This window comes from Numida meleagris, chromosome 1 (genome assembly GCF_002078875.1).
Source record: "Numida meleagris isolate 19003 breed g44 Domestic line chromosome 1, NumMel1.0, whole genome shotgun sequence".
Lineage (NCBI taxonomy): Eukaryota > Metazoa > Chordata > Aves > Galliformes > Numididae > Numida > Numida meleagris.
In genome coordinates this window covers 102,126,073-102,270,251 of record NC_034409.1, presented here as the reverse complement: position 1 = coordinate 102,270,251, position 144,179 = coordinate 102,126,073, and the positions used below count along the sequence as shown (strand labels likewise).

Genomic DNA, 144,179 nt, shown 5'->3' with positions numbered 1-144,179 from the left:
AGGAACATGGAAAAATGAGTAAGCCACAAGACCCATCTCTTCCTTATATTCTTATCACAGACATCTCAATATGGTGCAGTTTTTCTTGCCTTCTGTTTACTGTGAAAAGTGGAAAATTGAAAAGTACAAGTATCAGATCTGTCTGTACTCAAAATTTCTATTGATCAAAAAAATACAAATTAAACTTTAAAAATGCATTGTTTACTGTAGTGTTAGGATAAGGAATATTTCTATGTTAAGAAATTCATGAACTGATGTGATACTTAACAATAAAAAATAAAAACCTGTTTCCAAATTATCAGAATTAATTAAAATGTAATTATGTTTGAACTACCCTGAATTGATGTTCTTGATGATCTGAGCTAATTCTGCTCCACTTTTAGTGTGAATGGAATTGAAATGTAAAAGTCAGAACTCTAGAAAGACGAATACGTGGTGAATTTTGAGTAGATGCAAAGACTGAAATGATTAAGCATTTCGTGAGATGCTATGGGCCTAATCAAAAGGCCACAGAAATCTTTGCACTTTATAACTCCAGTATAATTTTTTAACACTTAAAAATGAAAAACATTCTTGTTCTGAAACTACATTTGGCTTTGCTAGGTGGCAAGTAACTACTACAACATACTTCAGTAAGATTTGGGCGTGAATGTAAGCTCTTGCTGTGAAATCACTGCTGTGTTTTCATTAACAATTCTCCAAGGGACAGGATTCAGTAATCATATTTCTTTGTATCCTTTCCTTGTGACAGTGAAAGCCTCTGTGGACAAGAGCGTATACGGAATATAAATACCTTTTCCAAAATTGGTGGGTTTGTTTGTTTGTTTGTTTTCCTCACAATCTTGGAGCAAAGAGGAGAGATGAAGATCAGAGTCCACAATTATAGACTGATATGCTCATGCAGAGGCTGCTTATTTCTATGTATAAAGTCTCTTTTAAACCTCTGTGTTACTTTATCCTCATTTTCAAACCGGTCCCCTTTTGCGTGGATTGGTAGAGGAAAATCGATCATTAATCCTGGTTTAACATCTCATTCAGGTGTTTGTGCCGGCTCACCTGATACTCTTTTTGGATCCTCTCTTGAGTGTATAGGTGAAGAAATAAAAGATTGGCTGAGAAATGTAACATCCTGAGACAAAAAATGTGCAGATTATTTTTCAGTGTCTATTCTTTTCTGAAAAACAATGCTCCGTGTTGCAGGCACATAATGACACTGCTGATATGCAACATTTCTGTTCTGATTAATTTACTGCATGGATGAGATCATTCTGTACCACAAGATGTCTTAAATGATGGCTCTGAATGGATGGCAGGCCTGTTATAAAACATTGTTCTGGAAAGCAGTATATTCCAAAATTCACAACACGCTTTTTTTCCACTCTTGCTAGACCATATGCAAGTAGACAGTTTGCATCCGGCACCTGGTGCCTACTTCAGAATTATTACCTAAACAGGGAATATTTTGATGAAAGCAAAAAGCTTTCTGATGGCATTTCATGCCCCATTAGAAACCAGAGGACCAACCAATAATAAGGTTATACCAAATGTGTACTTATTCACGTTCTCTTTTCTCACTGTGCAAACGTTTCCAGTCTTCTTTTATTATGAACGTTACAGTGTATGATGTGTGAATCAATCCTATCTGTGCAGACACAGCAGAATGAAAGGTATAATGATGTGGGAGTAAAGTGTCAATGCATAATTCATATCTGACAGCGTGCTCAGTGGAGTGCTATCCAGTAGCCTTCCATGGCAGAGAGGTCCTCACGTGCTTCGGAAATTCATCTGCATCAGCTCATTGTGTTTCTGCTTGGGTGGCAAGCTCATCTTTTAGGATGAGTGAAATGCCATTCAGTGGCACTGCTGTAGTGGAGAATAAGGACAATGTAGCTCTGTGCCAATTGGTTGAGAATTTCCACCACGAGAGTGGTGGAAAATTTCTACTCCAGCTCATGAAAGCCTGTCTCCACCAAAGATCCAAACTCTTCAAAATAGTAATTTAATATTACAAAATTATAAAGTAGTAAACTCTTTAGCAGCTCCATCCTACAAGCACTAGCGATCTTATCTACTGGGGGTTAAAGAGATTACCATGGTGAAGACGTGCAGTTGGCTCTATGAGTAGCTGCTGTCTACAAGCTGCAGGAAAGGGGAAAACTGTTGAACTAAAGTTATTTCCTCAGATCATCTGAGCATGTTTATGTATTATAAGACTTAGGATCATTGGAATGTCAGTGCATTTAAATCACCATCATTCACCAAAAACTAGAAGAGCTGTGCCAACTTACACCTCAGCAGTGACTTCTCAAAGAGTCATTACATATTGATGTGAGATAAGGACCCAGGGCTTGATCTCACAACAGGAGGCAGTGGGAACAGATCTCAGTTTTGACCTAAAAGATTCAGTTTCTGCTGAATGCATTTTCTGAGCCTCCCACTGAATTTGAAATTTCATTTTGTCTCTGCTTTTTAAATCTCACTTTTTTGAATGAATCCTCCTGCCCACCATGCTTAGTGATTCCTTGCTGTTCCTGGATCGTAATAACAAGGTTTATTATGTTCTAAGTGTGCTGTGACAATATTGCAAAATTATTGTTTTGTTTCTCCTAAACTCAAGATTTTTTGGTAACAGTAATAATAATAATAAAAGACATGCAGGCTGATGAATTTTCTATGATAGCAGAGTGAAGCACAAGGGAATCTGAAGTAGCCTGAGAAAGAGAAACTGAAAAATGTCTCGAATGAAACACTAACACACAGTAAACTCTTGCTGAAGTATTCATCATCTGGTTTTTACTTCTGTTTTCACAAGAAGGCAAGAATCACACTGCTCAGGTGATGAATTTTAAACAGACTGTGGAAATGTTCAGTGTAGGCTTTCTCTGGAATGTGTAAATTGCCTTCTTTGTGCAGGCTCAAGCTCAGAGAAAAGCAGTACTTTGCAGTCTGGTAAGAGATGTATTTTGAAACTAATAAATAATAACTACCGGTGCTTAGCTAGATAATTGCTAAATTCTCATATAATACATCAGATAGGATAATTTGAAATGGAATTGCTGCTGCTGACTATAAATAGTCACCTGTTCTCAATATATAATTATTGTGAGTTTTACAACTTTAACCATGGAAGCTGGAGTAGCCGTAATTTGTTTCAGTTTCATAGAAGCCTAGAATAGAATAATAGAATCACAGAGTCACCAATGTTGGAAAAGACCTACAAGATCATCCAGTCCAACCATCCGCCTATCAATCATCTAGATTGGAAAAGATCTTCAGCTTTATTAAGTTCAATCATCAACCTCAGCTAGCCAGTCCCATCTGCAGATGATGTCCCTTAGTGCCACATCTTCACATCTTTTACATACCTCTGGGTATGGAGACTCCACCACTTCCCTGGGCTGCCCATTCTGATGCTTGACCACACTCTCCATGAAGAAATTCTTGCTGATATCCATTCTAAACATTCCCTGACATGACTTGAGATCATTTCCTCACATCCTATCACTTGTCACCTCAACAAAGAGATCAACATCCTCCTCACTGCAACCTCCTTTCAGGTAGAGAGCAATGAGGTCTCCCCTCGGCCTCCCTTTCTCCAGCTGCAGTTCCCTTGGCCACTCCTTATAGGTCTTGTTTTCTAGTCCCTTCACCAGCTTTATTGCTATTCTCTGCACATACTTGAATAATGTAACTCCCTTCTGCTAGTGAGGGGCTCAAAACTGAATGCAATATTCAAGGTGCAATCTCACCAGTGCCATGTACAAGGGATCAATCACTTCTCTTGTCCTGCTGGCCACATTTGTCATGCAGGTCAGAATGCCATTGGCCTTCTTGGCCATGTGTGCACATTGCTGACTCGTGTTCAGTCAGCTGTCAACCAGCAGCCCCAGCTCCTTTTCCACCAGCCTACTTTCCAGCCACTCTTCTCCAAACCTATACTGTTGTATCAGTTGGTGTGACCCAAGTGCAGGACACAGCACTGAGCCTTATTGAATGTCATGCAATTGGACTTGGCCCATCAATCCATCCTATACAGATCTCTTTGCAAAGCCTTCCTATCCTCAAACAGAGGGTAATTACTTAGCTGTCACCCTAATACTTCTTGGGCAGAAGCCCCAGTTTTTCTGGGTTTTTCATAAGTAGAAGCTGCCAGCTGTGTGCAGTTTTGAAAGATGACTAGCCTCAAATCTTTGACATCTTCCCTACTAGTGGGAGGATTTAAATCTGGGTCTCCATCCTAGATGCCACGTTACAGTCCATCATCCATCTTCACCTCTGAACTAAAATTCTCATGAACATGAGGAGCATGGTTGAATAATTCCTGCGTAAAGGCAGTGATATTAACTGTCTTTCACTGTAGCAAGTATTTATGTCTTGCAAAGGTTGTATCTATTTTTGGAGAGAGGACATGCTACTTAACATTGATTAAGTTCACTGAACTCCTTTGTATTAAATTCTACACAACCTTTAAATTTCACCAGTTCTAGGGCATGTTAAAGATAGGATGCTTCATCTGCCCTAGATTTGAAGGCAGTTGGTACAATCTGGCATCCTGCGCTGTTTGAAATAATGTCAGAACAAAACATAAAGCCTCAAAATAGGACCCTTGTGGGATTTCAGATGTGTGTAGGCCCTTCGCTGATCCCCTGTGTGCAGGTGAGCTCCATGCAAAGCCAGGATTAAATTTCTACCTACCTCTCAGTTCTGCACAAGCCAGTGCACTGGCAGTCTGTGCTTTTAATACTAGGCTCTGATTTCCATTTCAGCAAGCAAGTATATATCCCATATAGAGAATGGGATTAAGTGCATTGTAAATTAAAAAGAAATTGAAAGATTGTTTTTTGTTTGTTTGTTTGTTTTTACAGAAAGTGTTGCACTGCTTAAGATTTGAGATGCACTGTAAAGGTTGGTCGTTTTGTTTTGTTATTCACTTTGGTCTTCTTAGGCACAAGCTTTGGGGGCAGAAACCGTTTATCTGTGTGCACTTATGAAGGAAACACTGATTTTTCCTGTACCTCTGACTGACCTTCAGAACTTCTCAAGCCACTTGATTAGTTGAAGTGAAAAAAAGATCTTTTCATGGGAAGCAACAAAAGAAGAGACTGAATGAGGACAGGTGAGCTTCAGAGGCAGACTATGGTACTGGGCTTCTGAGCTAGAGAAGTAGTTGCTGAGGAGGTGATGCCAAATCACAATTAAAGCTTTTTGTAATATCTCAAACTGTGTCCTAAGGAATGATGCAGACCATCACACTGTACTGCTTATGCACACTGGAAAAATTAAAATGGCAAAGGATGAATGGCGCAGTGTTCCTGAAGCTACAGAGAGCAGGTTTGGTGAGCGTCACCTGATAAGAGAAACCTCTAGACAACTCTATGGGAGTCAATGTCTAGATGGCAAATATTACTGATAAGGTGCCCATAAAGTATTTTTTTTCAAGGGAATTAAGATGTATACTGCTGTATATAGCAATCACCTGGTATGTTTTCTGAGAAGTATATATCTGGAAACTGAGAAAATCAGCTCTGCTAGCATTTCTATTACATCCATGTCACTGCCTGGGGAGGTGGCTGCCACTAGTTTACATCAGGAAAAGTAATGCAAGAAAGAGGAACATTAAGTAGGAAAGAAGAATTGGTCAGCAGAAATTTTAAGAACTGCCTCTTCTCTTCCCCCACCCACAGATAAATAACACACATATATATTTGTTTTTTCTCACTCTTCACCTGCCACATGCTCTGTATTCTCATTGTTTTCATATGCAGAGATTTAATATGAATCCTCATTTTGCACTGCAAATTTGTATAGACAATTTTGCTTTAATTAGTTCTAGTTGCAAACAAATGCAAAACATGCATGAGAGGCAGTTACCCTTTAATCTCTGCTAAATCCCAAGCTTGCTGGCGTGAAAATATTAATCACTATTTTCCCAATAGCATATGGTAAGATGCAGCACTCACTGTTACCAGTGAAATCATTTCATCAGTTGCAATTGGGAAAGTAACACTTAATGTTCTCATTCTGCAGATATCTGGAATGCAAAGGTAGTTTTCTGTGCAAAAACCCTTGAGGAGAGTAACAAGAGAAACAAGGACAAGAGAAACAAGTAACAAGAGAGTAACAAGGAAAACCTACAGTATTTTTTCATCCACCCTTTCTTCTTTCCAGCTCATCTGGTCCTACTGGCTGTGAGAGGTGGTATCATTTATTACATTTGCTGATACTCATGAAAAGAGTGGTTGTGCTCTCATTATCCATTCTACATGTTTTCCTAGTGGGAGCACTTCTGCTGTGCCTCCATGCATACCCTTTTTGTTTGAGTGATGTGTTTTTTCTCCTTAGTAAAGATGACTGCAGTTAATTTGATTACGAATTAGAATGTCACTAATTCTCTGATGATGTAAGTAGACTCAGAATGAAGCTTTACCTAAAGAAGATATGAGCAAGAGTCACTGCAGAGATCTGTACTTACTGTTCCCCTTGATTCTGTATCAGAGGTACCCGGAATAAAACTGCACTTTCCTATCCTAACCTCTGGGTTCCCTGTGGATTCTGAGACTTAAGGGCGTTTCTTTCTTCTCACTCATCATGAGTATAAGCAGTCAAATTATGCCCTCAGGTCACTGTGTGCAACCCTATTACCTTCAAAGTGAGCCTAGTGATGTACAGCTTCATTAGATTTGAGGGAGTTTGCATAGGTTTCTCCAAAGGCACAGTCTGAAACTAATGGAGTTACAGAATATTACATTTCCTGCAGAATACCTTTCTGCTGATGCTGGAGAAGAACCCAGATACACTGTCAGAGCCTTGGCTGAGCTTTTGGGTAGAAAAAGCATATTTTGAAGAAAAATACAATATGAAATAAGAGAGACAGAGCAATTACATGGCTTTGCTCCATTTTTATATCCCATTTGAAACAGATTCAAAATGTGAATTACCAACATTTATGTTAAAGTACAGTTTCGGTAAAACAAGTGTTTTAGTTACTAGAGCTTCTGGTGATTTATTCCTGCATGGTGCACTTCTTACATGTCTTTACTAAAGAAGGGATTCTGAAATATCGTATGCCAGATGATTCAGGCATTGGATTAAAGACCTGTTCAGAAGCACTAGGCAAAAGTAAACACTGGAAATCATGTGCCACAGTCAGAGGAAAGTGAAGGATGTATTAAAGGCAACTTACTTTTTAATAACAGTTCTAATTACTTTTTCTAATATTATGTCAACATTACCACAAGAAATCGAATGCTTCGTCACCTTGTGTGTCCTTTTAAAAGGTGCACTTTTTGCTTTCTCTTTTGAAACGATTTCTGGATGATAAACGCTTAGTAAGTTCTTCAAGCTGGCAATGCTGCAGCCATATTCCATCACACAGTTGTGAGGTCGAGGAGCTGCAGTTACAACTCCATGGCCACGAGGTCCAGTGTAACCAGAAACTGGTCATTGTCTCAGCAGAATCAGATCTATGCCAAGCTGAATGAAACACTGTTGGATTTCAGTGATTTCTTTGGTCTTCGGGTTTTCATTCTGTGCCATACCTTCTACTTTTTCCCTGTCTGGATTATAAACTTGTTGGTTACTCTCATACAGTTCATGCACTAAATGGTGTGGGGGAGTCTTGAGGCTCAGCTGGAGCACTAGGGTCACAGTGACCTTCACTTCAGAGTCAAAAGCTGGCAAAGTTTGGGATTCACTATAGTATTGTATATGCGACTTTAAATCTTAGTAGACACTCTTATTCAACTTTGTCTAATGCCTAAGTAGAATTTAAATATACATTTCAATTTATCTATCTTTTAGATACAAAATGAGATAGATAGAAAAGACAGTACTAGCCTGATAGCTTTTTCTTAGATTTAGGCTGTGTGCAATTTAACAAGAGCTACAAAGAATTATTCTTCCTTTTTGGGAGCATGCAGCAAGTGCTGATCAAATTCAGTAAAACTTTTTTCTGTGCAGACTGAAAGAATATTTCCAAAGGGCTCTATAAATTAAAACGTTTGGTCTGTCTTGAGCAGCAGGGGAAGACAGATAGTAGCATATTCACCATGAAAGGTCAGGAGACCCAAAAGGAAATGCAGAAACATCAATTGTTCCCAATCACTAATCATATATAATTGGTCTAGCTCACCTGAACTAGAACACATTTGTTATTATAATGCATAATTAAAGTTCTTTTCATTTTTCTGCTTTCCAGTTGCAATTATCTTTCTTTTAACAAATGTTTGAAAAGGAAACTTCTTGTAAAAATGAAGATACATTTGAAAAATTAATATAATTAAAAAAATGTCCCTGAAGGAGGAAAAATTTTCAAGTACGAACAATTTCAGTTCCACAGTACTTATTGACTATTGTCTGTGATTTCCATGAGACAGAAGATATTCTGATTCGGTCTCCTATGGACGCATTTGATTTTCTGTTTCATTTTAACGTTCAGCCAGGCATGCAGGGGAACTGAAATTCTGAAGTAAATCATTAAAACATACGGCTAATTCTGATTTTGATGGAAAAGTTTAGCATTAAAATGACATGTAAAGTCAGCAATAAGTAGTTGCACAGTATAAACTCATAATTGGCCTTAGTATCTTGGGAAGCTATGATAAATCAACCAAGCAGTAAATGTTTTTGTGTTCCACAACAGTAAGGAGTTCTATTGCATAATGTGCTGTAAATAGGACTTCTTATGTTGTCCAATGCTGAGTGATGGTCTTCTTGATGCTACTCGTCTTCTCTTAACAGGAAGGCTACAGTGCTCCTTTGCTAAACCTTGTCCAGTCTTCTTGTATCTTTATCAGTAGATAATTATGAGAATAAAACCATGGAATTTTCTGTAGTTCTACTTGCACAGCAGAGTGACAAAACTGCAAGTGAGGGATGAAAGTGTACATATCAGAATGGCTGAAACATTCAAAAATTTGTTTTGCTTTTCATGTATAAATCTCCTAATGCTTTGATTTTGCTCTTAGGAAAATAGATTTTGCCCATTCTTCTTTCTGTCCCTCTTATACTAAAATATCATTCAAGCACACACTGTTCTCTGCTTCTCTTGAGTTTTCCCACTCCCGTATCCCCTGCCAGTTCCCTCACTGAGGTGTGTGCAGAGTCAGGAGCTCTCTTCTTACATATAGCACCTAGGCAAAATGAATTTGAGTACAACATAAGGAAATGCACTTGGGAAAAGAGAAAAGTATCCTTACAATTTGAAGCTCTGAAATGAGGTAGTATTTTAAGGCAAAGCTAAAGCTGTTGCTTTCCAGAGGAATGTAGTGCTGATGGGAGATACTGAAATTTAGCTGGGGAGACACAACACTTCAGAGCAGTCCCATCTCACTGTAACAAGGCAAACTCCTCAGCACGCCTCCAGGTTGTCTCAGGCTTTAGGATTAAGAAGATTAGAGCAGTCAGTGTTACAGTTTTGGATCGGCTTTTGAAGCTGTGTGAGGCTGGTCAGCCGTCACCTGCTAGTTGCTTGCTTTAATGTCAGCTGGTGTTTAACTGCTCGATCCAAATCACATAGCCCAGGGTATTCAGTTCCTCTCCAGAAGTAGTATTTTGGAGTCTTACATGTGGGTTAGATACAATAGATGTAATAATCTGTTAAATATGTAAATCTCAGCCCATGGGCTCAGATGAGCAAGAATGAGCAGCTATATCCTGTATCACTGCAGTACTCTGCTTGTGAGGCATGGTGCAAACAGGAATGAAACTATGAAAATAAGATCTTCTTCCCAAAGGCTCTTGTCTATTGAGGGTGAAAGCTTGGATGTATCCTGGTGAAAATGAATGGTTTGGGGGAATGGCTTGGGGGTATGGTGTGCCATGGGAATATGGACAGCTCTATAAGAAACCTTGTGATGAAGTGAAGATCAGAGATGAAGATCTCTGATTTGCTCAGGCCATGCTAGTCTCCATCTGTGAGAAACAACTAATAACTGGTACTCCCCTACTCATCTTTCCATTCTTCTTGTGCACCTTCAGTCCTAGCCTTTCTGGGAATGAATGAAGAAATCCCACTGTAAAAATGATGGCCCACACTCATCGCAAGCTCTGCCCTCACTTGAACATATGTACCTGAATAATTTCACCTGGTTTGTTTTCATATTACCACTACAAACTTCCTTCAAGGCAAAATTTTCTGTGAATTTGGAGTGACGACATGGCACTAACAGATATCTGGCTCTGCCAAGCCCATCTCTGAAGGAGAATAAGCTAAAATTGAACAAAGCAGCCTCTTCTTTTAAGCTCAGTCAAAAAAAGAAATCATTGCAGCTGGTCCTGGTTAATCATTAATGCAAAACAGGCACTTCATTAACTCAAAAGTTTAAAAGAAATCTCACATTCTGAACTATATGTATTTTGTCTTTTTCTGATATACAGCTACTTCCTGTATCATAAAGCTAAATTAAAATCGTAGAAATGATTATGGTTTTAAATAGTAATGAAAGTCACTGATAGATTAGAGAATTATTAGTATCTTGAGGGATCTGAGATTAAAGATTATAATATTAATAAAATGTATGCAATCATTAATGTAATTTTGAAATGTTAAGCTGTCTAATCTAATTTGCAACATTACAGCATGAAATATAATAATTTAGACTAATTAAAGGTCTCTAATCTTTTTGCAAGCTTAAACTTCAACTAACCAATATTTACCTTATAAGAATGAGATTCAGTACCTCAGTTTTCAAGAAAAATCTTTACAAAATCCAGCATCCCAATGTCAGTTGAAGCGATGTACTGCAGAAATACCAAGAACTGTTTTAGAGAATCAAAATGCATTCAAAGACTTAGCACAGCATTTACATAAGGAGGACTATTCATCTGGTAAAGCAAATGTAATAGAATGGAATTACAGGGGTATCATAGGGGCAGTACTTTGGTAGCACTGCTATCCAGAAAAGTAGGATGTAAGAAAAGAAAATGGCTTTATTCTGGCCTGTTTGTGCAGCACACAATGTAAGGCAAGTCTAAGCTCATTAGCGAGGTGCTTGAAGATTCACCTTCCACAAGTTTACACTGCAAAAAGGAATATATAGTAACTATTTCTGTGTGCAAAAGAGAAGTCTCACTCTGCAGAAAGAAAATGCAGCGTGACTGGAGGGCAATTTATTAACATCCACAACACCGCTAACTGCAGAATGAAAGCTGCATTTACGAACCATTGAATGCATCAGGCAAGACGAGATATAATAATGATAAACAAACTAGAGAGCAGAAAACTTCTCAGCAGAAACAAGCAGAGGCACCACAGCAAAGCGCTGTTTAGAATTGTGCCCGTTATCAGATATTTCAGGCAGCACAGCAGCAATTCATATTTAAGTCTTGTCAAATATACCTATTCTCTGTATAATAAAATACCCTCAAACCAACACAAACAGTTTTTAAACAGTCACGGAAAGGAGAGGGAAGCGCCTGGAAATCATTGCCTGTCATTGCCAGCTGAATGATGAGACCATACAAATGCAGCTTCTCTTTCCCTGAAGAGTGGCCAGGAATCCTGAGCAGGCACTTCTTCCTGCTCACTCTCTCTCCTTCACCCCGATCTCAACCAAAATCATTTTCTGGGGGGGAGAGGAGATAAGGGGAAGAGTGAGTTGCTTTTCTTTTCCCCCACACCCCTCTACAAACTTGTCATTTAATCTGTGAGCAAGAGCCAGCCTGTCACGGTGGCAGCCTGCTCCACAATCTCATTTTCATTGCTGTCTTAGATTTATTCATGACTGCTTCATATCCACTTGTCCGTGTGCCAGTTTTGTCCTTCAGCTTTTCCCTCCATGTATTTTACACTCCTCCCTGCCTCCAAAAATTTGTTTTAGAAGGAGAAAACTTATTCCTTTGCTGCCTTTATTTCGGTCTGTGATCCAGCCTTTCTCGTCTATTCTCCACTCAGAAGATGGATTTTCCACCTCCTGGTGAGCCATCTCTGCACATTTTTTCCTGTAATATAGATGACAAGAACTGTGTGCTGTCTTCCTGGTGACTTCTCACCAATACCTCGTGCAAGGGCACCAATATTTTATTCTCTCTAGGGGATGGAACTTAACAGATGATCCTCACAGGTCTCTTCCAACTTGTGATATTCTATGATTCTGTGATTGAGCTGCATCCAAAGATTTCATTTTCACAGAATCATAGAATTACTAAGGTTGGAAAAAAACACTAAGATCATCTAATCCAGCCATCAGTCCATAATTTCCACGCCTATTAACCATGTACCTAAAACCATGTTCCTTGCTTGTGGAGGCACAGTCAAATAATAAATTTCTACAAAAACACCCATCTACAGCCAACTTGCTACTTTATTGTGAGCACCATAAACTGTGCTTCATTCAAAAGGAACACTCCCTCTCTGTAGCAGCTGGGGAAGTTTAGTATCACTCCGAGGTAAATCAGGCTGCTTCTTGTCCAGCCACCATCTGGCTACTGATAGCATAAAATGGAATCAGAAGTTCATTTTGTAAGCACTGCAGACAAAAGACAAGATTTTCAGGAGGAAGGAAGGAGAGGATGAATCACTTATTGGAAAACAAAGCTTCAGAAAAGCTGAAATTGTTAGTGCATTCAGGTCAATGGTTTTGATAGAAAAAGGTTTGAAGAGTGTTCATTTTGGTGTTTTCAAAATTGGGATAAACTCATAAATTATGACATCACTGATGAAAGAGGAAGGCAGGGGCACCAGCATCTCCACAAAGAGCACCTCTCAGTGGTGGTACCCAATGCTTGTACACCTCCTATAAAAAGCAAATAAATAAACACTTCTGGTCTACCAGTCAGATCATAGGTTTCCAAAGATACTTTGCTTTAAATAACTATATTTTTATTCTCTTAAAAATCAGCCCTGATTCATTTTGTTTCAGTGTTGTCTTTGCAGATAGTCCTGTGCTCAAAAGACATATAATGGGAAGCATTTAAATGCAATCTATATGAGTAAAACATTGTTTCAAACCTACTACAGAATAACACTTTATTTGTTTTTAAAGCTCACAACATCCCATGTTCCTTAAAGTTTTAACTTACAAACAAAAGTCAGGCTGTGAGGCACAGAAGAAGCACAAACAAAACCTAAAGAGCTGATTTTTACCTTGAAAATACTGTGATTTAAAAGCTTTTTCATAACACTCAGTGGCATAAAAGGTAAAATTTCACGTGTGTTTACAGTTACTTTCATTTGGAAGCCTGATATAGTAAGATGTAACGAATGCTAACATGAAGTATTAGGCTGCCTGTTTTGCTCACTGCAGTGGAACATAAATGATCAAATTAAATGGATATGATTGCACTTAATATTACTATGACAGAAATAGAAGTTACAGCAATTAGCGTAAAATGAAACAAAACCAGGGAGAGAATAATTTCTTGCACACAATTACAAAAAATATTTCCATAAACTAACCAAGATCTTACAACATGCGTCACTTGCAATAGTTGTACCTTGCTTGAAGAATGCTGTTTTCAATTCGAAACACTTTGTAAGAGAAAATATGTTTGTTTGTTGCTGAATTAAAACAATACCTGCCATAATATACAAGAATTTTAAACTGTTGCTCGATCTAGAGAGAGCAAAAAATGCTCTATCTAACAGTAATGACACAGGAAGATGTGAGTGGAGAGAAAATATCTTCCGTGAATTGTATCTGGCCATGGCTTTGAGAGTTACTGCCCTGAAAAGAAATGACAAGAGGCCTTTATTTTCTCTGAACAGTCAGAAGTACTGTTATTTTCAGTTTTATCCAAGAACTAGCACCACAGAAAATTGATTCAAGGATGAATGAGAACAGCGCTGGATCCTGAGTCACCAGCAGGCACTGGGTTTCTCCTGGAAACCTGCCAGTCAAGAAGCAGCCGGATCTGGCCCTCCTCAACCTGAAGGAAAGTCAGAAAGGCATCGGTCATCTCAGAGAATGTTTGGACATTGCGTAGACCAAAAGTGTCCTCCTGGTAAAAACGTTAGAGGTAACACTTTTGGAGGAGTTATCACTTCCTAGTAATAATGCATGAAGAAATATGTCCATGTATAATAACATTAGGGATATTTATAAATATATTTAAGAAGCAGGAGGGGAAATAGCAGGTGATTTTACTTCCAGAACATAAGTCAAGTATGTCTTATTAAGCCTAAATAGACTGGATTAATCACATGTCATACTGGCACTTCTAATAATGATTTTACATTGCAAATTCCATTACCTAGCTTTACCAGCCAGGAGAAAAGTTACAGAAGATCAATTAAACAAACAGGAAATTACCTTTTCTCTTTGTAGTCCATGACTTCCAGTACTTACAACGGTGCCAAAATCTCTGAAAATTAAACAGGCATTTGCATAAGATTAATAACTCACCTGCTTTCTGCCTAAATCACAGCAGCTTGTTTAGGACCCCAGAGTTATCTAATGCCTGCTAGAGAGGCTGGAGATGATGAGAGCAAATTAAAAATGGCTTAACGTGTCAGAAAGGATCACAGCATTGGAACATGGGGCTCTTGCGTTAATAAATGCACCTGCAGCGTCCTAGAGATTAATGAGCAAGATCTCGGCAGAATTCATTTCAGCAGGAAGCTGCTGGCAGGAGTTTGCCAGTCAACGCATGGGCCTGTGCTTATGAGCTGTGCAGAGGCAGCCACCCGGGCTGCCAGGGAGGAGCCTCACATTTGTCCCCATCTAATTTTAAGAGCAACTCAAGACTTGCTGCACCTAAAAATGCACCCTGCTAACCAAAAATAATCACTATAGGAAAAAAAAAAAAAAAAGAAAAAGAGAAAATATGTTGGTTTGATAGTTGGAGGGATGATATAAGAATTTCCTGTATCTCACTGGAGACTGGTGTCTGCATGGCCATGCCCGGCCCTAGGCTGGCACAGAAGAAGGCATCAATGAGTTGGTTGTTACTACTCGAGCTGCTTAGCAACAGCCTGGGGAAGAGAGAGCTTCCTTCTCCGCACAGCGGCTGCTCCTCACAGGATGTTTAGCCAGATGGTGTACATAAGATTACTGGAAAATGATTTTCAGATAAACCGAGAGCCTGAACAAACTAATGTAGTTCCAGGTGCATTAGCTGGTAATCCTCAGCAGAAGATCGTTTCAAAGGAAAGCGCTACTAAGTCTGCCCCTGAAATAGCTACAAGTTTTTGTGGATCTCTATCCTCAAAGCCTCAGCAGCACCCTTACTTGTTTAAAAAGTGAGTGAGGAGGGGGTGGGTAGAAAGCAAAATTTTCCATTTATGGCAGTTTGTTGGAAAGAGGCATAGAATGAGGGAAGGCAGGCTACATGGGGATGGAGGGAAGAAGGCAGAGATCCTCTTGGTCCAATCTAAATGGGAATTAATTTTCATGTAGGGTGGAGAATTGTGAGTAGCTTCAGCAACAAAGAAAGAAAGAAGGAAAGAAAGGAAGAAAGAAAAGAAGAAAGAAAAGAAGAAAGAAAGAAAAGAAGAAAGAAAGGAAGAAAGATACCCATTTCTTGTTTTTGTACATGAAATGAATATAATTATAATAATAATAAAGCACAATAAAACAAACAAACAAAACAGGATTTGGCAGTTAATTCCATCATGATTAAAGGGTGCAGAAACATATGAGGCGAAAACCAGCTTTTGTGAGTGATTAAATGCTGAAATGAATCCAAAGGTATTTAATAACTGCCGCAGTGATTTATTGAGAAAGTTCCTATTTTTGACAGTATCCATAGTCTTCACTGAAGGGAAGGAGGCTCCAGAAACCACAAATCACAGACTACATATACATACATGCGTGGAGTAAAATCATAGAATCATAGAATCAACAAGATTGGAAAAGACCTACAGGATCATCCAGTCCAACCGTCTGCCTATCACCAGTAGTTCTCACTAAACCATGTCCCTCAACACAGCATCTAAACATTCCTTGAACACCTTCAGGGTTGGTGACTCCACCATCTCCCAGGGCAACGCATTCCAGTACCTGACCACTCATTTCGGAAGAAAGTAGTGAGTAAGTGAGTAGTTATCTCAAATAAGAATGTAAGAGTTTGTATCACTGCTGGGGTTCAGCTTTGGTTTGTTTCCATTCTGTGTGTTTGCCTCACTGAGATCGTACTCAGCCGAATATTTGCTTGACTGGAGCTCACCAAATGGGTAACTCTTGAGTGCAGGATTAACAAGCCAAATAGAGTTTGGAGAGCAGTATTGAAAATATGCAAACAACTGTATTGGCAAGCCGCATTTACAAAGGTCATTTGATCCCAGCATGTGCAAAATGTATGCACATACTAATTGAGAGGCATATCTGAAAGTCTGACAGCCTGTTATTTGTGAGAGCATTGCCTGTATTTGCAGCAATAGGGCAAGTTCAGATGAGGGCAATAAAAATAGCTTGAAGCATGACAAGAAAGTGTACAGAGCCTGAAAAAATGTTCAGGCTGAGGCAGAGGGCTATGAAATCATCAGTGCAGGGGGGAAGGTGAATCGAGAACGAGCATTCGCTGCCTTTCTGAGCATAACGACTAAGGGGCATGAAATGAAACTCGCAAAGGCCAATTTTATAACAGTAACGTAAAGTGATTCTTTGCACAACTTGTACTTAAACTGAAACTCCTTGCTACAGGGCATGGAGGAAGCTATCAGTCTTTCCTAGGTTCAAAAAGGCTTCGGAAAAGTCCAGGTAAAGCCCAGCAAATGCCTAGACATTGCCTCTGGCTCTGGAACTGAAAGAGCCAAAGACACCCAGATACTGACTATTCGAGATCAAAAACTGTTCTGTGCTTCCCTGATACTCATGCTGTTTCCTAAATATCCGCACTTTACCACTGTTGAGATGAGATAGCAGGAAAGCCTGCCCTTTAGCCTGAGCCAGCACAGCTGTCTCTGTGTTTCTCTTCTTTACATTGTTCTCATTATGAGTCTACTAACCACCATGAGATGGAGGTACCAGCATAACTGACTGCAGCCAGAGCAGTTCTTGTGCCTGAGCTGGCTGGATGCCCTTCCTGCACACCAGTCACGTGAGGGGAGATCTGTAGGACCCTCAGCTTGTCTGCCCTTGACCTACATGGAGACATGCAGAGAATCTCAGAATCATCGTAGAATCACAGAGGCTGGATAAAACCACAAAGATCATTTAGTGCAATCATCAGCCCATCACCACCACGACCACTAACTACATCACTCAAAGAGCCCACTCAGAGAAGGAGAGGCAGCCTGTAACAGGGAGATGCCAAATCAGAAGTGCCTCTCCTTGTAGAGAAGCTATGGTGTCAGCACTGGAAATAAAATTGCCTCCCTTTTGCTGAAGCTAGGGATAATTGAGGCGGTGGTAGGGATTCCCATACGCTCAGGTATAGGATGACTACTGGTGAAATACACTGACCAGATCCCAACCCAAAGTCATAACACAGAAATGCTGCAGAATCTGCCAGTCTGGTAGATGATATTGCTCAGTGGGGAGGAGGGTCAGAAACATCCTGTATTTCACCAGGAGCTTTCTTAGGCCTAGGTTTTCTCCTTGCATTTTTCGTTCTATGCTTTCCAGCTATACTGGAGCAGTATAAAGAATGATACATTGTGAAGTGGTACAGAGACCACAGTAATGCTTTTTATAGTCAATTGCGTTTGTAAACTCCCTTGCTTTCCTCTGACCCATTTGAACCATTTGATGTTGGTCATTGTTTGAAAAGGGTTTCAATGCGTGCCAGCTGCTTATCTTTTCTGAAATACATTATTAGCAATGAAATCAGGCCTCCTCTCTCCAAAGCTGTTTATACTTAGTCTATGCATCTGTTCTACACTGCACACTCAAACAGAAATCATGTAAGTTAGCACTGATTCCATAAACAAGAACTTTCCAAAGCCATCTTGTGACCATGTCTTGTGGATGTCACTGTGCGATGGATGACTGCCTCTGCAGTGACAGACCAGTTCAGCTCAGCACTGGTGCAGCTCTCTCTGCTTTTTGCTCATATTGGCAGAAGATGGTGACAGCTGCAGAGAGTAGTACAAAGTGCACATGTGACCCACCTGCACCCTCTGTGTAAACCTTCAAAAACTGATGACAGAGCCTCAGAAAATGTGGCCTGAATTTCAAAAGATTCTTGATCCAAACATGAGTTTACTGCTTCATTTGCTTCTGTAGGTCTGGGTGAATCAGAGGTAATTCACAATATGCATTAGGAATGTGTTTTCATTTTTAAGATTATCTTTTTGTTTGGAAAATTTTAATGCTATTTTTGAGCCATACAAGATTCAACAAGATTGGGACAGTTTGGATCTCTGGGCTGAAGCCAATGGGATGAGATTCAACAAGACCAAGTGCCGGGTCCTGCACTTTGGCCAAAACAACAACAGGCAGTGCTACAGGCTTGGGGAAGAGTGGCTGGAAGACTGTGTAGAGGAAACAGACCTGGGGGTATTGGTCAGTGCTTGGCTGAACATGAGCCAGCAGTGTGCCCAGGTGGCCAAGATGGCCAATGGCATCCTGGCTTGTATCAGAAATAGTGTTGCTGGTAGGAGTGGGGAAGTCATTGTCCCTTTGTACTCAGCCCTGGTGAGGCCGCACCTCGAGTACTGTGTTCAGTTTTGGGCCCCTCACTGCAAGAAAGACATTGAGGCCCTGGAGCGTGTTCAGAGGAGGGCGACGAAGCTGGTGAGGGGTCTGGAGCACAGGCCTTATGAGGAGTGGCTGAGGGAGCTGGGGTTGTTCAGTCTGGAGAAGAAGAGGCTCGGGGGAGACCTTACCACTCTCTTCAACTACTTGAAGGGAGGTTGTAGTGAGCTGGGTGTCAGCCTCTTCTCTCTTGTAACTAGTGACAGGAGAAGTGGGAATGGCCTCAAGTTGCACCAGGGTGGATTTAGGCTGGACACTAGGAAATAATACTTTTCTGAAAGAGTGGTCAGGCATTGGAATGGGCTGCCCAAGGAGGTGGTTGAGTCACCGTCCCTGGAGGTGTTCAAGGAACATTTAGACGTTGTGTTGAGGGACATGGTTTAGTGGGGTTATATTGGTGGTAGGTGGATGGTTGGACTGGATGATCTTGTAGGTCTTTTCCAACCTTGGTGATTCTATGATTCTATGATAACAGACAAGCAAACCTCAAAAGCATTTTTAAGAGCATATATTTGTGTTGTAGACTTTTACCATAAAGCCTTGATGAACTACAGTTATGATGAATAATATCTGCTTGTGAGACACCCCAGTGCAGGTAGGTTAGAAAAAATTCTTCATTTGTTTGCCTTAGGCACAGTGTGCAAATACTTTGTGCACTGTAAAAGTGATCCAGGAGCGTGTCAACTGCTGCATCGGCAAACTGATTAATTAAATAGCAATATAGACACAGGTATTCAAGGACGTAAGTGAACATCTTAGTTGGATTGTTTAGTAGAAGAAAGACTAAAAGTAACAAATCTCTAGAAAATGAGCTAAAAGCATGCTAGGATTTTGTTGAAGGTTAAAGCTGTTTGGACATGAAAGAAACCAGTCTCCAATTACTCACACATACTTCATACTAAATGACTGCAGGTTCTGCAAAGTGGCAGCAGACAGCAACTACAAATTTTCATAATGCCTTGCTTTGAGAGATGGAGAATGGAAAGAATGCAGAACAAACAAACAAAACAACAAAAGCAAAACAAAACAAACAGTGACCAACCCCTTAAACCCACATTCAACAAGCCTTAGATTTTCTTTGAACTATATTTTCATGAGTAACTTAAACACTGGGCTTCCAGATAAACTTGTGTCCTTCAGCTCACTCCGCTTCAGGGAATAGAAGTGAACGGATTACACTGCCCACCCTCAACTGAGGTATGCAGAGCTGAGGCCTCTATCAGTTCTTATGTATCAATATCAGTAACATATAAAAGCACGTGTCACTTAACATACAAGAACAGCTCACATGTGTATGCTTCTAGCATTCATGTTTATCAGTACTGTAAAAGAACAAATTTAAAGGTGAGTAGACCTCTCTTGGTTCTATGCATTTGATATCTACTGCATTCAGAACTGAAAATGCATTCTAAAACTGTCTAAGAATATTCATATTTGGCAATGTTCAAGTAAGACATTCTAATTAAGATCTAGTATGTCTTTAAATTAATATGTATGTACAACTTTTATGTCATCTTAATATACTTTGTCCTAGAATCTCCTTGGTTTTATTAAATTTTTAATAACTTTTTAAGCAAGGGAATTATGTCTGATATTGACTAAATTATGGCTAAATTAGAATCTAGCAGTCTACATCAATAGCAGAAATTATGGCCCCTTGAAACCCAACGGTTCGTCTAATTCAGTATTTGAGAAATGGATTGTCATAGATTTTCTGTGCTCTCCTAAAGGTTATGCATCTATTTTTAAGATGGAAAATCCTAAACTATAGATATCTATAGTTGCTTTTTAAAATAATGCCATCAAATTCCAGTTGAGGTCATGTTTTCATGATCTAACGCAATCCCCCAGAAATAAGATCTAAAACTACCTGCTATCCTCAAGTGTAGTGTGGGAATAGTGGCGTTGCAGTAATTTTAAAGTTATCAGTAAATGTTACTAAAAAAATGCAATGTATTACCAATATCAAAGAAACATGTATTTGTAACTTTAATATCTCTCAGTGCTATCAGTCTTGGCACAGCATTCTTTTTCTTAATCTTTACATCTTTGTGTGGAAGTCTGAGGCAATGAAGCAGGAAAAACAGTGAGTGAGAGCAGCATTGACAGAGATGGACTTGTTTAGCTTCTGATTACCAGCTCACACCAAACTTCGTTAGTGCAGCATCCAAAGGAATAATGTGATGAGAACAGATACTTAACTAAAGCGCTCTCCATGCCGCGTATTCCCAACCCAGAAGCCTTCTAGTTGAACCTCTAGAGAGATGGTTGGTCAATGTCACATCTCCCAACACACTTGTGCATGGACCAAAATGTGCCAATTAAGACTACTGTGTTAGTTTTACTTAACAGGAGTTGTCTCTTCAGCAGTATGTGACAGATCAAGATTTTCTACATCTGTCTGCTTCCAGGCAGTAGATAATCTTGCTGTGTGAGCTTCAAGAAGGTCAGAAGCTGATTTAGCAGTCTTATCTTTCTGGAAAATAAATCTTATTGTCCAAGGGATAATACAGGCTCTCATGTAGACAGAGAGCTACTGAACCTTTCCTGAGGAGCCTTGAGTGTGATACTGTCTAGTTTTGCAATAACTGGTTTTTGCAATGGATTGAAGCACACTCCTCTTTGTTTATCCATTAAATAAACATGCAATAAAGTTTGCCACATGAGTCTGAAACAGATGCATTCATTAAAGTTTTGTGTACAGCTTACAATATTATGAAGAGAAAGAAAGGACCTAAGTTCAGTGCTTGAGTCTTGGAACCTTGGAAGTATGCTTTGATGCATTAAAAGCGCTATCCAGTAAAGGTAGATGGAGCACATTCATTCCAACATTTATCCATACACCACAGGACATCATCTTTTTTACTTTCCATTTAATAAAACAGAACATGGACCAGTAACTGTGGAATACACAGTCAGATATACTAGCACTCACTTAATCCTTCTCTCTGTACCTTTATCACATGCTCAGGGTGAAGGTTTGTTAGTGAGAAAAGAGGTTAGTGACGTTAATCATTTTCATGTGTGGCATTGTCCCTGAAGTGACAGTTTCACTCTGTTCAAATGGCTTACACAAGGTTGCCATTGGCCTTACTTAATTTAAGAGCAGATGAGGCTTTGACTTATATTTCATCTGTCCTCCCAGCTCTGCCTGAAATGATCTTTCCTCAATTTTAGGACATGTACTGTGTTCAGTTTTGGGCACCTCAATACAGAAAGGACATTGAGGTGCTGGAGCACGTCCAAGAAGGGCAGCAAGGCTTGTGAAGGGCTTGGAGAATATGCCCTACGAGGAGAGACTAAAGGAACTGGGCTCTTTAGACTGGGGAAGAGGAGGCTGAGGGGAGACCTCATTGCTCTCTTCAAATACCTGAAAGGTGATTGCAGTAAGAGTGGGGTTGGTCTCTTCTCACTGGTGACAGGTGACAGGACAAGGGGAAATGTCGCAACACGCACGACAAAGTCACCCGCTGTACAAATATGGTTATCGCATAGTGCTTATTTATTGCAATTCAACTACAACATTTATAGAGCATCAGGTAGGCGTTGCGTGCTACAACACTGTTAATTGGACAGTGGATATCATCACATAGGCATTCTTGCAGTTAGATAATGGTTAGCAGTCCCATAGAGCACAACCTGGAGGCATAGATGTTTGACCTTGCAACACAGCAGCTGTTCCTCGTCTCAGGCTGCCAAGGACACTCCAGGGATTACTCGAGCATGTTCTAATAAATATGCCCACTGTCCGTCAAATATTCCACCACAGGGAAATGGCCTCAAGTTGCACCAGGGGAAGTTTAGGTTGGATATCAGGAAAAACTTCTTTACAGAAAGGGTCGTTAAGCACTGGAACAGGCACCCCAGGGAGGTGGTTGAGTCACCATCCCTGAATGTGTTTAAAAACTGTTTGGATGTGGTGCTCAGGGACATGATTTAGCGGTGGGTTGTTGGAGTTAGGATAGTATGATTAGGTTGTGGTTGGACTTGATGATCTCAAAAGTCTTTCCCAACCTGAGCAATTCTGTGATTCTATGATTCAGGTGTAGAGAGAGTCCCCTTGCGAAAAGCCTGCACCTTGTTGCACTTTTCACTTGTTGTTGCTGATGTTCCTATAAATATTAGTGAGGGGTTAAACTGACTTAGGGGAGAGATTTTATTTTATTGCTGCCATTTATGCTTCCAGGTTGTGGATGTCCCCTCCCTGGAAGCGTTCAAGGCCAGGCTGGATGGAGCTTTGAGCAACCTGTTCTAGAAGGAGGTGTCCCTGCCTATAGCAGGGGAAGTGGAACTAGGTGATTTTAAAGGTCCCTTCCAACCCAAACCATTCTATGATTCTATGATTTATACTGGTACTCCACTGTGGTGTAAATGGTACATTCTGGTCACTGCCTCTTCAGGAAAGGGATGTTTCTGTGTGCTCAAAAACCATCTGGGAAATGGCAAGGATATCAGAATAATAAAAACCTAACAGTGATACTGTTTGTTTGCATAGGAAAATCTCTCTGATAAAGAGGGCAAGAAGCAATGTTTATGAGAAAGTAGCCAGCAGAATTAGTTGGCTATTAGTTTCACTGTAATTATATAACACAATCTGCACTATTGCTAGAACAACAACAAAAAACGCTTCCATTTCCTTCACTTTTTGTTACTAGAATTTTACTGTTTGTTAATATTCTGCTGTTCTCTTCATGTGCTTTCGCCATAACCACAACAGCTGCCTTGTCAGGGACTGAAAAGCGGGCAATGATTATGTGACAGCTTTAGGGTATTTACAAAAAATAAAATATTTTATGGGTGATTTTATGACCTTTGCAGGGAAAGGCTGAAGTTACAAGAATAAAACCCACTGTTAAAAGCCTTACCTCTGCCCTACTTCACAGCAGAAAGCTAACACCTACACTTAGCATACTACAGTTATGTAGAAAATAGAGCAGTAACCTTACTGAAGAGAGACATATGCCTGCCACAAGGATATTATCACCACAGACATGATCTGGCAGGGTAAAACGCAGAAGCCTTCACCTAGCAGCCTAAGAATTTCATGCCCCAGCTATTTTGAACCAGCTGTTTTGCCTTGTATGACTCTATCCAAGACAGTACTAGAGAAACAGAGGAAGGAGTTCATTTTTGGCTGTTTCCAGCCACATTCTTGTCCCTCACATGGCTGGAAATGGCTTCCAGAAAGTCTTGCTCCATAACATTCCCATGGACTAAAGTGAGGCTCACCAGCTTGCAGTTGGAGGATTCTCCTTCTTGCCCTTCCTGGAGATGGATGTGACGTTTACCTTCTTCTCACCCACTGGAAACCTTCCCAGCCAACACAACCTTTTGAGGATAACAAAAAAGAGGCCTTGCAACAACATCACATGACAACTGTAGCACCATGAAATGCTGTTCACCTGGGCTCACGTTCTGTTGACCCTAGTGATGTCTACTTCCTTCTATGACGAAGGGAAATGCTACGTTCCCTTACATACTTCTGAGTAGGCTTAGGGAACTGGAAGGTGTGATGTTACCACTGAAAACTAAAGCAAAGGAAAAATCAGACACCCTTGCTTTTTTTTGTCTTTTTTCATGAGGTCCATCCACCAGCATGCCACCAGCAAGGCATCCTTGTGTCCCAGTGTGTCAGAAGAGATAAAATGAATGTCAAGGAAGCAAAAGCTTCTTTACCTCCTTTCCTCTTCCCTATATCCTGAGTCTGGCAATGCCCTTTGCCTGAAGGTCTGGTGCGAGAGGAAAGCTGCCAAGGCCATCCCAATGGGCAATTAGTCTGGAATGAGCTCAAAGGGCATGTCAGAGAGAGCACAAAAGAAAAAGACAGCTACAATTTTTGCAGTACTACTGGCATACTACTGTCTCGGCCTCATCTTGCCTTCTGAAGCTATAATCACACCTGTTTCTGGGGGAAGTAGGGAGCATGTCCTATTCCCTTTTCTCCCACCACCTTCTGAGGAAGACTTATGCAGGCTTACTCTCATCACCATTATAAATAAGAGGGAACATCTGGCCACTACATGGGCCAATGGGGCATGAATAAGTTCATGAGTTGCTTCTGTGAGATTTCTACAGGGTTTTTGCTGAGCTGTTTCATCGTTGCTCATTTTAACTGCATACAGTTTTTGTTGTCAATAACTGTCAGGTTTCACAACATGCTGTTTGTTATGGTGCTTCATCTCACTACAACACCAAGAAGCAGACCCTGCTCTCTCTGGGCACTCAGAATTCATTCTGCCTTTGGGGGGAGGTTTTGGTGAGAGTATAAAATTAGAACCAACATGAATTTATGAAAAATTGCATTTCAAAGCAAAGGTTCACACATGTCTAGCAGAACTCTTTTATTGTTTTCTCATCTTTTGTCCAGTCTAAATTCAGAACAGCTAAAAGAAGAGCATTAATTTCTATTTAACAAGCTGACTTGGGGACACTCTAGGATGCAAGCTGTTTTCCCCCATGACAGAGGCTTGTATGGCCATATCAATTCTGTGGTGTTGTCAGTTTTTACCTTCATCAGCAACAGAGAGACAGAATAGCCATTAAAAAGCCTAAAGACATTGTCTGTCAGTCATCTCCTACTGAAATCAGATTTCCTTCATCTTTTCCAGAGATGGCTACAGTGCCTCTGGACTACAGTGGCACATTATTATCTTGCTCGTAAGAGTAGGCAGCACCACAGTAGGAACAGCAACCTTCACCATATTTGCATATTCTCAAACATGCTTGCCATTTCTGTTCTCTGTCAGTATGAGCTTTCCGAACTGTTACTTTGAAGAAAGTTTAAACTGTGATCTAAAAAGATTTTTCTTTAAGTTTGAATATAATATTAATTCCCTCTCCTTTCTGGATGAAATTTCCACTTCTCTCACATATCTTTAATTGATTTCAGAACAATTTGCCAAAAAATTTCTCCTGTCTGGCATTCTATAGATGTATCAAATGGAAGACATAGTGAAAAATGTCAGCTAAGTCCCACTCAAAATATTTCAAACAGATACTGCAGTTAGAAACCATTCACTAAATCCCACCCTTGATAACTTCTCATATAAAACACTTGATATATTTATAGCATATGCCATTATGCAAACTTGTGTATATGTATATTACCATGTTAGCATGATACTTGCATTAAATTTCATGGTAGCTGCAACCTTCTCTGGAGAGGTAAAAAGTCAAGCAATTTGTAAGAAAAGACAGGAGCCAAATTTCAGAATAGAAATTCTGTAGGAAAAAAGACCATGTTATTTTCATAAGGTAGTTACTCTATAAAGACGGTTCCTGGTCATTACATGAAGTTTGCAGACATCAGTAAGGGGGAGCTGACAGAAAATAGAGGGTGATTTTGACCAGATTTTACAAATCTGATCAAATGCTGCACTAATTAGTGTACAGAATATCTCAGCTCTTCAATGTTTCTTAGGAAGCATCCTCTCACTACCTTTGTAACTCACTGTCTGGATACCTGCTCATCAGAATGATGAAAAATCTTACAATTTACATTTTAAAAAAATCACTTTTCATTTTTCTCTAAGAGAATTAACAGCACTGGCTATTTTACTCTCTATATGGTGGTTCCACAATGCAGGGAAAAAAGCATTAGCTCCATATTTCAGATTCCTGGCTCCTTTGCACATGAAGCATTTCCACTTTGAAGTGGGTGCAGACGATCTCTTCTATGCAGAACGAAGTCATGGGCATTTATGGGTGAGCAACATGGTCACAGATGCAGGCGCTAGACCTGTTTGGCCTGTAAGATTTGGTTGCCCCAGTCACTTACCTGGGACAATCTAAACTAGTAAAAATGGCCAACCATGAAATATTCTTCATCTACTATCAAAGTCAACCAAACACAAAGGACAAACCTATGTGTAGAACTGGGAATAGCTTTGGTCCAGTGAGTCATGACTAAGAAAACTGAATCTTGTCTTTTCTTGAATTGCCAGTTGGTCATACCTTTGGAGACAGTGATGGATTTTTGTTTCATAAGTTCTTGACAAAACCTTTTCTTGTGAAACTTTGTGACAAAGTAGGGTAGGAGCATTTAGTAGAGTTGGAGAGCCCTTCTCCATCTGCCACAGACACTGAAGCCTCACTCTCCTGATGAGTAAGTCTCCAAGCTACCAGACATGCTTTTTTCTAATCCTATCTTTCCTTACCTGCTATCATTCATTAAAATCTCTTGCAAATTGGTGTTTTTTCACTGACACGCAGGAACATTTTACACTGAGATAGGCTTTAGATGGCACTTCAGAGAAATATGCCAGGGCTTTGTACTGCTGAGGTGTGTGCTATGACTGCCAGGGTAGAATGAGTCATTCTTTCAGCAGATATTTAAATCACAGTTCTACATGTGACAGTTTCCTAAACAAAATTGTTAGAAATCTGACCAAACTCACAATTGCAATAATGGGTTTGTGGAGCAAAGATCAAGTAACCACACTTTTAATAACCAGTTGAAGGGAAACGGGTAGTAAACTAAGTTAGTAACAGATAGTAAAAATTAGTTGCATGCTTTTATAGATAATATTCTTAGCTTTATTAATTCAGAAACTCTACCACAACAGCTGCTCACACACATGTGCCTGCTGCTTCCAAAGGGGACACTGTTTTAGACATGGCTCAATGTAAGCTGAAATTTGGAATTAATCTAAATAACCTTTTCACCCTAATACTCCCAGTACTTAGATGTAAACTCTCTCAAGTCCGTGGAGAAGAGTGGAAATTAAGCCTTAAAAAATCCCTGACGCTTTTCCTCCTTTAACAGCATTCCTTTTATTTCTATTTTTTACTTAATATTAGCCCTTTTTACTTTCCTAAGTCTACTACTTTAAAAGAAATGTATAATACATATACGCTATGCCTCATAAATCCAAATGCTGGAACATGAAAATAGTTTTTATAACAACACCGAGGAAGATCTGTCTTTCTTATGTGTACCAAAGGCATCACGCTGACATTTTTAGGTGATGGACCATAAGTTTGCCAGTGCAGCAGACCCCAGGGAAACTATGATTACATCTTTAAAGAAAGATTTTAAAGATTTTTAAAGCTGTCCTCCACAAAGATATATACTAATGATATAATTACTTTTTAATTTTTTTTTTGAGAGGACTTCAACACAGGCTGTAATTTCATGGAAGCAATTTGCCAGAGACAGATTATTCTGAGAAGGTTTTATAGCACATAGATATCATTTTTGTGGGATAATCAGGTAGTCAGGTGTCTACATATCAAAAAATGACCTTGCATCTATTTGCTATAAATTGTACCTGTAATTATTTGCAGTCACAGAATTGGTGGCTAATTCTGAAAACTGGGGCCTTAATATCTTGAATAATTTATAGAAAATGGGCTTGGGTAAATTGGAAGTCATAAAGCATCGTAAAATCTATGGCATTTCCTATATCCATCTGGCGTCTTGGTAAATGTGGGCCAGCTTAGTCAGAGTGTAAAAGCAATTTCAACACTAAAGAGGCAAAGGGACTTTCTCCTGTTTGTATCAAAGCTGCACCAAGTCCCCTAAGCCTGCTTTTCTCTGGCACTGGATAACCATAGCATTTAACTAGATGACTCTAATAATAGATGACTTGCATAAACATTATTGAAGGTTAGTTCCTGCTTTGTGCCTAAAACAATTCCCTTGGGACCACATCAAAGCTTCAGGTTCATCGTTACTCTTGTCAGTCAGTCATGTACGGTAGGATTTCAGATACGATGGCTTATTAATATCAGAGAAAATACCGTCTGTATGCACACAGGACCAGTACAGACAGATACACTGCAATTATAAGGAGTTCAATTATAATGAGTTTCAGTCATTGATGTTTACGTGAAACTGTAGGGCCTTCAGTGGAAAACAAAGTGGAGTCTGTCAGCAGTGTTTTAAAAACATACTGGGGAATAAGCAATGAACAGGCATAAACTTGCTGTGAGCAGCTGTATCCGGGATATGAGGGTAAGACCTTGGAAGGCTTCTCAAATGTGCGTGGTGAGTCCAAGCCTGGGCACTGCGGGGTGCTGGGCTGTACCAGGACTCTTCCAACCTTTGTAGTCAACTAGGAAGGAGTTTGGAAATGCAAAGATTTTATCTTTCTGTCTCCCTGAAGGTGAGTGCTCCCAGCCCATCATGCCTGCACTCTTCGATTGTTACACTTCATAGAGTCCTTTTAAATGCAAAACTTGCAATTTTCTCCAAAAATGCAATGAAAATTACTGGAGTAGGCAAATGCGGAGGTCAGCATTTGAATCTGTAAATGGAAATGAGCTTCTGTATCATGCCCACTGCCCTACATCCTTCCTGATATTGGAAACTGGAATACTAGCCTTCGTGAAAATCAAAAACTAGCCACAGTGCAAAAGAAGGAATAAATAAAAGATGTAAAATACATATTGCTTTTTCATATCTGAACTGTGCGCTAAGAGAGAACCTCAAAGAATACATTTGCAAGTGACTAATCTGCAAAAAGTATTCTGCTCTTTCAGCTTACTCCTTGCTTCCTACCAGTTGCGGGATGGAAGTGATGGATACTGAAGAGGCAGATTCACAGTGCAGATCAGCCAAAACTTTGTATAAATGCTGTCATACTAAGATATCAGTCAAAAACTGCGTAGTACTACCAAAGAGGTGCAGAAGGATGTGCATGCATCCAAAAATGGAAGTAGAGCCTATGTGATAGACCAGAAAGGGACGTCATCTTCATTTTATCAGATAAAGGGCACTTTCCCAAACTCTGTTGACTAGCTTCTTCCCCAGAAAATACTATCCAGCTGTTCATAGGATTATAGAATAATCTGCATTGGAAGAGTCCTCTGGAGGACTCCAGTCCAGCCCTCTGCCCCAGACAGGACCAGCTGTGGGATCAGACCAGGCTGCTCAAGGTTTTGCTCTTTAAGTAGATCCTAAAACTCCTAAGGAAGGAGGCTGGATGCCTCTCTCATAGATGTACAGTACCTGCTCACAGGCAAGCAGTACCTGTGGGCATCTCGTCTGTGGGTGTTCCCCATGGCCACCGCAGGACAGTCTGGAGAAGAGAAGGCTCAGGGGAGAGACCCTATTGCTCTCTACAACCACCTGACAGGAGATTCTGGCGAGGTGGGAGTCGGCCTCTTCTCCCAGGTTACAGAGATAGGATGAGAGGTAATGGCCTCAAGTTGTGCAATGGGAGGTTCAGGTTAGATACTAGGAACATTTTTTTTCTCAGCAAGAGCGGTGAGGCAGTGGCACAGGCTGCTCACGGTGGTGATGGAGTCACCGTCCCTGGAGGTGTTTGAGAGCCGTGTGGATGTGGCACTGAAGGACATGGTCAGTGTTAGTTATTTTAGTTAGTTTTTTTAAAATAAGAAGAAAAATGAAGCATCAAATCCTGTGTACACCTCAGCACAGTCTGCTGAAGATTTGCCAGATTCTTACATGATTAATACAGAGTTGTGCAAGGCCTTTTTCAGCAGCTTTTTAAAAAGTCCTTTTCCCGTCTCTCATCTATAAATTTGTAATGATTTTAGAGCTTTTGTGGAAGAAATACTCTCTCTAGGAGAGTTATTGTAGGGCATCATTGGCCACCAGCCACTACTACTTAATAAATTCTGCTGAAGATGAAAGGCCTCCTGCTGTCCCCTGTCCCCCAGACCCTTGCTGGAAGGAGAAGGAGAACTCGACCTGTGGTGCCCTGTGTTTCTAAGCTATTAACAGCACAATGGAAGTCATAGAACTGTTTGAATTGGAATGGACCCTTAAAGGCCATCTGGTCCAACCCCCCTGCAGTGAGCAGGGACACCTACAGTTCCATCAGGTGCTCACAGCCCCATCCAGCCTGACCTTGAGCATCTCCAGAGATGGGGCATCCATCACCTCTCTGGGCAACCTGTTCCACTCCCTCATCACCCTTATAGTAAAAAAATTCTTCCTTATATTCAGGAAGTATTGCACAAAGTGTGCTATTGTGGTCTCTGAATTTTTTCAATTAATTATCACCAGATCTGAATAATACAAAGGAATTGCTCTAATAGCAAAAATCCCAACATGAAAAAAAAAATGCTTTATTTAAAAAGCAACAACTTTTAATCAAGAAGCCCCAGTTGTTTCTAGCAGATGATCTTGATACAAGAAGCCATCCCCCACACATGCATGATTCAAATATTCTTTTCAAAGAAAGTCTTTTGATGAAATAAGGGAATCAAACACAAAAAACAAAGGCTACCAATTGCAAAAGACAGGTCTCTGCTTGACAGCTGGTCAGCTGAGTACCAAAGAGCTGACAGCTCTATTACTCCATTCATTACCCAAATGTTTCAGAACATGTGCTGCACCTCTGCAAAATGGAGTCAGCCAGACCTATCTGCACCTTCTCTGTGCTTTTTTGTTTTGTTTTGTTTTGTGGTTTGGCTTTTTAGTGCCAATAATATTATTTCATGTGCTGAAGGGATAAAGCAGTTCACTAGCAGGCATCAACGCAAACCCATGCTGTGTTGTAAATACAAAGAGAAGCACTTTCTCCAGGTCATTTTTTGCTGTAAAACTGCATCAGCAATATTAAAAAAGTGGAGACCTGGAAAACTCTTTTTGCAAATAACCATAATGCTGCTATAATGGTAAGTTATGCATATGGAAACGATGACACCCTCAAGGAGATGGAGCCAATGACTGGGTTCCCGGCAGCATTACACCTTGCAGTCACAGCAAGAAGTACAGCAAATCCCTGTAAAGGTGCTATACCACTTAAAAGCCCCATATGGCTCACCTCAGTGTGAACTTTCTTTCTTAGTGTTCTACTTTGTTTTACAAAGGTGACTGTAAATTTCTGTCAAAGCAGCTGTCCTCTTTAAAGAAATGAATTCTTATTTCGCAAAAGGGCCCTTTGATCATTGATGCATTGGGAGAACATATGCAGTGAAAAGAAAAAAAAAAAGCTTTTAATGCTAAAAGCTTTGCCATGATTTAAAAATGAAAAAGAAACAAACAGCCAAGCAAACATCTAGCTTCCCTGCATCTTCTCCTGGACAGTGGTGACTCAAAACTGAGACTCTGGGCAAAGTGCTGTGAATAGATGGAACCTCACACGCATGTGAATCGTAGAATCATAGAATCACAGAATGACTTGGGTTGGAAGGAACTTCAAAGACCATCTTGTTCCAAGCCCCTGCCATGGGCAGGGTTGCCAACTTCTAGATCAAACACTAGATCAGGCTGCCCAGGGGGACAGTCCAGGAGGACAGACTCCACCAAAACATATCATCGTGTTTTCAGATGTATTTGCAACTCTTCTTGCCCAGTTATTGTCTGTATTTGAGAAATCTATAGTACAGTAACTCCAAACTTCTTATGGTCTCTTCCATGTTCTCTTTTCCTATTTGGAATGAGGCAGTTGTTTTCTTTATCCTTTCTAATCTCACGTCTGCAGTCAGTGCTCTGCAAAGTGTCACCTCCTGCAGTGAGGCTGCAGTTAGGTCTTACTTTCAGAATGCTCACTATATAAGGTAGATGATTATTTCCATTGCACTGAGAGCCTCATCTTGTTTCCGTTAATAGCCCCTCATAACAATTTTCTCAAGCACGGACATGAAAAAAGTGAGAAAACGTTTTTTTTTCCCCTCTGTAGAATAAAAGATGCTGATTTTACACACACATATACTTCTGAGGTTTGGAGACCCACGCTGTGCATCCATCTGCATGAAATCTCGTATACCAGCATCTGAATATTTTAGCTCTGCAAGGCCTACCAGGCAAAGAAGAATGCATTGGCTTAGTGTTAACCTCAGTCCTACTGAACTCAGTAGGACCAGTGGTATGCTTAAGCATATACATCTTAGCATAATAAGAGACAAAGAAAACATTCCTTAAGAAAGAAAAGAAACTTTTTACTCGTAAGATGTCAATAACAAATCCTCCATGAGCCAGGTCTTCAACCACCGAGTTTAATTGCTGTGTTCAGGTTTGTTTTGTAAGCCATCCATAATTACATCATCTGTCTTTTCTTACTACAAATTACACCTGATAACATGAAAAGAGCATCCCACAGATTTTCAGATAGTTCTCAGGTCTTTTCATTCTCTGTGGAAAAGAAGAATAGAAAATTCAATTCACTATTGTTGGCACTGCTTTTGTGCAAAAAACATGGGTTTTTTGTTGTTTTCTTCTTGTTGTTTGTTTGTTTTTGTTATTTAAATTTGAATTAAATGAATGCCATAGAGAAAATTAGACAGAATTCATGTCAGCATTTCCTGAACTCCATTGGCTCTGTGTAGAGAACATTGTAACATTCCTCCCAAAACAAAAACAGCATTTAATTGATTTTGACATGTGTTTTGTTTTGTAACACGAGGACAAACTCCACATTAAAAGATTTACAAACATTACATAGGACTTTCAGAGAAAGTTATTTTTTCTTTTTTAACTACAAGAAAATGGCTTAAACAAGGAAGCTGCTAGCTCAGAGAGTACACAGAGTTAGAAGAGTTAAGCAGATCATTGCTGAAATAAAGCACTTGCCACGTTAGGCAAGAAGAAATGGGTTTTCTCACATCCTGATGAGATGGACAAGATGAAAAGAGCAGACTCGGTGCACAGCTCTCAAGAGGAGCTATTTGCGGTACTTACGCACCTACAAGTATGACCCATTCACAAAAAAAAAAAAAAAAAAGGAAAAAAAAGGGGTTGTGTAGCTCTGTCCTCCTCAGAATGAGACTTTTGAGGACTACCTGTGACCTCTAGAGGGAAAAACATCCATGATCCTCCACCAGGCTCTGAGCTAGCGTAGAGCTAATGCACTGAGCTACTTTTTCACTTTCCTTTTGCTTTTTCTCGTTTTTCATTCTTTCTTTCTTTTTTTTCCCTTTTCATTTTCCTTTCTATTCACTTCTTGCATGTCCTTTTCCATTTTTCTGTCTTCATTTTCACTTAGTTTTCACTTCCTTTCTTCTTCTTCCTTCTTCCTCAAAGCCAAGACAGGGCTTGTTGTCACTTCCCAGGTGTGCCCAAGAGGGATTCTGCCTCATAAGGAGGAACTTCCACCATTTTTTGCTGCTCAGCACAGTTAGATATGCATAACTCGAGCTATTTTCATCAGCCATTTTATACATTCCGTATTGCAATTTATAATTTCATTTGGTCTTCCAGGTAGCAAATTTGTCAGCAATTCTCAACGGTAGTCCCAAACACCTTCTTTTAAAAACTGGTACCTCAGCATTTGCCACTCGTGAGTCTTCTGGTGATGATTCTTACACTAATGAGAAACTGTATTTTGTTAGCAGCTCAGCTACTTTTCCATTCTGCTGTTTTATCTCCCCCCAGACTTCTTGAGTACATGCCATCTGGGCTCATTTGGTAGTTAAAAAGTGTCTAGTCACCACAGAAGATTTTAAAGAGACATACACCTCTAAAATGACCCAAACCATGCTCAAATGAACCAAACAGATCACACTTGAAAAAAAAAAAAAAAACAACAACAAAAACCACAACAAAATATTAAGGAAACAGAATTTCTCAGGCATAAAAAAATCAGTGACCTTCTTTATTTCTCTTTCTCTCCTCCCTTCCTCCCTTCCTCCCTTCCTCCCTTCCTCCCTTCCTCCCTTCCTTCCTTCCCTCCTTCCTTCCTTCCTTCCTTCCTTCCTTCCTTCCTTCCNTCCTTCCTTCCTTCCTTCCTTCCTTCCTTCCTTCCTTCCTTCCTTCCTTCCATTTTCTTCAGTTTTTTATTTTTTCAAGTGCTCACACCTTGAATGAAAAGTGGCACGGATGAACAGTAATTTCTTATATTAATAAGCTTATTCAGCCAGCTGCTGAAGCTTTATTGAATAGAAATGAATTCTAAATGGCTAATAATACATTTTTACTGCCTTTTCTAGAATTCAAACCTTTAGTCTATCTCTGCTCACAAAATAATGTATATGACAAAATGTAGCCTCAATAGAGAAAAACCATCTGCTAGAGTTCACGAAGGACAAATTTAAGAAATCATTTCTTGGCATGCTAAAACCACATGTTGAAATCCTGTCAAGCTCAACTGGTATTATTTTTGGCAGGATTAACCATATGAGCACAGAGATTAAAAAAGTAGAATATCCCATGATTATGGGCAATGTATGCACTATCTGAACAAACAAGCAACTGTGTTCCTGACATTGCAATTTCATGTTTGTTGTACATCCCTCATCTTTCAAACAATCTGTAGAGGAGCAATGGTAAAAACAATTACACTTTATAAACAAAGATTTTTATATCTTTATGACTTCTTTTTGGTCTACATCTATGTTAATATCCAAATTTGTATCTGAAATCTGCTTCTAGAAAAATGTCAGAACTTCAATATGAATGAGATTCAGATTTTCGTGTCTGCATCAAAACCCAAACTTCTTGTCTATAGTTAAGGTTTGGTCTGCTTTAGGGTCTGGGATTTTGGATCCAGCACTGCTGATTTGCATGCATTTCTAATAGTCTTCTGAAGGCTAGTCTGATTCTGGTTTATGTATTCAGAAAAATGATAAGAGAAAGGTATCTTTTTATTTTTAATGGAATAATTTATTATGTACTTGCTATTTATATGCAGTTAACTCATCAGTTTTGCCAGCTCACAGTATTATTTCCTGAAACTATTTTTTTTTTAATATGCATTGAAAGTCAGAGGCTGTGCTCCAGTAACTACAGGATACTTTTCCAGGAATGGGGCTGAGCAGAGCATCCTCACCTATGGAGATGCCTCCAGAGTCCCCATTAGGAGGGCTTCTGCAAAATGGCTGTCCATGAGGTAACGCGAATGCAAGCCCACCAAGGCCAGTAGGCTCTTTTCTCCCATCAATGTTTGAATTGCATCATGGTCATGTATCTTCTCATAAATCAACATAATTCAACTATTAAACGCAGTTTAATATTTTAAGGATTGTATTTGCCACTGTAGATATGAAGTGAGAAATGTGATTCAGGAAATACTCCATATTTTGGAAAAGGAAAATGTAATCATCATTGGGAAGCAAAGAAAAATGGAAGTGAAGGTTTACAAAATATCCACACTCTGAAAAGTCTGGAATTTCAGACGTAGTGTGTGCAAATTATTCTAACTTGATTCCATAAATGTGCTTAGTGTTAGCTCTTTTCCTGGAATGATTTAGCTAATTTCTATTTAATACTGTTCTACATCACAGGCTTTCTGTTAGACTTTCACTGAATATCTAACCTATATTTTAAATCTGCCGTATGTACCTGTACTGCCTGTAAGAAATGAAATTTGCCCAGAAGATGTGTAGAACTAGCTTTCAGCCAGGAGGAGGGGACATCCTCGTGCTGTATCTATCAATACTTCGAACCATTTTGGTCTGAACTCAGATTCTAGTGATGGCTCTAGCAATGGGCTAATGCCAGTCCCATGAGATACCTGTAGAAGCTTTACATGATGCACAGGGATCAAGTTAAATCCCCTTTCCTTGTGGAAAAGTGTATTTTCAGAATGTTTCTAGGAAAGGAAGTAATGCAATTATTCTCTTTATGGACTGGGCATTTTAAGAAATAACCTCTTTGGCACACGCAACACATGGTTGCAATGCAAAGCATTAGAAACTTTGTGATCATTATTTGGTGAAGACTACGCAGTGTAGCATGTTGAGTTTTTGTATGGCATTGTCCTCTGTGCCATCACCACACCACAAGACCCAACATGTTCTTTGAATACAAAGAGACATCAGCTGGATTTTCTCCCCTGCATTAAAAGACTTTACACATCTAAATATCCTTTGGACATCTGGAGACCCTGCACAGGATGATCCTGATGGACTAATCCACCCCTTCACAGAGCTCCTAAAATCAGAAAAGAATAGCCAACTATCTGAGAAATCAAAGGAGTAGCATCAGCCATCTAGTTTTCAAGCAATAATGAAATAACCATTGCTTCAGTTGCCCTCAGCCTTTTCTAAGCCAGCTGGCATTGTGCTACAGGGAAATTACACATCCATTTTGATTATTTACTCTCATCTGCACTCTGTATTCCCCACCCTCCCCCTGGATTTAACAATCATTACTGTTAATAAGGGCCAGATCAGTGAGTGCTGAGGGTCCAATTCAAAGGCCAAAACAGTTAATGGGAGGCCATTACATTTTGGATCAAAATCATGCTTTCACACCCAGACAACTTCAGTGAAAGCTATGCACTCAGCTCCCATGTCACTCCAGCAAAAGCTGTGCACATGCATCTGCAAATGTTTTAAGGAGAGCATATAGTTGGAAACCACTGCTTAGTGGAGTTTATCAACATGGAGAGATAATATCACAATGCACAGGAAAGATTAGTGGTACCTGCATACTGTGGATTAAGTTTAAATTTGATGATGACACTTCCAAATCCATAGGTTCCTACAGTCAGCAGTTCATTGATGGTCATTGGTAAAGGTAGATGGGAAATTGGAGAGGTTAAAAGCTTGAGGGGTTGGATGACTAATTCTTTCCAATTTTAATGGAGACTAGACATCAAAGTCTTGCTGTCAAGGGAAGTAGATGGGGAGAGTTTAAAAATTTGTGGCCTGACACTTAAATTAAAAAAAAAAAATCACATACAAGAATTCGGCAATTTTGTTTTTACATCTGATTCTACAACAATGGTTGATAGTGTTGCAAAGTACTTAAACAACATGTATCGAGAGAGAAAATCGTGGCTAAAGCCCACATTTGAGATCCTGCAAGAGATAAATGAAATGTACTCAGTGGATGATCCTTAGCTGAACACAAGCTGTAGGTAAAAGCTGTAGGGTAAAACATAAGCTTCAATCAGCTCCTGCAAATAATTTGAGCCCAATGCCATAAGTGCCTTAAATTAAATCCCTCTCAACAGGAGCCAATCTAAATCATTAAACATATGTCACATAGAGAGCTATTATCACTACAAGTGTTGTCTACATAGCATTTAATTTACATAGAAAATGTATTGCAGTTGTTAATTTGACCATTTTTCAGTGTTCAGTATTTCACAGAAAACATATGTAGTTAGAAGCAACACTTGTTGTGTCAGCAAGCAAAAACTGCATGTGCACATAATTCTGTTACCCAGTTTGTTGTGTCATATAAAACTGAAAGAAAGCTTTCCTGCAACACATGAGCACCCTGCTTCTTCTTTAAGACCTCCACCGTGATTTATTACTCCCTTCAGAATTCCTCAAAGTTTTATGCCAGGCAGGATCATTAGGTAATCTGCACCTATCTTCAACCATAAAAAGGAGCGGAATTTCATCCCCTTTCCTCAAAACAGAGCCCATTAACTTCTGCATGACTGCGGCACGTGTTTTAAAATGGCACTCAGTGTTGATCTGAATAAATTACAACCTGTCAAGGAGTAGTGTTCTGGCTCATAGTCTTTAAAACTGTCTCTGTTTTTCAGAATCATACACTCTGTCAAGTGTCATATCCTTGGAGGAAAAAGTTTTAAAAAAAAGAGAAGAACAAATTTCCCTTTGTCTATGTGATTCATGTTTTATAAAACTTTCCCAAATCTATGGGCATCCACTTCGTTGGTGGCTTGTCCATCCCCAGGTGGGGATGTGAGTAAGTGTTGTTCCAGGTTTGAGTGTTCGGGAAAAGAATAAAAATAAAAAGAGACTTCTCTACCATCGTTATGCTTCCTGCACCAAACTCATCTTTAAATACAATAATCAACAAGCTGTTTTGCTTCTGTTCTTTAGTGAATGCTGGAAGTAAGTCATGTGGAAGAGTAAATAGAAGTAGCTTGAGACACTTCAGAGATACTGAGATCAGAGTCATGCCCAGCAGGCACCAGCGTTTGGTAGGCACAAAATAACTAAGCAAAGGATAAAGGAAAAGAAGGATATCTACACAATAAGCCAAAGCAGCCTTTTTGTCATACAGTCTCCAGCCAGCAAGTGCTTAAATAGCAGGGCTTTGCTGTAATAGCTTACTTCTTGAATTACTGAAACCAATATGATAACAAAAAGGAGTAGGCATATGGTTTAAATACTAATTTTATTGAATGCAGGGGAAAAAGTTCCACTCATGCGAGTGAGACAAGAATCACATACTGTTGAGATGTGTCTGCCTGAATCTGAAGAGTGTATGACAATCTTCAGGACAAGGGTGTCCCATCTCTGAATCACTTTTATTCAGCCTCTGCTTTATACCTGGCTTTCCTTGGGATCTGCCACATTTCCTTCAGAAAGTCTTCGTAAATGAAATTAATTACCTGAAAGTCTTAGTCCAGTATTTCTTTTAGAGTCTCTGTTCATGCTTATCAAGAGCTAGTGGAGTTGCTTGGTCGGGCAGTTCTCTTCCTCCAGTTTATGCAGCCATGAAACGCAACAGCTCCAGCAATTTGAAACAATCGCAGCTCTGTTGTTACGGAAATCCACCCTGGGATTTGCAAATCTGCAGCATGAGAAGAACAGTGTTTCATGTTAAGGCAAAGACTAGCCTTGATGCCGCTTTGAACATACAGACCTAACACATGCCTTCCAATATATGGAAGACCTTTCAGATGTAAAAAATGTAAAGAAAAATCAAAATAACACAGTGTATAGGAAGCTTTATATGCAGAGAGGAAACTTGAGTCACCTAGCAGGGAAATCTAATCTTTCATGAGCTGAAGTTTTAATTTAATTCCAAACTTCAGTTTTCCTCTTCTGATTGATGGTAATACATTGAAATTATGACTATGTAATGGGTTTCAAGCTATACTTTATGCACCGTGCTAACTATAATTAATTACAATTTCCTCTTCATAGCAAGGTTACTTTAGGAACTTTTAGTTGAAATTTCTGACGATGAAACTATGATATAAAAAAAAAACACAAAAAAAATATAAAAGCTATACTTCATGTTTTCTATGTTGGATATTTTAGGAATGATTTAATAATCGCAGTATTCACTTAATGAGACCAGAGAGGTAGTTTCCAGTTTTTCAGTGAATAGTTATTTTCTTTCTTTTTTTTCCCCTAAATCATTAAAAAATATATTGTAGTTTTACTGTGACTAACACGTTTGTAAAATTCTCCACAACCAAATTCCCGCCATTCTGTAAAAGTGTATATCTAACTTTTTTAGTGATAATTGCAACTAAGTGTAATACAACTATGGTTAATACATGTCTTACCTCTAATAACTGACATATCTAAATAACTTGTTAATAATTCCAGATGAAGCTGCTCCCACTTAATCATACTGAGTGTTTAGCCATGAGGAAATAGAGTTTGTAATACCCTACCAGAGCCTAGAAGAGATTTTCTTGCAAACTTCTGGCTTGAGAGAAGTTAATGGAAAGATTTGGGCTTCAGTCACATTGATTACCTACAATAAGCAGGACTAGATCAGGATAAAAATAAAAAGCAGTGAAGGAAAATAGTCCTGCAGAGGCAGAATGTTGGATAGAACAACTAAGGAGATCTAGAATTTAAAAGTGTGTTTTCAGTGCAGAACAATCTCAAACATGCATTGTGTAAGTGCATATAATTGCTAACGTACTCATTGCACATAACAAGCAAACCTGTCCAATAACGAAAAATCTGCATAAAAACTACATCTTTGGACAGAAAACTGATAACAGCCAATGCACGCCTCACATCTTCACGTTATTTCAGCTGAATCACTGTTATACCATCTTTTTAATGGGAAAGAAGTCTACTTCGGCTTTGCAGTAAAAATCCAGAGATCCATGAGTACAGCAGTGCTACAGCAGTTTAATTTGCAACCAAATATAAAGTAAGATACATTCTGAATTTTCATTTAACACTTGCTGATGTGGGAGGATGTGTATTTCAGGGATCTTTTTGTTGTTTGTTTTTAAGAATTTTAGGAGTCTTTTTACAGAAGGCACTGAGACATATCTCATTTGCTGCACATAGCCCTTGAAACACAGAAAATGCTATATGCAAAACACTCCGGATGAGAAACAAAGAATGGAAACAGATTTAGCTGCTACAGTCTTTTCCACTTGGTTTTATACTGAATTCATCCCCAAGAATCAGCTAGTAAGTCTCAGCTAGGATTGCCTTTGTCTGAGAATGTTTGCTGGTGCAGCAGGCATTTCTATGTATGCCCCAGATACAAAGCATTTCATGTTTGGCTTTTATCTAGTCAGAAGATTGCTGGCTCAGGTATCCTGAAATTTGCCAATGCTTCATATATTTGGCTTACCTAAAAGAGACTGCTTTAATAGCTTTTGTGAATAATTTGAGTGGGGGCCTACAAAACCCAGAGACTGATGTATGAATGAAATGAAAAGTTTGGATTTAAAGAACATTTTGGGATATTCAGCATTAAGAAAAGTGGTGCTGCAACAGGAAAACTTGCCTGGTGAAAGGATTTCTGGAGTTAAGGCTCTTATGTCCCCTCTTATACCCCGTTATGCCTAAGAATTTCAAAACTGTGTGTTTCTCCATCAGATGGTTTAACATTGCTGGGAACTCTTGGTTCCCTCTCTGCATCCTAAGTGTTTTCAAATCTGTCTTGTGGGAACAAGAATATATGTTCTTCTTTGGAAAAAAAAAAAACATTAAAAGCATTCCTATAGTTGTTAGTAGGTCCAGTTTGTGTTTGCATTCCAAATCTCCACTAATTTATAGTTTAACATTCCCTGAAGTTGTGACCAGGTGTAGACGCACTCTCTTTGCACTTGTTACTTTAACATTTGCAAATGTAGAAGCAAATAAGATATTTTTCACACTAAAATGGCCCTCAGTATTTTAATAAACAGAAATGTTCCAGATTTATAATTATGAAGGGAGCTTTAATTTGCAGGAACCTCAACTAAATATCTTTTCAAGAGCCAACCATCATTATTATAAAGAAATATGGCAACTCAAAGTGCGGGTACTGATTAAACATTACTTGTAAGGTTGGATCAGTTGCAAAATCTGCCACCCCCATCCTTAAAGACATAGCCCTAGATCAGCCTACTTAGTTGTTGTACTTTACAAGACCGAAAATGTATCTTGACGTTTTTCTTTTAAGCAACTCTTTTACTGATGGTGCAGCATAAATAATGCCTTCTTTAGAAGAATTACAGTTCATTTTCTGTGTTTTCCTTTTTGATATGTGTGTATTTAAGGATGAAACTACATGAATGCTAGCAAGAGAGAGACTGAATAATCCAGAAGGATGGAGGAAAAATATATATCTATGAAGTAGAAGGAATAAGAGAAACTCTGAGAAAATCCCACTGATTTCAACTTGCTGGCATTTCACAATCCATGGGGAACAGTCAGTGAAGTGCCCCACCTCAACGGTTTACTTGGAGTTTCAAGAGGATCAAAATAGCTGATATTGGGAAATCTGCTGACATTTGGTTTTGTATCCTTCCTCTAAACCAACATAAGATTAATGGAGGGAAACAGTTATTTATTTTAATGAAAATCAATTAGATCACTTATGTCTTTTCTCAAGTTTATGGTTTTAATCCTCACTTTTATATATATTTTTAATTAAACACATAATGTGATCAGAGTGGCTTTTTGCAGTCTTACCCATATTTTGTCACTCTTCCTAGAGGTCTGCAAGGCTTCCTGTCCTATTGAAACAGGTTCATTTGTGCAAAAAAGCAGTAAAAGACGCCTGGGAAAACTCTTCCACTAGGCTGGCTGTGGCCTGAACATAGTCCATTAACTGCTTTGGGGGGTGGGGTTCCTTAGATGTTTTTGTCAGAGCTGAAATGCTCTTCCATAGCACAGTGTTTTCCTAATAGATATGTTATATAGTTCCCTTGTAAGCCAAGACCAGATCAGTGAGCAGTGTGTCAAGCTGACTATGCTTTATTAATGTATGTCTGCTGGGTTCTGAGCATCTACTTTTATATAATAGCTATAAAACATAGTTGATGCTCCTCTTTGCCGAGGTGTTACAAGAAATGCCATCATTTCAGCACCATCAGGAGCACACTTGGCTTGATTCTCCATCTCTGGAACAGTTGTATTTAAATGGCTGTTGGCCAAACCCAGTTTGCCTGTAAATTATGCTGAAGCAGACCTTAGGAAAAAAAAAGGCAGCAATCCTGGGCCCACACTTTGTGATGCTGCAAATGAGAGGCTGTGCTGTGGAAGGAGAAGGGGGGAATAGCATATTTCCTGCACTGATCCCCTTTCTCCCTGCTCTGCTGAAGACCTGCATCTCACAGGACCAGAGGTGTAGCCCAAAGAGGAAGGTGCCAAGAAGTTCCCCAGTGCTGCCCCTGGTGTGCTTTTGAAGTTGAGTCAGGAAGACTTCTGATTCAGTTACTAGGTATCCTCTCCATTTCAGCTTATCTCCAGAGTGTGAGAAATACCTTCAGCCTCAGATGAGTCTATCCTCGGCAGTTATTTTTAAGAATACTCAAAAACAGAACATTTATATCATCTCCAAGAGATATCTCTGCTGTAGCTTGTCAGCTGTGGAGTCTTTAGAATACTCACCCAGAGAAACCCATGTCAGCCATTTCTGGATCTATAGCTCTCTGCATTTAGAGGAATTGTAACTGCTGGATTCCAGAAAGAAAAGAGCAATTAACCAAAGTTAGAGTGCAAAACTGTCTCCCTACCAACTCTAACCTCCCTCCACCGCCACCTCCGTTCTGGAAAGGATGTACTTTTGGATCCTCTGTGATCTGAGTTTATCCATGCTTTTTCAGGATAAAGTCCGATTTCTTCAGCTTTAATAAAGACCTTATGTTCCTAAGCATCTTACATATAATAGTGCTTAATGGGCACTCATGAAAAGAAAGAGTACATAATTTTTAAAGATATAACCCTGACGTTTTTGCATAAAAAGGCTGTTTACTGAATAATGCACATTTCAAACAGCAGTCTGGGATTTGAAATCTGGCTTTCTATTTCTGTCTGAGAACTTCAGAAAAATGGCTTGTCCTGAAGTAGTGCTATTACATACTCAAACTCACTGTTGCCTCACAGCAAAGCTATATCCCCCTGACTCAGGAGTGCTCTCCACATAGAGTAACCAGCCTCTCCAGGGCTTCAGCCAAATGAAGCTGTACATCTTTCTATGGGTCATCTGCTGTCAGAGTGCAGAAAAAAAGTGATGTGGCTGCACATAGTGTATTGATCACTGATTTCTGGGAAGTGTAAGATCTTGCAGGAATGGCAAAGAAAGATGGTGAAGTGCTTTTTGCACAGATGTACTTCCTGTTTTAAGCTAGTACCTACATAAAAGCATGTAAGTACAAATTCCAGCAAATTCTGCAGCACAAGGCCATCAGTCATCTAGTCTTCCTTCAGTCTTTCAGCCAGCTTTGTTTGCATTGTCCTCATTTGCTTTTTGTTTCTGTGAAATTAAAACCACTTTTTTTTTTCTGCTGTAATTTTCACCTCCTCTCTAATTTCTTGTTGCCTTTCCACACCTTTTCACTTTCAGAAGCATTTTGTAGTCCAGCATGTAATCAGCAATATGTCAGGATATCTGAAAGGGAAATCCTCTGACCCTGACAGATATGTAAGGAAACTGTATTTGTGAACCAGTGCTCTGAAAAAATTTAAAGAGACACCGGAAAGTACGTTTCTCTTTCAGCAGGACTTTTTAAATTGTTGCAGCCTGGTTGCGAGAGATGCTCAGACGCGAGAAAATTTGACCAAAACCTACTGAAATTGGTATAATCATTAAGGTTGGCAAAGATCACTAGGATCACCTACTCCAGCTGTCAGCCCACCCTGCCATGCCACTGACCGTGTCCCTCAGTGCCACATCCACACGGCTCTTGAACACCTCCAGGGATGCTGACTCCACCACCTCCCTGGGCAGCCTGTGCCTCTGTCTCTCCGTGCTTTATGAGAAGAGGCCAACCCTTTACATCCCTAACCACCATAAGTGCTCACACTGAGTAAAAATACCCATGTGAAGCACCTATTGTGCTGGGCTTTGTCTTCCTCACTGTCTTGCTGGCAGTGTCTCTCACCACAGCACTTGGCTGGGCGGCTACTGGGCAGTCCTGAAAAGAGCAGCTCGGTTTGTAACACATATCATGATTAAAACATCGCTCTGTTGAATGTGAAAGCTTGATTTGCTATGTACTTTCACAACATACAGTATATCAGCACAGCAGTCCTGAAGGTACACATGTGCAGTGGGAGAGCATAGTGACATAACCTAACCCTGAACTTCTTTCAGTGCTTTTTCCAGGTTAATTGCTGCTGGGGAAAACATCTTACACAATATCAGAGCTTGGTGTCTGTAAGGTTCATCTGCCTATTTCTAGCTCCAAGAAGAGAAGGGATAAAATTCTTACTCCCTTCCCCTTTCTGCAAAAATAGCATCAGATGGGACCCAACGCTGCATGTGTAACTGGGTAATTAGAACCAATTCTCTCCCTTTCCTGTATTTCTCTCCTTTGAAATTAATGCTGCAATGCATGGAGAGCTGGTTCACGCAGGAAAGTGTGGTTATGTGGGAAGAAGAATAACAAACAATATAAATAGCGTATCTATCCTGCATTTTCAGTGCCTGCTGACTGGTCTCTGCATCAGGTGAAAACAATACAGTACAAGCAGTAAGACAATCACTTTTTTAAGCTATCAAATGAAGAGTTTTCACTTCTAAAAGCATCCTTGGTTTCTTGCTAGTACTACCGTTGTATTGCAAGACACATGTAAATCAGGTCAATCATTTTTTCTCCTGTAAAAATAGAAAAGTTCATTATTTCAAAATTGTATAAAGTGAATTGTGCTGATTGAGCCCTTGGGAAATATCTCCACAATCACAAGCTAAAGTCAGATACATCCCACTCAATAAAGCAGATCTTTGTATCTTAATACGCTCATCTTTTTACATATGTACATAAAAACATATATACTTTTGTCCCTGTGCTTTCCAAAGGATAAAAGCATAGCTGAATGCAATACTTTGTTAGTCTGCAGATAATTACAAGAACGTGGTCCTGGCTCTTGTACAGAATGTCACAGAATCATTAAGGTTGGAAAATACCTCCAAGCTCACTTAGTCCAACCGTCAACCCACCCCCACCATGCCCACTGACCACTGATAGCGAAGTCTCTACTGATGCTACAGAGTACGCTCAGGTCCTAAACACAGCCCCAGAAGTGGATTTCAGTCATACAGTTTTGAACCTTGGAGCATCAGTTTGTCAAATATTCAGTGACCTTTCTAAAAACAAATCTAACCTAACAAACAAACCCAGTCCTCACATTTGCTGACTTTGACACTTTGGTTGCACTCTTTTCCTTCTTCGTGTGCGAGGTTGCAGGTCATGAACCTGCCCCAGTTTTCAGTTTTTCAATCCTGTTATACAGACATGGAAAGGAAAATTTAAGTTTCACCTCAGCCCCCCCAAAGCCAGTCCTGCTCTGAAATAGTGTGTTTGGTTGTGGATTTCTTGTAGTCTGTAGAAACTTGCAGCTATAGAGATTATAAACACAAATATGGGAGTTCCTGCTGAGGACCAGAACGTGAGTTGCCTTTCTGTGACCACTGACTCTTCTTTTATTTTTGATTTTGATGGCTAGAAATAATGTAGTTAGAACAAGGAAAGGATATGGGCTTTCAGTATTGTTTGACATGCACCCCAAAAGGAGGAGGCCACAGCAGGATGAAGCGTTGCAGAGGGATTGTGTTCCAGATTCAGGAACTGGCAGCAGCAGTGAGATGGCTGTGACACTTGGCAGGGTATATAGGATGAAATCAAAGGCATGCTGGACAGAAACCAAGCTGGGTGAATGCAAAGATGGCAAATGCCAAGGTAAGGACAGGGGCTTACAAAAGGCAGGGAAAAGGCTGAAAAGCAGAGAGCAATGTATGGAGGAGTTCCAAAGTAGGGTTTGAACAGATTGAAGAGGGAGTGATGGTAGAAAAGTCACTCGAGCTCTCAGCTTCACTGTCTGTAAAATGAGGATGATAATAGCTGCCTAACTCAGAGGTCCCCCTTGCAAGGCTAAATTCGCTCGTGCAAAGAATACTAATGTGTTTAGTTTATATTCCACTAGCCTCATGCACAACCCATGCATTTAATTCCATTAAAACCTGAGGGAGTAAGCCCATTTTAGTCTGGATTTGTAAATACAAAATGCAATTATTGTTGGTTATAGGATTGTGATTGTTAATGATTATTTCTGAGAAACTTTTTTCTTTTTTCTTCAAATTCACACATATAACAGTAGTATTTAGGTCATATATAAATTGGAGGTAATAACCAATTTCTGAAGTAATCTTACACAGTCGGTGAGATAGCTTTAAAAAGAAAGATATTTTTAAAATGTAAGCCAGTAGTAATAGCTCATTTGATTATTCTTTCCCTGTAAGATGAATACTAGCCTTAGCTCTGCGATGAGTACATTTACACCGGCTCTGTGTTGGGCACCTTATGACAAAGGAGAAAGCATCCTCTGGTAAGAGACAAAAATGGAGGAAGTGCTTGGGATATTTTCTGGCAGTAAGTGCTTTCGGTCTCAGTGGCACTCTCCACAAGTGAACATAATTTGCAGAAAAACCCTTTATAAGTACTGTTTTGCCTTGCCCCATTTCAGTCCCACACCTCGAGCATCAGAGGTGTGTGTGAGCCTGTAGCCATTTGGGCAGCAGAGCGCTGAGAGTCCATATTCGTATTGACAGGGAGCAAGGACAAAATGTATGTTAATTTGGCTTTATGAATCTCCTACATTAACTTGGCATCAGCAACAGCTTCTGTTTCAGGAAGCCAATGACACATAGCTGTGCAGTCATTAGGATTTTAACTCTCACTTCTTTTCAGTGGCTAACAGGTGGGTTTTAATGAGGTTTCATGGGCCTGATGGTGTTCAGATAGTGCTGTGTGTGGGAGGAGATGCTTCTCAAAGCAGCAGTCCCCCTGGGATACAGATGTTCTGCTGTTTCTGGAAATCCTGCTAGTGGATTGTCTGCAAGTTGTGGGACCAGAATGCTTTTGGGAGCCTCCAGTGGCTCAGAGCCTCAGGGAAGTGGGCCACGTGCCTCCACATTACTGAGTGAGCACATTATCCTGTGCAAAAAATATCTCCCCAGGCCGATGAGAATGTGCACATCACGCTTAAGCTATGAAACGAGGATGTCCTCTGAGCAAGGAAACCTGGACATCAACCACATAGAATCTTAGTTTTATCCATGACTGAAAAGAGCTGTGAATCATAGAAAAACAAATTTTTCTCTAGGGAGGAGAAAAATTCTTGTGTCTAAATGAGGAAAATCTTAGCTGATATCTGTATTTTCCATTGTTCTTTGGTTGTACCTTTTAATATTTCAGACGTTTCTTGCTGCATGATCAGCATGTTTGCTTTCAAATAGCAGTCTTTTGAAGTGTAGAACCTCAATAAGAACAACAACATAACAGCTTTCAGGTTTTTTAACTCCTCCTGTTTCTTGCTTTAATTTCTATCATAATCTCAAAATACTTGTAATTAGTACTGGTATGCTCACATCTGGAGTGATGTGCATATATGAATAGATGTGCTGCAGTTTAAGGTGCTGGAAATGCTGGCTCTAGGACCAAGATAGTATGCTAAGGGATGGAAATCTGGCAGTAAAAAAAATCCCAGCAGTATATTTTTAAGATCTCATCCTGTCTGGTAGTGGCTTGACTTATGGTCTTTGAAAATTTTATCTTGTATTCAGCAACTCTTTTCTCTATTTTAACAACATGTGCATGTGATATGCCCACACTGCCAACATTTTCCTCTGGTCAGAAAGTAGGAAGAATTACTCTGGCGATAAAGAATTTTAGATTTTCCAGGTGACAGTTCAGTAGCTGATACACAGCAGCCTCCCAGTTTCCAAAGGAGGTTAACCGCTAGTTCATTGTACAAGGCTGGACACAGACCTGCCTCATGGAGCCACCAGTGAGCTGGAGAGACTTGCAGAAAATTTATTTGGGAAATCTGAAGTTTATCCACCAAGATAATGAATGTATAAGTGTCCCAGAGCAAGATCTAAATTTGAAAAATAGCTGCTGTTTTGGCATATCCATGGCAACCATTGGATTTCAGGCTGGCTTAAGGGCTGAACATGTTTTTTCTCTTTGAGTCTCCTTTAGGTGTCAGAAGGTAACACAGACCTCCGTCAAAAGCAGTTGTATTTTCACACCTCTGTTTTGCAAGCTATCAGGGCTATTTCTGTGAGCCTATCTCCATTCCACTTGGCTTTTTTGAAGTACTTCAACAGGGAGTAAAAAATAATAAGGAAAAAAAACGTGCATTAAAACACTGTTCTCATCTTAGCTATGGAGTAGGTAAGGAAAATCTATCTGCAAGCAGAATGTAGTTTTTAAAAATATTTTTGAAAGTTTGCATTTAATTTTGAAAGCATCAAAGTGATGCCATGACTGAAATCACAAAAATTCATTCATATCTAGTCAGGCAATTCTGTATACATGCAGCTAAAAGAATGTACTAGATCTGCTGCATTGGGACTGAACTTTGTTAGTGAGATATTTTGCATTGAGGAAACCCAACCAAAAAAGCCTGGAGAGACAGGTCGATAACTGCCATCAGAAAGGTCAAGAACTTTTAGCTGTTGCTGTTCGTGGCAGGTTTTAAAATGGGGACAGAGAATTTTTCCAATAACAGGCTTTTGAGCTTTGCCTTGTCTTGAAGCGAAATGTTGATATCCGTTGAATAGTATGGAAATTGATTCAGTCATGACCTTTTCTAAAACTCTCTCAGTCCATGATGACCCCCATTAAATGGAAATATTTGCTTGCTCAGAAGGGCTGGAGCCACTTTTTCAGGTGTCTACTGAGGTGTACTTTTATATATTTTTGACATTTTACTTGCTGTAGCTTTTTCTTTTTTCCTTCAAAGGATGAATGGGGATGATGCTTTGTCATAGTTGTCAGTTTGACTTGAATCCCTTGCTGTTCTCTGAAGAGCAGTCACTCGTGGTTCAGATCTTGTTTCTATTAGAGCAAGATTAGCCAAATAGGCATGTTCCTCTTACTTTCTGCAGCTAAATTAGAAGTAGGGACGTATACAGCTTTTCTCTTCATTCTCTGAGACATTGTAAAGTAAATGCAGAAAGTGAAAGGTTTCCTCACACATGTTGTGCACTGAAGCAGGTTTATTTGTTAAATGAACATGATTACTGGTTCTCCCACTGATGTGCTTATGTGTGGCTGAGGGAATTGCTCCTTGCATGCAATAAGATCAAGTAATGTAAGGCTGGCTTTGCCTCTCCAGAGTCTGTGAGCAGCAGGGCATGTGGGATCAGAGCATGGGAATGCTCCTCAGCTGTGTCTGCTGGCACAGCCCCTCAGAAGTGTTTACATCCATGAGAAACAAAGCAGCTCCTATAGTTCTCACACTCACCTCATTTTGGGTATTCAGCTTTCTTGTGATTCAGGAGGCCCAAAATGCCCATCATGGGTGCAACCACAGTGCCAAGTGCAGAATCACTGAATCATAGAATATTCTGAATTGGAAGCATCGTACAACGTCCACTGAGTCCCAATCCGGGCTCCACACAGGACCATCCAAAATTCAAACACTGTGTCTGAGAAAAATGTTCAAATGCTTCTTGAATTTGGGTCCATGCCCACTGTCTTAGGGAGCCTGTTCCATGCCCATCACCCTTGAAGGAAAGATAGGTCTGCCACTGCCCAGGGCTAAGATGCCTTTGGTTGGCCTAAGATACATGAGAGCATATACTATCTCAAAGAACAATTAGGAAGGAAGGGAGGGAGATGAAAGGGAGAACTTTGTCCCCTGTAAGTGCTACCAACAGCCTACCTTGGATGACTGTGCTTTTTTTTGAGCTTAGAAGAAACAGCCTCATTTCTTCAGCATCATTTATATCTTGAGTTAACATTGATTTTTTTCCTTCCCTTGTAGAATCCTTTGGTTAATTTGTTTTTAAAATGTTGTTTATTTAAATGAATCATCTGACAAACTGGTTCTTCATCAAACTTGTCAGTTAATCTGCTCTTTCTCTTTTAACCGGGACCTTACAATAAATTCTAAGCTTGATGTCAAGCCATCAGCAGAACATGAGAGAAGAGAAACTATTTAATAAATTGCTGGATTTCATTAAGAATACATGGGTGAAAACACAACAGTATGGAACAGACAAACTGTATCTGCTGCTTTGTTTGTGATGCAAATTTATAGGCTGATTAGGCTCTTTTTTACACACATAGGTCCCAACAGAAAAAATCAAGCTCAAATAGGTAGCAGTTCTGGCTTTTTCCAAACTTCACCCACAGTAAACAATGATTTCCTTCATAAACTATATCACGGAGTTTGTTCATGGGCAGCAGGGTACTCCTTTTTGTGCTTTCTTCAGGGTGTTACCAGGGGGTATACCTGTAACCAAGTAAACATTTAGTGGCTTGGAAGAGTGAAGTCAGTGGTCTCCAAACTTCACCATCCTAGGAGTGGTGGGGGCAGGAAGGTACTAGCTTTCAGAGACTCTAAATGGCACCGTGTTTAACATTTCCAGTTCAGGTGAAGGAGAATGGCTGAAGGAGAATTCTATGGAGAAGGACTTGGGGTATTGGTTGATGAGGGGCTCAACATGAGGCTGTAGTTTGTGCTCGCAATGCAGGTCAACTGTATCCTGGGCTGCATCAAAAGAGGGGTGGCCAGCAGGAAGAGGGAGCTGCTCTGCACTCGTGAGGCCCCATCTGGAGTGCTGTGTCCAGGTCTGGGGCCCTGAGCACAAGAATGACATGGATCTGTTGGATTAAGTCTGGAGGAAGCCACGAAGATGATAAGAGGGTTGGAGCACCTCTCTTGTGAAGACAGGCTGAGAGTGTTGGGGCTGTTCAGCCTGGAGAAGATAAGGCTTTGGGGAGACTGGGGCCTTCCAGTACCTAAATGGATCCTAAAAGAAAGGTGGGGAGTGACTTTATTTTATCAGGAAGTGTAGTGATTGGACAAGGAGTAATGGCTTTAAACTAAAAAAAAGAGTAGATTTAGAATCATGGAATCATAGAATGGCCCGGGTTGAAAAGGACCTCAAAGATCATCTAGTTTCAAACCCCCTGCTATGTGCAGGGTTGCCAACCACTAGAACAGACTGCCCAGAGCCACATCCAGCCTGGCCTTGAATGCCTCCAGGGATGGGGCATCCACAATGTCCTTGGGCAACCTGTTCCAGTGCATCACCAACCTCTGTGTGAAAAACTTCCTCCTAATATCTAACCCAAACCTCCCATCTTACTTTAAAACCATTCCCCCTTGTTCTATCACTATCAACTCATGTAAACAGTAAGTCCCCCTCCTGTTTATATGTTCCCTTCAAGTATTGGAAGGCAGCAACGAGGTCTCCCCGGAGCCTTCTCTTCTCCAAGCTTAACAAGCCCAGTTCCCTCAGCCTTTCTTCATAGGAGAGGTGCTCTACCCTCTGATCATCTTGGTGGCCCTTCTCTGGACCCATTCCAAGAGCTCTACATCTTTCTTGTGCTGTGGGCTGCAGGCCTGGACGCAGTACTCCAGACGGGGCCTCACAAGAGCTGAGTAGAGAGGGACAATCACCTCCCTCACCCTGGTGGCCACTCCTCTATTAATACAGCCCAGAACATAGTTGGCCTTCTGGGCTGCGAATGCACACTGCTGGCTCATGTCCAGCTTCTCATCCACCAGGACGCCCAAGTCCTTCTCCACAGGGCTGCTCTAAAGGAGTTCTTCCCACAGTTTGTATAAATACCTGGGATTGCCCCTGCCCAAGTGCAGCACCAAGTGTGTTTGGCCTTGTTGAACCTCATTAGGTTCTCATGGGCCTACTTCTCCAGCCTGTCCAGGTCCCTCTGGATGGCTTCCCTTCCCTCCAATGTATCGACTGCACCGCTCAGCTTGGTGTCATCTTCAAACTTGCTGAGGGTGCACTCGATGCCATCGTCTATGTCATTGATGAAGACGTTGAAGAGCACTGGTCCCAAGACTGACCCCTGAGGGACATCGCTTGTGACCGGCCTCCACCCTGACACAGAACCATTAATCACAACCCTTCAGCTGCATCCAGCCAACCAATTCTTAATCCACTGAACAGTCCATCCTTCAAATCCATACCTCTCCAATTTAGAGAGAAGAATGTGGTGAGGGAACATGTCAAAGGCTTTGCAGAAGTCCGGGTAGATGACATCTGTCGCCCTTCCCCTGTTTACCGACGCTGTCACTCCATCATAGAAGGCCATCAGATGGGTCAGGCAAGATCTGCCCTTGGTGAAGCCATGCTGGCTGTTTCGGATCACCTCTTTGTCTTGTGTGTGATTTGGATTAGATATTAGGAAGAAACTTGTCTCTCTGAACATGGTGAGACACTGGCACAGGTTGCTCAGAGAAGCTGTGAATGTCCCCTCCCTGGAAGTGTTGAAGGTTGGATGGGGCTTTGAGCAACGTGATCCAGTGGAAGATATCCCTGCCCATGGCAGGGGGGTTGGAATAAGGTGATCCTTGAAGTTCCTTCCAATCAAAACCATGCTATGATTCTATGATTCTAGGAAGTATAATTCATGCATATAATTATGACTATCTGTCCTATTCCTATGCAGATCTATCCAGAGAATCTCACCAGCAAATTAAAGCATGTAACCAAAGTTCTCTATGAGTGCATTACTGCTATGTTAACATGTATAAAAGAACTCCAGAAAATATGTTGAATGTGTACCAACATATTGATTCTATATCTGACTTTCAGAGAAATATATTTGAATATATTTGAAGTGTATGTGATGTTCTGTATGCAGTTTTGGTTAGTTTGCTTAGCAAAACCTTCACTCTTTCCATCATGCCTCCTTTCCTTCCACTCCTCTCCCCTGCCCAGTGAATTTCTATTCTTCTTTTATGGGAACCAAGCAAAAATTCTGTAAAATTTTGCTAATGAATTATAAATAGTTCCTGAATGTACACTAATTAAAATTAATCTCAATTTAATAGGTAAGTGATTACAGGTCTGGAAAAAGTGCTAGTCCTGAAACAAAAAAGTTCTTGCATTTGTGGATATGTATAGGACACAAAGACTACTGCAGAGTGGTTGAAATATGTTATTTTAAGTTAAAGAAACAAAGAAACAAATAACTAGAACAATCACAGAACAATAGTAGTTTCCATGATGCAGAAGATTTTTTGCTAACATCACTCTGACTGAATAGAATGTTATCTTAGACTATTGATAATAATCATTGATTTCCATCTTGCCGTATGAAATAACATTCTGCTAATTCTAGTACAGGTCCAAGCAAAACATAACTGTTGTACATTGCTGTCCCAAGACTAAACAGCGTTATTGTCAACAGAAAATATATGTATTCCTCAGATGAAAGATGGGAAAGTAAATATTATTGAACCAGAAAAGAAGTAATCTTGTTGGTATCATTACTGTCATGAGGAATTATAGACTCTGAAAGAACTGCATACCTAAAATCAAGTCTGAAATACGTATAGTAAATGAAAACATTCCTTAAGTTGGCAAAATTTCTGAAGTCGTGCTACAGTATTGTTGTACATGGTCTTGAGAGATGTTAAAAGATGTTGTGTATTCAAGAGTAACTAGAAATTACAACTTGGTTTTGATAGCCTCCCGTATTTTCATTGCTGAGTTAAAATTCAAAACAGGTTTTAATTCTGCCGTATTTCCATTTCCTGATTGTCAGCTAATAACTGCACTACTCCTACATTGATGACGTCAAAATTCCGTTAGCTGAATACGTTCTGATGATCAGAAAATATAAAGCAATATCTAAAGCTCAAATTTCACATGATGAAATGTGAAAATATGTAACAGAGAAATCCAAAGTATTCTCTAGTGACTTGCACTAAATTAGTAAATTATACTTGCAAAATCAAGTACTGAAGCTGGAAATTGCTGTTTAAAGGAGCTATTTTTTTCAAATTAGCTGTGTTTGTTATGCATTCATCAAATCCCAATACTCCCAGACAGTTTGAATGTGTTGTTGGCATAATATAGTCTCTAGAGGCTAGAGGGAGTAGACATCCCAGTATAAGTGGGACAGCCTGTTGACTTGAAATGTAGCCTCCTTCTCCATCTCAGAAAATATGCAAAAATGATTGATAATGCTTCCAAAATTAAAATTGGTTCTTTACAGGTCCTCTTCTGGAAAACTTGCTTCCATGTTAAAGTTTTGACTTACATCATTTGTTTTAACAAGGATCAAGAAGTGCATACAATTTCAGTTTGAAAGACAGAAAATAAGTTCTGACAAATTGAGTAGAGCTCAAAGAGCAGTTGCTTGACTGAAATTGCACAGAATGGGTTGAGTGGGACAACCTCATTGTTCAAACAGTTCAAAGAAGATGTTAAGAGTTCAGAGGAACAAGCTGAAAGCCGTTGTGCTAGATGCAGCACTGTCCTTGCAAAGGGACTTCTAATTCAATTCCATGATAGCACTGGTAAACATTATGCCACTGGAGACATCATTTGCCACTTTGGCACAGAGTTGGAATCTTTCATAGGAGCAGTGTGGATCAGTTATGTTTTATATCAACAAATTCAGCTTATATGGCAAAGATCTTTGAAAAAGCAAAAACTGCTTTTCATCTGCCCCTGAGCAAACTGAGAAATGGCAAACAGTGATGCCCAAGGTGTAAGTAACAGCAGAAAAAGAACAACCCCTCCTAAGGCAAAGACCTCAAGTGGAAATTTTAAGTCCATTTCTCTTCAAGCTGCTACTTCTAAACATGGAACTTTTACTGCCAGGATGTGTGCACTTCAGAAAACATCTCCAACATATCCGCATTGCATCTCTAAACATAGATTAGATTGAGCAAGGTGAACAAGACCAATAAATACCCCTACTTTTTTAGCTGGGAACTCAACAGAAGTTTTAACAAACATTTAAGCATTTTACTTTAGGAAGTCTGAATGATAAACACGCATAATCTTTCACAGATGTTTGTCTAACCAACATTCATAATATGAGACTAACCTACAGTGACATTGTGAATAAAAACTAATGATCCAATGTGCTTTTGCTTTACTGCTTTTAACAGTGATTTTAATTGTTTTCCTTCATGAACGCTCAGCTTATCGTTGCTCATAATTTATTTTTCTCTTTTATGTACAGTGATGAAGAGGTGAATAATACTTCTCCTTTATCTCTATCAACAGGAGGGATCTTTGAAACTGTGGAAAATGAGCCTGTTAATATTGAAGAATTGGCTTTCAAGTTTGCAGTCACCAACATTAATAGAAACAGAACACTGATGCCTAATACGACATTAACCTATGACATCCAGAGAATTAACCTTTTTGATAGTTTTGAAGCCTCGAGAAGAGGTAATTATCTCAATTACTGTGTCAGTATCATATCTGTTCCATACCATCTTTCCACACCCTGATCTCTTCTTCTCCTCCAGCTGTAACACGTGTATACAAATGGTAACATAAAATTTATATTTCAAAGTTACTTGAACTAAGAATCAAGCTGGAGTTGGACTTGTCATCTAGTTTCTGATGAAACACCTACATCCTGTCTGCATGCTAAGAGCCCCAGATGGAAGGCGGCAGGTCTAACCAGTTTTTCTTTCCAAAAAACAGATTTGCCACCTGGAATTCTGCAGAAAATGATCACTGCCTAACAGGGAGCACAGTGGGATGTCACAACCTATAATTAGCGCATGCACACAGATATCCATTATTCATAACAAATGATTTCTACTTTAAAGAGCAGAGGCCTGTACTCTCTCAGACCTGAAATATTAACACTTCAGTGGGTTAGAAATATGAGTGCAATTCTTCTGTTATAAACAACTGTAAGACAAGGATTGGACAAGTTCTGAATTTTTTGCTTATTCTTTTATTGTTCCCAGAGGGAAAATTATGGTCCAATTATTTGTGTCTAATTTACTTGCAGAGCAAAACAGGAAGAGGAAAAAATACTATAACTTTCCTTAAGCACAGTGTATTTCTTCACCTCTAGGAGGCAATCTTGAAGTTTGCTAAAATATATTCAGGAGTCAAGATCCTGGAATTTCATGGTGTGCATGCAATCTCAGGCAAGCAAGCCCAGGAAAAGACCCATAAGTTGCCAAGACTGCACATGTGTTTTGCAGTTCATTATAACATCTGTTTCTGTAAATGTTACAAAATGTGCTTGCAGGAAGTTAAAAGATAAGTTTTCTGTAAGGCAAATGAAGACTAGAAAATAAACAAATCACTTAAGAAAGCTGCCTTTCAAATGTCTAAGGTACTAAATTTTACTCATGGTACTCTAGTTTCTTACTGAAGATTGGGAAAAAAAAACATCAAAGATAGCTTTAAATCATGTTTATTGCATATTTTCAAATATCAAATATGATGATGCTAAATGTTATTAAAAATCAAGTATGCTGCATTTATAATCCATATAATCCAGATGGAGAGCATTTTAGATTCTCTGTATAGTGGGAATCTCTTCCGTGACTAGTGTGAAAATACCTCAGTACCTTATCCATTTAATCTGTAGGAAGGAGCTCATTACAAATATTTCTGTAAGTCTATAAGCTAAAGCACGAGGAATCCATGCAGACAATACCAATTTCTTCTGGATATGAATTATTGATATTATTTATGCAATTTTCACATTAAAACTTGTTATCTTTTCAGAAAGCTTCTGAATTAAAACTTGAAAGCCTGTGCATTTTATGCCATCTGTGAGACATCCATTTGTAGACTGAAAACAGAAAATAATTGATTTCTGACCTATTTTATTACTATTAGATAGCTAAGTATTAATTTTAAAAACCTCTGCTCATCATGGGTGTTTGGATATTTAGCATTTAGTCCAATAGCAGAGATTTCTAGATTTTCAACAAAGAACAACATTACAAAGGGTGCAGCACAGCAGCTCAGTGCACGGCTTTGTCCCAGCCCATAAAGACCTCATCAGAAACATCTGCAGTAAATTTTGAAAATGGACAAAAGTAGTTAATATTCCTTCATCTCATGTCAGTTAGCGTGAAACACATGGGAGGGGAAGAAAAACAAAAATACACGTACAGAAGAGATTCTCTTTCAGGAAATATTAACTGCGTTGGATGAGATATAGACATAAGGAGAAAGAAATCTTTGTTGATAATAGCATTTGACTGATTTGGAAAGATATTAAAATGTCAGTGACATTGGCTCTTTATTTCTCTGCATTGTTACTCAAGCCTTTAGGCTTTATTGCATCTTCTGTAAACACTGATTATGGAGCAGCACCATAAATCATAATGCCCTTTACTGTTTATATTACTTCATTAGCTTGAAATTAAAACAACTTGCATAGGTAGTAGCTTGCCAGTCATGGTGAGAATCTGTAATACTGTCACTTGTGATTCCATGAATGTATTCCCTGACATACTGCCATGAAACTCAATTCATGCAATGTCCCTTTGGCAAGCCAATAATCAGAAAGCTCCTGGTTTCTCTAGGAAAATACCATTCTGAGAAAAGTAATTTAGTAATCAATGAGATCTGAAGTCAATGGTCAGCTAAGCTGTTTTGGTTTTTATATGTAGCAAGCTGGTTCTAGGATATAAGGCTAATCAGTAAAGTCATTTTCAGGAGCCATTTACAATTGGGTTTTGGAACAAGTTTACTTACTATCACTTTGAATTGATGGACATGGATAGAGCATAAATGATCTCAGTAAATGCCACACAAGTTACCTGCTTCCGCTGACTAACAGCTTCTTCCTTTCCCTGCAGCATGTGATCAACTCGCTCTTGGTGTAGCTGCCCTGTTTGGACCTTCCCACAGCTCCTCTGTCAGTGCTGTGCAGTCCATTTGCAATGCACTTGAAGTCCCACATATTCAGACCCGATGGAAACACCCTACAGTTGATCACAAGGATGCATTTTATATCAACCTCTACCCAGACTATGCAGCCATCAGCAGAGCAGTTTTGGATCTTGTACTATACTACAACTGGAAAATAGTGACAGTTGTTTATGAAGACAGCACAGGTAAGTAGCACTGGTGCACTCCAAGACAAGTGCTTCAGCTAATGCATGTACATAAATAAATTCTGTGACAAAAGTGCCTGTGATAGCTCAGTTTGGAGTACTTGCAGCAAATATAAAAAAGATCTTGTAAGGAGCAGTTAGGCTTCTGTGCCTATGGCTTTTGGAAAGATGTTCATTTCATCCGAACTTAAGAAGTCACCAAGAAATAGCTCCAGAATTCTTGATAATAAGTCACCTTTGGCTTCCTATTTGTGGAACCAATACTACAGTTTCAAACAGATAAATATTCTAGGGTGGGGCTGATTAGAGATTTCCACTGAAGATCTTAAAAAGAATGCATTTACAAGATAAAAGTTTGAACTGCAGCATTTTTAACATGGAGATTATCTTCTTCCTTGCAACTGTCTCAGCAAATATGGTGGTCAGATGGGTACCAAATGCTGAATCTGAAAGTTAAAATTTGTGTAAATGTTGTCAGCCTGGGACTTTTAACTCAGAAAAGATCATTCCTTCTTTGTGACAAGAACCTCCTCTTGGGAAAAGCAGTAGTTACAGCTTTCCAACAACATACCATGGACAGTGAATATCAGTAAAACATCCCTTTTTTTATTCATATAGCAAACAAACAAATAAATAATAATAACAAGAGAACAACAAACTCATTCCTGGGAAGTAGTGATTTCAAAATATATCAGAGACTGTGACTTTCATTTTTTTAATACACAAGCAGCAAGAGCACTGATGTTATAAGGCAATCCAAGCCACTTTTGCATATCTTTAACTATCTAGGCTTTACTATTCCTGTAGCTGATACCACATGTTGTACTAATAGCCAAAGTATAGCAAGCAATGCCATTTCCCTCACTGGAGTGGGAACAGATTTTGTTTTGGAAAAATCTACTAGCTATTCTGATCATTGACATTGCATTTCTAAGTTTTTCTCAGAAGCTGTCCTATCCGTCAAGATAATACATCAAAATTTATTGCATGTATGATTGCAGAGAGTATGATCTCTCCTGCAGTGAATATTCTGTCACAGATTAAGTGTCCATAATCTGAGTTCACAAGAAAATGTTTACAAGTAAGCTAACCATTAAAGGCTCAGAGAGGTCTATAATTCTCCCATCAAAATGTAGGAAATACTAAGCAAGGCATACCACCTAAGAGTTTTTTTTTTTTACAGGGCACTAAGTTACATTTAAGGGCACATTCTAAGCAGCAGAAAAGATTTTCTTGGGGACATTGGATCTGTTGAGATGAAGAAAACAGAGTCAATGGAGTAATACTGCAGCTAGAGAAATATGCAGCTTTTTGCAGTCTAAACAATGGGTAAGACTGACCTTCGTATGGACTGCTGAAGCCCTCAAATCTTAATTGCAGGAAGGAACTGCTAACTTCACCATGAGTTTGCTGAAACCACAAGGACACTCAGCTCCTCGTGCCCTCAGCAGCTGGCATGCTGGACAGGGCTCAGAGCAGAGCTGTCTGGGCAAAAGCTGGCCAATGGCTAATGGGTGCACCACAACCAGAACTGCCTATCTTAGCCTGATGGAAACGCTGAAGAGACACAGACCACAGCTGTGCTCTGTCAACAATGCCCAACAATTTTTTAATTGCTCTTTATTGGTCAATGGAGAATTCTCTTTATCAGTGAACCCCTGTTAAAGTTCCCTCTGCTGACTTGTGTGAAGTGAGCCATTGTAAAGATCCTAGTGAGATCAAAATGTTGAAGACGTAAATGAGGTGAAACCAGCTGTGGACTATGTTGCAACATGACCTTAGCTGTTGGTAGATCTCTTACCTCCAACAGCATTTTACAGTGAGGTGGCTAGAGCATACCAGCTATTCTCACTCCCATCCTTCAACAGCATCTTTTTACAGTAAAGATGTAGTAGTTGTAAAAAACCTTGTGCATTTCTGAAAAATCCTGTTGTGCATTAGCAGTCATTGGTGCAAAGTAAGCATTTCACAGTCAGTCCTGCTCTGAGACTTGCATTTCCCTTTCTCTTCCTATTGCCCACGTAAATAAATCCCTTTTAGAGCTCTGTGGATGAGCAAGTTGATTCTTTGGTATTGACATAAAACAATCCTGGCTGAGCCATGAAAGAATCTACATAAGGCTTTAAAGGGAGTATGCAAAATAAAAAACAACCCAAACACATCCATATTAAAGTCAAGTTGTAAAAACATGACTGAAAAATAGAACTCTGCTAAAAAAAACCCAAAAAACAAAACAGAAAACCCTAAAAATAAACAATAATTTTAACACTAGAAATGTTATATTTATTTATATACACTTGACAGCACAAAAGAAGCACATCTCCTGCTGGATACCAGAGGCAGATGTCAATGCCAGTATTTCTATTCTGCTCACCTTAGACTCATAGAGTGTACCAGAGTACTGAAGGTAGAAGAGAAGGAGCAAGTTGGGCTGTGTTTACTGCAACAGACTTCTTGCATCTATACTGAGATGGTCTAGGTCAGCAGGATTTCTCTTGGGCTTCTAGCAGTATATGCCAAAATATACCAATGGGTAAATGAATAGACATCTTTTCAGCCTACCCCATTAACAAATTAGCATTCCAAAATACCAAGTGTGGTGTACATGTTCAGTTATAAAAATTGACTGATATGAAAGAGACTTAATTTGCAGAGATGTTTTCAAAGTAAATTAATCATCATTCATCTTATTAACATGAAGTCAGGGAAGAAAAGAGGTCAATTTTGATCAATATAAATATTCTTTGGTTTGTGTTTAGATTGACACCATTTAGCCTGGGCTTTTTTTTTAGTTTTTATCTCTCATGTTTGATATTTTTATACTACAAGTAGAAAAAAATCTGAAGTTTTTTTTTTCTTTTCCTTTGAGACAAATTGTATGCGAAGAGCAGCTTCGTTCCTAATTTAACAATGAATTAATGGGTGTAACACTGAAGTTTCAGGGATGCATGCTCAGGTTGTAACTGAGTTTGCAGATTAGCCCTGCTTCCAGTTTAGGGATCTACTTTGAAGACTGTGAAAACCCTGCTTTCATCCTTCACACTGCAGTACTGCTCCAAGCCCACATGCCATCATGGCCACCTCTGGCACAGAGACAACATACCATGCTTGTTTATCAAGCTGAGGTTTCCCCCCATCTCCGGTAGTTACACCTTTCATTACCACACGAACACTTCCACCAAGAGAAATGCAGGTTTGCACAGAGCAGTGATAAAAAATCAGTCTGTCTGAATGAACTCATGCTTCCAAATGATCCCAATCACTTATGCTTACTCTCCTTATCTCAAACAGTATTTAACATCCTGCCAGTTTTTGCAATCCAGCGGTTTTTCAGCCATAACTTTTTTTCCATGTGCTGATTTTGGAATGAATACAGAGACAGGAGCATGATAAATTTCTGAAAAAGCTACTACTAGCCTTCACAGATCTTCATTGTTTAATAAATCTTTCTCATTGATATCTGCTTTTTGTGATCGGGCAAATGAATATCTTACGGTTCTGAATTTTTCATGAGCAGGTTGATATATGAAGATGGACACCTCCCAGGAGGGGGCAAGTGCTATACATCTAGGAAGCTGCCTATATCAACAGAATTTATCACACCAAACAAAGAAATTTAGTGTGATACAGAGCTATCTTCCGTTGGCAGCTCAGTGTGTCTCTTACTGTAGTCCTAAGATTTTGTTCTTCAGCATTTTATAACCATATCAGCTTTGTTCCTAATCTGTCCACTGATGACACTAGGAAAAGTTATTACGTATCATCTCATACACACGTTTTAATATTGACAAAACATTAGCACACATTTCCAATGTTCTATAATTTATTCAAAGTTTCAACATTTATGAAATAAATGGTTGAGTGTTAGTAATCTGCTCAGCAGACTCTACAGGACTTTCAATGATAAGCAAATTTTATACGAACAAATCTAGAAAATCTGCGACCAACAGTGCTAAAAATTGTGTTTGGAATAGGAAGCACTTACTCATCCTGCTTCTTATCAAATACAGAAATGTTAGCAACTTTTGTCTTCTATGTACCATGCTAAACACTTTTACTGTCTCTTACAAAGGGACCTATGGTACTTTAGAACTTGTATTTTACTGCAAAAACATATTAGAAAAATTCATTCTTTTTTCCTGAGTTGAGTCAATCAGATTTTTACCCTCTTGTCTCTCAGTCCTCAATATAAATAGAATAATAAAGTACACTATAGCTGATATTTATTTCTAACTGCTGTCCTTTCTGTGCCATTGGAAGATGGATTTTCAATCAAAGTCTTGGACTTTCAGCCAAAATCATTGTTCTAAATAGCAAATTAATGGCTTCTGAGCATAGAATAAAGTTCTCATGGTTTTCTCTCTTTAAAATTCTCACCTTATGCCTTATTGCCTATGGCTTTCTAATACTAAGGCAAAATAAATCTCCTAAGCAAATATTTTTATTTTTTTTTTAGTTGAGACTGACATCCTTTTTTACGTATTAGGCATAACTCACTTTATTATTTGTGTCCCCAGGCCATAATCAGGCTTAATTCTGTCTATTAATTAATTTAAAAGAGTTAATTTATATCAAGTGCAATGCCTTGCCTGTGTAAAGCAAAGAATTGTCTCTGGGAGTTTTAAAACAGTCTGACAAAACCTTGCTGAAGAGTGCATTGTACATCAAGCACTGCATTTCCCAAACTTGGTTACCATAAATTATGTATTATATTTCTACATGCCGGAGCTGGGTATGCATCTTCTTCCTTGGTTTAATTTAGTAGTTTGTAGTAGATCCCTTCCAATATCCCAGTTTTGCACATTGGTATTTTGCACATTGATCTGTAACAGACACATGACTTTATTTCAGTTGTTTCTGACTCTTATCTATTCCATCTTCCCTGAATCCAATGATTTTAACCTACCAGAAGGTGAGAAGAGCAACCACATTAAATTCCTCATCTTCTGTAAGAGTCCCTGCCTTATTCAATTTCTTAGCCAGCTCTCCTAGCTTTCTAAGATTCTCAGGAGCCAATTCTTTTTGTCATGTTATTTCAGTCTGATTGCACAGAGCAAAGTTTGAATTCTTACTAAATTTGCTTTCTTTGAACTTGCACTGTTCAAAGAAAAGATCAAACTTGGCTAATCCTAACAGTTTTCTAATAAAAACATTTTCTCTCATAGTAATAAAACCATCTCATTAACTTTTAAGTCTGAATGAATCAATTACACAAATGTATTATTAAAAAAAGAAAGGGGAAATGGGGAAGTGCACACTTTCTACTAACACACTACCACCAGTAGTGTATGATTATTACCACCAGTGCATATGATTATTTGCCTGTTGGAACATTGCATTCATGCTAGGCATGTTTGAATTCCTATGTATATCACATACAACTTGCTGCAGTTTTAGACATTGTGAAATGATATGAAATATTCAAAGACTTTCACATATTTAAACATCTTGCTCATTCAGGTTATGTCTGATCCTCGAAAAAAGAACGACTTGCATTTTCTTTCACACCTAAATGCTGTTTTTATTTCTTTGGTACACTACGACCAGGCTTTGCCTTCATTTGATGTGGCAGTAGGAAGTAATGGGAAGCATAAGTCCAAGCCCTATGCGGCTGAAGCAGATAGTTTAGTATCTTTTTCTTCTGCTCTTGCAGTTCAACTGCACTGGAAGTTAAGTAGATTCTGATGCTGGAAAGAGATATAACAACACTCAGTGTGAAGGTGCAGAGATTCCTTACATGCTGGACTCTTCTTATCCCAAAACTCATTTTATTTTCTTATACTCACCATTTGGTATAGTGGCTGAGACACTGCAGTCAACAGTTGGACACTTGCATTTATTATACAACCAAGTTATAGCTTTACAGACAGATTACATAAACTCCTACTTGTTAGTCAGTGTTGGAAGAATGCACTCCATCCTCATAATAATGAGTTCAAATTGTTTCATATTTACACAGGCTGGCTTCCAGCCAGGCTCTAATCTCACAATGCGCACAGTAATTTACATTTGAATACTCATAATACTTAATATTCTGTATTGATTGTTGATACTTGAAGACCCGAAAGAACAAACCCAGCACTGCAGGCAGAAGGAAAGACTATTTTTTTCAAAAAACATTGCCAGAAAGTTGAGTGAAAGCCAACAATGGAAACCAACAGCTAACATAGCAATATGTAGCAACTTGCTAACATCAGAAGAAATTGGGATTCTTTGTTTTGCCTTCAGTGTGCCACTGGATCAATGAACCAAGGATATTCACACACAAGACAAATATATAACCACTCCCAGCAGGGGAGTGAGTTTTTTCATATCAATCATTTGTTTGATTTTTGTTTAAGAGGTGCCACTTGCTCATATTGTCTCTCCTTCTCTGCATATTGTTAAGACAGCCTTTTACTTTCACGCAGCGGGAGATCACAAGTTTTTTGTGGGAAAATTAAGTTCATGGGTAATGAGAAAGAGACTGTAATCACACACCTCAAAGGACTCTTAACTATCTTACTTTGTTTTTGGAGGCAGTACAAATTACATAGGAGTGCTGAATTAGCTAGTAGAATTGCTCTGTGTTTAAATACTTGGACAAATCTTCAACTGGTTGAGCTTCACTGACTTCAAATAAGCACTGTAGATTTGTATCAGCTGAAGACAGCATTAGGAGTCATGTTCTTGTGTTTACAGATATAGAACTGGATCTAAAAATATTTCAATACTTTCTAAGATCTCAAACTTGCTGAGCAAACTTTAGCAAGTCATTTAATTTCACTATGCCCTTGAGTTTTTTGTCTCTAAATTGATGATAAGGAAAAATTAAATTTCCCCTCGCTGGGGTATTGCAATGTATGCTGAAATTAGGACAATGAAAGCCATATGGGTGCCTATTAAGAATAATAGCTGCTAAGTGCCACTCAAGCTCACCATTGCTTCTAAGTAAGCAACAGTGGAGGTGCTGGACATTGAGTGGTTTCCTTCCACTGTTTTTCCTCATCTACAGACACTTACTATTAGGCAGAAAAGTTAGTAAAGGGATTTTCTTAATTCTATGTTTTTGTTCTTTAATGCTGAGATAATAATTTGCTGCCAGCTACTGCTTTTTTTTTTTTTGCAAGATACAGTATCAATATTGCATCAGTGCAAACATATGCTATAGTCAACAAATTCAGAACGTATTTCAGAGTATTTAGGTGCTGAGGCAAAGTATAATCATGAAAAGGAAAAGCTGTATCAATCAAGAGGTTGAAAAATATGAAGATGGCAGCTTAGATACATTAAATGTTAGGACTGATAAGAGACTCTTTCCAAGTGACAATAAATACTCATTGCACAAAAAGATTGTTTGTATAATTGTGTATCATTTTTCAGGTCTAATTCGCCTGCAAGAGCTCATCAAAGCCCCTTCTAGATACAACATTAAAATCAAAATCCGCCAATTGCCCTCTGGGAATAAAGATGCCAGACCTTTACTCAAGGAGATGAAGAAAGGGAAGGAGTTCTATGTGATATTTGATTGCTCACATGAAACAGCAGCAGAAATCCTTAAGCAGGTAAGAAGAATGGGGTGAAAATGTATAATGCTAAATCTGCATCCTGAAAGTTGTCAACCTTTATAGTTAACATGAAGGACAGAAGGCACTACAGAACTTGCAGCAATTTTAGCCCTCAAGGAGATTTCAGGACTTCACAGAGCCAGAAGAACGAGCAGCAGTATTGATGTAGATGCCCCTGTTCATTGCAGAGGGGTTGGACTGGATGACCTTTAAGGGTACTTTCCAACTCAAACGATTCTATTATTCTGTGATGTCTGAAAATAAGTTTGTAAATATCCATCAGAAGGAAATATACATTTCTCTTTAATACTTCAGGTTCTGCTTGACTAGGAAGATTGCTGCATCTATTTTAGTTTGTTTTAGTTTAATTGATACACTTTATATGTCTTCTCCCACAAAAAAAAAAAAAAAGAAAGTGCTCCATTTTGGAGCACTTAGAGAGTGGCTCTCATCAAGCTATTGCCTCCACAGAGGCTGCCCATCAGGTTCAGTTCTGACTGTTATAACAATGGAGCATTAATCTACTGCAGAAAATAGCATATCTCTGCATTCACATCCCTTAACAAAGCAAAATGTGGTCTGCTGGCATCACCTCATTACATTTTAAAGTCTGGTACAGCAAGAAGATGGAATGGAGATATTATCGGAGAAAAAAATTGTACTTTAAACAGGAAGAGAGGCTATTGTTCAAGGGTTGGCATAGTCCTGACCTACATGTGAGAGCTGGACAGTCACACAAGGCAAGGACAAGTGCCACAAAGCCTGATGGTAATGGGCTGGGACGTTACCAGGGGCACATAAACAATGGTGCAAATTAGAATTTGCTGTTGTCACTTACTATACATTTCTAGACAATCAAAGTCTAAAGCACTGGCTCCTACAAGTCAGTGACCTATATGCAATAATCTCAAGCAAGCATTACATTGGGAACAATGTTTTCCTTGGATTTTTGTTGTTTGCTTGTTTTGTTATTACTGTAATTCAGTTTAATGGGAAATGTTGATTACAAGAGATCGTCAGGAAAGGTTCCACTGATCTGAAGGCACAAAGGTGGGCTATCCTGTAAAGCTTAAGCTCTAATGCTCCCAGCGTGGAATGTTTTGCTGGAATATTTAAGTTATGTAGAGCAGCATTCTGTATCAAAGTGGGTAAGTCAACAAACTCGATGTAATAGCCTGCAGAGCCTGAAACCATCCTGTCCACTCAGGATACACTTGGTCAATACTGACTTGCAGGATGGTCCTAAATGAGCTGGGGCACACACATTCCCATGAGCTGAGAGGGCTGCCTTTACTGCTATCAGGAAAGTGGACCTGTACTATACTTTTGGGTATTCTCGTTGCACGCTGTATATTTACAACAGGCCCAGATGCAGGTGTGGTGTTGGGAACACGGGGAAAAAGCTGCTCTCCCCGCTGCAAGCAGTGATATGTGGGGAAGGGTGGGCACGAGAGATGCTGTGCCCTCACCCCACTTACCAGAGGGCTATCCAAAAGCATTAAAACCTGACAGCAGGAACAAGCTGCTCCAAAATGAGATTTGTGGGGGAAGGGTTAAACTGACAGCATGAATTTTCAAGGCTCTGCAAGAAGAAAGTGCAGATGTTTGGCACGCTGCAGGAGGCACAGAGCTTCAAATGCACCAGGTTGAGTGTAAAAAAATAAATAAATAAAATCACCTTCATGTCAAAAGAAGAAGAGGAAGTGCTAAAAGATGCACTAAGACAGGGCAAAGTGGCAGAGCGGTTTGTGTGGGAAATGGATCAGGGGAGACAATAGATAGGCTGCAGATACAGATAATGCTTTCCAATGCCTTGAGAGCTCAGAGAGGGATTGTGGATGGCGATATGGAAGAAAACAAGAAAATTAAGAGAGGTACACCTGGGGGTCAGAGCTGCGGGAACAGAGGCATCATAAATATAGGCTAGAAATAAAGGGAAAATAGCTTTTGTATGAAATGCTTCTGTGGCTGTATCTAGCTGCTGGCAGCCGTAACTCAGATGCTGAAGTTCCTCACTGTCAAAGGCAGCTGTGAAATGTGGAGGTGTGGAGGGCTCTGAATTCGTATGGCTCATCTGATTGCAGGTCAGCCACCTGGATTACCAAGATTCATGTTCTCATCACTGCACACAGAAACCTGTGTATAATTTTACACTGAATGAGAACAAGATATTGAAGATAATACTATTAAAATAATTTTAAGAAAATTATTTAATATTAGTAATGAAAAAATATAATACATACCACCATTAAATTCTTTATAGAATTTCTGATAGGGTAGAAATCGGAGACAATGGTCACCTAAAGCAGCCCCCAAAGAAAGACTTTCTTGTCTGACTGCTGCATTTACAACAACATAGTCGAAGCTTAGTAGCCCACACAGCAGGATAAATAAAGGAGGTGGAAATGTGCAGTAGGTTGGAGTGGGAATGGTATTTCATAGATTAAAACTGCAGCACAGTCACACAAGGATGTGCCCCCCCATTGCTTATGCTTGCTTCCTGCATCCTGCTCCCTGTCCAAGCCTGCCTGAGTTCCTCCCAGAGCTTAGCAGAAGGGTCTTAATCTTCCCTTCTTCAAGTACAGAGAATCCCTCTGCATCAGCATCAGATCCATCCCTTTTGGACACCCCATGTCCAGTCAAGCAGCATCTCTCACCTCCTCCAAGCCTTGCCTCAGCACCAAGGGCTCTCTGAGCAAGGGCTGCTCATACCAGCAATGGGGGGCACTGGCTGTGGCACAGCTTGTCTGCTGGGAAGGTGGGGCAAGGAAAATCCAAAAGCTCTTTCTGGGATTGAAGGATCAGTGCATTGGAAGCGAGGCCCTGAAAGTGTCAGTGTGTGGAACTGTGTTTGGGAGCATGGAACTGTCCAAACATTACCAGGTGCGGAACATGGGGAGGTGACCTCTTTGCTTGCCTCCTTAGAACTTTTGTTTACAAACGAGCACAAAAGACAGATTTCTTCTCTTAAATGGGACAATCTTTTGCTTATTTACAGCTTCAAATAAGATGTGATTGAGCCACACTTCTTCCCTGTGCAAAATAACAGGAGAATCAATAACCTAATTTAAACAAAATACAAGGCCTACTTGCCTCTGAATAACCTATTCCCTTGTTACTGAACTCTGACAACCCTTTTCATATTACCCTTGCACGCAGAGAACCAAAACCTGGTCCTGGCCAGCTGTTGCACAAAGCACATCAATATGATGAACAGCAAAATGGCATTTATTGGTAAAACCTATAGAACTATATAGTATTTCTTATCTTTTACTAGACTGTTCCAGAAGCTCACATGAGCTCCTGGCCAATCATATTGAATCTCCCGCTTCTGACCACTTACTTCCGAAAAGCCCATATATAGAGTGGTCATACTCCTTGTTATGAAAACAAAGAAGTACAGCCTCTCCCGTAGGCCAACCAATAGCAAGTGAAATGGGGAAGGGCCTTCTGTGTTACAGCCCGAGTGCTTCGTTATTCGCCTAATACACAACATCCCTAAGCTCCTACATTTTCCTTTCTCTCCGACACGCTGCAGAAAGCCCAGGCTTTCACAATCCCCAGCCAGCTTAATGAGACCTGGCCCTCCCAACATTGGCATCTGGAAGGAGTAAGCAGAAATTGTGATTATTAATTGCCATTTTTTCCAGTAGTTGCTCTGATTTTTCTCTCCATATTCCCTCATGAGTGATGGTAACCTCATGTGACTAGTGCATGGTGCCTAAAGGAGTTTCATGGCTCTGTTTGCTGGTACCAGGCAGCTAGGTTACTATCCAAACCAGCAGTCCAAAGTGACCCACTGGCATCAGGGTCTCTGAAATTACCTGAGCCCAAATGTTACACCTGCAGATTTCAAATGAGATGATGAAAGAAGCTGCAGCTGACCTGGACTCTCATGATCGAGTTGAAAATGTTTGCTGCTGGAGCTTTGAAATTCTTAAAGACTGAACAAATCTTCTGACGAGCAGCAAAACCTAGTAGGGAATCATAGAATGGCTTGGGTTGGAAGAGACCTTAAAGATCATTAAGTTCCAATCAGGTGCTGAAACCAGGAGATAAGGGCAGTTGGGGTTTCTAAGGGCAAAATTGTGTTCTCCAAAGGCCCCGCACAGGATCTGTAGGAACCACCACAGTAAATTTCAGCAGTGCCTGTCTTGGCCTGATCCAAAGGCATGTCTTGCCTTTCCAAGCCCCCAAAACAGACATCCCTGAGAGAGAGTGAGGTAGTAGGGTACCCTCCAAAAATACCTGAGATCAACAGAATCAAGTTCCTTACATTTGGAATTTAGAAACACTTTCTTAGGAAAAAACCTGGTGCTTGGAACACTTAGTTGAAATGGACATGGACAGAGATTTAGTTCCTGCCAAGACTAGGAAGTAACTGCACAAGTCAGTTAAATCTAGCTATCGCAAATAGCAACCTGCTTTATGTGCAAATCTTCTAAAATGTTTTCACTACTTACTACTGCACTTACTATATTTTGTTTGATTTTGCCTTTTTATATGAGGAACTCAGTTCAAGAGGTTAAGCTGTTAGTGTTAACCTTCAATTTACTCTTCTAATGCACCAGTAGATGGCATAGATATTTCTGCTAGGCAAACTCATCTCTCTTATATTACATTGCTACTAACCTTAAATTATCTATTCCTTCCTCCACACTTTAAAATAATTTCATGAAATATAAAGTGTATTTGATCAGATTTAGGACAGTCATAAATCATTTTATAAAGTCTTCCATGTTTGCTTTAACCATGTGACAGACAAAGAGCAAAATAACTAAATTGATTCTTACAGGAGTACAAAAAATAAGTGTATCTGTAGTATGCATTCCAAGTACAGCAATAAATATGATAATAGAGAGAACATAAAATTCCAGTTCATGGATGTGGTCCTTCCAGTAGGCTGGCAGGGAGGGTAAAAATGACAGTCTGCTGAGAAAAGGCAACATAAGCTCTGTTCTCACTGCTACTAGAGGAACATGCATGGCAGATCCTCCCAGATGCCCTCATAACACAGAGTGAGAAGCAGAGAATCTCATCTCAGTGGTTCTCCTCTGTCTTACACCATAGCTATGCTTTCTTGAGAAATCCTGATGCGGCTTGTGCTCATGTTGAAGAAACTTTATACTGTTTCAAGCTAGACCAATGCTGTGACTGAGTGGGACACAGGTTACATGTAGTGTTTCCAGTGAGCTGTCATGTCCAGTTTAAAGCTACCCACATTAAGTCCAGGGAAGCACTGGAGAACAATATAAACCTTTTATGCTGAACATTTAAGAGGCCATGAGGCAGAAGGTCTTTTATTCATTATGGCATATATTGCTGATCCTAGAAAACAGTGGTGGTGCTAATTAATTGGATAATGAAATGCATTCATTTAATGTTCATGAAATTGAATAATAGCATGGGTGAGAAAAATGCCAAGTGAAAGCAAGTAAAGTATCTGATGCACTAATGCACTAATACTCTTTGCCATCAGACTGATTCCAGCCTGCCTTCAAGACCAAAACTAGCGCTAAATGAGGAAATAATCATGGTTTGGTTTTTTTGGTTTTTTTTTTTTAAAAAAAAACAAGATGGATAATCAGATTAGAGCTGAGATACAGTGCAAACCAGGAACAAGGCATTCAAAGAGATTTATAGACATAAGAGATCATGGAATCACAGAATCATAGGGGTTGGAAGGGATCTCTGGAGACCCTCAAGTCCAGCCACCTGCTAAAGCAGGTTGCACAGGAAAGCATCCAGGCGGGTTGTGAATATCTCCAGAGAAGGAGACTCCACAGCCTCTCTGGGCAGCCTGTTCCAGTGCTCTGTCACTCTCACAGTAAAGAAGTTTTTCCTCATATTCAAATGGAACTTTCTGTGTTCTGCTTTGTGCCCATTGTTCCTTGTTCTATTGATGGGCACCACTGAAAAGAGCCTGGTCCCATCCAAACCACAGATGATATTTTTGATCCAGTCTTTATCCACTTACCATATATACTTTGACCATTGATACTTGTTCAGATTCACATTGCAGTTCATGAACCACAGCTAGAAGTACAGGTCTTCTAAACATAAGTGCAAAACCTTGATTTGAAATGGATAATTAGAGATGGAAGTCTCTTTCTTATATTTGCCACAATAACCTATATCAGGGGTTGGCTGAAGAACAGATTTTATAGGCTGTGCGGGAAGGAGACCTGCAAAGAAAATAGAGAGTATTTTATCATGGTTTCACTAGTTTATGTTCATCTAAGTTAAACAATAGGTAAAAGCTGCTATTATTCAAATAAGACTATTTAAATTGATGCATAATTATTTGTATAATTGCATGCAAAGTTATTTAAATAGGAGAATGCAATGAAATCTCATTCTAACGTTATATGGACAGCCATATAAACATAAACCAAACTTACTGACTTCGTGTCTCTCTCTTGGGCTGTTCTGTTCACTTTCTGTTGTGAGGAGGCTCAGTGGGAAGAGCCTGTGCAGCTGCTTTGCCAGGTTCTTCAGAGGTGTCTCAACCCAAAAGGGATCTTTGCTCCCATCATACTTTTCTTATTGTCTGTCTCATGGTAGTTCCTGGAAGCTGCTGTCCCCATATCTGCTATGTTGCAAATAGACATAAGTAAATGAGCCCTTGCTGCTGAGAGCACACAAGTGCAACACTTCTAATTACACTAATGAGAGCGTCTGAGTCATTAAGGTGATGCTTTGGGGTCCTCAGCATGGCAACTAACATCCCTCCTGCTGTTTCTTACACTTGCCTTCATCTCCTGTTTTCCTAATACCATCCTTCAGAGTGAACTCTCAGTATGGTCATACAATCTGCTCATTCACTGGGAATTATGCTTAGCCATTATGTTGCTCTAAAAGACAAAAAAGTTATTATTGCAAAGTCTCTCAGAACCATAAATAAAAAGCACCATATTTAGGTCAATCTACAAATCTACTTCACAAATCACAACAAAGTCTAAGGGCTATGTACCTGTTAATTAATTATCATTGCTAATGAGTGTTGGGGGAGGGACAACCAGTGAATTATTTTCTTGTGATCATTGCTAAGTGAGAGAGCTCAGCAGCAGATCAGGGCCTCTCCTGAGACAGATCGAGCATCAACAATTATTCCTTAAAAAGAAAAGAACATTATTACTGTGTGTGTGCCACTTACAAGCTCCCTTCCAGCTATCTGTAGCTTTACATCTTAATTGAGTCATTGCCAATACAGAAATTATGAAAGTGACACATAAGTTGAGCTTTCCTGGGAGGCTGCAGTACTTTTTTTGGAAGAACTTCAGCAAGCCTCTCTTGTGGCACCCTTGAAGCCAGGTCATTGTCAGATCCACGGCACTCTTCCACAGCTGTCCATTATAAAATCATTAAAGTTGAAAATGACCTCTAAGATCACCTAGTCTAACTGTCAGCTCACCCCCACCATGCCCACTGACCATGTTCCTCAGTGCCACATCCATACAGCTCTTGAACATCTCGCGTATGACAGATAACACTGTTGGTCGAGTCTTATTTTTTACTTGTAATTGTCCTTGTTTGTCAGGGGTTCTGCTTTGTCTTCAGATGTACTTCTGTAGTTTGACTTTTGAAATCATTATTATTCACAGGCATGCATGTGCCCTGCCCCCTCGTTTTATAGTGCTTTATTTGGGAATCAATATTCTAAAAAAAAAAAACAAACTTTTAATCAAAAATGTGTTCTGGAGGCAAACACGCCTGTCTCTCAGGCCCTTGGATGTGTGAGGAAAATAATAATTGGGCTACCTTGGATTAACTAACAGTATACCCAGGAGCTGTATAGTTGCAGCTGCACCAACTAAATAATTCTTCCCAAACACCTAAGCTATACACTTGATAATCATTCAAGCTAATATATTTTTCTAGTTAAAGCTGTATCTAAGGATATTATATAACTTTGCATTGTCCTAATCCTCTGTGGTCCTACTATTTCTATACAGGAAGATTGGAGTTTATACCTTCTATTAACAGAAATGCAATATTAGGCCTTATATCCCAAGCTAAGAATTAAAACTTTAATAAATAAATAATTTAAATCTGGGTATTTGTAACCGTCCTCTGCATTTATTGGTATAATCTTACTGTCATAATAATGCAGCACCATAAACCAATTGTGAGATTTCACAGGACCAAGTAAATCTAGGCATCCAGAGGTGTACCTGTGCTCAAGCCACGATTGAATCATTATTACCTAGCAGTTGCTCTATGTCCCATATGAAATCATTGAGTTATTTCAGTGCACTTCCAACTAAAAAGAGACCTGTGTCACAAAAGTCCTGCCTGGCACCTTGCTTTGGTAGCAGGAACTACAGTCACAGTAGCAGAGCTGGTTCAGGGAGCAGAACTGAGTCCAGCCATGTCCCTGCACACAGCAGAGGGTTGGAGCTCAATGATCTTTAAGGAGCCTTCCAACCTAAGCCATCCTCTGATTCTGTAAGTCAGCTGGGAAACACAGCATGCAGAGGTGTTCATTGATTCCACCATATATAATTTTCTGTGCATAAAAAGGGAAGGAGCATCTGTCTCCAGGGTTGCTAGGCTGCTGACTTTTCCAGGTAATAAAACAACTCTAAGAAATGCAATAGAAGAGGATTAATAAAATAAGAAATAAAAAAGGCAGTTTTGACATGTAAATTCAGTGGAGTGTTTCAGTAAAATACTTGCCTTCTGGCTTGATTTTTAGTGGCTGGAAATGGATTAGTTGTTTGTGATTAACACTGAGCTGTTTCTATTATCTTCTGCAGCTTAGAAAGTTTAGGTTCTTCCCTTGCTTTATATGAGGAGTTTCCATACACAATCAAACAGGCTTCTACTATGAAAGAATTTTGGCAAGCCAGATCAGATCATTTTCCCCTGTCTTTCAAGTAACTATCCAGGCACTGCTAAAAGCATTCTAAAATGCTATTAATAGCACACGCTTACTTTACTGTGATCCAGACTGAATAACATTTAACCTTTCCCTGTATTTCTGTCGTGGTGATGAATTTTCCACTGGTTACCAAGCTCACAGCTATTCCTCCACTTCACACGGTCCCAAAGAGGGCAATATATTTGCGTCACCGTAGTGGTGTGCACGGATGTGGCAACAAGTGTAGGTGATGCCAGGCTGGAACTACAGAGCATCCCATAACACACAGTGGGGGTGGCCTCTTGTAAGGAATTTCTGGACAGGGGCTGTAGGAAAACCACATCCCTCCAGAGGTTTTCATCTGGCCCCACTGCTATAAACTGTCTGCTGATAAACTTCCTTTTAGCATTTCTAAACTGCAAACTAAATAATTTCACATTTAAAAAATCAGTTCCTTGTAATCGCCAGTCATTTTTCTTGTCCTAGATGTTTTGCAATCTTTCGTCTCTTTCCTGAGCAGAGGTGAAAAAAACCCACATCTTTTGAATATAAAGATGATATTTTTTGCTCCTGAAGAAAAATGTAGGCTTTATTGTAATCAACCTTTTATAAATTGTACAGTATTGTTTCAGATTAACCCATGCTTTTTAGTATACTGAATGCATCCAAGGTAAAATACACTCAACTTTTAATCTCTTTCCACAGATTCTTTCCATGGGAATGATGACTGAATACTACCACTACTTTTTTACAACGCTGGTAAGAAACACCAAAGATCTGGGCATGATTTTTTTCCGCTGCAGAAAAGTCAGCCAGAAAGTTTCCATTTCCTGTATGATTTGTGTTGCAATTACTCAAGGAATTTCCTGGAGAATGAGTACTAACACTCCTTGCTATATCAAGAGTCACAAGTTTTGCAGTATCAGTGGGACTAACCAACATCTTAATACAACAGAAATCATTTTCAGTATCACATATAAGGTGCAGTCATTGGTAAAGATGGATCAGAATATAAAATAATGGATGAATGGCTTTGAATAAAGTATGAAATAATGAATGAATGGCTTTGCAGCAAAGCTGAGGCCGAGCCTTCTGCAGTCAGTGGGGTACAGCCCTCATCCAGCACAGTGTGAGCTTGCTCTTCACTCTGTTCCTACTTAGCTTAAAAAGCATCACGTTATTTTTAGCTAGTTGAAGACCACCAGGCTCAACTGCACTGACCCTGTCCCTGTAAGCTGTTTTTGTTGAGTACAGTGTTATAAAAAAAGAATAATTTAGAAGTGAAGATGTGTGCTTTGTTTTAGCAATTGTCAGATGAGGAATTATTGTTTAATTCTTATTAATTATCTAATTTACTCTCAAAAAAAGAAAATTGCATGTTTCTAAATTTCTCTTGGGTTGTTTGATAATAAAAGAAAAATGCTACATTTTCTTTTATAGTACAAATGTTAATTACTTATTTCAAGGCACCTCATTCCTATATTTTAACATGTATACTACATACAACTGAGTCAATGCTAAAGATCTATTTGCATTGTATACTTGCATTGCAGGAAGACAACCAAGCGCCAGTACTGCTAGAACAGTCCTAGAAAGCTGGATTGTGTCAGTTCTGTGCATCAGCATATTCTTTATTTCCTTTCCATATAAAATTTCATATGGAAGTGAAAATTCATTCTGAATCCGAGTCAATTCATTAGTCAGAAAAGACTCTAACTGTTTGGAAATTAAGTAGTAGCTTGAAATAGTTCTCTCTGAGCCCATTTTAACATCAAGGAAAATGCAAAAAGTTAGGGTTTACTCTAAATTGTAGATGTAGACATTGTAAACATAGACCATACTGTTTTATACAATAGCCATGAATCTACCATAAAATGGTAACCAAGAAAAACAATATGCGTGAGATAGAATGGAGCATTAAATACACTAGAAAAAGCAGTAAGCCCTGATGATGGTATCTAGGCATTGTGGTATAAATGTTGATATTTTCACAGCTACTGTTGTATTAAACCATAATCAACATATTTGTCATTTTAGCAGCTTTTCAGGATCAGCAAAAAAGGTTTTTTTGAAAAAAAAAAAAATAAAAGCCTTCAGGCTTTGAAAAGTAGTTATCATCTTACCACTGCTTGATAAATCTAGCGGTGGTATCTGCCACACAGTTATGCCATTTAGAATGTCCATTATTTCCCTGCCCTGTAAACACTAAGCACTGCAGTGCATGCAGTTACTGTGCACTAGACTGACTGGCCATTAGGCATGCTGGCAGCAAGCCACTGAAGCAGGCAAGACAGAAGAAAAATGGTGTTCATAAGCAGAAAAGGTGTATTGCTCTTGGTATGTCTTGGAATTTTCCTTCCCAGAGTTCAGAAATAAGCTCAACATTGACCAACTAATTCTTCATGTTGGTTTGTCAGCACTGCAGCACTGTTAGAGGGCTGATAAAAATTAAAACTAGATACTGTTGTGGTTTAGATGCAAAACAGTGTTGTTGTGGAGACCTGATTTTCGTATTCCAACAAAGAGAATATGTAGTTTGCCATAAACTTCACACAACCTTTGTTTATTCAGATTTACAACTGAAATGGTTGTGGCTAAGTTTTGAGGGCAAGCAGAGTTCTCAGGAGTAAAAAAAAAACAACAGCACTAGAGCTTTGGATTAAAAATCAAATACAAATTTTGGCTAATTGTATCTTCTGAATATTTTGCTTTCAAAATGCTGCGTCTGGTTTTGATTGCTTTCTTAATGTTGACTTAGGATCTATTTGCATTGGACCTGGAACCCTACAGATACAGTGGTGTCAATATGACAGGGTTTCGCCTGCTCAACATCGAGAATCCCCAGGTTTCATCAGTCATTGAGAAATGGTCAATGGAGCGTCTGCAGGCGCCACCAAAACCAGAGACTGGCCTCCTTGATGGCATGATGACAGTAAGTGAGCAACTGCAGTGATGCAATGGCATCTATAGCACACTCTGGAGTAGAGTAACAGCCCTCTGTCATGCTACCATCCAGCCTACACCATCCAACTTTTTGTTGTCAAATGTATACACTACTGTCTCATTTCTACATTAATGTTCTGGATGGAGTGAAAAACATAACAGGAAATAAAAACTTTCAGAGCAGGTATAGGATTTATGACCTACAGAGAAAGATATTGTACATGTGGACAGGTAATAGCATTTCTAAATTGGAAAAGAAACCTTTCCCTTCATTTCTATCATCTACAGCAACTCTGGCTTTTAAGATATAATTTAAAGATAAATGAAAGGTATCATCAAGTCAGGAAATTAGGATTTTTTCCCTACCACTCCCTTAAGAACGAAAGGAAAGAATAGGAGCAATCACACAGACCATATGACTCCATTCAGTTTTGCAGGGCAGAAGGCTGCCATTTTTTTGCGATGTAAGATAATATGTCTTGTGTTGGATAGAGGCGGTAGAGATGATACAAAGTAGGCTTTATTGCAGATGATTGCAGGGGAAATTCTGAAGCATTCTAACACCTGAAGAGAAGTTCATTACATGTGCTACCTCTAGCATTTCTAAGTATATATACATATATGTATATATATATGTTGCTTGTTTCAGCAGTGTAACTGTGTTCCCACAAGCAGGGGAGAAACTAGGATTTTAGGAAAACCTAAGTCGTTACTGATCTCTTATCCCCTCCTTTGCATCTCTCTAATATCATAGTGTCCTTGATACTCTGAAACAACATGAACACCAGGAAAAGCATCTTCCTAGCTGGCTGTGAGCATTTAAGAGTTCATAATAAGTTCTGCTTATTCAGTTTGATAGAGAGCTGCAGTACTGCTATGTTTCATTAGACAATAAGGCTATGACAAGCTGCACATTATAAGGAGGTGAGGATTAAATATCGTATTGTTAATTCAGGATTTCTCCTTTCATGCTATGTTTTTTGCCCTGATCACAGATTGTGGGAGATTAGGAGAGCATAACCAAGGCAGTTTTGAGCTCACATCCTACTTTATGCCCAAACTGCACACAGAGATGTATTTGTTCTAAGAAGACCTTTGAGTTTCTGTGCAGTAATTTAAACAGAATCAAAATCAGAAAGACAAATTCCAAGACTACCTCTTGGATCTCTTCTTCTTATGCATAAGAATAGGCATCAACATTTAGGCACTTTTCTTCAGAAAATGGGGTGACCTTTTGTTTCTCAATGCTACCCCAAGCTCTTAAGCATAGCACGGACAAGAAGAAACAAATGACAAGGAGAAGCAATGTAACCTCCCAGTTACTGCAAGGTAGGATGGATGAGTAGCAAGTTGCACAACCATGAGATCCAAACTGCCAGGTTGGGCAGTGCTGCCCAACATACTAACCAAGCGGGAGGCATCATGTTAAGTAACAACACTGGTGGTGCCAAATAGGAATGCAAAGCAAGGTGTGTACTGAAACATTTTCACTAAGTATTTCCAGGGCCTCTCAGCCTTGGACACAGATCAACAGGGACATCAGCACCAGTGAAAAATTAAATCATGAGTGCACATGTCTCTTGTCTAATAAGAAGACCTGTTCTCAAGCCCATTGACTTGAGATTAATGAGAATCTTTCCACTGACTTGGAGGGGTCTGGGATCAGGCCTTTAGTCAGTGGGTCCATTTGGAACCAGTATCTGTTTTAAGACTCTTGACACTGAGAACAGATGTTGTTGTCTCTTCCTGCTTGCCTTGCCACTTATAACATTTTCAATTTGCCCGAGTTGCAAGAGCATTGTTTTGCGCAGATCCTGACTAGTGTGTCAAGAGCAATTCCTCATCTGCAGTACATTAAGATTAGTTGATAAATTCAGATCACAGTGGAGTTTTTTGCTGGAAATCAAATGCTGGTAAGACTGATGCTGTTGTAATGTACTTAGGTAAATGAAACAAAGAATCAAATCTATTAATTTCCCAAGGGAGTTGCAAAGGAAAGGAATAAAGAATGGTGTAACTTTGCAGTTCATATAAACGTGTCCATCTTTTCTCATCTGCAGTTACTGCCTTTTTTAAGGCCCCTACTTAGTTATTCAGTAGCTTTTCAAGAAATATAAGCACTTCATTTTTACAACAACCCTGTGCATAAACGGAAACATGGACAATCCTATCTCAAGCACCAGATCAACAAAGTGCAATGCAGGTGAAGGTGAGATTTTTCTGAAAAAAATCACTGATAAAGATTTACAGGCTGTTCAGGATCTGTCTGGGGTTTACTGGATATGGTTTTAAACTAGTAAGTCCATTCTCGAAAGAAATACTGATGCACAATAAGCATCCAGCAATTTTAGTAAGATTTCAGCATCTTAGAGGTGTTAGACCATCTCAGACAACTAGAACTTAGACATAGAAATTCATCTTTATCACTAAGGTACCTCAAAAAGACAAGTCACCTCCCTCTAAGATGGCATGGGAAGTGTGGCAGGGGAATTGCCATAGTCAGAGCTCCATGGAGCCATTTCACGCATTTGTGTCAACTGCCAAAATACCCGAGGGAAGTTAGATGCTTAGAAACAATAAATACCTTTGAGATTCTTATCTGGTGCTCAGTGGGACCAGTTTCCCTGGAAAGCCAGGATCTGTGTTGCTGCATGACCAGAGGCTCATTGATGCTCTTCTCCATACCATGTTTGCTAGCAAGCTCCTTCCTGCATTTTCTTCCCAGCATCCACCTGAAAATTATAGGAAAGTAATTTACATTGAAAGCCAAACCAAACCAAACAAATCCATCATCATCTGCAACAGACTTCCAAGGAGAGCCCAGGAAGGAAGCAGTAGATTCTTTCTTAACTCCAGTGCAGAGTAGTAGTTCTCAGTATTGAAGGCCAGGTACAAGGAAGTATATTAAAAAAAGCCTTTCTGTGTTATTATTTTTTTCATGTAGACTGAAGCGGCTCTGATGTACGATGCAGTTTACATGGTAGCAGTGGCCTCCCAGCGTGCCTCCCAAATGACTGTCAGCTCCCTGCAGTGTCACAGACACAAGCCGTGGCGTTTTGGACCCAGATTTATGAATCTGATAAAAGAGGTAAGTGTAGACCATCTGCTTATGGCCAGCATAATCCTTTCTCTGTTCTTTACTGTGCTGGCTTGTGTTGTTTCTCCCTGGTCTTTGTCATATGCTGTACTCTGATTTCTCGCACCCAATTTTTCCTCGCTTTCCCAGGGGAGGAACATTGATTTACAGACACAAGGTTGTGGCCTGTGTTTTAGTTGCAACTTTATCTGGACTTTTAGAAACAGAAACTGCTAAACCCTCAGGTGTGATAAAATCTCAGGCTGACGCACCACAAGACTTCCCATGGGTTTTGCTTGGGTAATTGTGGATGTTTCTAACTTCTAAAACTAACAACAAGCATTCCAGAAAATGAAAGAGTCAGTTCACCACTTTAAACTGATTGTTTTACAGATTGTTTGATGAACCACTAAATAATACAATATTCAGAAAATATCACAGTTACTACTTCTAAAGAAGCAAATTGCTTCTTGGGGTCATGCACTATCTCATAAGATTTTATCACTGGGATATCTTGATCCATAAATATTCTAAAAAATACATGTTTTAGCTGAAATGCCTTCACATTTCCAAAAATCCAGTCTGTATTATGAATCTCAAAAGGAAGCTTCAGCTTTAGAGCAAAGTGTGAAAGTGAAAATCAGAAATTATGTGTTTTTTCCTAAGTATATTTCACCATTTCCCCCAGTTTTGGTTCATGACAAAGAAATTCCTTTCAAAGCCAAATTCATTAGTACTTGGGTAGGTGGAACAGGACCTTTATGTTGAGGTACAAGGTAAGAAGTAGCAGCACATCAGGGCATACAACACAACCCAGGAATATCTTAGGAACAAGCTGAAAGGAAAGATGTGGTGGCTGCAGAACATGTACAAGAACTATCATCATCTTCTCTAAACCCAAGCAAATTTCTTAGAGTTGCCATAGTCAATCTACAACATGGTGATTCACCTACACAGATAGTGATGCCTATTATCATGGTACTCTCCACACACAGTTCTATGGATTTTAAGGTTTCCCTATAAACTTCTCTTCTTGAAAATATAAGGAAATAGGTAATCACAAAGTCTTTTGAATGCACCTGCATACTTCTACATCACCTGTTTTTTGTGATCACATAGCTTAAGGGTCCTGAATTGCCAGAAGTGCTGGATGTATCTCAGCAGATTCAATTCAAAGCTTATTGTTACGCAGTTATACAGTTCCCATTTATCACGTACAGCTGGCTTCTCTTGTATGGAGTGAGATATGTGAGCTAATTAGTGATTGTTGTGCAGATAGTGTCTTTCGTGGTCACTAAAACACTGATTTAAACACAGCAAGGGTCTTATCTTCCTGTTTCTGTTCTAGCAGAAAAAAAAAAGATAGTTATTAAAATTGCATGATAAGGTTTAATAAGACAGTATTATATTTCCCTTGAAGGCTGTAACAGGTATTGGGAACTAAATAGCAGATATGATTAGATGTCCCTAGCTCATTTTAGGATCTGATTTGCTCAGCAAGGAGAGATGAACTGTATAAATTAAGAATCAAGTGGATAGGCATGGAGAGAAAGAGTCAAGCAGACAGAAAGAATAGCTTGTGCCCACATAAATACTGTTTAATTACACTAGATTGTAATATGGTACTGGCAATATGTGAAGCCATTTTATAGGCTGCTCTGAAGACATGCTGGTCTCAGTAAATAACATTGAGACAAAGGCTGCATGCAATGAGTACTGCAGGTGCTAGAGCTTGGCAAGAGTTTCAATGGCTCCCTGGCATGCTTTGCTTTTTTTTTTCTTTTTTGCATTATATCTTAGTGGTAATAAAACAAGTGAGATGACTGCATTTCTTATGAGCCCATGCTATAAAATGCCAGAGTGTTGGTAATTGAAGAGAACCCAGAACAGTTCTGGACATAAGCAGATGATAAGGTGGAAAGCCTCTTCACTCTCCAGAGGGCAAATTAAATTTTTTAAGCCAGTCACCATCCTGTTGGGAAGTCAAAGTCAAATGCCATATCTGGTCCTTAGGAACAAGAGCTAGCTTCTTCCAGAAAGCAATGGGAAAGTGGATATTCTGTGACAAAACATCTCCTGGTTCATGCTGGTTTGAATGCAAGCTAACTGGAGTTTCTGAATTTTCAGAGTGTATAAAGCCAAACTGTATTGTATTGTTATGTGTGAATATTCCTCCATTCGTCTAATGACTTCAGGTAAGTGTACCAGGTAAAAGCAGTATCAGAACAACTGCCTGTTTTTCCTAATGACCAAGACTTACTGCACTACTAGCAGGCCTATGAGAGAAAAGCAAAAGAAAAAATATCTGAAGCTAGAGAATAATCAATTACAGTGACAGAAAGAGTAATCTTTCATTCTCTAAAGATCTCCTGAGTTTATGCTGATTATAGGAACCATTTACAAAATTGCACAGAAAAGCAATCCTGCCTAAAGTTCCTTCAACCTGAAGACAACTTTGAGGTCAGAGAGGTCATCAACTAGTTCTCATAAAGGAGGATTTTATACATAAAATACACTGTCTGGGATCAAGACTGTTCTACAGTAGCTCATAAAGATCTTTTTAATGAAAAGTAAATCCTTGTCAGAAGCTTGTCTCTCTCAGTGACCTAATGCCATTGATACCTAAATTATATTTTAATATTTTAGCCCTTGCAGAAGCATTTACAGGGAGCAGATGTTGCCCATATCCAGAAAGAAAAATAAGGTCATTCTCTCTCTTCAGAAAGGGAATAAGAAAGACTAATTCCATCTGTCTTGAAAGGAAAATATGCATAAACATTAAAAAAAAAAATCACAATTAAGTGATCGGATTCCCTGGTCATGTCTCCTTTAAATCATGAGTTAAGTTCCAGAATAAAATTGTCTATTGATTTTTATTTTATTATCTTGTAAACAAATGTGAGCTCCCCTCACTCAAATTCAGAAGCAACTATAAGAACAAATGAACAGAGAAGAATTCCAGAAGATAAAGATGCAGACTTCATCTTGAGTAACTTTATTAAATCCTCTCAAAGAGAATCACATTCACAAATCTCAAAGATTTTTAAAAAAACTGAAGCATTTGTATCTACACTTCAGTTTCTGTTTGTTGATGACAAAATATGTTTCAAGCATGGCTGGTTAGTAGAGACCAGAAGTAAGAGCAATATGTCTATGTTCTCCGTCAAATAACTGCATGCAATCTTCTTTTGGTTGTATTGCATTATTAAAAACAACACCACCATCAATAACACATTGGAAAAAGGGAATTCTTAGAAATCTTACAATCATTAAGGTTCAAAAAAATCTCTAAGATCACCGAGTCCAACCATCAGCCCACCCCCACCATGCCCACTGACCATGTCCCTCATTGCCACATCCACACAGCTCTTGAAGATTTCCAGGGATGGTGACTCCACTACCTCCCTGGGCAGCCTGTGCCACTGCCTCACCACTCTTTCAGACAAGAAATTCTTCCTAATATCCAACCAGAACCTCTTCTGTCTCACTCCTCTGAGCTCAACAAATTCATGCAGGCTAATGTAATGATTACAGAGAGGAACAAGATAAATGGACTTGGTCATACAGGCACTGCCGCTACTATATAACTTTCAAGCCTCTGGCTAAACTTATTTGTAATGATTCTTCTGAGTAAAGATGTCCCACTTAGGATAACTGGAACGCCAACATAGCTCAAGTGGCTTCAAGCTCAAGAAATTATTTCCTTAGAATTCATAATGTTTTTTTCCACCTCTTCCTAGGTGATTCCTGATTCTGCAGGTAACACATGCATGTCCACAGAATGTATCTCACCTGCAGCAAAGGCAAGGATTAGTAAAATCAAGTCTCTGAGGACATTTGCTTAAAATACTACATCACTTTTCCTTTATAGAGGCCTAAAATGGGAACTTAAGTTATGTTTATAGAGAAATGATATTGTGAGTGTTGAACATGTTCAGTAGTTTTTAAAGCACTGTGTGACTGTAGTCTGTGGAAGAAATTCTGCTTCAACAATAAAATTAATAAATAGTAGTAATGTATCCAGTCCTTCCCTGTACAAGAAGACAGTAAATGGACTCAGCATCAAGAAATGAGATTATCCAATGAGGCCATCTTTATTATCTTAGGTTGTAATTTTGCCAGCTTTTTGAAATCATAACAATAACTCATTTTGTGTTATTCTACATTCTAGTTACACTGACTATAAATATTTTCATGTCATGTTTTTTCCTTCCATAAGAAGAAAAAGAATATACAGAGTAATATCACTCCAGAATTTTTCATTCCAAACTCAAAGCATTTAAGCAAAGAAGCTTTGCTCTGCTGTAGGAGAGGCCTCGCCATCAGCAAAGTTTGGAAGACTGGGAAAAAGGAGCCTACATACTTTCCAGTCACCACAAAAAGAGTGAGGAAAGCCTATACCAGAAGGAAAAGAAAACTCTTGACAATCCTCTGAGCAAAAACATCTCTTCATGTAGACTAATGTCCATGGAAAGCAACAACATATGTAGACTTGTCATACCAGGACTACTGTCATGACTGTATTTCTTTCAAGCTTCTGGCCAAAATAATTTGCAATAATTCTTCAAAATGAAGATGTTTCAAAGCATTAGCTAATCTCTAACACATACTTGCCTCCAAACCCAGATGCATGTCTATCTCACCTGTGCTGAGATTGTACAGACAATTTAGAAATTTCTTCTGTTCATCCTCTGGGCTGCTAGATTTCATTGCAAGTCCCAGTGAAGGGAATTTTCTATGAATTGAAGCAAGAACTGAGTGAGCTGAAGGTGTCACGACCATCAGTATTTTTGGAGAACAGTGGGAACACTCAGAGTCTTGATTAATTATTATCAACTCGCAGGTGAAATTTTCAGGGGATTCTTGATGATTGCTAACTTAATCTAAAACAAACATAGAACATTATTGAAAGAAGAAGAAATTGAAGACTTTTTTCTACAAAAGCAATATGAATTTAAAATGAAACAGGAAGGAAAGCAATCAATTTGGGGAGATGTTCATTATTATTTTTGGCTAAAATTTGCAGCGTTTCCAAACAAAGAAACACAAAACGTTTTCTAGAGAAGAAAGGATAGCTTTTGTCACACAATAATTTATTACTGTCAAATAATTTATTACTATCTGCATGTGAGAATATTCTCACGAGACTCAAAATCTACATAAAAAAAGAAGTGGACAAGACGATCTTCTGAATGTTAGGAGACCAAAGAACCTACCATCTTCCCTGCTGCTTGAGGAGAGATCTGTGTGTCAGTCAACTGGTCTTTCTGCTGCACAGAAATCTCTGTTCACATGAATGGAGAAACAATATTCTAAAACATACAGTAGCATATACTCTGTTGCATCTTTTTCATTGTGTTTCAGTGTTAAGTACATCTTCTGTAACATGTGGGCTGCAGTTTTCTCTGGGCTCTGATGCTCTGATATGTAGTTAATCCAAAGAAAAGCAGTTATTTAGTTTACTAGGACTCCTCACACCAGATAATTTGATATTACACATTTTTATTTGGTTTGCTTTTTAAAAAATTATTGCTCATAAAGTAAGAGAAAAAATTCTGATATAAGCTTACTACAGTCTGTTATTTTTAGCTGGAAGGTCTCAATTGAAAGAGCAAACAAAACAACTGCAAGACTTTCATCCCATGATGATTTATTAGAAAATACAAGTCAACTTTCCATGAAGATAATGTATGGCTGAGATTAATGCCAACAGGCATTTGTATTGTGAAATCAATTTTTGAGTGTAAAATCAACCAATTTAAAACTTATGCAATTATCTATGCGCACACAAATATCAAAATAATAGTTTTGGAACTTGCGTAGTGGAAGTAAATACATATGGACTAGTTAGAAATTATCAGCAAGTCTCTGATACTATGATGCCTAGAATCAAACCAAGAAATCTGACAAAAAGATTATCTATATTCTCTTCCACTCAATTTTTACTTTCTTAAGTATTGCCTAGAAAGTAGATTTGTTTAAAAAGTGAGCAAGAATTACTATAAACAGTTGTTATCTGAATATATGGAGAATTTTTTTATATTTGCTACACAAAATCAATTTTTGGAACATATTTTATATGTTCTAGCCTACTAGAATCATTTATTCCACACTGATATTTCCGTTTAAATGTTATCACATGGCCTAAACTTATTTGTACTGGAAAAGCTCCCAAGAGCCCTAGCCATGTTACCACTGAGCAATTCACTGTGAACAGCCTTTGCTCCAAAGACCTTGCAAGATAACTTACATGCAGATGGTTTAGATTTCAGAGCAGTGTACTCTTATTGAAACAATGTGTTCATCAAGCACACAGCCTCCTACTCAATCATTCACATATTTTCCATTGCTTGGGTTCTGTTATCTCGGGTGGAAATGACACAGTCTTTGCACCATGTGAAGTTTCAGTGGGTTCTTTGTTGTTCAATGAGTTGTCACTGTAATAAGACAGGGAGGATGTTTCCCACACAAGATGCTGAGTGGGAACACTGAAGCTCTGCCTTTGGTTCCTGGTTCTGCCATGGACTCTCTGCAACCATGAGCAAATCATTTTCAGCCAGCTCCAATAACTGTGCCTCAGTTACCTGAGAGAGCAAAGCAGATCTTTGCTTCATAGGTACTTCCAAGTCACTGACATGATCAGGCTGTTGACTATCTACACGTGTAGCTACTATGTCACTTTAAAACAAAAGTGACAGGGCCTGAAATCAGGTGAAGAGGCCCTGTAGGTGGAAAGGCTGTGATTTCTCTCTGTAATGAAAATGTGTAATGGCTTTTGTCTAGTTAATCTGTTCAGGCTGTTAGCTACATGGTACAGGATCTCCCCATACTGCCTCACCTGTACAATCAGTATCTATTACAGTGTAGTCCTATCCTCTGTTATCACGATAGTGTAAAGTTGTTTTCCAAGCTCAGAGTCAACAATAATCCCACACAGCCACTTTAGTGGCAGTCACATTTGTGCAGTGTAAAATAAACACTGCTCCTACTAGGAAGGCAAGATTTAACCTTTCCTTCTGATCCTTCACCCTCACTCCCTCACCTCTGGTATTGCTATAAAGCTATTTGATAAATGTAAGCTTTAATGGAACTCAAAGGCATTTCAAACTTAGGTTCTGAAATGAATCCACCTACACCGTCGTCCTCAAGTACTCAGTTTGTTTGTCAAATACTTCACACCAAAAGCCTTTCATAGTCTACCTGAAAGTCGTTAAGCTCAGCCACTACTCTGGTAACAAGTGTTCTTGAGCAATTCACAGAAACCTTTCTTTCCTAAGAAATCCCTCTACTCTATTCATCCACCATTTATCTCTTGTTTCTAGACAGGGGTGTGCTCTGTCTTTTGTAATAGCTGCCTAAACTCCTTCCTAAAAACAACCCTTCCCACACTGCCTCTTTTCCATTTCAATGCCGTTTACTCTTCTGAGTAAAAAGACTCTGGCACATCATGAATTTCACCCTGCAGTGGTGAATGCTGAAACTACTTTTATTGCTGCTGTTATGCTGGACTTGGACCAGGATAATGGCAAAGTCATACACTAACTCACTGTATTCCTTAATCCTTGAGAATCTCCTTTAATAAGAGGATTAATTGTGAGAGCTGATAAGTTCATGTGTGGCTCAGAGCACATTTATTATGATTTCCACTGCAACTAGAAGCAATAGCACTATCTCTTAAATCTATCAACTGCCTCTGCTTTTCTAACAAAGCAGGAACTTTCTCTTCCAAAAGGAAGGAAACGAAAGGAGAATTAAAAGAAAGTTTTCCTTGGTCATTAGCATTTTGATTAGGTTATTGGGGCAATATTATTTTCTGCATTGGAAGGTTTAGTTGTAGAAAAGTGAACCAGGGTATTGAGAGCATGAGGCTACATGAAGAATTTTACAAACTACTCAGATATCTGACTTTGTAGTCAAGAAGTAAAAGTTTAGAGTTACATGAGTAAAGGAGCTCATTCACATCAAAGAACTTGATGATCCTTGGGGTCCCTTCCAACCCAAGCCATTCTATGATTCGATGATCATAAAAAATGCAGTTCAATTATTTATCATTGTAGGTTACCTCAGTTGTATCATTGTAGGTTGCTCAGTAAAGCAATCCAGCAAAGGTCAAAGTAATCCTGTTAACAAAACTGAGTAGATAGGATGATATCCATACCTTTTACTTGACTTCTCCAATAGTGAAGGGTCCAATTAAACAACTACAGTTGCAAGCTCCCATTAACCACATGGAGAAATTCTATTGTTTGCATGCCTTTAATGTAAGTTATCAAAATACTCAAATTACAGAGGAACTGGGGAAAAAAAAAAAAAGGCCGATTGTCTACTGTGAGAATGTCTGAAGTCAATTACCTGAGAAATAATAAAATTCTTGAGAAATTACAAGTAGCATTTTTATGTGTCCATATGTATCTGTAAGCTTTTTTGAATTAAGAAGGCTGTCATTTAGCATTACGCTTATATCCAAGCATAATGTTCAGATAAGATGTTGTTTATCTTCTGTTTGCTATATTTTCAAGTTACTGGTAGATGTGAAGTGTCAGAATATAGCACAAGCCAAGTTTGAACCTGATTCTTTGGACCTGAACAACAGAACAGTTAATTTTCCTCAATAATGCCACTCTAAAATAGCTTTTCACTCAGAAGTTTTATCAACTCCTCCTTTTGTCTATATCTTTTTGTTATAACTCGTTTTCCACGTACAATTTAATGTAGATGTATTATGTACACATATCTAAAAGTGGTATATTCACAGTTTTGTTTGTATATGAAGGGTACATATGTGTGCCTCAGATGCTTTCTGCTAACATTAGTTCCAGACATGCCTTAAAAATGTGGAGGAATCTTATTTTCTGAACAGTGGGAATTATTAAACTGGAAGTTAAATGGTATTAAAAGGCTAAAACTTGAGTTTGAAACTCTAAAGAGATTGCTTGATTAATTACACATGGAGGTTCAAAGAGCCAGTTCAGAAAAACTGTTTTATTTCACAGGTCATTGGAATAAGTGGAATATTAATAGAAGGGAGGAAATGTATGCACATTATGAAACACTATTAAACATAATATTTAAAAAAATTAGAATAACATTGTGCACTTTTGTATTGCCAGGACACTTTGAACACTTTAAAAATAGCACTGAAGAGAATAAAATTCTCTAATCTGAATTGTATGTGAAATACTATTAACTGGTGTATATCACTTCAACACCAGACTCGGAAAGAGTAAATGTGCCACAGAGAGATAAACAGTTAACTAAAATATTTGGATACACATCTATTGAGTAGGAAAAAATAAGATCATAAAAAGTCAATCAGTTTGTCTGAGAAAGATTGGTATTTTTTGTGCACTGCAGTACAGCATTGGCAAAACTCTCTATATCCCATTATGGATATATCATAAAAATGAATATTTATTCAATCCATGCATTGTATACGCTAGGCATTATGATTTACTGATCTAGTTATATTTTGCTAACAGAAACTGGAAAATCTGTGAGGTCTACTGGAGATGAAACGAACAGAAGCTGAAATGCACCCGTTGTTTTAACTTAGTTTGGTTGTAGTTGAAATGATTTTGTGATTGAGCCATTGATTGGCTTTGGCTGAATTATAGTAATTGACTCATGATGATGAAGTGGAAATTGATATAAAGACCGTATGATGGTTGTGTGAATTGATAGCAAGCTTCTGGAGTGTTTGCTCAGAGAAGTTGAGTCACATTAATTCTCCATTTGTTATAATTTTCCATCTGTAATTTATATAGAAACCAATACTGTGATTTATACATTTAAATTCTGATGTCATTTTGTAGTTTATACATAATCTTTATCTTTTCAACTGAATAAACAGAAAGTTTCAGGGTTTTAATTATTTAGATTCTTTGTATAGTTTGCCTTTGCAGGTATCTGACAGCTTTTAGAGAAATGTGAAGATTTAGCTGTAAGAAATTTAGATGTAATTTCTTCTATCCACTGCCTTCTCCATGTTTAGTAAGAAAGAATCTGAATAGCTGAAGGCCCTGTATGGTTTGCTTCTTGACTAGCAGTTGAAACTAACATATTGGGTTAATTCCCCGTTTTGTTTAATAAACAGTAGGAAGTTATCAAATATTTACATCTTAGAAGTAGGAACTATAATTATCTGCTGAGATACAGAATTGGAGGCTGTGAGATATTATTTTGAAGCTCAGCTAAACAGCGCAGTACCCTACTGCTATGAACCAAACTGCTGAATGAGCAGAGCAGTGTCTCATCAGAGCTCTGTTGTCAGAGGCAGCCTTCAACCTTGCAAAAACAGGATCAAAGATGAGCAGAGGACGTTACAAACAAAGTGACTGAAACCCACATTTTTTAATTAAGCTGAAGGCTGTACTCAAAGTTATGCTAAAAAATCAAAAATACGTTCTCTCTGTAAGAGTATCAAATTGTGCCCTTAGTTCCACAATATTAAAGCAAGGACAGAGTACAAAAAGGCAATTTTTTTTTTGATGAATTACTTGATTAAGTTCCGATTCAACTTTTATTATATCCTGTAGCATTTAACATGGAGTGGCACTAGAAACATTAAAACTGCTATAAATCTTGCATATAAAAGCATGAAATCTCATTGCTGTGTTCAACAGTCATGCAGTTTCTGGCCATTCCAAAAGTTCTGCTTCATTTCTAGTTGTTAATTGCATCTGAGAACTGTGCAACTGCTGCCCATTCTGTTTGTCTGAACATGATAACTAATAGACGCTCGCATACTCGATTTAACTGACAGGCACCTAGACGTGGCATACGGATATGATTTCTGAACAATTGATACATCACAGTTTCTTTGCATGCACGAAGCAATTGTGCCTTAGGATGCAAATCATATTAAAGGCTGGGAAGTTTTATCATAGACTGCAGAACGCCCAAGATTGACAGCATGTTCTTAGCTCATCCCTCTCTCTAGTTCTTGAAGAAATCTTTGGTTTCTGATTAGGAAAGAAACATCACCCATCTGTCTGGGCATGCCGTCGACACACATAACATAACTGCCTCAAAGTCAGAAACTAAATGATGCTTACTGGACTCAATGATAAAAGTAAAACTCAAATGTTTTACTTTTATTTATAGTAAATAAAATAAATATGATTAGAAAAAATAGAATTCAGAATAGAATTTAAAATTTGTGAAGCCTGTGCCTCACAAACAGGGTCCAAAGAACACCTTCAGCGTTGAAAGTCAGCTCTTCTGAGAAAGAGTCCCTGATTCCTGTTTATAATTTAGGTCATTATTTAATGGTCTAAGTGACACTTAAGGTAAACAAAGACTGTATGCACTTACCTGCTACCTTGAAGTTTAAGCATACACCTGTGCAGCTTTTAACATCTTTTGAGTTCTTTTTTTTTTAACGGAGATAGTAAAACCAACACCTTTTTCAAAAGTGAGTTGGCATTTTATCATGCAGAACTGAGATTTACGTTCCTGATACTATTTCCAAACCTAATGGATTTCCTCCTTTATGCCTTTATTGAAGATCATATCACATTAGCAGAGAAGCAGAGTATCTGATATGTAATCAATAAATGTGAACGTTTCACAGAAACAAATTGCCCTCTGAGGAGGAATGGATAGCTAAAGATCATCTTTAAAAAAATGTTCCATCTTTACAAATAGGAGATGGGGGTCATGTCAAAGTAATAAAAAGGCAGAGTAGAAAAGAGATATATTACAAAATGCATTCTTCTGTCTTTTTCCTATGGTAGCTCTGTTATAACAGGATACAAAACCCTCAAGTGTTTCACTGTTTATAGCTGAGATTTTCACACATTCCTGTGTCAATAGGGTGGAAAGTCTCATAGAAAGATCATTGCCATTGTGGTTTGTTTTTCTTTTATTACTTATCCATGCTTAGAAATCCCAATTTATTTACACAAAATTCTAGATCAATCTAGATTCTAGACTTGCCTGAGATGCATAGTGATAGCACCTCAACCTCTGAGATCAAATGTTGCAGATTCAGAGCTGGAATTTAGATTTAATGAAAAGAAGAGACATTGTTCTCTTAATATGATGATTTTTAGTGCATCTTTCATTATGTCATCTGTCTACAACAAATTAAATGAAGCAAATAGCAATGTGCAGAGGAAAAGCTTGTAATTTAAGAATTAAACAGCTGATGCACATGAAGAAACTGCCATCATTTATCATAAGCTTTTCTTTGAAGAATTTAATCTAATGTGGGTGTTCCCAAAAATAGGTTATTAAAATCATCTGCAGTTTGAAATGCATCAGTTTCTTTCTTTTGTCGTTAAGCGTCAGCTTTGGTGGAAGAAGGGGGATTATGTGAGACAGATAAATCTCATTTGAAAGAAAGTGAGCTTTCTGGAAAGCCTACAACATACAGAAAACTTCAACTGCATAAAAAGTTCAGGGGAGGGTCAATTTGAGGGTTAGAAGGAGGTTCTGCACCAGAGGGTGATGGGCATGGAACAGGCTGCCCAGGGCAGTGGTCATGGCCCCAAGTGCCACAGTTCAAGAAGCATTTGGACAATGGTCTCATACATAGGGTGTGATTTTTGAGTGATGTCATGTGGAGCCCAGAGCTGGAGTTGAAGAGCCTTGTGGGCCCCTTCCAAATTGGGATATTCTGTGATTTTATGATTCTAAGGTCGTTCTGGACTTTGATCCCGCCACAAAGAAGAAGCATTATTCTGTGAAAGGAATCATCGTGGCTTTATAGGCTGATGTACTAAATCCGTTACTTTAATTTACTCCTGCTGCTAATGTTTAAAATAAGAAAAGCATGAATTCACTTAGCTATGACACAACAGGAAAATGCTATCTAGATCAACTCCTATGCTATACTTCAAATACATAATGCTTGTGCATACATTACACTACAAATTGTTTACAAGCTCTCTGTGACTGGGCGCTTTTTTTCCTGAAAGCTTGGTTTTAGAGCCATCCTCCTCATGCCATCAACATCTGTAAGCACAGGCTGGAATCAGGAATCACTATTAGGAATGATACACCTCCTTTACTTACTTGGGTCTTCTTCATTCGTAACCTACCCAAGAAACCAAACTATAATGACAAAAGCCCTTTTCTTCCTGGAAAAATCCAGTTTTCCAGGCCCAGAGCAGCAGTAGCAGCACCTAGCACATGAGACTAGGAAAAGCATAACTGAAGTGTTTAGAAAGCTTTGTTGATTTGGGATGGTTAGCTACCTTCCTTCAAGAAAGACCTCCTGGGGATCCCATTCAGTACCAGCTGCCAATCATAATGCATTCCTCACGAAATACTTTCAAGGCCCTAGGCTGAGGTAAACAGTACCACTCCAGGGATGTTGTTGGTTTTAGACTGCCTTACTCCGAGGTTCAGCCCCAAAGCTTTGACAAAACTTTTTGATTTCTCTTAATGCAGTGCAAAACTGCCCTGTCATTGGGCACATGCAGTACATACTTTATTTTCTCTCTTCTTTTTGATGTACAGTACAATACATATACAAAATGTCACAAATATGTGTCTGATTGTAAAATACAAAATATATTGAAGAGAAACTAGATGAAAGACCAAATGGAAGATGCTATTTTAAATCAAAATAACAAAACAGACTACTTAAAAAAAAGTATTTAGAAGGGATTGAATTTTGAAGTGATTGAATGCTACAGCTAATTTGAAATGCAATATTTGTTATGGGTCTAGAGTAGTTCCTGGTAAATGGAAGAGTGTTTTCGTGTGTTCACAGGCACGGTGGGATGGCCTGACAGGGCGCATAACCTTCAACAAAACTGATGGCTTACGGAAGGATTTTGATTTGGACATTATTAGTCTCAAGGAAGAAGGAACAGAAAAGGTAAACAGACATTTTGTAAAACAATGACAGAAAGCTACTTTGGTAGTTGCATGGGAAAGTCCGTTTTATTCAGCTTGAATCTCCTATTGTTGGGGTAAAAAAAACACTGTAAGGTTAAACAGAGCTACTAAGATTTTAAAAATTATTTTTAAATGTGTATGTTGCATTTTAAGGCATTGGATAGGAATTTTGGACTGGTGATAAATATCTGAATGGCAGTAGTTATTCTAATTGCACATTGTCTTCTCTTCTTGCCACTGTAACTTAGTGTGGGGAGTTTATATATACATGTATGCATATACATATATACGTAAAACTTAGACTTACATGTACTACTTTTAAAAGGTGTGACCTGAGGGAGAGAGAAAAGCAGATGGTGGAGTAATAGCCTCAAAAAGTTTTGAGATGTTAAAAATTCTTCGTGTTTTTGAACATGATTGGTAGTTTTGCCCTTACATCTCTAGCTGCTTATTACAGGTTATGCTGACCAGGCGACTAAATTAGTTGCATCATCTTTGTTTGAAAACAGAAAGTTCTGCATAGTACAATCCCAGAAACTGGTTCTGCATTCAAAAAAAGTCAAATAAAATTCCCATTCTTTGAGGGAGTTCAGGGAATCATGCCTCAGAAAAGTGAATTTGAAGTAAACAGTTCTTATTTACCTTATTTACCACTTATAAATTGTACTGAAGATGCGGAGGGGTAGGGTGGAGAGGACTCCTTGACTCCAGAGCGAACCCAAAGCCAAGGATGTTTTTGGCGGTGCTCCATAATAGCTGCTGCTATCATGCAAACCCAGCAATGCCAGCCAGGGGCCATGCTGGAGAACAAAGGGGCCTGGGGGTTCCCAGAGAGAGAAGGAATGGTCTTGCCCTGCTCTTGGCCAGCCAGCACGGTCTCCCAGTGAGCACTGTAATGGGCAGCTGCTGCGGGTGTCTGCAAATCCCCAAGGTGAGTATCACCAGCTCATGTCAGCTGGAGGCTGTGTTGTCCCTTGCTCTGGGTACACTGACTTGACTCAGTGATGCTTGCTGTGCGTTAATTGAGACTTTAAACCTAATTGCTCCCACACAGCTCTCCAGACTCATTCTCTTTTTATTTTTAATGAAGCACTCTGTTTATTTTTCTCTGTACCAAGGCTGCTGGCGAGGTTTCTAATCATTTATATAAAGTGTGGAAGAAGGTTTGTACACAGACAGGTGATGCAAAAAACCTTTGGGTTGCGTCTTCAGACTCATCCTTTGGGTTTTGACAGTAACTCTCAAATTGCAGTTTAGAGACAACAGTCAATCTGAGAATGTGAATTGTTGTAGTAGGATAAGTTTTGTCCAAACTTGAAATGCTGCAGCGCTAGATAATAAAATGACCTTGGCGGGAGTCAGATTTTTCATCAAGATCTTTTTTTCATTATTATTTTATATCTTGGAAGCTGAGCCTTTCCCCTCTTTGAGTAGAGGCTCCTGGCTGCAGTGAAGCAGTCCTTTCCTCAGCAGTTATCCTTTCTGATTCACCTAGGATTTACCATGAGTGGTAAATTTACAACATTTCAAATGTCTGTGAGCACCAGCAGCAGGACTTTTAACGTGCAGGGAGTATTTTTGCCTCCCACAAGAGCACATACTGTGCAGGCAGTGTTCTACCATCACTGACTCAAAATTTTGACAAGTGTGTTATTAACTCCTTACAGAAAATAATATAGATGATTAAGTGGATGCTGTCATTGACTAACATACGGAAATTTGAACTAAGCTTGTTTATAAAAGATCTAAATTACTTCACAAATTTCAGTTCCCTTTTGACATACGATGTCTCTGCCTGGCGGATAAGGCACCAAAGTGGGAGCCAGAGACCAGCTCCATGTGCCGTTCCCAGCTGGAGGTACAACCCACAGTTCTCTGTACCACACAGTCACCATTCTGTAAGGAGAAGATAACAATTGCGTTTACTGTGTTTAAAGTATTTTGGATTCACAAGTTGAAAATTTCTTATAACACATAGAATTATGTCTTTTTTATATCTTTTGCTCAGCTCTAATTATTTCCCCTCCCACATGCACAATTAAAAAAGGTTTTGTTTTTGTGTTTCTTAATACTACAGAGTAGAACAGTGTAAAATATCCTACAGCGCTTTCTTCTTGTTCTTGTAAAGAACATACTTAGTACCTTTGTTTTAATAACAATCAATGGGGCAAAGGCAAAAGGACTCATTTTCCCTCATTCCCGGTGAATAGATCATCCTACCTGACATACAGAACGCTATTGAACCAATCTGGCTTTTGAGTCTAGGCACTTCATGTTATGCTGAATTGATTTAAACCAAATTACAATTGGTTCAGAACATAGATTTGCTGAGAAGGGCATATGACACCTCTCAAACTTGTCACTAAACTGCAATAAATCTCCTGGATTCACCATAGTGATGTACTGCCTTGGCCTCATTCTTCCAGTGCCCCTCTGACCTCCTCCATTGCTCTAATCAAGGTTGACCTGTGGTGTCATCCTTATCTTCAGATGTACAGTGTTCTCCTGGTGTATTTTGTATGCACTGTGACTGTGTTGTTCCATGTTCTTCATGGTTGTTCTCCTCTTCCCTGCTGCCAGCCTATAAAAGCAAATCAAGTCAGTATCAACAAGAAGAGCTTCTGAATAACTCAGGCACCCTGGTGCAAATTCAAGAGCACTGGTTATTTACTATGTTCCTGGTGCAGACTATCATCATATACAACATCTTTCTCTGTGTATATTTTACAGATCAGTTCCCCAACCTGATCTAATTTTGGAAACAAAGGGAATGCCTGAAAAATACCTAAGAAAAAAAAACAGACATAACTATCCCCATTAAGCATACTTTGGGGAAAATGTTTATAAAAGACAAGAGCAGTGGCACTCAAGGACACAAACTCAAAGTTTGTATGAAATAATATGGTTATTACTCTGACTTGATAATCAGCAGGCACAAATTAATCTCTTGGGTTTGGTGCAAAGGAGAAGCATTATCTACCCCAGTTAACAAGCAAAGAAAAAGAGTCCTGCCTGGCTCTGATGATGGAGTTTCTGATGGTGGGCATAGACTTTCAGTACACAGGACAAGTCAGTGGGTAGTGTCTTAGGCTTCCTTGTCGGCTTCATGGGCAATCTCAGGAGGGAGAATCTGAAAGTTGATCTCTCCCAGGTAGAGCTGAAACATGCTGGCAGAGTGGCACAGCAGCACAAATGGTTCGGTGGATGGACGATGTCAGTCCCCCAAGCCATCTGTCTGGTGCTCTCCACAAATGTCCAAAATACAAACCAAGCTGAGCAAGCTCCTTGCCTGAGGTTTTCTCACAGCAACCCTCAACCACAGTATATTTGTAAACCAAAGGTAAAAAAATCTGAAGATGCTTTCAGACTGCATTTTTGTTAAGTAAATATTTACCTGAATAGATCAACTCCAAGGTTATAATTTCTGTCAGCATAAAGTAGAAGTCTAAATCCACTGAAACAATGGAGATCTTTCCCTTTAGGCTTCAGATCAGACAATAAATACCACAGTTCTTCACTGTTTCCAGAGTAAGAAAGGAATTAAAAATCAGTTTTGCCTTTGGTCACGTATATTTGCTAAACAAACACTGTTCAGTGGGTGAGATGTTTTTACCTTGCTAGCTCTGTCATGTATAGTAGTCAATAAATAACAGAATAATCTTTACTAAACCTGATGAAGGTATAACAGAAGCAAAAGGCCACTGCATCCATCAATCTACTTCAACATATTTATTCAAGCTTTTAATCTCTCACGTTGGAAGACAGAGGTCTGGACGTATGTTTCAAATCTACCATTTACAAAAGCAAAAAATCCATAAAAATAGACGTTTGACATTTTTTAGCAGGAAAGGAAGTCAACGTGTTCCACTTTTGTAGAAAATTGGCTAATACACTGCTGTATTGACATACCTTATAGTCTTACAGCAAAACAACTTCAACCTGCTTTTGAAAGAGCAGTACATTCCCTGTGTTTTCTTAATGTGACAATCAACCATTTAATGTCGCTGCCTTATTTGGATCTACAGCTATATCCCTTCTCTAGCATCTTGTACTGCTGCTGTCTCTTTCTGTGGTGACTACAGCCAATGCACACTGACCAGGCCATGAGCATTTAGAGAAATGCTGCATTTCACTCAGCCTGCTCACTGTGACCAGGCAGACTTTCACCTGCTCTCTTCTGTGTAGATCGGCGTCTGGAATTCCTACAGTGGCCTTAACATGACAGACAGCAACAAGGACAGATCGACCAACATCACAGACTCACTGGCTAACCGGACACTGATTGTCACAACCATTTTGGTAAGTCTTGGTGGGCAGAACTGGAGACCCCACTCATGGTACAGAGGTGTCATGGCATTCTACACAGCCACCATGACACCATGACACCATGACACCTCTGCCCTGCACTCCACTGCTGCTTTCCTCCATACTAAAACACATTTAGGTAGAATACTCTGTTTTCAAGCAAATTTTTGGATATAGACTGAGAGCCAGAATAAATTGTCATTCATCCATACAATGGTCTCGAAATACCCCACTACCAATGAAAGACTCCGGGGTACCTTTGTCTTCAAAATTGTTTATCTTTCTTCAATATTTCAGATATGAACCCTGCATACTTTTCTTCCCAAAAGAATTCTTCAGTATTTCAGAGATGAATCCTGTATGCTTTTCTTCCCCAAAGAATTAACACACATAAATGCTCAGTTTTGTAGCCAGTGCTTGTACATCTTTTCTTTTAACTGAGAGTTAAATGAAGAGGAATGAAAGAAAGCAACAAATAGTGGACAGATTGATTGAAGTACGTCCTTATTATGATGAATAGAAAATGTGAAAATGGTTTTTCAGCCAGTTGCCCTGCCCCATGTTTTCTCTCTGGTCAGTCATGCCACTTTTTTTTTCTCAACTATTCCTTCTAACTCTTCAGGGGAAGAGAAAGAACTTCAAAACTCCCTCTATCCTTCCTTTCTATTGCCAGAGGTCTTTTTGCCACACTAAATTTCAGCAACATATTTCCCCAGACCTTCTCCTAACCAAAATCCTTTAAAAAGAAAAGAAACAAAGTAGTTTGCAGTCTACCAATGCTGTTCTCATTTTTCTCCTCTGAATGCCTGTTCATCTCACAGCTATATCAAACATTAGAGGATTTTTCAGTGAAGATGCATTTCTTTTTCCTTGAAGAATGTCAGATTTTAGGTTCTGCTTAGGATTCTTTTTCCATTTTTCAGACTTCTCCTTCAATATTCCTTCCTGTTTCTCGGGGTGGGACCATGTAGAGTACAGATCTTGAATCTGATTCTGAAGCTGCTAAGCGCTACTTTAATTAAAACCCATGGGAGCTATGAATGGTCTGTTCTACTGACAATTAGGCCCCTTTTGCTTATCACTAATTGATTCCATGATTTTAATAACATACCTGGAGCAGTTTTTAATGGACACAGTAAATGACTAGTATCCATCTAATTGCAATCAATTAATGAAATATACACATAATTTAGAGAAACTGATATATTCTGAAACAAATCTCATTTATACTGCTATTTCTGCTGTATTTTTCTATAGGAAGATCCCTATGTTATGTACAAGAAGTCTGACAAGCCTTTGTATGGAAATGACAGATTTGAGGGTTACTGCCTGGATTTGCTGAAGGAGCTGTCAAATATTTTGGGCTTCATCTATGAGGTCAAACTAGTTTCTGATGGTAAATATGGAGCCCAGAATGACAAAGGAGAGTGGAATGGGATGGTCAAAGAACTCATAGATCATGTAAGATTGAATCATTGTCTTTATTCTCCTTTCACCCGCAGTGTTTTATGTGAAGCCAGTCCACTTGAAATGTTTACATTAGTTTATAGCTTTTTGAGCCACTGGTCAGTCCTACTGCCTCTGATTAGAGTAGGAAATCACAGCAGCATGTCTGAACTGACAATGCCTGGGTGTTAGGGGGAACCTCTGACTGCAGTTACTCAGTGGGCGCTGAGCTCTCATGGATTATGCCCACCTCTTGGTTACAAGCTCTAGCGGCAAAGGCAGAAGCCACAGTGCACCTCTGCCCTGTGGCAGCCTTTGAACATTGCCCTCCCAGGGACTGAGCTCCCCTGGGCAGGGCCTCCCCAGGGACCAAATGCCCAAGCGTGGTCAGACCTTCCACATACAGAAGCCATGAGGATCTCTCACATGCAGGAAAAGGAACCAGAACGTCATATACCCAGTAGTACCCTAGCACTGTTAAGTTTTGTCTTGCATTTCAGATTTGTAGTCAAGTTTAGTTTTGTTTTTAATACTCAAAGGAAGAAATGGAAGGAATAGTAGTGTGTTTGCATGAAAACATGAAAAAGAATGAGTATTTTCCCATTTGTGTTTTCAGAAAGCTGATCTGGCAGTTGCTCCTCTCACTATTACTTATGTGAGAGAGAAGGTAATTGATTTTTCCAAGCCCTTCATGACGCTGGGAATCAGTATCTTGTACCGGAAGCCCAATGGCACAAATCCTGGTGTTTTCTCTTTTTTAAACCCTCTTTCTCCTGATATTTGGATGTATGTTCTCCTAGCCTGCCTCGGAGTCAGTTGTGTCCTCTTTGTCATTGCAAGGTAAGTCAAAGACGTAGTTTTAGATGCATCCGTATTAACTACCTCTCATCCCATAGGTGTTAAATGGGCTTTGCAAAGTAGCTGTAATACTGTCCTAGGGGTTTTATCCAGACTAAAACGTAATGTTCTAGAAGATCTCTTGGTATTTGCACACCAACACTGCTATCACTTTAACATATTGCAATGTGATAAGATTTAACTTTCCTTAAGGGCTGAATGGAGAGAAATATGTGATGAAATATGTCAGCCTTTTTTTGCCAGTGCACAGCACGTCGGTAGACTATGTGTTGAAAAGCAGTTGATATGAGTTGCATGTGAGCACTTCTTTTTTTCTACTAACAGTCCATACAGTTAAAAGGTAAGAAAGAGGATGTGAACGTATTTTTGCTGAAGGATGCTAATTAGCTCAGCTCATTTCCCTTTGAAAACACAAGATAACGTACATAAGATCCTGGGGGGTGTTCTGCAAGCTGCTGCATAAACAGTGCTCTCTCCCAGGGCCATCCTGAAGTGCACCCTGCACTGCCTGTCAGTGACAGGTTCCCAGTGAAGTCCCAATGCAAAACCAGTAGGAAACAAGCAAATAAACACCTCTTTTCTGAATGAACCTAAAGCTCATAATGTTCTCAAAGCATTGAAAGTGTGCCTGAAAGTTTCTGGACCAGTGGTCTGCAGTCATACCTCAAGTTATACTTGATGACCAGCAGCGCAGTCTATACCCTTAATGTTGAACTTTACCTTAAAAACTCGAGACAGCTGATACGGTTTCACAAGCCAGCTACAAGCTACTTGTCATGGCCTCAGGGACCATGGACCATGAGTCAGTTGCTCTGTGGCTTTGAGCAAGAGAAAGCCAAGCATGAAAGAAAATGAACTTAGAAACTTGTCAGATGGAATTGGTCATTTGAGACAACTTTTTTCCTATACTCTTCAGTAAACATAAATCCTCTTAACTGGCATAGTTCTTGTCGATTTCTTCAAATAATGACATTGGAATTTCATTTCCTACTCTACTTTTTTAATCTTATCCTATCCTTAGGTTTTTTTTCCTTAGTTTTTTTTTTCCTTTTCATAATTTAGCGGGTAGATTTGTTATTAATGTTTCACAGAGATTTATTTTTTGGATCATTTTACTTAGGGTCAGTGAGGCTTCCTCCACCTTTCGTTATGCATTTTTTTGCATATATAGCAATCTATTCTACATTAATATGGGAAAATAGATTGAAAAAATATTTATAGTATGAAATATAAGAAATCAAGGGATACGTCATTGAAAACCTTTCTTTTCACATCACAGCAAATGTAACATGGAAATGCTGCAGTTTTTATTGCAAACGATGACATTCTACTTTAAAGAGTCAGCAATAATGTATACATTCCAATGTATGCACTTACTTATAACCCTCATTCAAACATCAAAATAACAGTAATCTGAATCATTCATTCTGATACATTCTGCCTGGCTTCCACATGTGTGTGAGTCAAGTCAAGTGGAGCTCTAACTGCTTTTCCACCAGTTCAGTCTTTTCTTCTAATCAAAAGACACTGCCCTGTGAAACCTTCATTCAGAGGAACAGTTCTGCGGAGAGTGATTGGCCTTGGGCTTACATTTCTCTATGGTCCACTGAACAAACCTAGTTCTCAGAGGTCAGCCTATGTGAAAGCTTCACTTGTTTGCATGCTTCTGTACCAGTGCAAAAGTACAGAACTTTATGAGATTTACTTTTTCCTTTAAATTTCTGAGAATGTGAAGAAGGAGGAGGGAATCAGAGGAGAAGAGGTCATGGGTTAACTTATTGGTGTTGGCCCGATGTAACAGAAAAAGTTCATCCCTCCCTGGCAGTGATGGGACTGTACACAATTAGTCACAGCTTCCCAAAAGCTCTTGCAGTGGCTCACTGTACCATTAATATCAGCTCTTACTGTACACAAATCATGATCTCACTCATGACTAATATTAAATCTGCTCAATCATGACAGATTGCAGTTGTGCGCCGAGACTGAAAACATGCTCTCCACCTCGGAACAGGCAGAATGCAAAAAAAAGCCCATATTATTCTCAGCTCTTCTATTTAAAAAAAAAAAAAATAGCATCGAGGCTGAAAGAATAAATAAACATCAGGGTCCTCTGCCTCCTTGCAGAGCTTCCTACTCATGTACATGTGGCTGGGAACAAACCAAATGGAAACACAGTACTCCTAGATCATCATGTGAAGCCTGTTTGCTTTTTTTGCTTGGCTGTTGGATATTCCTCCAAACCACAGCGCAGCTTTTGGGTAAATCCGTAGCTCTGGCCTGTGTCACTGTGTTCTTTTCTTACTTTTTCCTACATCTTTCTAAAAGGCAGCAGTTCTATGAGCCTGATTTCCCTACAGATTTGTGTCTCATGGTAGACCCTGATTACAAATTGAAGGTTTGTTGCTGTCCTTGCAGCTGAAGGATTTATAAGAGATCCCTCGCATATGCATTAACTGCTATGGCACATGCTGGGAGTTTGTCCTGCAGTTGTCCCTTGGTGGGGCTACTTGCTGCAGTGATTCACAAAACTTGCAGGAGCATGATAATCTTTAAGACCTCAATCTATTTTTCAAATGTGGCTAAAAGGTTTAAACACCATTAGAAGTATACACATTTATAATACACGGCCCAAAACTTGACTTGCAACAACTTAAATATATCAAGTATATCATTCTCTTAACGCATCTATGCTAGGGAAAGAGGAGAAGAACATGCTAGTTAAGGGAAATACTTAAGGTTACTTTCTGAATTTATATGTTTTCTGACATAAATGCTTTTTTTGAAGCTGAAAACCAATGCCTAATTATATTGTGACTATATAATTTGAAGAAGTACATAAAACTGTTCTCACGTGTGGTCTCAATTTACTCCAGACTTTACACATTTCAATTTACTCCAAGAAGCTAAAGTATCCTTAATGTCCACATCTAGGACTGTTCATGTCTTCAGATATGCCATGCTTTCTGCAAGATTTGTCAACTATTTTAGTAAATATTGGCTAGAATGGTTTTAGGAATTTCAGGAATCATCTGCTTTTTAACACTGCCATAGTAAATTAAACAGTTAATGGTGTTTTGACATCAGTTCACAGAAGAAAAATACTTGGGAATAAACTTCATGGACTGAGGTAATTTTGCTGTTCTTTCTTCAGATTTTTCAGCAGCTGAACCATTTCTTATTTCTCTTTGAGTATTATGTAGCCCTGTCATCATTACATTAATTTTTAAACTCAAACACTGACGTTTTTATCACTGCTAAAGGTTATGGATTGACAAAACCCTTTTCCTAAGCACACTGAATGAAGAAGGCATTTACTGTCAAGATTTCCCTTTTCTGCTCTGTCAAACTCCTGGTGCTCTTTGTATCACTGATGGTAGAGCTGAGGTAACCATCAGTCATACAAGGTGAATAAGGTCACACACACCCTATGAAAAAGGTGCTTAGGTGACCTTGAAGATCTTGTCTGTAAGAAGGAGAAAAATAAGGGGATGTGACCAGAAAAATGCCAGACCTGAGTGACAGATGAGACAGAGCAGAACTGTAATCCAGTCTCTTCTTGGCGCTCAGGACAACAATAGAAACAAAAGAAGAAAACCACTTTTTTTTTTTTTTTTTTTTTTAAGATGAAAGAGTAATATAAACCCTAGTATCGCATTAAACGATATATTTGTTGTGATAAAAGTCTTTCTAGTCTGGCAGAAAGAGTTTTGCTGCCAGAATTTCATTGTTGCTTTCTATCAACCACTGTTCGGCTGTTTTGGTGATGGAGACGTTTTTCCCAGCCTGGGGTCTCCCGCTCAGGCCCTGGAGCTGTTTGCACATCTTCCCACTGTCCTGTGGGAGCATGTTTTTGCCCATGTGTGCACAAACTGAGCTGGGAACCATTTCATTGCTACGCAGAGGCTTTCTGAAACCTAGAACTTGGCGATTCTTCTAACTGGTATATGCAGAACAGTTGTATCTTGAGTCTGAAAACTGTGTCTTCTGTTACAATTTTTAACCACTGTGATACTAGTAATGGTAATATTGCTCAGCTAATGGCATCCTAAGCTGCATAGTGTTTCAATTAGCGAGTTCATGACTACCAGAGTTCATTACTTCAGCTAAGCAAGGCTCTCTGCTTGCAACTGTGTGTAAATTCAATGTTTAATTATATTGTTGAAACAGTAATTAAAATGTATTGGCATGACATTGTCAATTAAAGCTATAATCATAAACTTCATGAGAAAGTATGCAGCGAGCCACGCAGCAGTGGAAAGGAACAGCAGGCAAGACACCCTGGGGAGGGATGGTCTTTAAAGTAACTCTGCCAAGTGTTTTGCAGACCAGAATGGGTACAGTTTGCATTTACAGCATAGTGCATGGGGAATAGAATAGAATCCTTCCGTTTGAGGCAATTGCCCACATGATTCTTTCCACACAGCGTGGTCCTATGGCTTTCAGGAGCTGCAGTTGCTCCCCAGCACTTCCCAGCCACTGGCAGCCATCTTCCCTGATGCCAGGGCAGCTCTGTGAAGGCATTCCACATCGTGTGTCTCGACCAGCTGGAAATGGTTGCCTTAAGAGGGCTGCTCTACCTTCACTATTCTCTAAAAGCTCAGCCATGGAGCAGTGTTGGGGGGCTTCAAGCTGTCTCCCCACCCCTTCAAAGTTCTGCCTGGAAGAAACGCAGGCCGCAAAGCGCTGTGGAAGTTGGGCCCCTCCAGCAGCATAGGCTGCAAAGCACTGGGGGATCCGAGCCTCTCCAGCAGCCTCAGCCTTGAGGGCAATGACCAAGGAGCAGCAGGAGTAAGGATGCAGGCTCTGTGCTAGGAGCAAGACTATGACACTGCTCCACAGCTTCCTGAGGCAGCTGCTAGATGTCCTGCAGACAACCTTCCCTCTGAGGTTTCCTTTTCTTGTGTTTTCTTCATTAATCTCCTCATTTTGTGTGTTGTTCAGGTCTGCTGCTGCTGTGTGTATTCTATTTGATGTTTACAGATTGTTTCTGTTAACTGCCACAGGTTTACACCCTATGAATGGTATAACCCCCACCCGTGCAACCCAGACTCAGATGTGGTGGAAAACAATTTTACTTTACTAAATAGTTTCTGGTTTGGAGTTGGAGCTCTCATGCAGCAAGGTACATCGGTTACACTTCGTTTTCGCACACGTCCCACAGTCTGCTCAAGGGCTTCTGTGCTGGTAAACTCCACCCTCTGTAATTACAACTTATACTGTAAAACCTGATCTCATAACCAAAGCGATACAGGAAAGGAAGAAAGCAACATATCTCCAGAACTGGGAGATGGCAGAGGAGGGAAACCTGCAGAATCCAGGATAGGGCTGCAGCAGGAACACGGAGGGGAAATCTGGGAGAGAGAGAGACAAGTGAACCGGGCCACGTCAGAGTTGCTGGAGTTAAACAGAAAATATTCATTAGAGGGATATGATGTTCTTTATGCTGAAGTTCAGTCTGTTGATTTAAGAGGTTTGGCAACAGGAAAATGTCTTCCCAATTGGGCTTAATCCCAATAGAATCAGTAACAGCCTTAGCTACCCTAGAAAAAAAGTTTTCACTGCTAAGCAGGAAAGATAACATAATTTCCTCAGAAAGACTGTCAAGTTTGTTGACACTTGTCAAACGCTTTGTTTAAAACGAAAACCAAACCTTTTTTTTATGGCTTTTCTGCAGGTATGAGTCCCATCCTTCTGTAAACACATCCAACCCTAGAAGCATTAACTTAACACTGTCACAAGTCCCTGTTGCTGATGATTTTGGAAGCAGCTGACATTATATTCAATTGACAAGGAAGGGCAGTGAAGCTCACTTCAAATGGGAAGGAAAAGTGATATGTGTACTGACCACATTTGGTTATGGCATGTATATTCAAAGGTTTCCAATTAAGTTACTATTCACCAAAACTGGGGTCCACTGAAAGGGATGAAAATAATTTCTCTCAAAATTTCCACTTGAATCAAAGCTGAAAAAAAAAACAACGCATCCCACAACAACAACCAAAAAGGCAATCCAGAAGAAATACCATTTTGCTTTGGTATTAGATTCCTAAGCATTTAAGTAAGGAATGTAAAACCATCTCTACACTCATGCAGGTACAGTTTATTCTTGCCTTTTTAACAGATATGAGTAACAGTAAAAGCAACATTAGGAGGATCTTTCCTGGACATGGTAGAGATTGAAGTTTGTCTTGTATCTAGGATGCCCTTGATTGTATTGGTGCACTAATGCAATGACAGAATAGAAATGCTCTTTGAAGCCATTTGGAGCTTCACAGAAATGGCTTTGAAGGTGACCAGCTGAAGGAAGAGCCATTCTGTTTTGTTTCTTTGTTTTGTTGTCCTTCCAACTGATCAGTGAAATGCAGACTGAGGTTTTACAGTATCAGGCAGGTGTGTGTTTATAGCTGTGACTGCCGTGTGTGTGAAAGTGCCCCAGGATTTTGTGTCTCAATGTACTGCCTTTTTTGGAGTTTACCATCATCCACAGCAAACTGTGGGATGCAGTGTCTGCTCGTTACCACTACCTTGGGTACATGACAGTCAGCCCCAACCAGACTCTGCTTGTCTTTCAAGAAGCATAAAAACAAAACAAGAGAAAGAAAGAAAGAAAGAAAGAAAGAAAGAAAGAAAAAACATTTGTAAGGCAACACAAATGTTTCCATGTACAAACTTGTGGTGCGTGTGATTGTTAGTGCATCATCGCTGATGTGAAGAGCTTGAACACGGAGTGAATGGTTGTGAGAATCTGCATCTACTGTTACACTCTTTCTTGTTGACAGCAGCTGCTTGCTATGCCTGATTGGAAGCCACTTGTTATTAAATTTTAAAATGTGATGATCAGACTTTCTCTTTTCTACAGAGCGTGAGCAAAGTCTGGATCAGGATTGGCTGTCATGTCTGCCATAAAAAGGCACTAGAGAGACTTCAGCAAGTATTGTCCCTGACCCTGAGTCTTACTAGCAGCATTCCTATTTAGATGTTATTTCTCCTGGTTTTCCCCTGAAAGTCTCAAATATGTTATGCATACTCTGAAAGCATCCAGATGGGTCACATTTCATCAAATTCATTCAGAGAAACCACTACATTCAGCAAGGCAAGTTTCCTGCCAGAGCCCCCTTCCAGCCAGATGGGTGGAACAGCAGCGCTCAGTTCAGGAGAGTGCTTAGGATGAAGTCAGGGGCATGAAGCTTATATTATATCTGCTGCAGTCAAAGAACACAGAAAGGTGAACAATAAAATAATCATGGGGCTGATCAAAAGAGATGCTGGGCCTGCTTGTTTCAGCTGGGACCAGAGCGTGCTCAGCACCTTCCAAAAGCAAAAACCAATGCTCACTGCATAATCAAGAGACCCAGGAGTCTTGATTTTAATTGCACAGAATGTATTCTGCTGCTTTTTCACAAACAACTTTTTGCCAGAGGAAATCATGGGAGGTTTGGCACCTCACAAATTCGGCACACAGGGCTTCTCCACCTACTGGCATGTGCCAGCATGCAGCTGCGCTGACAGATTTCTTTGTTGCTTGTTAGGATTATTTGTCTGTACACATCAGAGCTAGGTGTTGCATCAAGGGCTCCAGTTCAGAATTTGTGTGTGTATAGCTGCCTGTGCTTTAAAAACATTACACCTTCAGGATGATCTGAATCAGCACTCCTAGAAGCCAGCTTTTGCAGGTCAGTCCCAGTTTGGAGATAAATACACACTTCTAAGAGCAACAATTCAAAAAAAAAAAAAAAAAAAAAAAAAAAGGAAAAGATTTCATGCTATTAAAAAAAATCTAATCTGGAAGGCGAGGAAAGTAGAATAGAACACAACATAAACCCAGATAGAGCTACAGCTCTAGAAATGGGTAGACTGGAATCAAATTTTAAGCAAGAGCTTTTGCTTTTAGACTGCTGGACTAATTTGAAATCCATGCAGCACCAGGGCCACACAGGCAGAGCATCTGCTCTTGCAGTTTGGCAGTTCTGTCAGCCTCCTGAAACCCTAGGGCTATGCTCAGCATTGACCTTTAAGAGACACGTCTATATATTTACGAAGCTGAGTTAAATCTGTTTGTTAGCTGTTTGTAAGCTTCTTACCCTTTCAGTCTTTGCGCCGGAAGTCGTGTTCACAGTTTTTGCAAAGTCTGAAAATATTCTCTATAACCAGCTTACATTTCTTCCAGAAATCATTAAATAGTTTGGGAGAGAGAATGCATTATCAGGATGTTTTCCAGTAATATAAATGTGTTTTACATCAAAAGTTTTACATGCTGATGTTTCCATTTGCAGGCAGAGTTTATTCTTGAGTTCGTTTTTCATCAGTAAAATAATTATGCTGATGCTTGATTTTGAAATCAAAAGTATTTGGGTAGATGTGCAAGTATTTTGCAAAACCAGATCCTCAAATGCCATTTAATGAGCTAAGTTCAGAGGGGAGGCCTTAAAAAAAAAAAAATAGACTGCATAAAACTTGCATGAAAATGCTTAGAAATATGAGTAGCTGTGTTGCATACATTCAGTCTGATCTGTTAAGAAGCCATTTTAGTGCACTTAACACCCAAGCTAGAAGAATGTTATTCCATAGGATTTTGTGACTATGGCAGATCACTTTGATACCTGTCAGCGTGACATGCAGGCAGAACTGCTAAAACCTTGTCATAGATAACTAGTGTCAAATACAATGTCCAAAACTTTGCATTGCCCTGTACATCCAAAGCACACTTCCATTCACCCTCTGAATTTCAAAATGTAAATCACACTTTTGTAGTAAGACATGTTCTGGGTAGTGAGCTCAGGTTCACACAGGCTCATGAATATGCTGGAAGCATATTGACTGCCTTGTTCCTACTTAGGTATGTGGACAGGAGGCTCACAGAGCAGCTTCTTCTTGTAAGGCATTTCTCCTTGGCTGCTTATAAGTAGAACAACATTCTGCTAAAGATCTCTGGTTAAAAATATTGATTGCGGTATACTGGCAAAAAGATATTGAGGAATCAGATAAAAAATACAAGTACAGCTTGTTTGGGTTGCAAGGTTAATGGCACAATGAGCATTAGCTCAGAGAGGTAATGGGGTTTAGATCCAAGGATAATTCCATTTGTCATGTACCATGGCATACATCCCCTTCACAGCGTGTTACCATTATAAATGTTAGATGTGCATCTGTGAGATTACTGTTTAAATCATTTTATTGTACTATGGATCATAAAAGCATTCTGTGCCTAAAAATAGTCTGTGGTATCAGAAAAGGCATCTTTCAGCATCGTCTTAATATGATTGTTTTGATGATATTGTAACAGGATCAGAGCTGATGCCCAAAGCTCTTTCCACCAGAATTGTTGGAGGAATATGGTGGTTTTTCACCTTAATCATAATCTCATCCTATACCGCCAACCTGGCTGCCTTCCTGACGGTAGAAAGGATGGAATCCCCCATCGATTCAGCTGACGATTTGGCAAAGCAAACCAAAATAGAGTACGGGGCTGTCAGAGATGGATCCACAATGACCTTCTTCAAGGTAAGATGGCGTCAGCCAGCCCTGAGTGGTCAAAGTGACCCGTGGCTTATTACCTACTACCTTTGCCGTGAGGTGCAAACCCATGCCTTTCATGGGAGAACCTGAAGGGAACCAGGCCATAGACCTAGGGACATTCTCCCTCAGATTGTTTCTCACAGCAGGATCTCAGTTTCTTACGAACACTTGGCTAAGATTGATTCTGAAGATCACATTTGCACCGGAAAAATACTGCAGGTAGTCAAAATACAAGCTGGTTTGCCCCTTTCTTAAAATGTACCATGGTAAGTGTTATGCAGACAATTAATATACTGGCCACATATGCACATGAACACATCTGTAAGTAAAAGATCATTTTGTGTGGCAAATTGCTTCATACATAAATGCATTGGTTGGTTGTTTTGTTTTTTTTTGTTTTTGTTTTTTTTTGTACTGTTAGTATTAATTAGATACTAAATGGGTTAATCTCATGAAATGTCAATTTTAAAAGCCAACCAGCTATAAATATAGGAAATATGCACAAAAATCCTGTGACAATTAGAATTAATTAGCAGCTTCATCTATACTCTCAGCAGGGAAGTTAAGCACTGAATGAAGTGGTATCACGCTTTTCACTGTAGCATCTGAAAATGATGTTAATAGATAGTCAGATACACAGTGCCTTTGAGGATGAGACACTCTGGTGAAACAACATGTGGGGCAAAATAAGCCTTGAGTCTGCATGAGCAGATTCAGTTTCTGCTCTGAGAGACCCGATGCTCCAGCCTGTATCCCCCTGCACTGCTTTAACTACAGCCCCTTATGTTTCTTCGTGAGCAAAGTGAGCATTTCCACTCTCAGAAAGGATTGGTATTTGGGTCATTTCTCAAAACTAGAAATGCTCATCGAGGTCATTTCAATTATGTCGTAGCACCATCCCTAGTGGAGCTGTCAAGGGTGAACTCCCCTTATAATGGCTCTCCTGTGGCTGAATATAAATGTTTCTGTGCTGAAAGAAATGCACAAAGTACAGCATTTTTCAGAGCCTTGTTATAGTCAGTTCTTGGAAGGATGAGCTGACATTTCTGTTAAGACATGCCGGGAAACCCATCTCAGGATATTCCTGGAAACTTCATGAGGTGAGGACGAGATCCTGGTAGGAATGCAAGGCAGTAGGAAACAGCCAATGCTGCCTTCTGGAAGGCTCTGCGACATTTCCTGGGTATAATAGGTCTTCACCACATAAAGACAGCCACTGTCTGATATTCTGAAGTCAAATCCAGTACCAGAAAGTACTCTTCAGAATCTGATCCTTCAACAGTATTTCATTGGAAATAACTTGCAATTTCACCACGAGAAGTTTAGAACAAATTTCTAGAGCTGTTCCCAGCTCTACAGTGATTTTTTTTTGCACCATTAATCCTTCAGGGTAAAACTTGTAGGCTTAAAAGTATGCAAGCCTCTTAAAAATAATAAGGCGATTAAATAAATATATGCTATACATGCTAGCTTACTTCTGCCTGAAATATGTGTGTACATAAAACCAAATGAAAGGACATCAGTTTTAGTACAGAATGGAGATAGATAAGCTGGGAAAGTGAAGGTGACATAGTGAAAGATGCATGGAAAATACAATTCATTGCACTTGTAAACCAGTGAGACACACACAATGCTATATAAATAAATGTTATTATTTTTATTACAGAAGCTCTTCAAGATTCTCACAATATTAGGATTTCCTTACTCTGACCAAAAGTTCAAAAATTTCACAGTATGTGTACAACAAATACAGCAGATACTTATGTATGCAAAAGGAGGTCTTCGTGCCTTGAGAGGGCATGACTTTGCCTCCCTTGTACTGTAAAATACTGCATATATTTCTGGAGCTAAGTAAGCACACACACAGCCACATACACAGCAGTGAGAGAGCTGGGAGAATGTAAAACTGAATAGTCAGGAGGAGGAGATAGTAGGGGTAGAGGTTTCTGCATGTGCCTTTTGACAGTTTAAGAAAAAGCACCCTTGCCACAAAGGATTGAGAGCTTGTCCCTGCTGTGAATAGTCTCTCTAGACAAACTCTTGCTAAAGAGGCAATATTTTCAAGAATGTTCCTGCAGTGGCTATGCTTTCTAACCAGGTAGTGCTGGAATTGAAACAAAAGCAATTGAAATTATTTGTGGAAGACAAGAGACTCCTGGCTTTAAAGGAACTCCAGAGTCAGCCTTCCAGCCCTGTACACAAATTTGGGCAAAATCCAGCACATCTATACTATATATCTTCCATTGCTTTCTTGTCCCACTGTGATAATAGATGTTAATCTCAAGTTGCAAGTCCTGCCAGGTCCCACCTCCAGATATGCAGACATTTTTCCACTTAAATCAATGAGAATCCAGTTGAATCTAGTTGCAAAGTCAAGAAGCTGAGATCATTCTATCAAACTTATCTGAATAAGGAATACATCTTTCCAGTAAATTCAATATCAGATTCAATTTACTGCATAAATGTATTATCAATTTCAAAAAGTATTCCCAGCTGAGCAGTACAAATGCCTTCTACTTGTAAAGAGTCACTTAACCATCTTCAAAGTTTAGTGGTTTCCAGTGGCTTAAAGTCTTGGTTGAAACTTAGGTGAAATTCACAGGTATTGAATTCACAGGAAATCGTATTAGCATTTAAAGCTCAAAGAAACAGAAAATGAGCTGCACACAGGAATCTCCCAGACACCGGTGTTTAATGAGCACTTGTGATCTCTAACACAGTGAGCCTAAAATCGGCTGTGATGGCTTCAAACCAAAGATAGGGACTGTGAAGGAGGTGAGGATATACTGCTCCAGAACTGGAGAAGTGCATGCATGGAGGGGACCATGGGCTCATATTTTCACCAAAAATTGGTTTGTGTGTGCCTGGCTTATGCTAGGTAGTGGCACAAAGTAATTCAGCAATGGTTGGCTATGCTACCTTGAGAAAAACAGTGTCTAATGGTCCAGCTGCCTGTAGGTCTAATGTGATATTTCATCCAGGAGCGACACTGTGCTTGGCAGGTTCGGACAGCACACAGGGGAAGAGCAAGTTTTAATCGTGTTAGCACAGTGCAACTGCTTGAAGGTTTTTGGATTGCAGATAGCACCTCTTGAGGGCAGCAGGCACAGTGCCCCTGAGAACTCTAAGCAGGTTTGGTTTGTCTTTTCACACCCTCTGAGAACCTTTCCCTGTAGGGTGCTTCCACAGAACAGGGAGTGGAGTGGGGAGGAAGGGACATCCAGCACTTCATGGAGGTGGCTATGGCTTCTGGCACCCCTCTTCCCTGTGCCACTGGGTATTCACACAGGCCTTGTGCACACTCCTACTGAGGCCAGTGGTAAAAATTCCCCAAACTTCAGTGGGAGAAGGATTAGGTCCTTAATTCTGATTGTAATAGAAAGCTGAAAGCAGGTTTGTTTCTCAAGCTTTATCCTTGAAGTACATGACTTCTAAGCAATGATATCAATACAAAAGAGACAGTACTTTACTCATCATCAGACTTTTGGAATGGCACATTTGCCCTGACAGGCAGAAATCCTGATACTGAGCGCAACAGTATCCAGCTGCACTAATTTGCTGGGTTATGTGTAGTTATTTGCTGTAATCCGTGTAACAGCATTAGCCCAAAAAACTTCAAAGCACTTCACAGTTGTGCCAGAAATGGAGTTCCTGGCACTGCAAAGGAAGCAAAAGCATAAAGCGCAGTGAGAGTAAACGGCCGCAGGAAGGAAAATCATTCTTTCGTTCAAGATATGTTCTTGACATCATTCACAGCAAACCAAAAGATAGGGCCCATGGAGGTGGAGGAAATGTTTACAGGTGTAATTTAGGTGCTGGTGTGATTCTGTGTCCTCATTTTTCCTCCCTAGAAATCCAAGATATCAACGTATGAGAAGATGTGGGCATTCATGAGCAGCAGGCAGCAGACAGCGCTGGTGAAGAACAATGATGAGGGAATCCAGCGTGTGCTCACGACAGACTATGCGCTGCTGATGGAGTCCACCAGCATTGAGTATGTGACTCAGAGAAACTGCAACCTCACTCAGATCGGGGGACTCATCGATTCAAAAGGCTACGGCGTGGGAACTCCTATTGGTAAGATGTTTTCCAGTACAGGTGTTGTGGAGCACACCCAGCAGTGTCTTCTTCAGTTGTGTAGATGGCCATCTGAATGATGCCCTATTCTTTTAGAAAATATTTTCATCAAAACAGACGCTGGGAATCTCCTTTAAGGGAAAAGGTCTCCTCTTGCAAGCAGTCTCTGCAGCCAAGAGGGAATATAGCAGTGCAGGCTACGTCTGCAGAGCAAAGTCAACCTGCTTGCCTTCTGGAGCATCCCATCTGTGACAAACTGGGTGTCCCCTGTTCTGCTCTGTTCTAAGACCAAATTGCACTACTGAATTTTCTCTTGCTTTGTGAAATCAAGTAGTGTCCCGGGGAAAATGGCAGGGGGGAGAATAAACGTTGTGTCCAACATACACATCTGAAGGAAAGTATGAAAGGGGACCAATTTCTGTTCTATTTTGAGACTTGAGAGCAGCACATAAGAACAATGAGAAGCAATTGCAAGGTTCTGCCTCTGCGTCAGGGACTTCAGTGTTTCAAGATAAGCAGAGCTTAAGATTCCCAGGCTCTGTGAACTCTTTCCAGCAGACCTTTTTTTAGCATACTCAGTGTCCTTCACAAGATTTTTCCTAATTGCAGAGAATTAGATAACATTTGTTTTTTTTTTCTCTTTGCTTGCTTGTTTTATGTTTTCAGTTCTTGTGAATAATTGGTACTGGGCAGCTAGATCATTTTCTTGCATTATATACTTCTCCATACTGCTCACATATACATTTACATTGCCTCACTCAGTTAATAGCTATGCAATTCTATTGACTTCAGGGGAATTAACTAGAGTTTATACAAGTATAACAGGTGAAGTGTTTGGTCCGTTAGCTGCTTGGTAGATCAGATATAAATAAGAGAGGAAAAACACCACTGCACTTTGAACTGTGATTCTTTATGTTACTGAGCACCTAAGATCATCACACAGATAACATTTTAAGTATATTTTTCCGCTGTCTATATGAGAATGGCCTTCTGTCTTTAAGGAAAATGGTACAAAAGTTAAAATATTCCCAAATAAAGACAAATGCATGGCAAGAGTTTCACTGCAGTTATAAAGCTGCCACACTTTAAACCAAGAACAATGAAGGAATAATTGGAACAGATGGCAATCCTCGGAGAGAGTGCATCCATTGGAAATACAGCTGTGAAATACATTTATAAGATGTTTCTTGTATGATAAATGTGCCTTGATTTTTTTTCTTAAGGAAAACCAGCAAAATTCAGGGGAATAGATACCTCTAAGCACTTTGGAATATTGCAGTGTCATTGGGCTTCTTAAGTTTTTAAAAAGTTGATTTAACAGATGAGATAAAGTGTCTAGATCTTCACAGTATTCACATAAATCCCAAAGCCTCTGTCAGTCTCTCACAGCATTCAAAACAATAGCACTGCAGAAGCTGCGCTGAAAACAAGTCTTATCTGTGATCCTTAACACCAAAGTTTCAGTAAGTCTGAGTCTGCATTCGCTCCTTCAGGAGAATCTACAACCACATGGCTATGGTTTGCAGCAGTGAAAGCATGCCTTGCACTCCAAAATTTCCAGTGAATGAGCTGAATACCATCACCACTTGGTTCCCAAGGAAACAATTCATCTATGAATCCAGGGAATATCAACTCTGCGAGTAGAAAATTGCATATACATGCTGTTTTCCTTCTTCACTGCGCTGAGCTAGGAAGACAGAAATTCAGGTGGATCAACAAACATCTCTGTTTATGCTTATTAGTGAGCCCTGGGTCACAGAGAGGAGGGTTTTCATTAGATTCTTGGCAAAGATCAGTACTGATGAAAAATCTGCAGTGATGGTTGATGGTGAGCTTGCTGCAGGCTGGAAGCAATGCTGTAACAGAGGCACCTCTGTGCAAAACCTATACAAAATGTTACCCTGGGATCCAGCTGAAGAAAGCAACACTATTATAGGTGTCAGGATAGGTATTAATTCCAGTATCACTGCCAGCACTGATGCAAGTAATTCTAACACTAAAGCTGTTACCTGTTACTTGGGAGACCATTAAGAAAGTATGTGGATGTATCTATTGTCCTGAGAGGTAGGTTGTTAATAGCTCAGTGGCCATAAATGCTATGCTGAATATTCAGAGGGGTCTTGAGATGGATTTGTGTGCAGTTTTAGTGCTCACCAATAAAACCACCAATCCAGCACTCCAGGCACACTTGATGAACTTCAAAAGCACATGGAGAAATATAGATGTACCTTCTACCCTCAAGATGAATTGTGATAATCCCGCTGGCAACAAAAACATCACAAGAAAGAATAAACATCCCCACAAATCCTGTGCCATGACTCAGGCTGCTTTGCTTTGCCTAACAGCTCTGTTCTTTCAGACAACAGAAAATAGATGATACGTACAATATAACAAACTCCAGCCGTCAGGGTGACAAACCTCTCCTAAGGTAGAAATAATTTTGCTTTTTCTTCTGGAAGGTGTTGTTGTTTTCAGTGGCAATAATTCATTTCTCTGTGTAGAGACAGTTTTGAAGGTGTATCTGTTTCATTTTCTGCTGTGCTTATTTTTGGCTCTTTAATAGCATGCATAGAAATCATCTATTCTTACAGCCAGCGTATTTTCCTTTCAGAGCGGGCTATCCAAAGCAGTAGCTGCTGATTGCTGGCTTCCCAGATGGACTTCGTATAATCTGACACATGTCTCTTGGCATCTGTGGTCACAGCATGTCCTATTGCTGGCAGTAGGGTACACTGAAAAATAGCTGAGTGTTGGCGCAACAGAGAACTGCCATATTTTTCACACTGACTCTCCTCAGACAGTGCTGCAGGCTAAAGGAAATGGAAAGAGAAAGAGGGACTTGCATTCATGGTACAATTATTTTTAATAGTGTCCTGCACAACAGTGTAAGAATGAAAAGTGAAGCCGAGGCCAAAAATCCCAGGCCATTTAGATATATGAAGACACAAAAGTGGTGCTTAGTGAGATTTTCCTGTGTCCACATCCACATGCACCCTGCCATCACTGAAACTCTGAGCACACATTCTGCCTTGAATTTTGTTCATCTTGATGAAGGCAAGAATTGCAACGGCTTTAACTTGCAGCAAAATGTGACTCTGTGAAATTCTAGCTAGAGGCAATAGTCTCATTAATGTGCTAAAGGAGAGGAAAGGATGGCAGGTAGCTACGTGGATGAGGGACTGGTGACACTGGCTGTATTTCAGCCCAGACACTTAAAGCTTCCAACTGCAGGAATTCCAGCATGGCAGAGGTTGGGGGCACATATATGTCTTCAGAGCCAAACAGCTTTTCTTGTAATCCTCTCCTGCTTGCTATCATAAAATCCTTGCCCTGTAAACAAAAGTCTCCCTCACAATGCCAGAAACAACTTCTGCTTGTCTTTTATAATTAATAACAGGATTGCTGCTATCGTTGATAGCTTCAGCTTCTGGCAGCATGGAAAAGGTTAATTGATAGTAATTTATTTTAACAATGCTGTGCTCCAAAAGTGGGATGAGGGGCAAACCTCTCCCTTGTCCCACTTTGAGGCTACAGATTTGTGCACCCGTTAGGGTTGCTGGCTGAACTGAATCCTGAGCAACAGAGATTTTGGAAGACGGAGAGCTAGACCCGTGCATGAGACGCAAGCCTAAACAGATTGAACTGCCCAATGTGACCCCACTATTTGCCAGATACTGTACAGGGCCATTAATGATGTTGAGCCTGAAAATGCATCATTTAGCAAGCTGTTGGCCTGAAAATAAAAAAGCATTAAATAGTTGCTATTTTTGGCTTGAAGTGCCAATAATGTTGCAAGTCACGGAAAAAAAGGGCTAGGCCAGTTTGTGTTCTTATAAGCTCTAAGGTAGATGAAGTGGAGTTGTGGGCATACGAAGGTATAAATGAGAATGTATTTGCCTGTCTGTGGGTTTTCTTAGACAGTTACTCATTTTACATGCAGTAGGAAAAACAAACAGATGTTGAAGTAAATAGAAGAGATGTAAAGTGGAAAGTCTCAAAGGATGCTTAAAGCAATATTCAGACATGATATAGAGAGATTATTTAGCAAGCAAACCCACTGCCAAGGCTTAAATAAACCTCAGCAGGAGACCCTAGAAAACAACATGAATTCCCAAACAAATAACAACACCAAAGGAGCCTTCTGTTTTCCAGTCCCCAGGGCAGATACCAACAGACAGTACTCTGTCCTCTTCCAGCTGAAGAGAAACCAAGAATTTCTAGCTGGAATAATCAGTCTTATAATAAGGGAGCCGTTTTGCTCCAGATAGCAGTAACTTGTTCCTTCTCTGCCTTTACTTTGCTGCAATCAGCACTGACAAGACTTGCTCTCATCTTGCAGGGTCACCTTACAGGGACAAGATCACCATTGCCATCCTCCAGCTCCAGGAGGAGGGGAAGCTCCACATGATGAAGGAAAAGTGGTGGCGAGGCAATGGCTGTCCTGAGGAGGACAGCAAAGAAGCCAGTGCTCTCGGGGTGGAGAATATTGGGGGCATCTTCATAGTGCTCGCTGCAGGGCTTGTTCTTTCAGTGTTCGTAGCCATTGGTGAATTTATTTATAAATCAAGGAAAAACAGTGATATTGAGCAGGTAAGTCATCCTTTTCCAGCTTGCTGATGTTTCTGGGAGGCTGAGGTCTGTGGTGACTGCATTATGTTTCTTTGCTGGAGTGCAGATTTTGTATTGCTGAACTATCACCATTTGTTTCTGGCACTACAGAGAAATAATTTATTAATAAGAATAGGGAAGCAACTCATCCACAGTCCAATTAGTGCTGTTTAATATAGCAATGCAGAACAAGAGCAATTAATTTCTCAAACTGTTTCTGCTTGATCTTTAAGATTTAGAGTATAAATTACTTTAGAAAAGAATAAAACACCACTTTTTTTTTTTTAATGGCATTAACATCAGCTCTTGAGTAACAACAGGAACGTACTTTCAAATCCCTAGCGTAATTGTTCTTTTGCTCTAGAAAGCATTTCTTTCACAGACAGGGGTTTACACACTCTGTGGTGAAGCACGCACTTCAAAGCAGGGAAACCTGCTGAAATGTGATGGATGCTGCAGCGGAGCAAGATTATTATGGAGCCAAACCAATTCTGGCTATAGCTCCACTGAAGTGTAATGAGTGATTTGAAAATGCAGAGAGGAAACAAAGAAAATGTTATGTACAAATCATGTCTTCAATATTACAGAAGCTTGTGAAATAGAATCTATCATTAAAATTGGGTGTAAACACCCATTTATTGAGACACCAAACACAGTAAAAGAAACAAGATATATAGAGCCACTTAGAGTCTATTCATGAAGCTGCCTACCAACCCTCTCACTCTGACTGCCTTCCCTGGATCTGGTCTGCTGCTGGCAATGTCCTAGACCTTGGTTTGGCTCTATTTGGATCAACTGCTAAAACTGTTCTTGTCCTATTCACTTCAACAGGATGTTTCATAGGAATGAGGGTCATGTTGCACTGCAGGCTTGGTAGACTCTGAGACAGTCACCAAGATGTGGATTCGTATCACCTAACTTCAGGCATGCACTTCTAAGCAAGTTGTTTAAGCTCAGTTTGCACTTAGATAGGAAAGGCAAAAGATTTTCAGTGAGTAGTTCATCCTCGCCATCCAAGGCGTAGTCTTACGAAGCTGATGACATAAATGACAGAAAAGGCGGTCAAGAAAAATAAGCGATGAGTGGAAAGAAGGAGAACATTCTGAACTCTACCTCAGAGATGTGGTTTACACTGATGTAAACTGTTGTACTGATGCTGAGACATGAGAGGGTTTGACATCTGAGTCAGAGCAAGCAGCCAAGGCTGAGGGCCTGGAGAGGACAGTGGCTCATTTTTAAACATTGGATTTTGGATGAAATGAACCACCCTGCAGTGATGTTGAGGCACCGATCTCTCTCTGGTGACAGCAAATAGGACCCAAGGGAACAGTGTGGAACTGTATCAGGGGAGGGTCAGGTTGAGGATTAGGAAAGGGCTGTACACCGAGAGGATGGCTGGGGACTGGAACAGGCTCCCCAGGGCAAAAGTCATGGCCTCCGTTTTGGACAATCCTCTCAGACATAGGGTTTGAATTTGGGGTGGTCCTATATGGAGCCAGGAGTTGGACTCAGTGATCCTTGTGCATCCTTTCCAGCTCAGAATATTCTGTGATTCTACGCCTGTATCTCCTTGTGGTCACAATTAGTTAAGTTTACATGCCCACTGTTCAGACATCTAGAAGGAAGTGATCTGAATCCTAGCAGGCATCTTCATTTTCCAAAAGACTCTTGACGTTATTGTGGGTCCTCGGAACCCAATGCCGCAGTCATTGGGCTTGGTCTTCACAGTGTCCTGCAGAAGAGGGCAGCTCATGACTGTGCAAACTTCTCTGCGTGCCCCTAAGCAAGCCCTCACTAAAAGCAATGTGTACAAACAACGGATGTAACTCAGGCAGGCAATTTTGCAGGCCTTATTAATCGAGGTGTCCTTGTTGTCCTTGTTTGGGAGTAAGTCAGAGAAAAAGGATGGATGCATTTTGCTCGTATTGCAACTTTCTGATAAGCATGCAAACTTTATAGAACAGTTTTAGCACAAAATGAGTGAAGAATATATTGAGATCAAATTAAAGACTCGGGAGTTTTTTATTCAAATAAGTTTTGGAGCGCTATTGCAGATAAAATGCTTAGTGTAAGTACTAAAGTGGTACAGAATATTTTGGAAAATCTTCAGCAGGCTGGGAAAGGCAATGTACCCTTGAAATCTTAATTAAAATAGACCTAAAGCTTTACATCATGAGAGATTGTTAATTTATTTAGCCATTTGTTGGATGAATAACATAATACTCAGGGATGAATATATATATGTACAGTGTCTGTATGTAGTGAAACTGCTACTGTTTCACAGTGATGTATTGCTGATTGTAAGAATGGAAATATTTAGTATGTTAACGTGACAACATAATATATGACTACCGCAGATTTTCCTGTGGAAGTAATTTTAAAGAAAGAAAATTCTGGTGCTTTCAGTGTCATTTTCTGATTTCTCTCCTTTTGCTTTTTTTTCACTCTGGTGATATAAGAAGCTTAGACAGAAAATGCTACACAGTGTATACTATCACTAAGCTAATCCAAAGCATGATTTGCATACAATTTATGACTTTTCCGTTTCCATAAATAGAATCTCTTTTGATTTAAATAGCTTTTGAATCTCATTCTCATGTTTGTTTTTAATTTTACTTCTTTCATTTATTCATTTTCTCCATTTTTTTTTTCTTGCATGCAAGGCCTTTTGTTTCTTTTACGGACTACAGTGTAAGCAAACCCATCCGTCCAACTCCACCTCTGGCACCACCTTATCTACGGAGTTAGACTGTGGCAAGTTAATCCGAGAGGAGAGAGGGATTCGAACACAGCCCTCAATTCATACTGTGTAGTCAGGAAAGAAAAAAGGTGTGTCCAATGAAAGCATTAAACAGTGCACTTAATGACAAAGGTTGTACTCACCAAAACACAGTTAATGTCTTCAAAGTGCCTTTTGCTTCAGCAGGAGATAAGCTTATCTAATGCAAATTGTCAAAGTCTTGGAAATTTGGGCAGTTTAAATGCATATCACAGAAAATAGTTACACCTACAGCAAAGAGTGAGAGCAACAGACTAGAGCAGATTTTAAGAAATACTGTAGTCTCTATGTACAACTGTCATTCTTGTCGTTTCATTGGGTAATTCACTTTTATTTATTTCAGGTAAGAAATATTGTTTACCTCCTTTTCATTTTCAACCAAACTTGAGTAAACCCATGGCAATCTCATTAGTAAAAGCATGGAGAAAAATTTCCTTTGGTCTCTGGTGAAGCATTCAGCAAGCAGGCCAGACAGTTCTCTATAAACCTCAGAAAATAACCTGCAGGCTCCATTAACTTTCTGAACCCCTATTATAAACAGCCAGAGATTTTTAGCAGGCATATATTATTTCTAGTGTCAATATTTAATGAATTTTAATTCATCCATTTAAAATTCATTAGACAACGCCTCCAAGTAACTATCATGGAACAAGATCATATCTATCAGTTAAATTTTATGCTATGTAACCATTAACATTTAAGAACATAATCAGTGAAAGCACCCTCAGGCACTCCCAGTATATATACATACCTTTCATAGCATAACTCTGTTGACTTGGCTTGAGTAATTCATGATGCTCACTGTTGTAAGGCTTTATAACACAGGAAAACCTTTTATAACATAAGTGGCAGTAAAAATCATGATATCAATTTATGTTGAACTGTATAGCCTTGGATTTTTTTTCTTTTTTTCTTTTTTTTTTTTCATATCAAAACACAGATGGAAGCTATTGTACAGGAAGCCGTACTGTATGTTTTCTGTACCCTGGAAGGACATCAGTTTGATTTCCTTCAGTCCTATGCTTGTCTGGGGACTGCCAGAGCAGAAGACAACAGGCTGGATCTGTTGTTGCCTCCGAAAAAACATACGACAACAATTTGAGATAGATACACAAAATGTATAGAAATGCCATCTCGTAGGATATCATGAACCATTGCAAACAACCAAGTTTGCGAAACCTGATTACCTTTTATCTGAATGTCATTATATCCTGTCTTATCTTTGGTTTCACCAATTCATTTTCTACCCCTCACACCTACTTTATGTCTTCTTGCACACTGCAGTTCCTCCTCATCAAACAAGTTAATGATCTGTTTTATTGAGGGGCCATTTCTGGGCTCTACTGCAATTAGAAAACTTGTTCGAGTGGATGCCTTCGTGCTCAATCACCAAAATGCTCCAGCAAAGCTTTGCTGTCCCCTTGGATTGTTTCTCTCATCTCTGGCTCCTGAATAGACTGTGTTTTACTTCTATTCATTTTTCAACTTTTAGTCAGCAGTATTTATAGTGGCAGCAGGCTTAAAGTTGTTGGTTTGGGGTGTTCTTTTTTTATGAAGACATAGTGCTCATGGCTTGACTATAACAGTTCTTCTCTGCCAGTGTTCTTTCATGTATGTGAGTGTTTATGCTCTACTCCAGACACTGCAAGAAACTGGAATTTTAACATGTTTGAACAGAGCCTTGAAAACTTAGGTTCTTCATAAAATGATCCTTCCTAGCAGTGAAGACCTGACGAAGATCTCCAGTATTTCTGATTTTTTAAAAAAGCACTCTTGTCTGTAATTTCCCAGTTGAAGAAACTTAAAACTAATTAAATCCAGCTTCTCTGAACTCTCAGAGTAGAAGGAAAATTACTAATGAGCTTATCTTCATCATTGCTCTGTGCAAGAAATCCATCATCTTGCAGCTTCTACTACATTCCTAATCACTGTTTAAATGAATGCAGGATCCAGAAAGTTTCTGTTACTTTTTGGGTAAACATTTTCACATCTGTCAAGGAAACAGTCACATTGTTAGTGATCGTTTTGCCTGTCTAGGTGTCCCCAGAGGCAACCTCGCAGCCTTCAGCTTGCCTGTGGGAATTACAAAGCAGTTCTGCTTTTCCCTAACTACCTAACTACAACAAAATTATTAAAAAGTTTTTCTTTTTCCTTAGCAGTTATACCAGCAGTTAAGGCAGTGAAGAGCAGGCATGCCAACTGGGAACTAATAAATCTACGTTTGTAAATACAATTTTTGCAAGGTTCACTGTAGGTCCAGAAAAAGCCAGGTGCCTTCAGGTTAATAGCAGGGTTTGAGGAAGTCACAGCCCATGGCATCTCCCACAAAGTGCATGGCACCTGGGAGGAGTCGAACACAGATGTGACAGGCTTTGGGAAGAATTGTTAAAGCCTTAAAAAATGTTCGACCTATCAACACTCTCAGCTTTTAAACTGTTACTCTTTGAACTCTGGCCACAAAAAAATACTCTGTTCACAAATGATTGCAATTGCATTTTCCTCACTTGCAGCCTTGTAACTGCACCTGAGACCTGATGGTCAGACCATGTCCGCTCTCAGGGGTTTGTCAGCACTGAGTTAGCAGCTTTGCCTGTGATGGAAGAGCCACAACAGACTGTCAGCTCTGACAGTACCAGTAGAGCATAACCAGGGCTATTCTGGGAGATAAAATGGTTATAAACCTACCCTTGTGCCATTTTATAGTATTTTTTTTTAATTTTGCCATTGTTGCATTTTGACCAGAGCTCCCAGAATATTCAAATAGTGTCTGCAGAAAAAAAAAAAAATGGCATATTCTTTGATGCATAGAAACCACTGACTTCTGAAAGTAACGGAGTCATGCACAAGCTACTCCCTGTCCATTGCCAGGTCAGTTTGGCTGGGGTCAGTGTTCCTACCTTTATTTAGTTCCATTTGCTGCCTTCATTACACAGTCTGCTGTCCAATTAGGCAAAAATACAGGTGGGAGGATGGAGATAGAATGAGACAGGAGAAGAATGAAAGGAACAAAGGCAGTATGATAGCAGCCTTTCAATATCTAAAGGGGGCTGTGAGAAAGAAGGGGACAGACTATTTAACGGGGTCTGTTGTGGTAGGACAAAGGGAAATGGCTTCAAACTAAAAGAGGGGAGATTTAGATCAGATGTAACGAAGAAGCTGTTTACACTAAGGGTGGAGAGGCAGTGGAAGAGGCTGCCCGGAGAGGTGGTGGATGCCTCATCCCTGCAGATGTTCAAGGTAAGGCTGGACAGTGCTCTGAGCAACCTGATCTAGCTATGGGTGTTCAAGTTCATGATGTAGATGACCTTTAAAATTCCCTTCCAACTGAAACAATTCTACGATTCTGTTATTCTGTGAGTATGATCACCATTTGAGAGAGCTAGGATCAGAGTGGCTTAGCAACACACTTGCACCATACAGCTAGAACAAGCACACCAATCATGCTTTCTACATCTGGATTGATATTTCCTCAAAGTACTGCCACAGTGTAGTGTCCTTGTGCCATCTCTCTTGAATTAAAGCTTTGAAGATTCACATCTTTAGCTCTTTGGGAACAAAAAAGTAGAAGAAAAAAAATCCCTATCTCAGTGACGTTCTTGCAAAAAATATTTTTTGTTAAGCTATCGGGTCTATAAATACCTTCTCTTCTTCAGACATCAACTTGAGCCCATCCATTGAGAGACCATAACCTCACCTCCAAACATGACTGTAGCCAGCTGTGCCTGCAGTGAGCAGCCCTGTTTGCATTTGATGGCTTCTGAGATCAGCAAGTAGCTTTACTGATTTTTTAATTTTTAATTTTTTTGTGTAAACAGGAAGCTGAGGAGCAGTTTATATAATTGAAAAGCAGTTAAAATAATCCATGGATTATTGTGACACTGTTTTGACAGTCACCGTTCAATAGACTCTGACAGTTTAAAATCCTTCATTTAGTGATCTCCTCATGCAATTAGCCATTAGTGACAGAACACTCAAACAGATTCTTAATGTGCTGCAACAGCAGCTCACTCACTAGGAGAAACTATTTTGGATGTTTCTCCTTCAGTGCACTAGGAAAAAACAAATCACTTTTCTTTCAGCAGAAGACATATGTCAGTGTCCCAGCGATGAGTTTTTCACACTGAGGAAGGCACAGCAGGAGAAAAACCTTGTTTTCTGCACTTCCTCCTCCATGGCTGAGCTAGTCAGGTGTTCTCCCCAAATAAAATCTAGCCGACGTCCTTCGATTTTCATAATTCTCAGTTCTCCAGCACAGCACACTAATGGTTTTTTTGTTTGTTTGTTGCTTAGTTGTTTGGCTTTCTTCTGCCTGTTTGATTTTTTTTTTCAAAGTGTTAAAAAAACAATTGAAGAATCTTGTCCTCAGTGGTAGGTAGCAGGATTTTGATAAAGTCTAACTACAGATTATTTTTTTAGTAATTTCTAACTTATTTTATGCAATCCATTGAATTCTGAATCTGTAATTACCCTAAAGCTTAGTACAGTCTTCTGTATGGGAGTGTAAGGAAGGATTTGAGATCTTCATGAGGATGCTTTTCATCCTGCTGCAATGACCAAAGGGCAAAGAGGAAGAATCTCAAACAAAAATGAGGCCTAAATCCATTCTGTTTGTAAAAGATTTCCTTTAACTTTCACAGGCCATGTCCTGCACGATTTTGGCACTGCTAGGGTGAGAAAGTCAATCATAACATAAAACTTATTATTCTGTTGTTAAATATATTGCTATATTCCTAGTCTCTCTTTTTTGGAGAGACCCCAGAAGTGGTCTCAACAACACGCTAAAAAAACCAGTAAGGTTATTAAAGAAACCATTTTGGTCTGGCTATCCAAATACGAGATTAAAAGAACAGTATCTTACCCCTATAAGTGAAATTTGAATGTCATTGTTCTCTTTCTAAAGGCTTCTACAGTCATGGTGTTGTTCAGAGGGCTGTCTTGGGAGTTGCTAAAGATGGTGTTTCTTGTCTATGAAGTAACTTTTCAAGTAACTATGAAGTAACTTTTCAAGTAACTCCTAAGGCATTCTGGTAAAGTTTGTATTTGCTCTATGTCATCATTCACTATTGCTTGAAAAAATCAGGGCAATTCCAGTTTTCAAACATCTGCTCAGTATCCTGATTACATGCACAAGCTTTGAGATAAATAAGACATTGAGCCATTTTTCCTAGGACTCAGAAGAAAGCTCTTTTCATATCTGCCCTTCTGACCTTCTGAATGATTAACCAGAACCCTAAAACTTCAGAGTATCATCTCAGATGGCTCTTTTAGACAACCTTAAGCTATCTATGAAGGCAGAGGTAGAGAAAGACCTGCGTATAGCAGGCTTTTAATGCTCTTTGCCACCTCCAATAGGTTTTCTCAAAGGTGGCAGTATTTCAGATACAGAGATATACATAAAATTGATTGGGGTTGTAATTATATCCATGACCACTGGAATATCTTTGAAAGATCAGTTCAATATCTCTTTAATTCAGTGCTTCAGGTTGAAAGCGGAACCAGTGGGGTGTTTCACAAGTCATGAAGCTAGATGTTCAAAAGTTCATTTACATAATGTCAGCAAATGTCTATATGCTGATGTAAGTGACCTTCATGAGACTACTTTGCTGATATGAAATTAAAAGATATTGTGACAATTGCCTCGTCTGACTAATACAAATCAGTTTGGAAAATTTGATTACAAACATATTAACAAGGCAGTAAAACTGAACTATTTCTTCTGCAGAAATCATCCCTGCATGCACATTGCAGAGATTGATGACTATTGTTAAGAGCACACACACAACATGCAGGTTGGTAAGAAGAACAGGGGAAAAGAAATAAGCCTGATCAATCTGACAAATGTTTAATATTTTCCTTTCCTTGTTTTCCTTGGAGTTCCAGAATCACTTGGTAATCTAGATGTTGAAAGTTCAGTTAAAACTAAGACAGTATAGAGAAATTATCCATGCTAGGTTAGCTAGTTAGAATATATACTTCTATTAGTTTGGAAGTAAGTGGTTCTATGCTTTACAAAGCCTGAAGCAATATACAAATAATTATGTATTAAGATGATACCTGTTTCACCTGCTGCTTCCAGAGGACGTAGGGCCACAGCAGACACCATTGACTCTAACTCCAGTAACACCAGAATTCCCATTTTACATTATCTAAGGGGTTATTTAAATGATAATTGCACCTGCACTGTCCAGGCTATTATTTGAAAAAAAAAGTAGCACAGTGTCCTGGATCATGACTGCCATACTTTGGGTCTGGCATGAATTTATTTTAGTTTGATTTAAGTATACTTAAGAATTTCAGATGAGCAAAATTAAGCATCTCAAAGATAAAACATGTTAAATTCCAGATGCAACAGTTTATGGGATCTTTGCATGCAGCTCATCCCACAAATGGATGTGCTGACACCTGCAAGATCGTATACCTTCAGCCACAGACACACTGATACACTGATGTCTTGGGCTCATTTGCAAAATCAGGGTTACAAACTACTCCCAGAGAGTTCATACAAGACAGGAAGAAGCACAGTGTGAGGAGTTCACTACTCAGGAATCCCTTTGCTACTTTAAATAAATGATCTAGCCTTTATCCAGGTTATCCTAACTCTCTCTTTTGCATTTGAAAATATTCCTCTGGAATACCCAGCTACTAGAAATGTAGGATTTTCTCTTCTTTTTCTCTTCTTCCAAAATCATATTGAGTTATACTTTTTTTAACCCGGTGTAACTGAAATCACCATTGAGTTATTAGAGGTTAAGGACTGAACACTACTCTCCTTCCACTGGTATCACTGGCAGAAGATAATTCATATTTGATATAAAGAATCATGTCTGTGTGCTATTGCTCTCATTCGACAAGAATTGTTGAATTAACCAGATGTGTTAGAACTGAGCAGTTCTGCAGTTCTAGAAAGGCTTTGGTAGAGGGATTTATTCAGCATGGTGGAGGTAAGGTGGTTAAAGCTTTGTTTCACACTGCTACCATCACTTCATTTTATGTATCAATAATCTATACATATTTGCATGAAACAATCTTTTGCCTTGCTAGATACTTCCATTGAAAGCCTCTTTGTGCTTTTTGTGCTACAAGTAATTATTCCAGCAGAAGATTGTAAAAGATTTTTCCACTTACCTGAAATGCCTTTGTTAATGTTTTGATGGTAGAAAGAAAAAAGATTTCTGTTTGCTTTCTAAACTATTCAGCTACCTCATTCTTGTGGTAATTTCTCTCCTTTCTTTGACACAAAACATTTTAAAAAGATTCTTTCCAAAGAGAGGAGAGGATTGAAAAGTATGTTGTATTTTGCAATTGCCTATTAATTTAGTGAAGAGAACATAACTAAACCACAAAGAAATCTTTGTTTTCTTTAGTACTCACAATTCTGTGGGGCTAAGGTACATGTGATTTTTAAAAAAAGAAGATCTTTTTCTCTTTTAAGGTCAGAAGGAAAGTTACCTGCTGAGAAAGGGTAAGTTTTATTATGTGAAGCAAACGAAACATCACAAATCTATCTGTGTAGAACTTGAGAAACATTAATATCAGCTTTAGTTAAGCCAAAATTAAATTTCAGTGGAAGCCAAGTTAGGCAAAAAAATGTGACTTATAGACTTCACCTGTTAGAAATTAGGGACTTGCTCAAAGCTGACAGAACTCACCAGAGAAGCTTCCTGATCCTGCCTTTAATTGCTGAGATCCTTTCCTCTAAGAGCCACGATTTGGTCAGAAGGTATGTTTGAACTCTGTCTTCAATGAAAAATGTCTAATGCAATTTCTACGTCCCAACAGTGTCTTTCTTTCAATGCTATAATGGAGGAGCTTGGCATTTCACTCAAGCATCAGAAGAAGTTAAAAAAAAGGTCAAGAACTAAGGCAAAGTCTTCGTTCACAAGTATCCTTACTTGCCACCAGAGGAGGACATTGAGGAAAGAAACCATAGCGTGAGCAGGAGAGGCCCCTGGGAGGAAATATCAAGAACAGAAACAGAACAAAAACTTTGCTGCCTACAAGTTGATTGTGGTGGGATTTCTGAAATACAGACATTTATCTTGTTCTTCAGAAATTCTCCGTGGTTTCTTTTTTTTTTTTATAATCTAGAGGTACAACAGTTTAAATGCTCACATAGACTGATGTACTGCTACTAATCATCTGGGAAGTGTCTCACTATTTCTTTTGAGATGGATTTGTATGCTCATCTGGTTTGCATCTCTCTTCCCCTCCCCATGCATCGCTGTATGTGCTTTCTAAATAAATAAATAAACAAGAGACAGGGATCTTTTTTCCAATAATCTGGGAGTGATATCTTTTTTTTTTTTCTTCTGAAGAAGAGATTACAGTTCTGCTGAGTACAGTTGTTTAGAAACTCCTGTCCAGATAACCAAAATAAGAATCTGTACAATTATCTCCTAAACAACAACTACAAAAATGTATGAAATACTAAGGCATCAAAGAATGACTTATTCTTACTTTTCTCTGAAGCTGAAAAAACACTCTTCAGGTTCTTATCTGTCAGTAACTTGGTTTTCCGTCTCTCTTTCTTATTTATTTTAAAATGAGATAATTTAGTAATGCCATGGCTCCAGGTGCTAGATGTTCAAAAGGAAAATCCAAAGATCACAAAAGTAATGATCAGTGAACAAGCAAAGGCAACACTGACATCATCACAGTGCCATACCCTCCAGCTCCTAATACCAATAAAATTATTCTTAACTTCAAAATGAAAATCACCTAGAAAATAGAGCAAAGAATATTCAATTTATAACAAGCCTTAAACAGAAAAATAACATCTGACAGAGATGTAGCCAGTGCTCTAGCTGGGGAGCAGGACCTTGCGGTCCTATGCATTTGGTTGGGTATGGGCTCAGGGCAGTCTCAGCACTATGACCACTTCTAGACTTAATGCAAGACTGGAAAAAGGGAACCAGAAAACTAAGCTACCATTTGCTTTTCTGCACAATGCATGGAGCTGGGTGAGACTAAATTGTGTCAACAGTGTTCGCTTTAGACTTTGTTGGTGTTCATTACATGAGTGTTCAGCAAAGTGTCAAGTCTTATTGTCCTTCTTATATCCCCCCAGGGAACTTATTGCTTACCATTAACTACTTTTGCCTTGTATCCATGTCCATTTTCTCTGCAAAAGCAGACAGATATGGTGGAAATTGTTGTGTGAAGAAATCTCTCCTCCATCTTTTCCTCACAGAACCACCCTGTGCAGCCCCCGCTGACTATGGCTGGGTCAATCTGAAAAAGAATGACATTACTCACAAAAGCCCTGCTTGAAAAGTGATACATTCATTTCTATATTATTATAGGTAAGAATGCACCTCAGTTCACTTAGGCTTTCCACAGGAATCGGGTTCCCTAAAATGCATGACGTTATCATTGCTTTGCCCAACACTTTCTGTTATTACTCCATATACTTCTCAGAACAGGATGCCCCAGATTAGATATGCTCTTCCATTTGAAGTCTTACCCATGTGGAGGTGGGCAAAAGAACTGCTTAATGTATCTCAAAGGCAGTGCCATTGCTCATACACTTTGTGATGAGGTCTGCTTTGATTTGACTGGGTAAAGCAAGTGAGCCCTCGGTGGTACAGGCAGTGATGATTTCAGCCCAAGTTTAAGGCTGTGTCCATACAGAAAGGCTTCTTTGTTTTTTACCAGACTGGTGCTCAAGTATCTCAGTTTGTCCAGAACAGTTTGTCCTCAGCGTTGCTTTTTGCCTTAACCAGCTTGGTAGTACTTTTGAATTTAGCAAACACACCTACTAAAGACAAAGTATAAAGGAGACCTGGCTACCCTGTAAATCCCCCCATTTTGACAGTGAAGCTCTGAGAGTTAATAGGACAGTTCCACATTTTCAGCTACCACACAGAACATGTCATCTGTCCTATCGCCCTACTTGTTTATGAAAATATCACATAGGACAAGATCAAAAACTTATTAAAATTGAGATGGAGGAGCTCTTCCCTCACCCGCAGGGCTCATTAAGCTGTTAAAGAAGAAAATTCATCAGACTAACAAGACTTGGATTTGACAGATTCATATTAACTCTTGCTCATTTCCAACCAATTACTTATAAAGCAGTTAGTTTATACCAGTGTGTCCAGGCACCCACAGTTAAGCTATCTGGCTCAAAACTTCCCAGATTCTTTTTTTTTTTCCCACTGAAGACATAAATTATGATTCTTACTTTCCAGCATTTCCTACTTATCCTCCATGAGTTTGTCTCAGAGAGTTCAGAGCAGTCAGCCTGTGGGAAAGCAGAAACAGTCTTTTATAGTGACTACAGTAGAAAGCTCAAATCAGTGCTTGCATTTGGGAAGCTTAGTCTGTTGCCTACTGCAGTAACATGTTGAGTTGATAAGCAGTAATTAAGAAAAACAGCCCCTGAATGCTCATAGAAGATCTCATAAAACCGTACCTTCATCTTTCTGAAAGTAGTTTATGTCATCATCAGGTTACAAACAGGCCTTTCAGACCACCATCATGCTTGAAAAGCAAGTTATTATTTTTCAGTCTGAGTAACTCTATCACTCTGCCAATCACAGCCTTCAGCTAAGATATTTTTAAATGAATAGGTTCAAAGTGATAAAAGATTTATAATCAGGCCCTTTTTTTTAAAATGATGACTCTTCTGTGGCTTAGACCTTGAGGTTAAAGAAATTCAAGTTCAGTTTTTTAAAATATCTATTAATGTTTTCCTGAAACTAAGAGATAGTATTTTGTTTATTGCTTTTTACATTTCAGCTTTCCCATTAGTGGCCTACCCCTTAAAAAAAAAAAAAAAAAAAAAAAAAGATTATGGGAAAAAAGAAACTATTTTTGCTGTCTGGGAAGAAAAATGTGGGGAACAATAAATAAAGCATATTTGGTTCTTCTTTATTTTCTTTTTTTTCCCTTTTTAATAGCTTGAAAGACTCACAGCATATTAGAAAGTCTCTATGTTAATCTCATATGGCACCCTACCAAACTACACTTACTGCAATGGAGCTAACCAGCCTGCCATGATTTCACGAAGTAACACATCTCTATGTGTGGCTGTGCCCTTCTCTGCCATCCCCAGGAATGAAGGTTCATGATGGGTTATAAAATCCACTTCAATATAAATTTTCCCAGAAATGGGGTGGACACTAGGTGGGAACTACCCAGTGAAATGCAGTTCTGAAAAACCTCTGAGCAGATGCAGACCACTGACACAACCCACTCCTCTGTTTCCTCTGTTGGCATTTTCATGTCACCACTGTCATGGCCTGTAACTCCTATGCTAACTGGCCTCCTTTTGAGAAACTACAGAAAGGATTAACAGGAGACAGTGAAGGAACTGAAAGGACACCTGCTCTCACTGTTTGCTTGTGCCTCAGGCCAACAGTGACCTGGTGCTGGCACCTGATGTGTCCCTATGCCCACACCTTGTATTGACCATGAGCAGTGCTCAGAGTGCCCATGGACATGTGGGATGCCTGCACGAGGGCTTGAAATCAATCTATCTTTCACCTTGGTTCAACAGAGTATTTGATATTTCAGCTAGTTAAAACTGCAGCTAAGGAAGATGCTTTGGTATCCATCTAAATCCCACTAGTATTTGAGGATTCAGCCATGGACTCTTCTGATTTGGAGCTGGGACCTTTTCTAACCTCTTCAAAAAACACTAAGGTCACTGGTTAGACTGCTCACATGCTACTCACAGACAGGTCCCAGCTCCACATACCCACGCGCATACAGTCCACTCACAGATACACATCTCATCTTATTTTCTCTACATAGATTTGTTTAAAACAAACAAACAAACAAAAATCTTTTTTAAAGCACCTTCACTTCCATGTCACTGCAAACATTTTCCTTCAGTTCAGATTCTAATTGTAAATTCATGACACAGCTGAAAAAGCCGTTTTGTCTTGAGGGAGGAGGGACAAGCACGGGGCAATCTTACACATCGACATGGTAGCAAACATGATTACTGTGACCTTTTCACTGTATCCCAATAAATATTTTTTCCTGCCTCTTTTCCTGCATGGCAGCATGCAGTACAAGATAAGCCTGATTAGAGATTATGCATTAGGAAAGCAAATGTCCTCATCAGATCTCTGTCTTGGCAGCAGCAGGCATGCATCCTCATTGTTTATAAAAGAGAAATACAATACTCACTGATGCTGTTGAATGGCTTTAACGTGTTTCATTCCAGAAATGGCCGTGTTTTGATGTTAAGTGATCTTTCCTATACAACTACCCACCACCAGACTGTGGTCTTACTAAGGGCTATTAAACATCCATTAACTTCCTTGAGAAAGCAGCAAGGCAGGCTCAGTGGAAAAGAGAGAATATTGGAAACATGTAGGCAACTGTTTAAGCTGTGTGCACAGGGCCTAGGCCAACAGTATGATTGATAAGCTACTGCAAAACAAATGAGGATCAGCTTATTGCCTTCTGAGCCCCTTGTCAGAGGACTGCATCTTGTGGGTCTGCTGTGAACCTGTAATCCCATGGGGCATTTATTGACTGCTGAGCTTGTACCTTAATTGCTCTCTGTCAGGCTTGCAGGAGTCACAATTTCTCAAGGATTAGAGCTGCCACTGTTTAAAGATACGTCACTTACACCTGTCAAACAACTGTGATTTTATTTCAACCCCATCTATTGATAAAGATGTGTGTTTTTTGTCTGTTGAATTCTGATTCCTGTTTGCCTCTCTTAACCTCCCCCAATTCAAGCTCTATTATCATTAATGCAATCGCTATACAGCCATCCCTGGTAAAACATGAAGCTCACCCTCTCATTTCTAGACTTTGACAGCCCAAGAGATGAAACCCGCACATCAGTCACCCATTCATGATGTGCCCAGAAACCAGCAGCAGCTGCTAAGAGCCAGTGGTATGAGGCAACCTTACAGATATGGTAGCCTCCAGCTTGGACAAGCTGATGTCTGGGAGAAAGCTGCATTTCCAGCCTGACTCTGAAAAATGAAAACAGCAGACAGAAAGACCTCAGATTCCCCCAAGCTGCCTAGAAAGCCCTGGGTACCGTATCAGCTCTCTCAAGTCCCCATAAATGTTGACAAGTAAGGATGCTGAACCACAGTCTGCAGGATTGAACACATATCAGTCCTACAAACACTGAGAGGAAGGGGCAGGCACCTCACTCCCCCATCCTGCCCATAGGAGCCTTTCAGACACAGCTGGCCATCTTAAAAATTGTCTAGCCCCATTATTGCTGTCACCCTGTGGCAAGCCAGCTGTGCTCAGTAAGGACTGCATGCCCTTATTCCTCTCCTCCCCTCATGGTGGAGGAGGAATGCTCAGTCAAGAGCAAGAGTATCATGTACCACTGAGAGCATGTGGGTAACCCTGCTCTGCAAGGACAAAAAAACTCAGCATGTTGATCGTGCTGCTGGGTCATTTAAAGGCTCCTTGCAACTGCGCCTTCAGTGCTGAAGAGACCAAGAAATACACTGAAAAGAGACTACTAAAGAAGAAAAGTATCTTGAACTAGCCAGTAGAGCCATAAATTTCACATAACAGCTGAGAGTACTGACACCAGCGCAGCAGGAGCACGCAGGTGCTAGACACCAAGTGCTGTGCATTATCCTAATGAATCACAATTACAGAAACACCTGAACCAGAAAACGCTGTGCTCATCCTTTCTGAAATGCATACAAGCATGAAGCAGCCTGTAACACTCCCTCGACTCCCCAGTGGTTTCAGATAAGGTGCTGCTTGGAAGCAGGTAGGTTTGCTTCAGAAAGATCCATGTCACTTTACTGAGTACACATCATTAGCCAATATTTTCCTTTGACTTCAGGCTCCACACAGCACCACCCAAAAATCCAAACCCTATGTCTGATAGCGTCATCCAAACTCTCCTTGAACTTGGGCACCTGGGGCCGTGCCCACTGCCCTGGGCAGCCTGTTCCATGCCCACCGCCCTCTGGTGCAGACCCTTTCCCTAACCCCCAGCTGCCCCTCCCCTGACGCAGCTCCATGCCGTTCCTTCGGGCCCTGTCGCTGTCACAGAGAGCAGAGCTCAGCGCTGCCCCTCCGCTCCCTGTGAGGAGCTGCAGCTGCCATGAGGCCTTCCCTCAGCTCCTCTGCTCTGGGCTGGACACACTGAGGGACCTCAGCTGCTCCTAATATGTCTTGCCCTCTAGATGTCTGCAATTCATTTTCCCCTCCCCAAGCAACTCCTAGTTCCTTTCTTCCTAGGAAGGAGAACAGGGCTGGCCTGGCCTACAATGTGTTTGTGAGCCTACAGCCACTCAGCTTCAGTGCACAGCCTCCACCCACCAAGAGAGAGATGTCACAAGGCACTGTGTTGCAATAAGTGACGTTCCCAGTGCTGTCTGTCCCAGTGGCTCTGGGAAGGGCAGAGTCCATAAACACAGGGCAAGTACACAGGGACTTCTAGAGGAGGTCTCTCTCCCTGCTTCACCTCCCAGCCAGACCAGGGTAGCTGTGCCTCTCTGTGCAGGTCTGTGTCCTTGGGGCACAACCTGAGCTGACAGACAAAGGGCAATGTTCAGCAGAGAGGGACAAGGACAAAGTTGGCTCTATTAGTTTCCTGTATTTTGGAGCAGTGTGCTGCCAGAAGCTGCAGGCATACAACACCTGGGAGGCTGCCATGACAGCCCTGTATCTCTACCACCTCCAAATTCAAGGGCACTTGAGCATCTTCTATGGAAACAGGGATTTTGCTATTTAATAGCCCCAAAATACAGCAGGGAGAACTCTTCACCTTAAATACCTTAAGGAGCATTACTAAAGATGGATGAAGTGCTAAAAGCTGGGATGTTACTGATTGCAGAGGAAGGTGATGGGGTGCATTTATGATGTTACTGGGTCTGCTCTCCACTTGCAGATGAGCTCCAGCCCACTGAGCTGTTATTCAGACTGGTGAATAGTTTAAATAACACTGTTACTCATTAGTTGATACTTTTATATATCCTTTGGGTGCTGCCAACAACTGACATCATACACCTTCTACTTATAATATGTATAGTAAAGGTGACACTGTAAGAGACCTAGATTTTCTTTTTCCAGTTGGGTTTTCTATAAAATAAAGCTGTCACTTTTTTTTTTTTTTTTTTTTTTTTTTGTGTGTGTGTGTGTGTGTGTGGTTTTGGTACTTAGTTTTCTGAAAAGCATGTACACTCAGCAAAAGCATCCCATGGTTTCTGAAAACTGAGAAAAACAAGCGATTATCAAGTGATTGATTAGGACATCCCAAAAGCAAACAGAAGTTTTCATCCTAGAGCTGCCTACCATCTCTTCCTGGAAGCTACAAGGCTAAGAAAATATTCTGATCTCAAAAAACAGTGAGGCAAGACCAGATGAGAGCACTGTGGATATTTCAACCTTGAGAAGAGGTGAAGCAAACTAGCACAACTGGAAGGAGAAAAAACATATCACAGAGAAATGGGTTGCTGTTTTTTGCAGGATAACAATGAAGATGACAAAGATGTTGAAAGCTTTGTTCTGGCAAGCCAGTAGTGAGCTCCTTCATTCCCAAGCAACAACAGTGGGAAATTTTTAGTGAATTTTCCATAGATGGCATTGAAACTTCCTCCCACAGGATTTTACTCATGCACAAAACACCAGACTGCTGAAAATACAGACTAGAGAAACTTCTCTCTTGTCCAGAACACTCCAGTAACCCTGTGAATAGTTAACTCTTCTTGTTAGTGTAGAGGAAAAGATGCCTTAGTTTTAGTGTGTGAGCACTGAAGGTAATCTAGCAAAAGTCTCCTTTCAGTGAGTCAAGTATGAGCTACGCTATTTAAAGAATTTGGATGCTCAAAGATACAGTTAGATCCTAGCAGAATATTCAAAAGCAGTTGCTTATATCAAAATATTTTCTTTTTACCCCAAAAGTAAACAGTGAACAGTACCTTCTTAGTGTGATTTAGCTTAACTCTAATTCCTTACCTATCGCATCTCTGGAAACGGAGCAACATGGGAGTTCACATTTAAAGCAGCCTGTTAAAGGAAACCCTAATACATTTCTTATGAAGGTTATCCCTGTTCCACAATTCCTGTTTTCATTTTCAGTCACCTTTATTCTGTGATGAAATTGAATTTTATATAAACACGAGTGTCCCCAAAAGCTTTCATTCCAGATTTCTACAATATATTGGTATTTCCCTTTCGTTTGGTAGTTATCAAATGTTCAGGTTTTATAAAGATATGCTCAGAGAAGTAGAGGGCTGAACTCTTCCCTGACACTTGGAAAGAGATGCAGAAATGTTTGAAAAGATAATTTTAGTATGATTTGTAAAGCTCCTGCACCTGCAAAAACCAAATGTCATGTCTATGTTGAATCAAACTAGCAAGCTAATTTAATGGTGCCTATCAAAGTGCATACCATATTTCAACAATTATTTTTTAAATTATAGCATTTGCAAGTGCCGCTAGGGGAGACCAGTGTAACCTTTAGTATCTGGAGGTAGATTAGCCACTTACTCTTCCTTGCTTAGAAGCTGTTGCCCCACACCTAATGAAACCATAAGGCCAAACAGAAGGATTTTTTCTCCTTTTTGTAGACAGCACTGAATCCTGTTCCCTTCAAAGAAATCAGTGTCTCTTGAGAAGACACAGCCTTAAATGCTCAGAGGAAGACAAACAGGTTGCCTAACAAGTGAACAGCAAGAAATACTGCTGCCACAGTCACCTTAAGCTTCAATCACCCTTCTGCAGGTCCGCACGTTTACAGTTTCTTAATTGCTAGTGCAGTAGTTTTTCATGGGCTACCGGCTCTAAATGAAAATGGAGGCTTTACATCAGAAGGAATGATGTCTTTAGCAGTTAATCTCTCTAATCACAGGCTTTCCTAACTGCTAATCTAGCATTTTGTTATCCAACAGGGATTTACCCGGTTTCATTCAATCAGATTGTATGTAAGATTAACGGCTTGCTCAGAGGGCAGAGGCTGGGTATCAGTCTCTCGTGGGCTGAGGCGGGACGATGTGGAGGACATCTGCACCATGCAAATCCTCCCAGAGGATTTCCCACTCAGAGGTGTTGAGTAGGTTGCCATTTATTTTTTAAAAACATTGTGCACACCGGTGAATCTGCATCTTCACTGGAACAACCACAAAAATGAAGTGGTTCTGTTTTTTTTTTTTTTTTAAGAGGGTAGAAGAGAAAGTACAAGGATCAACTTTCATATGCATTTGACAGATGCTTCTCGTCAGAAAGATGTCACTCAGAAAAGACAGCTTTTTTTAAAGATTCACTTGTTTTCTGCTTCCATAACTCCCTCTTCAAAACAAATAGATGTGTTTTTTTTTTTTAATTAAAATCCAGTTTCATGATAGATTAAATAATCATCCTATGATGATTAAATCAGAGTCTGAGCATTTCTGGAGGATGCTTTGAAGTGTGAGAAAAGCTTTTCTGGCATGCTGTCACCATTCCTTCTCTTCTGTAACTATCTTGTTACAGAACTATCTCTCTTTCTTCATACAAAAAATATAACCCCAGTCAAGGATTGAACTTTGCCAGGTAATCTCTATCCATTGCATGTCTAAGTTATCTGCCCGTTTCAGTGCATATCTGGAGCACAATAACTGCAACCCATTTAGAAGGCCCTCCGATAGTGCAGTGATATAAAGTCAGATACAAAAGCTCATATGACGGTTTAATTAGTGACAGAAAACTTGTCCAATTATTGATGGCTAAATTATCTTTTACTGTTTGTGTTCTTAGCATGCAAAGTACCCTGATCTGCACAAAGCTTGGGTGCGGTGATGTTTTAAATGTCTAGTCTTGCTTTTTTATAAAAAAATAGGTGAACTGGAAGGCTATCCTTAGCAGCAGCACTTAGTGACTGAAGCCATAATCAAAATCATAGAATCATAGAATCATAGAATTGCTCATGTTGGAAAAGACCTTAAAGATCATCAAGAAAATAAAAATAATAATTCAAAATAAAATTGTCTTCGTGCAATACCTAATTAGCATGATATATTTGAAACTGTTATCTAAAGGCTAAATTCAGTTATTATAACACCTTTTGTTCTGTAAAACAAATATCAGGCTCGATATAAGGAGAAATTTCTTCTCAGAAAGAGCAGTGAGGCAGTGGCACAGGCTGCCCAGGGAGGTGGTGGAGTCACCGTCCCTGGAGGTGTTCAAGAGCCGTGTGGATGTGGCACTGAGGGACATGGTCAGTGGGCATGGTGGGAGTGGGCTGGGAGTTGGACTAGGTGATCTTAGAGATCTTTTCCAACCTTAATGATTCTACTACTCTATGTATTCCTTCTATTGATTTTAATGAATCTAATGCTAAGTAAGAGACATTCAAAAGGAGGAAACATGAATTATTTATATTGCTTTTGGCTTTATCTCTGCGAGTAAGTTACCAGAGCATCAGCAATATATCCACCTCATATGCATGACTTTTTAAAAAATTTAAAAGCTGGAAAAACATGGAAAAATACCCAAAAATGCACTGTTCTACCTCTGTTGGAAATGCCATCCTGAAAGCAAACGCTCGTAACAGCAGTTTAGCTTACTTCCCTACCACAGAGTAGAGAGGCTGAAGAGCCTCTTGGATCGTCCTGTGCAGGTATGGACCCATGAAAGCAAGCCGACAGTGTTCAACGGGGACACTAGAGGAGGATGCAGAGTTGCCTAGTACCACAACTGGAGGCCATTTTAATCTGTACACTATTGCCAAAGCTAACATATCTAAACTGTGCTGAATTATGCAGTTGATTCTGCTTGTTTTTTTTCTGTATTAGAATCTATTTTGCAGGATAGACACATGCCCCTCTTGCCCAGTACCAATTTCCATCAGGGCTTAACCAACTTTAACTACTTGAAATACATCCCTAGGACTGAAATTCAACAGATTTCTGGGATGTGGACACTTGAGTCTGATCAGTAAAATATAAATTGTTTCTACACTTTACAGACTGTCTGGATGCCACATAGTCAGCTGTTCTATGAAAAAAACTTGAAACAAAAGTAGCTGATAACAAATCCAACATTTTTTTAAAATGACAAGCTGTGACTGTGGGAAAAACTTACAATCAAGAAATTAATTTTCTAAGTTCATCAGCATTATCCTAGCAAGACAACGCGCAATACTGAACCACTTTTGTATGCAGCAGTGGCACAACAGGCAAGAAGCTTACAGAGAGATTATTTTTAGTCACTGAAGAACCAAGTCATTCATACACCTAATGGGTTATATGCCTAATAAAAGACTGGCTGCATCTCCTTTATTGTCCCAAGGAACTAGTTCTTTGGGAATATATCACATCAAACAAAATGTCAAAACAGACATTAAGTATTTTATTATCAATTCACCATTTTCATAAATAATTTGAACAGTGGAAGACAATAAACATTTGCAAAGTAGCCTAACTTGGCAGTATCAACAAACTCTCAGGAGGGCTTCTTGAGCCGGAAGCTCTGCCTGGCATACAGCTAGGAGCAGCTTTCCCCTGCTGCCCTGGGACAACATATAGCTCACGAAGGCATTGCTGCACTGAGTGACCTCCTGCTTCTACTTTCACTAATGCTTGCCATGCCAAAATGCCAGGATGGATGTGTTGATCCCCTCTCAAACATGGATGCCTGAACACCCCCCAAATGGGCACTGTGCCTCCCTACGCTCAGTGCCCAGAAAAAGGACCTGGCTCAGTCCTACCATGGGTTCCTCACCCAGCCACTATGGATGGGAAGAAGGTCCCATCCAATGGCTGAGTAAAACAGGGAAAGTGAAGGGAAATGTAATGTGGCCAAGGCAGAGATGTGCTAGAACGTACTTCATTTAGTTAGTGGTACACAGCTCATAGCATGCTGCAAGTTCCCACAATCTACAGGAAGAGATAAACTGTATCTCAAGAGTTAGAAAGTACGGATAACACACCTCAGCAAAATCTTTGAGCCTGACCATTTATATCACAGAGCAATAAGCTGAAGTAAAAGTGGTTCCTGCTGATGGTTAACTAATGACCTTTAATTAGGGCATGCATAAAGCACAGCAGAAGCTCATTATGCAGCTATGGGGCAGAAGTGTGACTGATAGGAAAAATGTACTGAAAAGGTATTATGACTCCAAAACTCACCCTGGGGCAAGGAAAGTTTCCTCAGAATGGTCAGAAGTAAGCTTGCCATGGAGAAGCAGAGATTGAAAGCACTGAGCATAGAGCTGGCAAGCAAACGGAGATGTGAAGCAAGTTGGCTTAGTGGAACAGATCTGTCAGAGAAGAATGAACAAGCGCCATGAGCGCATCAAGGCAAAGCTACACTCCACTCACATTGCACCATAAAGCAATATGCATTTCCAATTCGAAGTGAGCTCCAAGCCTATTCTTAAGCCTTCTTTGTCAGAAAAAAATCCAGTAATTGGAAAAAAATATGACAGGGTACTTGGATAAAGATGGCTCGGCAACATACTTTTCACCCCACCTTCATCCTGCTTCCCTGAGAATGCTGGGTGGCTGGATTTCCCTTTACATGTCTCTGCAGCCCTGAATTGTAATTATACTTTGCCGCGGATTTTCCAGAGATTTAGAGCCGAATGCTACACGGTGCGGGAAGCATGACAATCTCAATATGAGTACGCAAGCTTCAACTTTAATGGAGTACTTCACAACATATATAGAAACTGAGTTACACCTGGCAAACTGCCATTGGTGGGGCTACCCCAGCCCCATCCTCTGATTGGTGATTACAACTTGTTGAACAAACAAAGCCAAACAGCAACCACCCCCCTGTGCCCAACAGTTAACCTCCTGATACTTCTGTCCTTGGGCTCCGCCCCACCCAAGGACCCCTAGGCCCTGCCAACCGTCCACCCAGAACTACTCCATACACACACTCTGCAGTACTTCCTTGCTCGTACAGTCACTCAAGTGATCCGTGGCCACCCTAATCCTGCAACAATACTTTCTGTTTCCTGGGATGGAGGCCTTGACAGAGCAAATGTGGTGGGAACGAATATGGGAGCTGACAAGGTGGTGTAACAGCTAATCTCAATGCAAATGGAAGTAGAGCTCAAGTCTCGCCTAGAGCTCAAGGGCTATATTTTGAAACAACCAGAAAAACACTTAACTCCTTTACATGTCACTATACTTTCAATGAAGTATAAGGAAAAATCCAAATTTGTGGTTATTATACAAATATTTTCTCTTTAGAGGTTTGACCCAACGTATTCCCTAAACCAGTGACATGGATCTACAAAGAGGATGATTTTATGCAGAAAGAAACTCCTGGATTGAGGATAGAAAGTACAGTTATGTTAATAAGATCAAACGTGTCCTTTCTGTACAATCCACACATCTGATATTATTTATAGCAGAGCTATGCCCAGATTAGATCAGCCAAGGCACATGGACGAAGTGACTTTCCATGAAAAATATTTTCTACATTTAGCTGAGGTTAACAATTTTCCCAGAATTTACATGAGAATCTGCATACCATTTACACTTGGTTAACTATTATTTGGCAGACTATTTGTGCAATGAATTGCTGACATTTTGAAAGCAGCTATTTGATGATTTAACATAGACCTAAAACGTGACCTTTGATTTATACAAAACGCATATAAAGTGGGTAAAATGAGTTGCTGAACTTACTGCATATGTCTTGTCAAACGGCTAGTCTTCCTATTTATTTTTCTGGCCTCCTCATCGCTGAACTTCTCTGAAGAAAGATTTTGGTGGGTTTCTTTTTTTGATACAGATTTGAGCATCATCCATTCTGCAGTGCTGTTTCAAAATGTCACTAAACAATGATGCCAATCCAGAGCCAAAGTAGTTTCAAGACATGCCATTCTTAATATTAATAGATGATCATTGTTTATTCAATTTAGCCAGTGCTGTTGATTTTTTTTTAATAAATGACTGGACTTCTACATTTATTTAAGAAATCCATCATCTCTGCAAGTATTCACATACCATGGTAGTTAAAGTCTAATATTATTCTTCATTTTAAGCTAGAAAAA

The 144,179-nt window shown here is 39.5% G+C and overlaps 1 protein-coding gene and 1 long non-coding RNA gene across 4 annotated transcripts; one reads left to right on the top strand and one right to left on the bottom strand.

Annotated features, from left to right (window-relative positions):
- On the top strand, window positions 42,669-130,521 carry GRIK1 (glutamate ionotropic receptor kainate type subunit 1). Of its 3 annotated transcripts, XM_021404017.1 has the most exons (17): window positions 42,673-42,768; window positions 55,558-55,725; window positions 58,119-58,376; window positions 65,739-65,920; window positions 75,492-75,545; window positions 77,545-77,718; window positions 80,674-80,817; window positions 94,526-94,633; window positions 98,839-98,952; window positions 100,216-100,419; window positions 101,021-101,244; window positions 106,266-106,384; window positions 110,546-110,763; window positions 114,630-114,855; window positions 119,195-119,445; window positions 122,127-122,292; window positions 130,022-130,158. In XM_021404017.1, the coding sequence occupies exons 2-16, from the start codon at window positions 55,653-55,655 to the stop codon at window positions 122,274-122,276; spliced, it is 2,499 nt and encodes an 832-aa protein (XP_021259692.1). In that variant the 5' UTR covers window positions 42,673-42,768; window positions 55,558-55,652; the 3' UTR covers window positions 122,277-122,292; window positions 130,022-130,158. The 3 variants fall into 3 exon arrangements, with proteins under 3 accessions (XP_021259709.1, XP_021259692.1, XP_021259701.1); XM_021404026.1 differs by lacking the exons at window positions 42,673-42,768; window positions 55,558-55,725; window positions 122,127-122,292 and adding an exon at window positions 59,560-59,705 and having other exon boundaries at window positions 58,244-58,376; window positions 130,022-130,521; XM_021404034.1 differs by lacking the exons at window positions 110,546-110,763; window positions 114,630-114,855; window positions 119,195-119,445; window positions 122,127-122,292; window positions 130,022-130,158 and adding an exon at window positions 106,937-107,345 and having other exon boundaries at window positions 42,669-42,768.
- LOC110402232 lies at window positions 130,604-136,176 on the bottom strand. Its single transcript, XR_002440987.1, has 3 exons — window positions 134,381-136,176; window positions 132,426-132,485; window positions 130,604-131,473 (listed from the first exon to the last, which is right to left on the bottom strand). It is a non-coding gene; the product is annotated as an uncharacterized LOC110402232 (long non-coding RNA).

Coding starts and splice junctions, on each gene's coding strand:
- GRIK1 (XM_021404017.1), top strand. CDS start 55,653: ATGCCTAATACGACATTAACCTATGACATCCAGAGAATTAACCTTTTT. Junction 94,634..98,838: donor AGGAAGAAGGAACAGAAAAG/GTAAACAGACAT, acceptor TCTTCTGTGTAG/ATCGGCGTCTGGAATTCCTA. Junction 114,856..119,194: donor CGGCGTGGGAACTCCTATTG/GTAAGATGTTTT, acceptor CTCATCTTGCAG/GGTCACCTTACAGGGACAAG.